General features: G+C 38.6%; 1 protein-coding gene across 1 annotated transcript; it reads left to right on the top strand.

The window, feature by feature from the left end:
* Positions 1 to 62,543: 62,543 nt before the first annotated feature.
* LOC122803130 (glutenin, high molecular weight subunit PW212-like) lies at positions 62,544 to 126,974 on the top strand. Its single transcript, XM_044072752.1, has 6 exons — positions 62,544 to 62,804; positions 67,796 to 67,876; positions 69,896 to 70,603; positions 70,660 to 71,572; positions 87,417 to 87,548; positions 126,859 to 126,974. Exons 1-6 carry the CDS (start codon positions 62,544 to 62,546, stop codon positions 126,972 to 126,974), a joined length of 2,211 nt encoding a protein of 736 aa, XP_043928687.1.
* Positions 126,975 to 144,179: the final 17,205 nt, after the last annotated feature.

The raw sequence follows: 144,179 nt of genomic DNA, 5'->3' as shown, positions 1-144,179 counted from the left end.
GTAGGTTAAGAGGAAGGGCTATGAGGGACCTTCTAGACAATTATATCTAGAATAAGTACATCAATATTATCAAAGTGAGCTTGAAAAATTCTATAGAGCTACTGGTGTTTTAAATAAAGCACCAAATTTCTGCTAATCCATATTTTCAGATGCAAAAGATGACATATATGAACCTTTTTACTCCTGCAGTCTATAAATGGAGTTGGACATTGTATATTTTGCTCTCCTTCCAGTATACTAAGAAACATTTATGAAGATTGATGTCATGCCTGCTTGCATAACTACTCTTCTGGTTTGCTTAAAGAAATTTCTATTGAAAACAAAGAAATTGTTGGTATTGCACCAAGTGCAATGGAGTACTCACAGTTTCCACTGGGGGGAGGCAAGATATTGTGAATTCTTTAGGAGGCGTTAGACTGCTTTAATGCTATAGCCTTGTTGTAACACCATGTATACTCATTCAGCATCAATAATTACCAGTAACAAAGTCTTATATACCACAGCCAACTGATCTTTTTCTTAAAATTAAGAAAGACCAAAACAAAGGACACCTTATTTCTTAACCAGTGGCTTTAGCTTGGAGTCTAAGAAAATGGCAATAGGCTCCATGATGGACTTAACGCAGTCTACTACTAGTCAGTTTGAGCCCTTGTGAGACTTTGAGATACTTAAAATGGGGTGGAACCCCTGTATGTTGTACAATGGCAAAGGGATGAAGCATTTTGTTAATACTGCCATTGTCTAGAAGGTTGTTGGGGAACCCCTTGATCTGAGTATAGGATCTGCTGATTTTCTTCTTTCATATCTAGGGTCACAAACTAACATTCATTTGATGGTTGTAGTCTTTAATCTTTAGGATAACTATGCAGCCATCTTTTTTTTTTCTTTTATGACTTAGATTGTGATATTAGAGCTCAAGATTTTGAGAACATTAAGATCTGACTAGGAGATTCCTTGATCTCCTGCTCACATGCCATTTTGAAAGAAAGAAGACTGGGATGGGTCAGAAGTGTATAGCAACAGAGCTTGCTCCATATTTTGTATCTACTGGATCTGCCAAAGAGCCACTGAGTCAACTTTATAATTTTAATGCATAGCTTGATGCAACAGATAGTTGAAATAGAGCCTACTCTTCTGGTGTGGTCTATTGTAAAAATGCTACCTAAGACATTTAACACATCATCAGTGAACTGACTCAAAGTAAGGCTCAAGATTTTGAAACTGGATTGAGTTAGGGTTGGGTCTTGAAAATGTCCTCTGCTTCTTCCTCCCACTTCTTCTTCTTCTTCTTCTTCTGTAGATTCAGTGTCATAATGGGAGACTGATGAGTTGTTGGAGTTTCCTGAAGCAGCACCATGGCCTTGAACAAGTGACTGCTGCTCTTGCCTTGCCCTACTTAGTAGGTTCCACAGTTGAACTTCTCAGTGGGTCCCTTGGTTGAGCTACTCTGCCTGAGTTCATCCCAGTCTATGCCTAAAGTTGATGAGAACAAGGACTCTTGAGCCTCACCCCTTGTTGGTTATGCTTTGGCATCTTTTGGGGTTCCTGTTCAGTTCTGTGTCATACTTCTATATTGAATAACCTCTTTGTATGGAGTACTACTAAGCCTCTCACTAAAACTGAACCTGCTCCATGTTGTTTGTGCAGTTGGAGCTAAGATGTTCTCTAGGTAGATGTTCTTGTTTATAGTGTAGCTTGCCAAGAAGATTTTTTGTCTTTTTTGGAGGCTTGGTTATGCTCATAAAGTATGATATTCTTGTTCATGTTATCTAGAAAACACCCAGTGAGTATTGGAAATATGAATCACTGGTAATTTCCATGTGTTTCTCCAAAACATCAACTTAAATGGAAGCTTGGGACCATTTATTGAGCTCCAACAGGATACGAACATCTCACAAGCTGGCTATTTCATTGGATCTTATCCAGTCTTTCAGTATGTCCAATCCCATATCTTACCAACAGGCCATGTTTTTTGGATACATAGCCCATTGAGTAGCTTATTCACTTCCATGCTTGCAGCCAGGTAAAAAGCTTCTGCTTCAACTTTTCCACAGAGCCTTTATTCTTTTTGCAGACTATCCCTGATCCTTCCACTTTTGTAGCAGTAAGAGTGTCCACTAGCTTGAAAACAGTTAACTGTTTTAGAAAGAATTACTCCAGAAAATCTTTTTTCTCAAAAAATGTTTTATTAATTATATGAATAGCAAGACAATTAAAAGATTATACATAACAAGAAGGCATAAATGAACATATAACAATTCATCTAGTGATAACAACCTTCATGAGATTTTGATAAGTTATTTAGAAATAAAACATACACCATATGTACACTATATACAAGTTAGGCAACCTGAGAGAAAAAAAAAAAATATTTAACATTAACTATTTAATATGTTTAGAACCTTTTCTAACACAACCTTTCTAATAGCTTTTTTTTGGACTTCCACCTAAGTATCTTTGAGCATCAATAAATTTAAAAGCCATTTTCTGGAAAGTAACCCATTTTAATTTAGAACGATCAATCCAATTTTGTATTATATAAAGTTTTAGTAATGAGCAAATAAAAATGATAACATGAATATCAACTTTTGAAAGATGAATCAATGGAATATGTAGAATAGCAAATTCCCACGTCAACGTGGATTTTGATATCCCATTTTCTGCAGTCTGACTTTCAAAGATGTCCACAATCTGTGAGAAAAATGACAATACCATAGAATATGAAGGAGGTCTGCTTGGGGATGAGAACAGCATGAACACGAAGGGGACTTATTTGGGTTAAATTTGTTTAATTTGATTGGGGTAAAGTAGGCATCATTATTAATCATTAATTGTGTGTATGCTAATTTTTAAAAGGGATAAATTCCTTAGTGTGTCTAATAGCCAGGACTTTCTGAGATTCTGACAATTGGGAATTATAATTCAACCAAACATTAGATAAAAGACAGTTGTGGTCCATCATTAAAGAATTAATTAATTTATATGAGTTTTAGAGCATTTTATCAGATGATGAAAGTATTTTGATAATCGTGTTAAGGTTTTTCAATTGTGAGTCTATGGGGACCAGAGATACAAATTTGTTTTTAATTATTGCTCTTAGTTGTGTAAGAATTGGTGAGTAATTCCAGTTTACTTTCAATAACTTACGCCAGTCAGATAAAGGCAAGTCAAGATATTTCAAAACATCTCCTACTTTTAGATTTTTAATTAAAGGATAGTTTGTTAAGTTCAAAAGTTTATTGTCCAATAATATATTTGGGTTTAGATGAATTGGCTGAACATGGTGCGAGATCTTTTCTAGTTTACACATTTTGAGTAAGGTTTGGAAATCTCTAATCTTTTGTTTAAATACTGTAGATATATTTTTAATAAATAAACTATCCAGAGAGATAAAGGAATAGCTTCAGGATTTAAATTATTAGAAATGACATAATTATACCATAATTTTATCCATAAAGAGTGATTTGGATAAGAAGTGTTATTGAATTTAGAGATAGTAAGAAGTTTATTGGATGAGACAATCAAATAATAGAGATAAAGATTAGGTAAACCCAAACCTCCCTTGTCCTTGAAAATGCCAATCTAGAATAGGAAATTCTAACAGATTTAGGGAACCATATGAATTTTGCCAAAGCTTTATTTACAGACTCAAAAAATTTTTGAAATTATCTGATCAGATGATGAGAATTGGTAAAGAAATTTAGGCAGAATATTCATTTTAATAATGGCCACCCTTGAAAGAAATGAAAGGTTTAGATGCTTCCATCTGTCCATATCAGACAATATAGAGTTCCATAATTTATTAATATTATTTTGAAAGGAAGATTTATTATTGTGTTCTAAATTGATTCCTAAATATTTTATATTATAAGTAAACTGAAAATGATTGTCTGGAAACAAAAAAGATTTGTGTGCTAAATGATTTAAGGGAAAAATATGAGTTTTTGCAGAATTTAAAAGATAGTTGGAAACCAAAGAAAAATAATCAATAGAATTCATTATTTTTCTGTAATCAGATAATGGAGTTTGAAAGTAGATTACTAAATCATCCACAAAAGCAGAGAAATGAATATTAGTATTAAGAATTCTAGGGATGTTATGAAAAGTATTTTGAGTAATAAACAATAGCAAAGGTTCTAAGTAAATGTTGAAAAGAAAAGGGGACAATGGACAACCCTGTCTTGTTCCTTTAGTGATCTTTATCGAGCAGAAAATTGACCATTAATGTATAGTCTAGTAAACATATTCTTGTATAAAACTTTTAAAAATTTATAAAGAATAAGGGAATATTAAAACATAACATAGTTTGAAATAGAAAGTTCCAACATACTCTGTCAAAGGCATTTGATGCATCTATAATCAAAGCATATATAGGGTTTGGATTTTTCTTAATGAGATGAAGTATAGTCTCTAAAGATAGAGTATTATCCCAAGCATGTCTCTGAGACATAAAACCTGATTGATCTGACGAGATAATTGAGGGTAAAATCCGTTTCAATCTGTTAGCCGGAATAGATGACAGAATCTTAATATCCACGTTAATTAAAGAAATGGGTCTATAATTTACTGGGTCAGATTTATCTTTATTATTTTTAGAATTAGAATGGTTTTGGATGTGTTCCAATGAATATCTGAGATATCATTAACTCTTATATGATTGTAAACTTTAAATAGAAAGGGAAGAACTACCAATTTGAAAGTTTTGACAAATTCTGGAGTAAAACCATCAGGTCCCGGAGATTTACCCAATTTAAGATTATCTATTGAATCCGAGATTTCTTGTACCGATATAGGGGTAGAAAGTAGTTTTGCTGATTATCATTAAGTTTAGGGAACTGCAAAGAGTCTAAAAAGAGTTTTGAGTGATTATCTTTAACAGAATTAGAAGAACCTGAATATAACTCAGTGTAAAGAGAGGTGAAAAGTTGAATAATCTCTTCATCAGTATTATATAATCTGTTATTATAAGATAAAGATGTAATATTTGGATTTCTGAAGTTAACTTTAATAATTCTCGCTAACAATTTAGATGGAACCTGGGCCCACTCTGAATATGAAGCAAGTAGCAAGGAGAGGTTATTTTGGTGAAGCAGAATTAAATCTTTCTGACAATCAAAAATTTATTTTTCTAAAGTAGCATCATAGTTCAGACTAAGATGATTTTCCAACGAAGAAATTCTTGATTTTAAGAATTCCTCTTTCTTAAAGTATTGTTTTTGAAAAAGCAGCTTTACTAATAAATAAACCTCTTAATCTTGCTTTACATGCAGCCCATTGTATGTCATAAGGAATGTCTGATGATTCAAGACTATTCACCATTTCATTTAGGATTTCTGAAGCTTGTTTGCAAATATCTTCATTTGACAATAAGTTATTATTTAAGGTCCACTTATTAAACATAGTTTTATTTTTGATATTGGGTTTTATGTTCAATTTTAGTGAAATTCTTGAGTGATCCGAAAAGAATCTGGGTTCTGTAGTAAAGTCCACAATATATTTTGAAATATAATCTGAAATTAGAAAGAAGTCTAATCTGGACCACAAATTATAGCACTTAGAATAATAAGTATATATATCATTCTTGTTTATATTTTTAACAGTGCGGAGGGGATCTATTAAATTATATTCTGTCATCAAATCATTTATAGCCAGAGTAGATTGAAGATTATAGGTGACAGTGGAGCGAGAACGATCAATTACAGGGTTTATAACTGCATTCCAGTCACCACCCACTATAATATGATGATCCTTATAGGATGCAAGAATATTGTAAATGTTTAAAATGAACAAATGTTGTGAATTACATGGGCCATATAGATTTAAAATTAATAAGGGTTTGTCCAAACCAGCAATAGAAGCGGTAAATAAGCACCACCTCCCCTCATCATCAGATTTCTCATCAATAATATTCCCAATGAATTTTTGTTTAATGATTATAGCTACACCTCTGGAGTTAGATGAGTCACCTGAAGCTATAATCTTTTGATCCATTTTTTAACTCTTTATTCCAATCAATACGTGAAATATGGGTCTCTTGAATAAAACAAATGTTAGCCTGTGATTTAAAGATCATATGAAATAATAGTGACTTTTCGCTTTATCTTGAATGCCTCTAACATTCCAAGAATCTAAAATTATGTCAACAGGCATATTCTACAAGTATAATCATTATTGATGCTATAAAAGTGAACTCAAGATGCAAATCCAACACAACATTAAAAAGAAGAAGAAAAAAATAAAAGAAAAACAGTCTTTAAGTATTCAAGCAAGTCATCAAATAACATTTGTTGAAAAAAAAAGAAAAAGGTTTTTAAGAACCATGAAATGTATAATAATAACCTTTATCCTAACCCTAGTGCCTACCCACCAATCCCCTGTGATAAAGGAAGAGCAGAAGAACATGAAAAACATTGTAATTATAGATAATAATAACCTCAAGTTAGAATACAAATTACTCAAAGGAAGCCTAACATAACATAAAGTCCGAGTAATACTACTAAAAATATATACAAAATTAACTAATTTCAAGACGTCCAACATGCTTAATCCCTACTTCTAATACTAATCTAAAGCTCCTATCCTTAAATTGAAATTTATAGTGATTAAATGTATTTCCTCAAGTATTTCAAGAGAAAGAGAAACAAGTAAATAATAAATAAATCACACTCTGCTTAACTAGAACACTCTATCATAAGAAGTAATACAATTAAAACTGAAAGATATGTAAGATAACATATATAAGTATAACACAACCAACTGGTAACATTATAATGTAAGTAAATAAGCATAGCATTACTGAACTAAAGATAATAGTCATGCACTATCTACTGAACCTTCTTTAGTACTTTAGTGATAATTTCATTAATCAACATGACCATTAGTATGATAAAAGCACTAATACCTGTAGAATGAGTATTTAGTTATAGTTCAAATAAAGCAAAAAACAACTACCAAGCAACCATATCTCAAAATGAAAAACAATTCAGTCTGGAGATGCATCTATTAACTAGATAATAATAGTACAGGAACTATTCAAAATGAAATATTATAAGCTGTAAGGTTTTAACACTAGTTAATATACATGAATAAAGTATAAATATATTATTAAATAGTAACTTAAACAGCATCATATATATTGGACTGAATGTACAACAATGTGCATACATATAATTTTAAATCTACTTTTTGAATATTTTACTAATGACTCTGTTAGGTTATGTAGCCATACTATTCTTCTAAGCTATAGATGTAACATAGCAAAACAGCATGAAAAGACAAGGCTTTTAAAGTAAACATTTTGAACATCTAATTAAAACAGAAACAAGCAAGCTAAATGCAGTAAATCTAAGGGCTTAAATATATACAGGTAGATTCAGCTAATCATATTAAAGATAGTTATTTCAAACCTTTCAAATAAGTAAAGGCTTTCTTAAACATAAACTACTAATCATAAATATCACATCCAGCCTCTGAGAAGAGAGAGAATAGAAAGAACATGAAACTTTCATATGAACAGGTATACTTTGTAACATTTGTCAAATTAAACACTTCAGTATAATATAAAATATTGTATGAAAAAATATTCTGAATAGGAAAATATGTTCATTTCTTTACACATCCTTTAGAATTTTAATATATAAAACTAACCTGTTAATTTGTTTCCAGAAAATTTTCACTCTGCTTTATGAAAGTAGCAGCTTGCTTTGAAGTCATGCAGACACACTAAAAGTCACTGAATATATTATGTGACATGAATCTGTTTAAATTTAAAAAGCAACCTTCATTTATGAAGAGAAAACACTTTAAATAATAGCCAGATCTATTAAAAAGTTAGTGCTATTGAATACTTGTTGAAAACAAGCAGACTTGTGTATTTGAAACTGTCCTTCTTTCCTCACAAATGATGACATCACCATCCATCTCAGAGAGACTGTAGTGTGCGCATGTTCATGCAGAGCATCAGCTGGAACTCTGAGGGGAAGATTTTCTTGCTAGAATGTTGAGATGGAATGTTTTTCCCTCCAAAAATCATTTAGCTTACACAGAAGGCTGTAATTCCAAAGCTTGTAGTAAAATTAACATATTATCTATTTACACAGCAAGCATATGTGAGAGAAAGAGAAAAAAGTAAATACAGGAATTTAAATGCTTCTATTAATCCACACAAATCTAACAAGCATATATCCTGTCACTGCACACTGTCACACCAAATCCATCATGTGTAAATTACATGACAAGTACTTAAGGTAATATAATTATGTCACACCAGAATTATAAATCATGTAACACAAATACTGTCAGATTAAAGAAAAGAAAATATCAAACCTTATTGTAGTTCTTTAACAGTAGAATATTAAGATACAGTGTCAGGAAGCTTTTTAAATGTTTTAAGAAAAATGTCTTTTGCATCTTTAGGATCTGAACATACAAATCTTTTGTCATTAGCTGTGAAAGACAAGGTATTAGGATATGCCATTCGAAATCTAATCCCTCTTTTTATCAAGTCAGCACAATAGGGGGCTAGTTTTTGTCTATTTAATTTGATCTGTGCAGGAAGATCTTGGGAAAATGATAGTTTGTGAGACTTCCATATGAATTGTTTCTTTGTTTTAGCAGTTTCTAGGATCTGGAAAGTGTCTTGAAAGTTTAGTAACTTAGTATAAATTAACCTTGGTGTGGAAGAATCTTGCTTTGTACGCAGTGCTCTGTGTGCTCTCTCTACAATTATATATTTTGAAGAAGCTTCACAATTTAACAGTGTTTCAAAGATATTTTTAGTCACAGATAACAAGTTTTTATTGTCATAAGATTCAGGTAAACCACGAATAATGATGTTATTTCTTGACTCCTGGCTTCCAGATCCAATATTTTAGCTTGTAAATCTGAAACAGTTTTATCTCTAGATTTAAAGTCACTTTCCAATAAGTCTGTTTTAACCTCCAAAGCTAAGATTTTATTTTCAATAGTAACAATACTATCGTTTATTTGCTTTAAAGATTTACTAAAGTCTGCAAACTGTTCTGAAAAGTTTTGTATAGCACTTTGGATTGGTTTTAATGCTATTTTTAGTTCTTCTAAAAGGAAATTTGAGCCATTTAAATCTTTATTACTTACATTAAAAGTTTCTGTAGGTTGTCTAGATGATTTCAGTCTTTTTGAACCTGAATCTTTTCAGGAGAGAGCATTGAAGTATATTTGGCCTTTGTAGGCTGAGTCTCCATGGAGTCAGATTTTGTAGCCATGCCCAGAAATGGAATGCAGTTAACAGGATACCAGGAACCAGGAACAGACTGGAGCAGTAGGAGTCCCAGCAGCAGAGAGACCAAGAATGTTCTGAGGTAAAATAAATCCCAGGATAATAATTCCAGAAGAAAAAATAATCCAAAGAAAAAGATTTATAAAATCTTTTAGTATAAAAATTTGAGGAAAAAGGTTGATGTAAAGTTGTAAAAAAAAACAAAAGTTAAATAGCTGTGAGGAGCTCAGAGAGTAAGGACTAGACTAGTCGGCGGCCATCTTGGAATTACTCCAGAAAATCTTGACTATAAGAGCCTGACATGATTCTTGATCTTACGTGAGCCTTTGGCCTTGGAAATGATGAATTGGTACTGGGCTGTGCATAGAAACATACAGGAGGCTGAGAACTGAGTTGGCAGCCTTAACTGTTCAAACATCTGACATTCAAGCTGTAGTGCCCTGATGCTTAAGGCTGAACAGAAGAACTGAACTAATAAAAAGCACAAAAATCCATTATTATATGAGGAAGCATATTTTTTTATTCCAGTAAAAAGTTTAGCACTATCATCTAATTCTTAAGCTTCTACGCCTACAACTATGCTATTTGGCATCTACCAAATTTTTTGTAGGCAAACGTAATGCGTATTTAAGACCTAATTTGTGTACCAGTTAATTACTCATGTTTACAGTTACAAAAATATAAGCTTATACATAGACTCAAACATACTTCTCAACCTTTTTAGCACAACAATTCTGGACAAAGCCAGAAACAATGGAAGGGCAGAGGCCTAAATTCAGGGACAGATTACTAATACTGTTGTCATAAACTTTGAAAGTTGCAACATCAAAAGATTTTGTATTAGCATACATTTTCTAAAGGATATAAATTCTGAAATTCAAATGTCTGTCAATATTTTGAGACTTCAATCCTGAATAATTTGTCATAAAACTACACAGTTTATGAGGAAGAGAGCAACATTATGAAGCAGAAATATGGACATTCTGTAAATTTCTGGACAGTTGAGAGGTATGGACCAAATCCTTTCATTCAGACTTCAAATAAATACTGTGGTAGACAAAATTCTGAAACAATTAAAAGCCTGTTAGATGTTATTCAACATAAATAGCAAGGATATTTTTATGAACAAATGTACTAATTGCAAGACTGGAATATTCTCTGCTACCAATAGCCTTTCTTTCTTTATCCATACAGTACACATTTACACCAAACTTTTCTTAATAAGGTATGCCATTTTATTTCACTACCAAGCACAAGAGAAAAATATTGTTAACTATGCAATAGGCAAAATGGCTATATCTCGTATTTAAAGAAACATTACTGTTACATGCCCTCCCATTTAAATTAACATGCCTTGAAAAGGGTGCATCTTTTGAATAATAGTTGACATCAGCATCCTATTACTACCACACCAGTAGTGTCTTACACTAAAATATTTTGAAAATTATTTTCGATACTTTAGGTTAGAGGACTTTTGGAATAATTGCTGGAGCTACCTCTTGCTGGGTGAGAAAAGCAAACCTATATATACATATATATATATATATATATATATATATATATATATATATATATATATATATATATTCACTATACAATCTTGAAATACTGAAATGTTGAATTTCAGTATTTTGAGACTGAATAGTTGAAAAACCACACACACAAAAACCCACAATCACAAATACTACAATTGTGACAATAAACACACACACACACACAAACCAGGACATAATCACACACACACATACACCTACCTAACTAAACAAACATAACAACACACACACAAACACACTTAACCTACCTATAAGCAGGGGGGCAAGCCCCTCTGCACCCACCACAAGGGGGGCTGCACTTCCCATAACCCCCTACTTATATATTCTAACTCTGAGGTCACACTAAACACACAAACACACAACAAACACCACTGCACACACTAAAATCCCTACTCATTATCCTCAAACACACAACACTTACCTGAAACCCCAGATAAATCCACAAACCGCACCACACATCACAAACGTGACACCACGATAGCAGCGGACTCGACATTTTCAGATTTGGCATAGTGTAGTTTTGGTTAACTGCACTTTCCACTATTCAGTCTCGACGTACTGAATTCCGAAATTTCAGTACATCGACATTGTCTAGTGTATCTATATATATATATATATATATATATATATATATATATATATATATAGGTCTACTTGAAAACGCATACACTCCAAAACACCGACAACGAGAACACTGAGACCGGAAGATCAACAACTGAGATGACCAACAGTTTAAAAGCGCGAAACTTCACATGCCCAACAAACCATAATCCTGACAATCAACAAAACAAAACAAATACCTTTTCCGAAAAGCACACACACAACACAAGCACACCAAAAACCTTACACACCTACACTAAACCTTACATACACAACTATCTATGCACTAACCTTAACCCAAACCCTAACCCTAAGGTCCGTCACTATCGCACACTCACCTAACCCACGCTCTAAACCTAACTCACTTAACCCGCCCCAACCCTAAAGTATGTCACTATTGCACACTTACCTTACCTGCACCCTAACTCTAACTCACTTAACCCGCCCCTAATCCTAAAGTCTGTCACTATCGCACACTTACCTTAACATGTCAGTGTTCTCAGCGTCAGGCTTTTAAACTGTTGGTCATGTCAGTTGTTGATCTTCTGGTCTCAGTGTTCTCATCGTCAGTGTTTTGGAGTGTCGGTGTTTTCAAGTAGACCCATATATGTATATACATACATATATATATATATATGTATATATATATATATATATATATATATATATATATAAATATATATATATATATATATATGCACATATATATATATATATATGTGCATGTGTGGTTACATATTAAAAGATCAAACGTTTGAAACATCGAACTGCATATAGTCGAGACCATATGGTCTATGTTTCAAAACATCAATCTTTTAACATGTCTAAAAGTAAAGGAAAGAAATTAGTTAGAAGACTGTAATGCAGGGGGGCAGGCCCTCCTGCACCCCCCATGTGGGGGATGTGCCTCCCCACACCCCACCACACTTAAATATACCAACTCCGAGATCACGCTATACTGAGAATACAGCGTGGAATGGGAAGTTGTCCTATTCCCTGCTGTAGCGCGATCTCGGAGTTGGTATATTTAAGTAGTGGAAGTGGGGGGTGCAGGGGGGCTTGCTCCACTGCATTACAGTCTTCTAACTAATTTCTTTCCTATACTTTTAGACATGTTAAAAGATCGATGTTTTGAAACATCGACCATATGGTCTCGACCATATGCAGTTCGATGATTCAAATATTTGACCTTTTAACATGCAACTATATCTATATATATATATATATATATATATATATATATATATATATATATATATATATATATTTTGTCTTTGACTTGCTGATAGAGTTGCTTTCTGCTTTACATGTCTATTTTGTTTTCTATTTTAAGAAACCTGTTTGGCCTAGTGTTTTTGTTCTATGTGAGAGTTAGGCACTTAAATTATCTAGGCTGTATATTTCACGTTTTCCATTTAGTTAAATTGACTGTTGAATGATACTTAAATACACAATGAATTTCTGGCCTTTGTCTTTTCAAAAAAGATTTCAAGTCTGCATAAACTAAAGCACTTGCTGGTAATTCCCTGATGGTGAGGAAAGTAAACCTATATATTCTTTTGTCTGTGGCTTGCTGATAGAGTTGCTTTCTGCTTTCTCTGCTCCATTTTGTTTTCAATGTTAAGAAATCTGCTTTCCCTGGTGCTTTTTGTTTTATGTGAGAGGTAGGTAAGCTGCACATTTCACATCTTTTCAAATTGTCTCTTGAGTGATACTTAAATACACAGTGAATTTCTGGGCCTTTATCTTTTCTAGAATGATTTCAGGTCTGCATAAACTAAAGCACCGCTGGTGATTCCCTGCCAGTTTTTCCCACCAACCCTCTCCTTTCTTGATCTGATTTTAAACCTGGTGATTTCAATCTGCACACCACTGCTGTAAACTGAGTTTAATAAGCTCCTCCTTTTCTACATTGCTGTTGATATCTTTAATTATTTATTTTCCTTTACTTGTGTTTATATTGTAAAGTGCATTTTGCCTCTCATTGTCTGTTCTACTGATTTGGTTGCTCTAAATTCTTTATCTAGCTAGTTGTTGAATAATTTAGTGTGTTTTTATACTCTATCAAACACTTGTTTTTACATTAAGAGGTTAGTGGATTTTCCATTTAGTGCACTGGGAGGTAGCCTGGTCTCTTTAGGTTGAGGAAACACCTGAGATTTCTGCATGTAGTTTTATTGGTTGGGTTGGCTTATAATCAGTTTATCCTGCTTTTAGTGCCTTTATAATTCCATAAAATTGAATGGTGCTTGACTCTTTTCTACAAAGCAAAGTACTTTTATTGAATAATCACACTTTTATAAGCTGTTTAGATTACACTGCTGTATATGTATCTTTAAGTTTGTTTGTGGTAGCATTTCACTCCGGAAACTCCTTTACTGAGCTTTTACATTAGGAAGACTGGGATTATTCATTTAGTTTCAGTAGGTTTTTACCTGGTTTATCTGAGCTGGGAAGCACACAAAAGAGCTCTAACTATTTTTTTGAACTTCCATTATATATTGTGACTGTACTTTAGCAGTTTCAAAAAAAACTGTACTGTCTGCTGCTTTATCTTTGGTGGTTCTGCGATAGCATCGTCACCTCACAGTTAGACGTTGCCCATTCGATTCTCAGTTAGAGCGTCTTCTGTGTGGCGACATGCGTGAATGGGTGTTCCTTCATTGAAGGTTGTGCATTAGGCCTGGCAAGCCAGTACGTAAAAATCTACTGCCAATCATTAGCGGACCGGAGTTCCGCTGTGGCGACCCCTAACCGGGAAAAGCCGAAAGACACAAACAAACTGTCTGCTGCTGCTTTAAGATGTTAATTGTACTGTATTACATTCTATCTGTTAGCTGTAGGATTGTTATAAGTAGTTTGTATGGTCTGGTTACACTTGGGCTCCAAACCAGCAATTTTTCATAAAGAAGGTGTTTTTCTGCACTGTTGTGGCACAAATGTACTGATCTAATCTGTCTGAGTTGGGGATTGCTGTTGGAAGGCTTATTGTGTGCTTTCCTAAATAGTAGTTAGCTTAAAACTCGTTTCTCATTGCTCATATTTAAATTCGTATTTATCCAAAAGAAGAGGTGTATCCATCTTCATTTAGGATAAGTACACCTCTGGATTGGTCAAACAGTATAACTCTCTTGAGCTACTCCATATTCAATTAACTATAGGCAAAGCTTCCTACCACACCATAGCTAGCTATACGTCCTCCACCATGAAACAGAAAAAGCATACCGCATACCTGGACTTCCTTGAGTCACTTGCCATACAGCCCAACACCTTACTCATGGGTGATTTTAATTATCCTACCATTGACTGGGAAACATACGCAACCACAAACATGCTATCTTAGAGGTACTTGGACTTTATCAGTGCAAATGCTCTGGAACAGCTAGTCAGCATGCCCACAAGAGGCTCAAATGCCCTGGATATAGTACTCACTAACATGGGAGAGCATTGCACCCCACCCACCCCCGTATGATGTCTTCCTGGTAAGGTTGGACAATAAATCAGCCTCATTCAATGTAATTTTAAGACCAGACACCCCATCAAGCTCAAAAATACTTAAGAATTTTTCAAAGAGAAATTGCTTCCTACTAAGTGATGGTATAAGATGTTTCAAAGCCCCCTGGAATGCAGATAACACAGACTCCAATGCAGAGATGTACACTAATGCCCTGTATAACCATTTAAACAGTTGTATAGAACTGGCGGTACCTGACCAGATTAAAACCAGGTCTTGCCAAAAAAAACAAGCCACCCTTCTGGATCCCCAGTATAAACAAGCTATACAACAAGAGCTTAAATAAACAAACTAGAGATCTTGCCAAGTCCAATCCAACAAAGCTAATTATGAAGTAAAAAATAGCCTCCCTAGCTAAGGATAATCACAAAGCATAATATCCAACCTGCTAGCTGACAGATGTGAAGCAAACTTTACTCCCCTGTCCCCTTCAGTCATCCCCCAAAGTATACCTGCCAGCATTCCTCAGCCTATTATCTCAAGAAAGCAGGTCATCTTGATGGTCTCCAAGACCAAAAACATGGCATCAGTGGGACCAGACAACATCCCAGGTTGCCTTTTAAACAACTGTTTAACCACTACCTACAAACTGACTATGTTCCGGTGGAATGCAGGACAGCACTAAGGAGGACCATCAACTGACCATGGGAATTATAGGCCCATAAGCTTGACTAGCCTTATCTTCAAGGCCATGGAAAGAATCATTTTGGACCTTATTAACAAGAACACAGCTAATCTTCAAACTCTGGACCCAACCCACTTCAGATTCATTAAAGGTAGATCATGCCTGTTAAACATGGTTGACCTCTTTGAGAAAGTCACCAAGGTCCTGGATGAGGAAAAAACAGTGCATACCACCTATCTTGACCTAGCCAAGGCATTTGATACAATCCCCCACTCAGGTATTATAAAAAAACTCTCTCAATTGGGAATTAACCCCTACATTACCAGATGGGTAGCCAACTGGCTCACAGACAGGACACATACTGTCAAAGTGAGTGACTTCACCTCTAGCAAAAGCCCAGTCACCAGAGGCATACCACAGGGTTCTGTGCTGGGCCCCCTTACTGTTCAGAATTTCTCAGAAGTCCAGGCAAACTTGGATGGCCTGTGGCTGACCAAGTTCACTGACAATTGCAAATTGGGAGCAATCATTGAGTCCCCCAACAATGTTACCATACTGTAGGTAAGGTTAACACAGATAAATGCCTGCTGCCAAAGGCACAGATTAAAGCTACATTTAAAAAAATGCATTATTATTCCTTTTAGGAAAGCTGATATCCCTGCTAATTACATTATAACAGCATCCCCATAAGCATAGACCCAGTGGTATGTGATCTAGGTACTCAGGTTGCTAGCAATCTGAACCTTGACCATCGCATATCCACAGTAGTAAAGAAATCCTATGTGGCACATCTTATAAGTAAAGGTATCAAATCTAGATCTAAGGATGTTATAATTACATTATATTTGGCTCACATCAGACTAGTAATTGAGTACAATGCTTCATTTTGCATGTACCTCACCAGACACCTGCATCAATTGGAGTGACTACAGAGGTTTCTCACTAAAAAATTACAGGGTACACAAAACAAGTCTTAAGCGGAAAGACCGAAAGCTCTGTCATTGTATTTTGTCTCCTACAGGTTGCTAAGGGCTGACCTGTGCCTGGCTTACAGGGCAGTCTTTGACCCAGCCCTGATGGAAATGCTACACATTTGTAAATAACAGTGCACATGGGTCAGTCACTCCAGGGATCTTAACCAAGCTTTTGACATGAACAGGTCATGCTGGAGAGATAGATGCATCTCCCAGAGACTGCCACTTCTCTGGAGCAAGCTTCCATTTCATGTGAAGTAGATCCCCTCCTTGACCCTCTTCAAAAGCAACCTAGATCAAGGGACTACCATAGACCCTTACCTCTGCAAACTTCACTCACCTAACCACCAACAATTGGGGCAACTCAAGATAAATATGGCTATGCTTCTAAGGGCTGTTAACCTAGTAACCTTCTATGAACTTATGAACCTATGGAAGAGTCTAATTAAAAAAAGACCTCTTTACTTTCAGAATCAGTTTCAAAGAATAATCCACATAATGTAATTAATATATTTGAATGGTCTTTTTCCTACATACATTTACAAATTATAATTCCACATTATTTTTATCACTGTAATTTTTAATATTGTTTATTTAACACTACTAGTAGATTTCTAATGCCTTTCATTTCTCTGTTCTTAAGAGTTCTGTTATCATTCATTTAATAATCCCTCTATAGCTGCTCATATTTCATTCAATATCATTGCAAATTGTATACATGATGTGCACTCTGGACCAGGTCATGGCTAAACTGGGTCTGCAAACCAGTCCACTTCCCCAGTAAATAAGCAAACATATAAACAAAATGCAGAGGCTTTGACTTTCTTACACCTTAAGATAGGCTGGAACGTTGATGCAGCAGAATGGCAGATAAGAGCATAAATCTCCATTTTTTTATTTAGATTCTTTTCAGTTGAGAAGTGTTGAGGGGTAAACACGGTACAAGGAAATTGAAGGCATATTTAAGCATAAGACTTAAAATAATCCCATAAAATGCTTATACTTTAGGCTTCATGAATTAGGAGCTTGACTGGTCTGTAAGCAATAATTATTTTCATGTCTGCAACAAATTCATGATTTTCCAGAGACTAAAGTGTTTAAATCTAGGAACACAGATTCATGACAAGACTTGAGCAATGAAAATGATCTTAGATGGATGAGGGCTGGAAAATCAATTGCCCCAGTAAGGTCTCAAATTGTAAAGACTGTATTTTACTTTTGTTTGTAAATAGATTTTCTTATACTGAATCACTTTTAAACTAGAAGAAAACTAATATGAAAACATGTTCTAATATATTAGGTAGATTGGCCTGACCCTTACAAAATCCATATCATCATAAAGGATTAAAACAGGGCTTGTAATGTCCATGATAGGGTTATTTATGTAAAGTAATCAAAGCAGATATAAGGACAGGGGATTCTGAGAAGATATATAACAGTGCTATGTTAATTTTTTGTTTTGTATTTCTCTTCAACGTAGACTAATCAGTCATATTAAAGTCAAATTGCATACCAACCATAGTGTCCCCGTGAGCAGAGTTTTAACCATTTTGGTATTAGTACTGTAAACATATTGTGGGACTGTTCATGTGTTAAAATCCATGCTGGAAATGACACAAAGGCAATATTTATTTTTTTACAAATTCTTGCACTTCACAGCAAAAATGTCTTTCAAAATATATATCAGCATTGGGTAGGTTGGATATATGCCTTATGTTATAGAGGGTTTTAAAGCCAGAAACTTAGAAACGAGTGAAACTGGATGTGTCAAACTGAAGACAAAAAATTAATGAGGTGGAATGTGACACATTAAAAATAAATGGAAGAAGTTTGTAAATAAGTTGGTGGATCATTTTAAGGAAGGGATTACAAGTGATCAGTGGCACAGCAGCTTTTCTTGGAGAAGACCACGAATAGATTATTCACCTTCCTAAGTGTAACCCAGGAAAAGAGAAGGTATCAGGTTAAAATGAGAGCTAGAGGATGATGCAATTTGGATGATAGAGAAGGAGGAATTTATGGGAAGATAAAGAACAAGAGGGTAGGGAAGGGTACCTAGAAAATATCTGCAAAGAAAATTAACAATGTCAGTTGGTGAATAGATATGATGATTTAAAGAGAGGGAAAGAAAAGGAACTTTTAGAGTCCCCGGGACATTTTTAGTATTCTTTTAGGAGTCATGTGGTGTTCTGTTGTTGCCATATAAAATAATGGACTATAGACAATATGGTCCTTATCCTTCAGGCTCATCTATGATTTCTGATATCATGATAAAGAAAAAAGATATTCAAATTTCATGAAGATGCATACCACTGTAGTGAGACTTTTACATTGGGCCATTATGGCAATAATTGTTATCTAATCCATTATCCTACATGTCACCATTTGCCAACCCTCTGCCTGACTGAATATCTTTTTTGTCTCCCTCTTTTGTATCAGTCCCCCTTCAGTTTTTTGTGTCATGTTTATATGTCTACCCTAGCTGCAAACCCTATACCCTTCTTTCTACATACACATCATCGTGTTGATTCCTTCCCCCTCTAAGACCACCTGTTCTACAAAAAAATGTTGTCCTCATTCCTCCACCACCACCATATGCCACCTTTCCCTTCCGATTGTCCTTCTGTGTATTCCCCTGCTTGCTTGTCCCCTTTTCTGAATGTCTTATAATGGGATTCCCTTCCCATTTATAAAATAAATACATTTGTCACATTGTTGTGTAGAGTTGTGCTCATGCTGCACATATATGGTATTTTGATGGATATTTAACCTTTTATAGCACAGTCTGCCCATTTGCAAGGTGATTGCTACTTTTGTGAATGCATAGCTTCAGTATGCAGCACTGTTCCTGGCAGGTCCATGCTGTGTCAACCCTTATGCATATCTAATCCTCATCTGACTATGTCAAGCAATTCTGACTGCAATATTTATTTTAGTATAGTCATGTTATTGTTATTAATTACAAATACTCCCCTATATTTCAGCATAACTATCAAAACTGTTTATTTTGCAGTACATCATTTATCACAACTACACTGATTGCTGTAACCATCTTTAGTATATAAAGTGTCTATCGTTGTATAATTAAGACAGGAGATGCCTTCACTTCATTAACAGTTTGTGTGTTGCTGGTTCAGATAAAGGTATACTCTTTCAGCTCTTCATGGTAGCTATGACTTGAAAATAATGCTGGCGGAGATGAGTTACCATTAGGATGGCTGGGTAGAGATGAAACATGTGACAGCAGAATGTTTTCTCAGCAATAAAACAGATGATTTTCTTCATTGTGGGCTCATTTTCCCTAATGCATTCCATGACTGGCCATCTCTATAGGCAAAACTCTCCAATTTCTTTCTAAAATGTGGAGGACAGTCGGGGTGATAAGGATGACCACTGTCACAAAGCAGTAATGCATATTCTCCTTTTCTTCTAACTTCCCAGGCATCAACCTGTGCATGTATTGTGTCCTGGTGTCTCCCTGCAGTGTATAAACTCTTTCATGCAAACATTACCTGAGCAGATTATTAGATCAATGCTTTAGGTGTGCATTGGCAAGATGTTGCTTTCATGGTTTGCTTTAGAACATAGTTTGTAGTAGCTCATCCTCTCCCCCAAAAATGCAATAATTGGCCTCTTATCACTCAGTTCCACAACAACATTTCGGATCTCCACTGACCCAGTCTGTTATTTGTTTTAAGTTTCTGACAGCACAGCTTTATGCCTGTGTCTGTGGCAGATGGTTGGAGAGCTATAGCTGTAAAAGTTTTTTCTGTGAATACTAACTCGGGTGCAAGATATGTACCAGTTCATTTTCAATCTGGACTTCGGTGGAAGAGTTACATGTGATGGGTGGGCAAGTAGGTTTCTGTCTGCTATTTTGATGACTGACTTTGGTACTTGGGTCAAAGTTAATCATGTGTCATGTGGATAGGGTAGATAGATATAAATGTATTTATTTCCATCTCATGATTGGGAATAATCTGACTGTGCTAAAAGCCCAAGGTCCAGATAGAGAGAAGCTTCACAGTTATGTAACAAAGGTAATAAAAATCCAATCCACATAAATATTCTTTAATGCAAATACAATAATGCAAATGTTGATATGTAAAACAGACAACAAAGGGAAATAGGAGTCTGTAACCACCTGCTCATTTCTGACCTGGAGATCAATTTTACTGCTATATCAGTTGCAATTACAAGCTTTAGAGACACAGGTCTTTCACCTCTCCCTTATACAAGTGTGTGTGTGTGTGTGTGTGTGTGTGTGTGTGTGTGTGTGTGTGTGTGTGTGTGTGTGTGTGTGTGTGTGTGTGTGTGTGTGTGTGTGTGTGTGTGTGTGTGTGTGTTTAGGATAAAAAACAGAAAATACAACTGAGGAATTTCATCAATGCTCTTCATCTCAGTCCAGGTGCAGAAGCATATGCTCCACATAATACAGTAACTAACCCACCAGAAATGGAAAGGAGAGAGTACATTTACTTTATGCATTTTGAACCAAAGCTCAAATGAACTTCAGCATCTATTAAAAGCATTATAGGCAAGGCCCTGGTCTAAGTCCAAGATAACAGAACTGGAGCATGGTTTATCGAGGATTTGAAATTGCACACTCTAGGTCATTCTATTATTTTATGACTAAATTATTGAAGCAGCTAAGCTCTGACCATGTTGGCTGGAGTATCTACTCTTGCTCTTACATGTTACTGCCATGGTGTAGAGTGACATTAACATTTGATTACCAGGAAAGTCCACCTGGGTAGGAGCCCATTTTCAGCAGAGGCCCAGAGAGAAAAGGCCCAAAGTATTACAAAACATTTTAAGAATAATAATGTTACAGTCTTTAAAAATAATATAAAAAAGACAATTATACTGTAGTTTAAATAATTATACCGAATTAGGCATAACATGAGAACATTGGTTAAGAATAGCTGCACGTAATATGACACTGATTTAATGGTTAGAAAAATTGTAGCCAGTTTGTAGAGAAATTAAAGTTAAGTTAGTATTATACAAACACAAATTGCAATACAAAGTGAGAGAAAAGCAGGTGCATTGTATATTTAGAGATAACACCAGGGGAGAGAAATTGACAGAAGTAAGGAAGTAAGGAAGTGATTCAAGAAGGGAGAGTAAGGAGGGGTCTATATTATATTAGCGAATGCACTGAATTGTGAACGCTATATAATTGACCCACAATCCCCGAAAACCCAAAATGTTGAACACATAGTTCATTGATTTTTTTTCCAACGGAAAAAAATCACTGATCGGTAAAAAAAAAAAAAAAAAAAATCCAAACACAAAATAAAGTGGGGGGCTTCGCCCCCACACACCACTACTTAATTACTGCACCACAGTGGAGTCTAGAAAATGGCCCAGTGATTTTTTTCCCTAGGATAGCCAACTGGCTCACAGATAGGACCCAGGAAGTTGGAATCGGGGAGCCCACCTCTACAAAGAGGCCAGTCACAAGTTGAGTCCCTCATGGATCAGTCCTTTGACCGCTTCTTTTTGGCATTTACTTCACTGAAGTCAAGGCCAATGTCAGTGGTCTTTCGCTGACTAAATTTGCAGATGATTGCAAATTAGGAGCTGTCATTGAATCTTTCACTGAAACAAATGTTCTCCAGGAGGGACTGACACAGACAAATAACTGGTTTCAGAGCCATGGACTAAAACTAAATGCCAAGAAATGCATAATAGCATCCTTTGGGAATTCATCCATCCCTGGTGACTATCATATTGATAACACACCCCTTAGAGCTGACCCAGTAGTCAGGGACTTAGCATAGATAGTAATCTAGCCTTTGATCATCATGTGTCCACAGTAGTGAGGAAATCATTCCATGTTGCGCAACTTATAAACAAAGGCATGGCATCTAAATCCAAGGAAGTCATTGTTCCACTGTATTCAGCATTCATCAGACCTATCATTGTGTAAAATACACCCTTTGGTATGTACCTAACTAGGCATATCCAACAACTGGAATGTCCACAGAGGTTCGTCACTAAAGTTATACAGGGTGTAAGTAATATGTCCTATTCAGACCACCTCAAAGCCCTATCTCTGTATTCTGTCTCCTACAGGCTTTTGAGGGGAGATCTATGCCTGGCATACAGGGCATTGTCAGACCCCACTCTGATGGACCTCCTACATATCCACAAAACAAACAGCACCAGAATTACCCATTCTAATGACTTAAATCTTGCCTGTTGTATAAATAAGACCTGCTGGAGAGATAGGTATGTATCCCAGAGACTACCCTGTCTATGGAACAGGCTCTCCTTCCATGTGAAGCAGAGTTCCTCCCTAAACCAGTTCAAGTGCAACTTGGACAACTGGATGGGAAACCAGAAATTCATCCCTGGTTTGGCATCTATGTCTCTAATGGAAACAGATAACCTGTAAATGGTTCATCTCCCAGGCCCATGCTTACACATATCAAGGGTATGAGAACTTGTCAGAAATTTGGGATGTATGGCTAGGCTTAAAATGGTCCTTGTGGGCATTAGCCTTGTAAACACCTATGAACCTATAAATCCCCTGAAACATATATACCAACATGAAGATCACACTACAGTGGGCAAAGAACAAATTCCCAATTCCAGGTGTACCAATATCTTTGTAGAAGCAAATACTGGCTATTTTGGCAGTATTTTAAGCATTTCAGCAGACAACAACCTGATGTCTTGATAGAAACCCATATATCTACATCATTACATTGAGAAGACCTTTGTGGCAATGGAATTCATTGATCATTTTTTATTGATGAAATACACACACACACACACACACACACACACATATATATATATATATATATATATATATTTATATATAGAGAGAGAGAGAGAGTGTAGACACTGGAAGATTAGTGAAGAGGTATGACAACGAGTCATGAAAATGATTTCACTAATCTTAGACCACCAGATATGTCATGCATAGCATGAAATAGGCCCTATATATTCTTTTTTTTTACTTTGAATTACCATTTTTCATTCATTTCTTTAGGATTTTGGAAATCACATTATCTGTTCAGTGTGTGTATTAAATAAAGGGTTTGCATAGTTTTCAAAGGCATTTCTGAATTTGTTGTCATGCAAGTGTTTTTCATCTATGGTTGTGAGACATACCTCTCAGCCTCTAGGCACATGAACTCTGGTGAAAGCCAATAAGAGTGGAAGGGACTAAAGGGCAAAATTAGGGAAAGATTTTAAATATTGCTATTACAAACTTTGAAAGTTGCTGGAAAAACAAGCTTTTATTAGCATGCATTTTCTGAAGGCTATGTAGTATGAAACTCAAATGTGTCATTATTTAATGTCTTAAAAACTCAATGATTTGTCAGAAATCCACACATTTTATGAGGAGCAGGTCAAAAATATAAGTAAAATATCTGGACATTCTACGAAAATCTGGATAGTTTAGAAGTATGTTCTGGTATCATTTGAAATACTTTCTGCTGTATTGTCAGGTAAGTTTGTAGCATTGTTTTAATAGTGTAGAAAGGGCTAATATATGCTAATTTTGTGATTTGTTTATTTATTTATTAGCTAGTTTATTATTTAGTTTAGTTTTTAGCTATGCTTTAGGTTATTGTTAGGTTCATTTTTAAAGGTAAATCTGGCTTCTGATTGGCTGGCAGCAGTAGTTTTTCTAATATTACATATGATATTAGATTAACTTTTTGTTAAAATAACATCATATTTGAACTCTGCAGACTTGATTTTTGGGGGCAGTTGTTTTGAGGGGATTATTTTTAGTGCATCCTGTTTGTGTAAGTAATGTTCCATTTTTTCTAAACTAGGACAGAAGATGGGTATCTACATTATATTTCTGATTAGTTGGCTTTGCTGATAATGTTCATGGTATGGTAATATATTATGATTAATGGCTTAATGCCAGTCATAAGGTGTAAATAAAAATATGTGTATGTTGAAAAATTATACTTGAATGTATTATACCCTGTTCAAGTTATGGCATTATGATGGGCAGACATACAGACAGGCAGACAGAGACAGACGTAAGACTGTGGCTGCATTTAAGTGCTTGAATGACATGAAAAACATCAGCTGTTCTCAGTGTATTTGTATTAGGTAATCAGTTTACTGATTTAGACATGTTTACCCAAATCCGACAAAGCATGCTCTTAGAAGTTGTGACATACATGCAAAGAATACTACTCAGAAGCCACAGCTAGTCAGTTTAACCTGGAATTTCATTCAGTTGCAATGAGGGTCTCTGCTACCCATACAAAATTATTTGATGTCTGTGAGGTACAGTTTGTTCCGTTCAGATGCAGCAGATATCCAGCCATAACAAGGTAGTAATAATAATAATAATAATAATAATAATAATAATAATAATGTTCATCAACGCGGGATAAGGCTATAGATATTACATACGTTAAGAACTTCCTATGTACTATAAGACAGTGTTTTTTTTACTTGGTATCATTCAGCTTAGGAAACAAATGGCATGTATGTGTGTGTGTGTATACATGCATGTGTGAGCTTGTGTGTGTGTCTGTGGTGGTTTTGCGGGGAGGCTGCATCAAGAAAATTATGGTTCAAATTCATCTCAATTTAGCATCGCCTTTCCCTCATGGAGATTGGAAAAGTTTAAACGTTACAACATATGGTTGTTCAACCCATCTCTGACATATTTGTATGCAAAATCTAAAAACTAGGCTTTTGAAGATCCTCAATCCTCTCAGATCACTAGTCTAATAAGTACCAGTGAACCTATGCTGTTTTTTCTTTCTTTCTTTCTTTCTTTCTTTCTTTCTTTCTTTTTTTCTTTCTTTCTTTTTTCTTGCCTAGACCATCCAGGTTTATTTGCTGAAGCCTGCCTGGTTCAAACAAGTAAACAAACACCGGATGAAAAAAGTTCAGCTCTTTTGTATTTTAAAGTAATGTTTTTGTAATTGACAAACTAGCTTTTTGCTTGGACAAATTCTAGGGGTTTCTATGGTTCTATGTCAAAGCATGCTTGCAGTTGAACAAAGTACTCTTTATTTTGGCAGCAAGCAATTGGGTTGGCATGCATCTGTCAGTGGTGTTACCGCGATATCAAATCTGAAGGGGGGCTGTACATGCTGTCCAGTTATTATAGAGGGCTGAGTTTTGGCAGGGCTGGCTTAGTGCACTGGGATGATCTGTGATTTAAACAGAACATTTTCTTTCAGGGAGTCACTGATGAAGGCCTACTAGTGGAGATACTGAAATGTGCAAAGTAGGAGGACACCTCACTAATCTCATTAATGGAGCTGGGACTTGGCTATAAATGTAGTGCATATAGGAATATTTAGTTATTTAACTTTCTGCTCATAAAATAAATGACGATGAATGATGAAAGTTGTGGTTCTTTCCAAGAAAAGAGTGAATTGCTCTCTGGAGCTGAGGTGGAAGCATCTTCATCATGTGATAGAATTTAAGAATCTTGGGATTTTGCTCATAAGGAAGGTTAGGGGGGCATCAGGAGATAGATCTGTGGGTGGATCGATGGAGCAGCCACAGTACTACAGGTAAAGTACCAAACTATGTAGGTGAAGGAAGAACTGACCCTAAAATGGAGCTCTCTGTTAACCAGTCAGTCAATATCCCCCTTTTCACCTATAGACATAGGTTTCATTTAGGGAGTAAAATGATGAGATTACAGGAGCTAGTGGTACAAATGGTGTTTCTGCACAGAGTAGCTGTACTCATTGTCTGTGGCACAGGGAGAATATTGGTAATGCAGGAAGTTTTCAGAGTAAAGCCACTGATCTTCCATGTTAAGAATAAACAGTTGTGATTGCTAGGACATTTTCTGAAGTCGCCCTCCACTGGATAGATATCTCTAGCCACACCCAGGTCTTATGGAGGGATAGCATTTTACAGCATCTCTAAAACACCTGAGACCCCAAAAGTGAGCTGGAGACTTGTTTGGTATAGGAAAGTCTAGTCAGTGTTCTATCAGAGCAACTCTCACAAGGACATCAAGTGCAGGAAATTGTGGAAACCAAAACTTGCTGTTCAAAACATGACAATTTTCCCTATTCCACAATTATATCACTGCCTCTGTTTATGCACATCAGTGGGGATGCTGAAATGTTAATAATGGAGGCATAGGTAGCCGTCAGTGTCATAAAATGGCCTAAGCTTATACCTTCTTTAAATAAACCAAGTGGTGAGCACCCTTTGTTAAGGTGAACAATTTTTTTGTTGTTTTTGTAGTTTTGCCACAGCATATATGCAGGGTGGTAGATGATTGAATCTGGGCTGTATGCACAATGAAATTGTATGTATTTTAGTTTTTAATCATCTTAATAATGAATAGGGAAATACATATATAGTCTGAAATTGAGAAATCATACTAAGGGATATCAGAGCCCTGACCTTCCATTGAAAAAGCAGCTCCTCAATCAACCAATGATCGACACCTAAATATTGAAACACTAAACATCAATCCAAGGATTGAAAAAACAAAATGAAAGATTTTTTATAGCAGGGCAGTGGGGCAAGCCCACTTTACCCCCAATTCCCTTCCGGCTAATTATGTATACCAACTCTGAGATCACTCTAAGAAGAGACAGGGCAGATTCCCTGATCCCCAAAAGACTGTAATCTCATACTGACAAAGCTGGTACATTTCAATCAGCTGATTTTTTTAATTCATAGGTTCATAGGTAGGTACTAGGCTATCGGCCCTATGTATCCTGGCTTTCGCCACCCAAGAAAATTATTTTCCTGTGCCCCTGTCGAGCAGAGCCACAGAAGTGATCCCAGGGGTGAATTTCCCATCTCCCATCCAATCATCAAGTTTTTTCTTGAAGAGTGCTAATGAGGAGCTCTGTTTGATATAGATAGGTAGTCTGTTCCAGAGTATGGGAAGTCTCTGGGACAGAAATCTATCCCTCCAGCATGTTCTGTTTATTGTGGTGACAAGGTTTAGGTCCCTAGAGCATGTAGCTTGGAGTGATTGGGATTTCTTTAAGTGGAGCATGTCCAAGAGCTCTGGGTTTGACATAGCTCTGTATGTTAGGCAGAGGTCACCCCTGAGTAGGCGATATGCGATGGAGTAAAGCTGTAGTTTTTTGAGACGGTCTGCATAGGGCATCTGTTTGAGGCCAGTAATCCTCTTTGTGAGGTATTTCTGTGGTCTTTCCAGTTGTTGTAGATGTCTTGTGAAGTACATACCAAAAGGGGCGTTGTACTCTATAATGGGTCTAATGAGTGATGAGTAGAGGGGAACAATGACCTCTTTTTTCTGGATGAGAATCCTTTTGTGATGAGATGAGCCATGTAGAAGGATTTCCTGACCACTGTGGCGATGTGATTATCAAAGGAGAGACTACTGTCCACCTGTGTCCCAAGGTCTCTTATCACATTTTCAGCATTAAGTAGACTACCAGCTATGTGGTAGTTCATGGGTACAGAGTTTTTACCAAAGGGGATGACAATACACTTTTTGGCATTGAGCTTCAGGCCATGGCTTTGACACCAGGTATCTGTCTCAGTGAGGCCCTTTTGTAGTTTGTCCACATCATTAGGACTTTCGATTATGGCTCCTAGTTTGCAGTCATCTGCAAACTTTGTTGGCCAAAGACCTTCTGTGTTGGCCTGCACTTCAAAGAAGTAGAGACCAAACAGGAGAGGACCCAGGACTGACCCCTGTGGTACTCCACTTGTCACTGGTCTGATGTTGGATTTGGAATCCGCTACTTTCACAGTGTGGGTTCTGTCCATGAGCCAGTTGGCAACCCATCATGTGACATAGGGATTTATACCTAGTTTAGTGAGCTTATCTATAATTCCAGAGTGGGGGGATGGTGTTGAAAGCCTTGGCGAGATCTAGATAAGCTGTGTGAACCATTTTACCCTCATCTATGGCTTTGGTGACTGCTTCAAAGAAGTCAATCAGGTTTAGGAGACATGATCTGCCTTTTACAAATCCAAACTGGGTAGGGTCCAGAGTTTGGAGATTACCAATGTCTTTGTTTATGAGTTTGACGATGATACATTCCATGGCCTTGCAGACCAGGCTCGTCAGGCTAATGGGGCGGTAGTTCCTGGGGTCCGTCATGGCTCCCCCTTTGTGGAATGGGATAACCATCGCGGAGCGCCATTCAGTGGGTACAAAGCCTAAGGTGAGGCTATGATTGAACATGGTACTTAGGTAGGGTGCCAGTTCATTCTGTAGTTCATGCAGAACATAGCCTGGGATATTGTCAGGTCCCATGGATGCTGTGTTCTTGGCTTTGGAGAATGTGTTTTTTACCTGTGCAGCCGTGATTATAGGAACTTTGCATTCTTCCGGTATAGAGATGGGCCCTCTAGGGGGTGAGAGGGGGGATAAAGTTAGCACTGAACCTATCAATATATATATAATAATAATAATAATAATAATAATAATAATAATAATAATCCACTATATATAATCACACTCTGCCACTTGTCAATGAATGGCCAAAAGGTTCTGCTAGCCAAACACCTGCATGCTGCCCAACTCATCACATTTCAAAACAAAAATGGAAAATGTTTTGTGCTGCCCAATTTTCATGTACGTCTACGCATCGCATTTCTTGCTTCTGTGGTCAGTGCTAGGCACTTAAATTGCTTTATCTTGAAAACTAAACTTCAGTAACCTTTTTTGTTCTTGTACAAGCTATTATTTTCAGGTAAGTCTATTTCAGTTCCTATGAAGTCAATTCAACTGTATTAACAGAAACGTATTGAGAAGACTTGTGATGTGCATGCAGTATCCATTCATTTCAGTCTTTTAATTCTCCTTTCCCTTTAGTACAAGCATAGACAATTATTAAACTTGCAGTTAAAAAAATGGTATGCACTATACTTAAAAGGATATGCAATATTTCCACTGCAGCCTCAAAATGTGGAATGAATGGGATGAAAGAGACACTTACTAAACAAATAAAAACGCACGTGTGGGTTCAAGATAACCAAATGTTCATGGACAGCCTAATATTAACAAACTTAAATCATAGGATCATAGGATCATAGAAGTTACTAGGCTATTGGCCCTGAGACTCTTAGAAGCCTAGCCAAGAATTCAGCCCATGTTCCAACAAGTCAGCACCCTGTGCCACTGTCAAGCAGGGACACAGGTGGAATCCCAGGGGTGTATTTTCTGTTCCCCATCCAGTTATTCCGGGTTGCACTTAAAAAGTTTAAAAGGTTTAATGAGGTACTCTGCTTTACATGGAGAGGGAGTCTATTCTACAAAAGGGGGAGTCTCTGGGACACAAATCTCTCCCAACAACAAGTCTTATTGATGTCACAGACCAGGTTGAGGTCAAGCATGCTGGTTACTCGAGTAGAGCTTGACTTGTGGATATGCAGCAGTCCCCATCAGCGTGGGGTTTGAGATTGCTTTGCATGCCAGACAGAGGTCACTTCTGAAGACTCTGTAAGAGACTGAGTAGAGGGACAGGGCTTTTAGCCTATCTGTGTAGGGTAGATGTTTGAGGCCCCTGGATTCTCCGGGTGAGGAACCTCTGTGGTCTCCAGCTCCGGCATATGCTTTGTGAAGTACATGCCAAAAGGGGCATTGTACTCAATAATGGGTCTTATAAGGGAAGAATACAGGGATGTTATGACCACCTTGTCCCTGGATGAGATACCCTTACTAATGAGGTGGGCCATGTAGAAAGTTTTCCGTACAATGGAGGCAATATGGTGGTCAAAAGTCAGTTTGCTATCAAAGTGGGCGCCCAAGTCCCTCACGACTGATTGCATGCTTAGTGCCTTAATATCAGTGTAATAATTTGTGGGGACATCATTCTCCCCAAAGGTGATGATGATGCATTTTTTGGCATTGAGTTTGAGGCCATGTTTCTGGCACCACTCATATGTTTTTGTGAGACCCTCTTAGAGGATGTCTACATCACTAGAGGAATGGATGACAGCACCCAGCTTGCAGTCATCTGCAAACTTGGTCAGCCATAGCCCATTAAATTTGGCCTGCACCTCTGAGAAGTATATCCCAAACAGCAGAGGCCCCAAGACCGATCCCTGGGGTACACTGCTTATTATGGGTTTCCAGCTTGAGGTGGGTTCTATCAATCAGCCAGTTTGCTACCCATCTGGTAACATATGGATTGATGCCTAGTTGAGAGGGTTTATCTATTATACCTGAATGTGGAATAGTATCGAAGGCTTTGCCCAGGTCAAGATAGGTGGTGTGCACCATCTTCCCCTCGTCCATGGCTTTGGTGACTGTCTCAAAGAAGTCGATCAAATTTAACAGACATGACCTCCCCTTGACACAACCAAACTGTGTGGGATCAAATGTCTGGAGGATGCCAATGTCCTTGTTAATGAGGTCCATGAAAATTTGCTCAATTGCCTTGCAGATCAGGCTAGTTAAGCTGATGGGTCTGTAATTTCCTGGATCAGTGGAAGCTCCTCCTTTCTGCAAAGGGATGATAGTAGCTGTCCTCCAGTTGGCTGGGACAAAGCCAGTATTCAGGCTTTGTTTGAATAGGGTGCCTAATGGCGCTGCAAGTTCCTGCCTGAGTTCAGCACCATTAAGCACCCTATTCAACCAAAGCCTGAGTACCGGCTTCTACTGAGCAGAATGGAGGACAGCTACTGTCATCCCTTTATACAAAGGTGGAGCATCCACTGATCCAGGAAATTATAGACCAATCAGCCTGCTAGCCTGATCTGCATCCTCCACCCTCTCCTCAATGGACTGGCCACCATTTCTGAATTCAACTGATCCTAACACTGCCACTGAACTACTCAACTTCTTTTTCCATATAGTCTAAAGCCTATATGAACCACAAACTAAAACCTGGTTAATGTATGAGCTTAAATATCTTTTATAACTCAGAGAAAAGGCATGGGATTCTTGCAAAGCCCTTCCCACTAACATAAACAGGTAATGCTACACCCAGCTATGCAAACAATATGTCATCATAAAAGTCACCAGATGAAATTATACTAAACTAATAAAATAACCCAAAAGCTTATGGAAAGAGCTCAGCCATCTTACAGGATGAAATAACCTTCCCTCCATGAATTCCACATCCTCTCAACTTACTGTCTCTGACTTCCTTTCTCATTTCAGCCCTCTTCCCATCCCTTACATATGTCAATTCCAAATTGCCACACCCTCCTCCACTCCATATATCATTCATTCTACTTCAAAACTACCACATCCAAGGACATCCGCTCCTTGCTCAAACAGATTAAATATGATAGCTGCCCCACCCATTGCAGGTAGCCTTCATCCCTAGTTTATTTATCACTGAAGCGACAGCATCATATCCCCACTGAAACACATCTAAACCCATGTATCATACTTAATATTATGCCTAATATTTGGAAAAATGCCACTGTAAAACCTCTCCCTAAGAAACCAAATCCCTCAGACTTTGGGCCCATTTCTATCCACCTTACTCAAGGAAAGATTCTGAAAAAAATGCTTCACTTGCAGTTAACTCAATGCATCAACCAATGCTACATTCATTCTCAAAAGCATCATGGCAACATGACTTTTGGCCTGGTTGCAGTACATCTACAGTTATCTGGACCCTCATCAACAATATTCTTACTGGAATGGATAAAGGCCTAATTACTGAAGCCATTTTTAATTACCTCACTTGGGCCTTTAATCTTGTTGATCTCTCAGTTCTCCTAGACCATCTCACTGAAATAGGTATTAATGATGACAAACTGTCCTGGTCCAGAAACTTCTTCTTTAGCCACAGATTCTCAGTAAATTTCAAATTTTCAATCTCCCCATCAGTCCCTCTGCAGTCAGGCTTCCCCCAGGGATCTATTTTGGCACCCTCCTCTTTTCTATGTATTTTAACAAACTCCCTTTTGACTTACCCCATCTTCCTCTCCGACTTTATCCTAATGACATTGCCCTATTCTGCTCCAACTAGTCAGTCTCTTGAACTTGAATTTCAATCTAATTTTCATTCTTTTATTGAATGGGTCACTGATAAACAATCATTGCATGATTCCTCTCAAAAAGAAAAAAAAAACAAAGAACGTATCTACATATAAATGTGTGTGTGTGTGTGTGTGTGTGTGTGTGTGTGTGTGTGTGTGTGTGTGTGTGTGTGTGTGTGTGTCTCTCTCTCTCTCTATATATATATATATATATATATATATATATATATATATATATATATATATACTAAACGTCATACCAGTTACTTCTAGGGGTGGTGATCTTGTGAATCGCACTGAGGCATCCAAAGTACAATGGATATTGAGGCTAGCTGCGCATCGTGGCAGAGGTCTCAACGATTGTGTTTCTCTTAAACCCTCTCTTAAAGCTAGATCTATTAGGTAGTCGTAGATATTTTACATTTTTATGTTTTCACATATTGAGTGAGTAAATTATTAAGTAAATTTTTAAGATTAGTGTTATAATATATGTTAATGCTTAATATATACATTTTTATTTTAAATGTAATACCAGTCATTTCCAGGGGTGGCGATTTTGTAAATTGCATTGAGACAATGTGAATGTATTGGGTACTGTGGTTATCCGCATATTGTGGTTGAGGTCTCAAAGACTGTGTCTCCCTCAAAGCCAGAATCATTCAGGCAGTCTTGGATTAGTATGTTAAGTTAAATGTAAGTTTGTTTACCTGTCAAATTTTTTAGATTACGTTAGTAAGTGAAGTGGATATGACGTTTTTATTGTTGCTATTTGAATGGTTATGTGTGAACATGCAGGATATGACGTTTTTACTGTTACTATTTAAAATTGTTCTATGAGCAGTGTGTTGTGTATTACGTTTGAAAAAGCGGACCTTCCGCGAAAGCGCTCACGTTTCTTTTTAAATAAATTTTGCTTTACGCTCATTCTGAGTTGGTATAGTGCTTACATCTATGGCATCTGCTTGATTTTGGACTTTGGCATTTATTACAAGCTGTACCTTCTGTCGTTGTTTGGGTTTTGGTTATTTATATATATATATATATATATATATATATATATATATATATATATATATAAAAATATACATATATATATATATATATATATATATACATACACACACACACACACACACACACACATATATAAAAATATATATATAAAAAATATATATATATATATATATATATATATATATATACAGATATAGAGATAAATATGAGTCCCTGATGAAAGATCGAATGATCAAAAGAGCGAACATTAGAAAGTTGAGCCTGGTTGACCTGGAAGCTCAATTGTTATGCCAAACACACAAAATGTGCTTTTTTGCAGGGAGGTGGGGACAAGTCCCACTGTACCCCCAGATGTAGATTTGAATATTCACAATTTCTGATTGATCTGTCCTTCTAAAAACAATTAACCCAACATGGTTGGTGTCAGGGGGCTTGCCTCCTTACAAAAGTAGCAAGGGTAGTTGAGCATAGTTGTGAATTTCATATATACACAGAGTTTTGTGAGACAGAGATATACACAAAGACACACACTCACACACACACACACACACACACACACACACACACACACACACACACACACACACACACACACACACACACACACACACACACACACACAAAACCTATGCTGTAGCAGGTCTAACAGTGAAGACATTTTCTTCAAGTTAACTGCCTATTTATTTACAGTGAAAAACCCAAAGCAAAGTTCATTTTCAACATAATAAAACAATTAGCACACTTCTGAATCCTGCAAGAGAAAGTCAGTATACTATTCATTTGATGCAACAGTTTACTCCTTGAAGGCTTTTTGGGCCGAGATGTCAGAGATAGAGACAGAGATTTCTACAATAAACCTGTGTTGGATTTACTGGCCGGTCATATTTTTGTACAACATTTTGTTTGTAGTGGTTGTTTTTAGTCCCTTAGTAGTTTTCAGATTACCTGCCTGACTCAGAATTAGAAATGATGTAGTGCCCTTCTATTACACACCTTCTAGTAAAGGCTACCTCAGCTCATGTACAGACTTGAGATACAGCACTGCAATAAGTAGTGTGCTTCTAAGGCTCAACCGTCGCTATGCCATATGACCCACAGGTATGGAAGCACCAGTTCTAGAACTGTCATATAAGGTATAAGCCTACATCTATTTTCACTCAGTGGACTGCAGCCTGGACAATATTAGGCTTTAAAATTTTAAGGTTGGAGGGTCAAAACTTATCTGGATAATTCTGTGTTGTAGCCTTATTGACAGTAACTCAAATTCTCTACCTATTGGGTGGTGATTGCCCATTTTATAGCAAGATATTTACCAAGATATTCTTTCCACCCCATCTATAGTGAAAGATAAGTCTGCACCTAGGCTTAATTCAGAGACATCTGTGTGCACTAAAAGCTGTTTGGAAAAGTCTGGGGCTAATACTGTTTGTTCTGAAGACAGCATTTATTTAGTTACCTAAAGGCTTGTTCTGATTCAACAGTCCACTTAACCTGCAAGGAGAGCCTTACCCTTAGTCAAATCAGACAAATGAAAAGCAATGGTGGCAAAACTGGGAATACATTTATGATAATAGATATCCAGGCCTAAAATATTAACCTGTTTCTTAGTGGTTGGCATGGAACAGTTGTATAGCTTAAATTTTCACAGCCATGGTTTCACTATCCGTTCGCCTATGACAGCCCTAGGGGCAGGCATCTAGCATATTTAACATCCACTAAGCTGGGTTAGCAGTCATCTCAGCTCGACACAAAGAATTTAAAATGGTTTGAACTTTAAAGAGATGGCTTTTCAGGCTTCAGAAAATACTAATACATCTTCCATGAATGCTATAACATCTCACATTGGGGGTTTAAGAGTTTTGTCCATCACCTTTAGGAGTGTTGCAGGGGCTCAATGGATTAGAAAAATGTGGGATTTTTTAATAGAAAAGTTCATCTATCATGGAAAATAACATTTTCTTTAACTCAGGTAGCCAAGCTTTGTACAGTTGGTAAATCAATTTCCCTATTCAGGCCATGGAATATGAATCAAATTTAGATACGCTATTTAATATTTGGAAGTCACTGCAAAACCTTATAGATCCGTGAAGCTACAGGACTAGTACAATGGACTTTAATTTAATTTTAGTTTGCAGTTTTAGTATTATCCCATATTTGAGTTTGTTTTGTACCTCTTTTTTAACTCCTTACTATTGGAATTCTGGAATTCAGTATGGCTTCAAAGTTACTTTCTCACCATGTATGGTTTGTATATAGTGCTGAATTGAAGTCATTCTGCCAGGAACTCTGAAAATATGTCTTTATTCCTAAGTACAAATTCCCTTACTTTATGCTTCTGAAGCATTAATAATGTTTCATCTCTTCTGACTGCTAGACATTTGCTGTCTTTACTTCCTCTGCGTGCATGCGTACTACAGAAACTTTGGTTTCTCTCCAAGGTGTTAAGGACTTTCATGTGATATAATTTTTTGTTTTCTGTTTTCCCAGTTGCCTCACTCTATAATTTATTTAACTTATGTTTTCTGCAGCTTCAAAAAGAAATTGTTGTTTTTCAAGGAGCTTACTTTCATTTATGGGTACTGTTCTACATACTTCATAACCTGGTTTGTATTATCAGAGAAAGATGTTTTGGTGCATGCTCTTTCTTACATCTCCTGTGCTATCTACATATTTTATTTTACAAGGGCCATCATAGTTCTTTATTTCTCCTACAGATCTGTAAAATGCTCTATAACAATTTTCAAGGGGCATTTTCTTCTTCCCATGTTTCTCTTGTTAATATCTAGCCAGCCTTGCAGATGTCTGCCTTATTGCAACTGAAGTGATGTGAATCCAGTTGAATTACTGTACTGCCTCCACAACAAAGAAAAGATGTGGAAACAGTTGGTCCCAGTTTATCCCATCTAGTTATATGACCTTTTGTAATATGTATACAAAGGTTTTATCTACTTGTGGAAGGTAAATGTATATCCTCAACTGTTTTGTTTAAACAAATAGTAACAAAGCTCATGCATTATTCCAGATTTCAATGGAGCACTTCACTCAGTAAGAATTTACCAGGTAATTTCAATTGTATGAAAACTGCATTTACTTGTCACAGGGTTATGGCCTCTGGAACTTGTGTTGCATAATCAGTAATTGCCAGGATATACTGATGCCCTTCTAGGTTTTATAATCAGAACTAAAATGTTCTGCTATTCTTTCAAATGGGTTTTATGCAACAGATAAGGGTATCAAAACTTCCATAAATCTTGGGCTGTTTGCTGTCCTTTGAAGTTCTGTGTAAGCTATATAAAACTTTTCTGTATTCTTTATAATACCAGGCCAGCATGGTCAAGATAAATTCCTAGCATTTTCTTTATTCATTCCTAAACGATAACCAAAAAAATGTGTCTATGTGGTAACATCATTGTAAGCATTCTAAAATGCCTTGGAACTAATAACTCATTCAGAATTTGTTCTTTCCATTGGTTACCCTTAGAGCAAATCGTTCCTCGGTTCAAACTATGAGTATGACCTGGGGACATTCTGTTAGTTTGTTTGACTTCTAGTCCTGTCATACTCTCTCTCTACTTAGTGCATCGTCTTCCCATTGTACCATATTAAAATTTACATGGTTTATCTGGTTCTCATCTTGGTTAGCATTATTTTCATAGGCATTCTGATGTGTAGAGGATGGCATGATTCGTTCTTGTATAAATGTAAGTGCAGGCCTTTGCAAATCATCTAGTTTATAATATGTAGATTGTCAGGGTGCTGATAGCTACCCTTTTTCTACTTCAGCAGTGTTACTTTCTTTACACTTGAAATCCTGCTTCTGTTTCTTATTGGCTCTCTGCTTTGCCTCACTAAGAAGAATATTAGGACTCTGTTCAAGTTCCCCTTCCCTTTATCCTTTAGCATAAAATTCACATACTTCCATCTCAGTTTTTACGCCTATTTCCCATAGTGTATTCTTAATTATCAGACCTTCTCACTCAGTCTACACACTGGCTGCTCATTACTTTAACTAAAAGAGTCATTTGGCAAGACTCACTGTCAGATTTATCTGACCCTTCCACAAAAAGCCAAATTGTAGTTATTTGCCTGTTTTCTTTTTGTACAGCTCTTTCTTTATCAAGGTTGTGTATTTCTAGAAATATCTCTATTGTATCTTTACCCCAAATCTTCCATATCTTTTTAACTGAGGAAAATCTTAGATGATTATCTCATGAAGTGATAAGTTAGGCACTAGAGAGAGGGTGTAGAACTTTTTCTCAAAGGATTTGTATTTCTTCTTGTGATATATGGAATTCACCTTTATCTCCGTGTGCACATATTGCTTCAGTTTTCTGCTTATTAGCTATTTTATGCTTACAAATATATCGTGGTCTTACTTATGTAACCAAGCTCCCTGAATCCAACAACACTTGCATCAATTTCCCTTCCAGTTCATCAACAGCTCAATGGCAAAAAGCAGATTTCACAATTCTATTATTTAAAAATCAGCATTATCACATTCTATGGACATATTTTTGGGTATAGTTAGTTGGCTAGCATTAACAGTCTTTTGCAGGTATAATACTGAGGTTTTTTTACCTGTTCAGTATTTTGGAGTTCCACTACCAGCACCCAAGTCTCAGTGACTCAAAGACCACTGGCTCAAAGCTCGAGGGTCAAGCATCTGGAAATGAGCTAGACTGATGAGCCCATAAAAAGGGCAAAACATTTCACATCTCGAGCTAGTGGGATTTGTCTCTATTGACTTGAATGCATTAACACCAATTAGCAGATTTAGGTTTAGTGAACAGGAGGGGAGGTTTTGGGTTAGGGAGTGTTTGAATAATTTAGGTTCAGGGAGGGAGGCTGGAGTTTTACTGTAAGAGATTGAGGACTTAGGTAAGGAACTGGGTGGGATATTTAGGGTAACTCAGTGCTCAGGTAGGGCTACATCGTTTTGATAGCATCAGATGTTGAGAGGGCTAAGCAGTTATAGGAGATCAGGCTAATGGGGTTTAATTACTTTTCTGAACAACTAACACCAAGCAAGTATGTCAGAGGCTACTACTATGCAATATTTATAGCAGATTCATAATACGCACATATGAGTATATATGGATGACAGTGTCACGTAAAATACTGTCCACATTAATCCATGTTTTAAAATACTGTAATGTAAGTAATGTAGCAAGACTTTATATACATTTTGAGAAATTTGTAATAAATAAAATTATAAGTGGCTTGGAGGATACGTGACAATGCAATGTAGTCCAAGGTAATTTAACACAAATGTTTTTTTCAGCCTTTGAAAAATGATCTGAATCATAATTAAATGTCATCAGACATTGTTTCAAGGCAAATTCAAATCATCCAGTATAGCATACTTGATAAAACTAAGAGGCAGACTTACTGAAGTGACTAACACCTTCTCAAAGATATCGATCAAATCTTTTTCAACATGCTATTAAAAATTGCAAAATCCTCAAGAATACTGACTTAGGGTGCCAGATTATTATATCTGTAGTAACTTGAGTTGATTATAAGCTCAGGTAAAGCTCACGTGAGAAAAGCACCACAGAATGTGGCAGCATGTGATCCCATCTTATTTCAAAATAAAACACAGAAGCAAGTAGATTGCATAAACTATTTAGAACTAAACAGTATCTGACCATAAGAAATACCCCCTCTCCAAGGAAATCTTTGAATATGTGAGATATTTTTTTCTACAAAAGTCCAGATACTTACATTTGGGCCATTACAATCCTTACATAACACTGGAGATTATTAACTTTGTTTCTTTCTTTCTGCATTAATGTGACTACAATAAAAATATGTGGTAGCTTCATTTAAAATATATTTCTTTATTTATTTGCATTGCAGCCATGTTTTTGTATTGGGAAAAAAAAAACAATTGTGCTACATATGGCATCCTAGAGTTACTTTTATGGAGCTAAGCAGATGGACATACATTCCGTTCATTGTCAGTTATTTTTAAAGTTGGTTGCTTGCTTTTGAAATCTCAGCTGTAAACTTTAATGGCTTTAAATAACAGTTTTCTTGTTATGCACTGGATTATATGCACAGTATAATTTCAGTGCTCTTTGCCAGTACTTTAATGCTTATATTAATGATATCTTTGCTGGGCAAAACTGTTCCAAGCGGAAGAACTCTCACTTTCCCTCATGTAGTTAATCTTTTTTTGGCATTGTCCTAACAGATTGTATTTAATATGTCCAGACAGCAGACTTCTCAATTACTTATGCAGTGCATCTTAGCAAGTGTAGCTGAGTATACATTAATATGCATATAAAGAATTACTGCTTCCACTCTCATTTATTTACAGGCTGTTGGAGAGTAACTTTTGTATGAGAGGATCATAGTGTGACTTTGACTATGATTAGTGCTGAAGTTTAGATTATTTATCAAATAATACTAGTATGTAGTTTGCCTCAGTCATGGTAATATAAGATACTCTTACCTGAGAACACAATTAATTTGACTTTGCTTTGGTGTTTTAATCAAAGAGTTTTCATCATTCACAAGGTATATGATGTTTATATGTAGATCTATAGAAGCACAAATTATCATGAAATGTAAGGAATTCTTTCCTACATAGACTGCTCATTTCTTTACTTGGTGGGTTTGGTGAAATGTTTTATATTTAAGATCTTTTTTTAATTATTTAACACTTTAAAAGAATTGCATTTTGTTTGCTTTATTCATTCAAGAATTATGTTGTTGTAAGTGACTGTGCATCACTTTTTCAAATAAACTTTTTTTTTTTGCTACTCACATCCTAACTTTTCATTTCATTCAATCTAACTCATATACCCAAATCTTGTCTCCATGGGTACCTAGATAGCTCCACAGGACAATCCTTGATGTATCATTCATGAAGATGGCCTTTTGGTAGAAATTCTTAACCTGGAGAACAGGGGCCTATAAGGAGCCATGAAGTAAATGGCAGCAGGAGCCTATGAGGAGCCATGTTGTGGATGTCAGCAGGGGCCTATAAGGAGCCATGAAGTGGATGTCAAGAGCTATCACTCTTGTGCCACAGATGATCATGATCCATAATAGGAGTAGTGATGTGTGATGATGTCAACCCAGCTGTCACTCCACTTTAAAGAATTAGATGAACTATGAGGATCCTGGTCTCCAGCAAAAGTTACCCAGTCAGTGGTTCTCTCAATACTTTTCCCTGGGATAGAAGAGCTGGAAATTGGCCATTTCATCTTATTGTTCCTGGCAAGCCCTACACAAAGACAAAGTCCATTCCCAGTCGTGTGGTATCAGTGTCAAAGATGGACATTTTACCTCTGTGCCATCAGGTAAGCCTCAACAAACGTACTTTTGCTGAAATCCAGTCTGTCAATGCCGGATGATGTGCCCCCTTCATCTACTTAGCTAATATAACTATCTCTCAGTCTGAAAACATTGTGATATGTTATTAAACACTGAAAACAAATCCCTTATGATCTATCAACCACTACCAAATAAAATTTATTAAGCCACTCCTGAGCAGACTGTATGAATACTATTCTGATCATCCATCATCCGTTCTGTGAGACATTCCTTCTTTGTGACTCCATTGGACTAAATACCTGGCTCATTTAAAGCACACCCTCTGGATCTTATATTATTTTATTTATTTTACATTTGTTAACTGGGATAGTCTGACTGGATACATGTCCATTTTCAGTGGAGGCCTTGGGAGAAAAGCTCCAAGGAAACAATTAAAATTACAAGGTAAACAAATTAAGATTACAGATACAGTATATACTGTGGTTACATATTTAACAATTTGTACAAATTCCCAAATTTTGAGATAATACCAGGGGTAGGTCCAGTTTAAGAAACACAACTAAGCTCTATTACAGGTTTTTAACTCATACTAGAGTAGAGTTAGCCAGGTTTGGTACATTGACATAGCCAGTTTAGTGTCAAGTATTGTTTGAGTCTTACCCTAAATTGACTCAGGGTAGTAAGTAAAGTAATATCAGCTGGGAGTGAGTTCCAGGATCTACCTGCAGAGATGGCAAATAGAGAGTCACCGGCTGAGTTGTTAGTTTTGATAGATTGAACTAGCAGTCTGTTAGAAGATCAAAGGGGCCAGGGATTGTTATAGGGAGTGATAATGTTTTTAAGTGCAAGAGTATTGTCTGGGTTGTAGAGGATTTTATAAGCCATAATCAGTTGGTTATACTGGATCAAGCTGGGCAGTTCTAGCCACCCAAGCTGGTTTAGATTGATGCACTGGTGTGTCCTATAAGGTAGACCAGTGGCAAATCTGGCAATGTGGGTATAGCAGATGAAACTTTTATTAAGAACAGACTTGTTTAGGTTAGAGTGTAAGGTGGATGCATACAGGAGAGTTGAAAGTAGGTGAGAGTGAGCTATGGCAATTTTACCAGGTGAGGTCAAGAAGGCTTTTATCCTATAAAGTGATCCTAATTTTTTATTGATGGTTTTGATGATTTGATTAACATGCAGGTCTAATTTAAGATTTTTATCTATGGTAACACCTAATAGTATTGTAGAGGTGTCTGGGGAGATTATAATACCATTATTGGACTTTATGGTAAAGATAAATGCAGTGGGCTTAAGGGTTGGTGAGAAAAGTAACAGTTTTGTTTTTTTTTGGGATTTAAGATCAGACGATGACCAGAAAGCCAATTTTCTATTATGTTGAAGGTGTTCTGTGTAGCTGACCATAGTTCTGTCTAGGATGCAGTTGAGCAGATCAGGGTGGCGTCGTCAGCGTATTGGATACAGCTGACTTTTGGGATAACAGTACAGAAGTCATTGATGAAAATAGAGAACAGAAGGGGCCCTAGTATAGAACCCTGGGGTACACCAAGGGAGTTGGGTAGGAGGTTAGATAGTTTGTCTTGCCAAAGGACAGCCTGTCTGTCACTTAGCTAGGAATGGAACCATTGAAGGGCTTTAGTATCTAGACATAGTGTTTTCAGGGTGAGAATTAGAAGTTTGTGATCAACCATATCAAATGCCTTGGAGAGGTCCAAGAAGAGGGCAAAGGATATTTTATTTTGGTTGCAATTATGGTTTATGGTGTTGGAAAAGGCTAGTAGGGCTGAAGTGGTGCTGTGGTGAGGTCGGAAGCCATACTGGGTGTCTGCCATAAGGTTATTCTGGATTAGATGGTGCAGCAGTTGTCTATGAATACGTTTACAGTATTTTAGTTTATATCATATGCCTTCTCTGCTTTCCATCTTAAAAATATGAATACAAGTTCTTATAGCCTCTTTTTGTATGACTTTTAGTACTGCTAATCAGGTTGTGGATGATTTTTATAGCTTTGCTCTGGATTTTCTATGTCTTTCTGTCTGTCTGTTGTTCTGTCCGGTATCTGTCCATAGAAAGATGAGGTTTTGAATGAGTTCAGATGTAGGGTAATCACTGTTAACCAATTCTCACCTGAACATTAGGTAAGTAAGCAGATAGCCTTCAACTTTCTAGGTGTGAGATTAAGGATTAATGGATTATAGCAGAGTGAGCGGGCTTACTGATTTGCAACAGACCTTCCTTGACTGTGAGTTAAGTGTCTCAAGTAATGTAATTTAGTAGCAGCCATATGGGTATCAACAGCCCCCTGAGCATATTGATGTACTTAAAGGTTGATATACAGATGTGGGGGAGGCAGTGCCTAGACCCAGTTCAAGAGAGCTGTATATTAGACTGCTAAGCATGTGAAAAACAGTTGTTAGACTAAAGATGTATTAATGTAAACTGTGGTCTTCAGAAAATGTGTTGCAGGTTTGGGTTTCCATAGTTCAGAAGACACCCACTCTTAACCTTAAGTCAGCTAGGGTTATATTAATGGCACAAAGTGTAGCATATGCCCTTCTGTCTATGGTATGTAGGTTTGTATAATGATATGCTCTGGAATTATAAACCAATACATATTTTTTGGGAACGGGTTAAGTGTGTGACGAAACTAGTTAATTGTTAGGTTTCTATAGAGTTTAGAGGCTTGTGTGGTAAATGTTCTGCTTCATACTTAGCTAAAAAGCAGTAGTCCATTTTCAGTTATTTCCATATTTACCTGTTTCTCCTTAAAACAAAGGATAAGAGTTAATCAGACTCACTGGGCTGTGACACAGATGAAAATAAAACACAGATAAATATGCAATTTTTTAGTGGATTCAGTGCATATCATTTAAAAGATTCCATGTTGGATAGTGGGCAACAATGATGGATGTTTAGATGGTGGTCTGATGTGGCAAAAAAAATGTATTGATTATAGCAGGTTATTTTTAATTATAGTAGGATATTTTTAATCTGTTGTGTTTAATTTTGCTGTTTTTGTTTTGTTTTATTGCATTTAAGATATTCAATAGTCTTGGTGTCATTTTTCTTTTTTGTGTATTCAGTTATGGAGGCCATTATCTGTCTACTGATCTTACTTTCAATTTTTTATTGTGGATTATCTTACCGTACTTTAACATAAACTATGTGTAAACCATAGCGAGTTGTAAATAAATAAATATAAAAATAAATATACGGTGAACCATTTCAAAATGCAGATAGCCCTCTTGATTCATTGTTAGCAAACATCGGTTATCTGAAGTCCCTTTCTTTAGTTATCATAGCTACTACTTCTCTTTCTTATGCAGTCGTGTATTGGACTATGTTCTTCTTGCATTGAAATTAAGTTGCTATGTTTTTACTTGACTCTTCTCGCCAATCCAAGTCACCTCTATACCTTTTGGAATCGCAGTCCTGTTGCTTTTAATTTGCATCATTGATAAAATGAAATAATTTAATTATAGGCCTTCTGTGATGTTGCTTTTGAAGGTACAGAAAATAATCTTCCTTAGTAATAATCCATGTGCAACCATCCTTACCTCCATGATTTCATCTAAGTGGCCTTCATTTAGAATGATCAGTTATGGCCTTTTGCTCAGCAAATGCTCAACCCATGATGCCAATTCTAATTACTTCATAATCTTTCATGTAGTGCTGTTACAAACTGAATGCATAAAGATTGTTAAAAACTGATTTGGCTTTTTTTGAAATCAAGCATGCAGCTCTGACTTCCATTCCTACATTGCAGATAAGAGGTATATAAAAATGCTCTTAAAACTATAAGGCAAGTTGTTCTCTGACCACTGATGTAAGTAATTTGGCTGCCATTTGCTTATTCTTGGCTGCTACAGAGTCATACAAGCATTGTTGATACGTGTCCTACTTTATTTGTAATCAGTAAGCAATCAGGTTTGTAACTTAGCATTAGTTTGAAGAAAATATAGACTTCAACAATTCTGCAACAGAATTTCACCAGGAGTACCATAGTCTTCTAGTATTCAGCTGCAAATATATATACAGCTTTACTGCTTTCATTGCAAGCATACTATTTTATCTTGTCATAGTTTAATGTGTCATACTTAAAACTTGCATTTAAGTGCAGAATAGTTGCCACAGTATATATTCAAAAGAGTTAATCAAAAGAGTTAATCCAATACTTTGCTATGATAGTAGATTTTGTATTTTTTCCTTTTTTCATCAAGTTGCAACATACTTTGGTTGTCACCGAAGAGAATGAAAATCTTAGATCTCATGTTGTTAATCTTCATTCCATCTTAGATCTCATGTTGTTAATCTTCATTCCATCTTAGATCTCATGTTGTTAATCTTCATTCCATCTTAGATATGATGTTGTTAATCTTCATTCCATTCCTCACTGATGGGTTATCAGTTCCATTCTCAGAACCGAGTTGGCCTTATACCAAGCTCATGCCAGCCAAAAACTCTTGAGCTTTTACCCATAATAACCTTCTCCCTGTAACCCCAGATCTTGTTTGCTGTGTAGCCGTAAAGCCGCGTTCAAGCCAGCTCTTAGCTAAGTGTCATATATTTTTTATATATAGTGCTTACTGGAAAGTCTTGATAGTTTATCCTGCTGTTATTTTACTTGTTTCTAGCTATGGCTAAGTTTCTACCTTCTCTTTCAAATCTTTCCTGTCAAACTACCTGTTGGTAATCTTTATACCATTGCTGGTACACTCCCTTCTCCCTACCCATTGTGGTAATCTTCTAGTACCATTGTTGGTAGTTTCCTTCTGTTTTTTTCTGCCTTACTGTTTATATAATATTAATATTTATATTTAATTTTGTTTACTTGTTTCTTTGCTCTGCCTTTGATAGTATTGGTATTTAAAATGTCTGAAAAAGGGCACTTCATGCTTCAAACAATGTCTGAAGTGTGGGAGAAAAATGCAGAGTAGCGACACTCATGATGACTATGTGTATTGTTTGGGAGTGCCTCATCTCTCTGTTCAACTGCCTTCCTCTATTTGTCAGGGATTTAGTTCCTGGACATTGAATGAAAGAAAGAATAAGTTGATTCTAAAGGGCCTTCTAAAATCGCCCTTTTCAGAGGTTCTCTCTCCATCGGAGGGTTCACCCCCTCCTAGGAGAGAGAAAAAGAAGCCACATTCTGTTCCCTCCTCACCTTCTGGTGAGGATAGACAACCTAAACCCAAACTAGTAAAATGTTCTATTCCAGATCAGAATCCATCTTCTACGGTACCGATTTCAGTACCATCTACTACAATTTCATCGGCGTCTCCTTCGGCACTAACACTGTCTGTGGCACCAACTATGCCTAAATCACAGATTTTGACCTCCACATCAATCTCAGCACCGAGCCTTGCTATGGTTCCACTCACTCAGGTGAACATTCCTCCCTCAATCATCCCAAAACTGGAGATGGTGGTGCCATTAGACACTCAAGCACAGACCCGATATTCCCTGTCTGTGGACCCTTTCTTGGGGCAGGTATATAGCCCCTTCCTAGAGTGTCCAAAGTCCTCATTGGGAATATCCAGGAGATCTACCAGGAGCTTCTCTGAACTAGATGTGGTGCGCCTTGTGGACCAGCTGCTAACAGCCAGAGGGATTCCTACAGATTCAAAAACCCAATCCCTTCTTGGACTTGGAAATATTGCTTTCACAGACTCCATCTTACTCTTCTCCTTCAACCTCCTTGCAGGTTTCAAGGCCCATGACACCGATGCCTCTCTTGGCACCCATAGCTTCTGTGCCAATAATGGATCTCACATTGGCCCCAGAGCTGACCCTTTGCCCTTCAGCTCCTTCAGAACCGGTCTTCCTTAGACCCAGGATTAGACTACAGGCTCCTCAGTACTGAGTTCAGTGCTGACCCTGTCTACAGTGCCACTCATGGTGCCAGGAGCCCCGTCAGTACCAATCCCACTTGAAGCACCATTCTTGGGAGTGGGTTCAATGGAACGGGAGTGTGACCCCAGTTCTGAGGTTGTCCTTCTCAGTTCTGGGCTCCCATCCCTCTTTGCGCAGCCCTGCTTTCCAGGCAATGGAGAGGGCCCTTGCCTCTGTAGGCAAGACTATGGTGTCAGAACTCCAACTGTGTTCTCCCTCTGAGCTGCAGCTGTCATAGGCTACTGTCCCAAGACATTGAGCATGACAGCCCCAGGACACCTTATTGCAGGGTGCCTTTCCTCCAAGTCCTCCTCAGAAGTTCCTGCTGAGGAAGTTCCAAGGAAGAAATCATGCAAGAGGTAGCACATGGACTCCCATGAGGAGTCCCTTATAGCAGATATGTATTACGATGGTGGTGGTGGCAGCCACAAAGAAAGAGCTTGCTGAGGAGATCCACAATGTTCATCCACCAAACAGAGAGTCCTGAGTGGTGGACAGACTGGGGAAGTGTGTATTTGCTTCACTGACCTTTGCAATTCGGTCCTTGGACTACCTAGCACATTTCAGCAGACTCCAGACAGACCTAATTTCTGAACTCTCTGGTACTCTATCAGGACAGGTGTCTAACAAGATAAATGACAAGATAGCCTCACAGCTAGCAGCCCTGGAATCAATATTGAATTCATCTATCAGGTTAATTTCACATGCAACCGAAGGGGCGGCAAGAGCTGCGGGTTCAGTTGTAGTTATGAGACGTCATGCCTGGATGATCCTTTGTGACTTCACGGATCCTTTTAAGTCTTCCTTCCTTAACGCTCCACTGGAAGCATCTTCCCTGTTTGGCCTAAAGTGAAGGACACGCAAGCCAGGTGTGAGCAGGATGACAAGACTCTGTCTGCTCTTGTTATACCATTTTTCACTCCTTAGTGTTCCTTTTCCAGGAACCAGAGAAGTGGAAAATTGTGGCACAAAAAGTCTCAGGGTCCTTTAGGTGACACACTTGGCGAGTTCACCCCCCAAGGCACATGGGGCAACTCTTCTAGAAGAAGCCCTTACAGTGGCAGAGGGGATCTGTGTAATCAGGGTTCCAGAGATTCATTCTCTGGACAACCCTACCAGCAGTCGGGGGACATCTTTCGGTGCACCTCAATGCCTGGCTGTTAATTACCACTGATTCTTGGATGCAGAAAATAATAACCAGAGGTTACCAAATTCCATTTGATTCCTACCCAAAACCACAAAAACAAATTCCTAACATTCCACCCAGTCCAAGTGAAGAAACAGCTCTACAGATAAAAAATCTGTATCAAAAAAGAGTCATCCAAAAAGTCCCACAAGACCAGATCGGATCCGGATTCTACTCAAGATTCTTTTTGGTGCCAAAAAAGACAGGGGACTGGAGACCAATTTTGGACCTCAGTAGTTTGAACAAGTTTGTCACCCAGACAAAATTCTAGATGGTCACAGTTCAGTCCATCCTCTTCTTTCTGGAGGAAGGTGATTGGATGTGCTTGATAGACCTTCAGGATGCATATTACCACATCAAAATGGACAAATGCTCTAGAAGGTTCTTTTGCTGCCAGCTGGGAAACAATCATTACCAATTCCCCACTCTGCCCTTTGGACTCTCTACAGCACCCAGAGTGTTCATCAAATGCATGGCAGTAGTCACAGCTCATTTGAGAGTACAAGGATTCTAGGTGTTTCCATACTTAGACAATTGGCTCCTTACCATCCCCACCAAGCACTATTGGTAACAGCCTTGTACTACACCCTCTCTTTGGTAAATCTTCTGGGAATCTCTATAAACTGGGAGAAATCCAATATGACTCCAACCCAATCTTTGGAATTTATAGGGGTGATTTTCAATACCTGTTTTTGCTTAATCTCTCTTCCAGATCACAGGCTACAAAGACTAAGGATCCAGCTCCAAGTGATATTCTGCCACAACATGGCTTTAGCTTGAGAAGTCCTGCAGATGTTAGGGTCAATAGCAGCATTAATATTAATAGTACCCCTTGCAAGGCTTCACATGAGACTCCTACAATGGCTTTTGTTATCCCAATGGTGTCCAAACTGTCAAACTTTGTCTTTCCAGATTTGAATAACAAATCGATGCATGCAAGACCTAACTTGGTGGATGAAGTCAGGGACAGAGTTTTGGAGCCAACCAGGAACCAGAGAAGCCTGGAGCGACTGTGACCATGGATACTTTCCTGATAGGGTGGTGGGACATTTTCTGGGAATGACAGTCTAAGGCACATGGTCAATATAGAGGCCAATCTGCATATAAATGTTCTAGAACTGAAGGCAGTGCTTTTGGCATTGCAAGAATTCCAGTATGACCTTCCTTTGGGAACAGTTGCTATCCAATCAGACAACATGTCAGTAGTTTGGTATATCAACAAACAAGGAGGAACCATGTCCTTCCACCTATTTCGAGAGGCCATGAGAGTTTGGCAATGGGTGATAGCTTCCATCCGCTTTCTCATAGCAATGCATATCCTGGGGAATTCCAACGTGATTGTAGACAAGTTGAGCAGATGCATTCTCCTGCCTCATGACTGGTCCCACAACTCCAACATAGTGGCAAAGGTTTTCAGCCATTGGGGACAGCCTTGCTGTGACCTATTCGCCTCCTTGTCCAACCACAAATGTAGCAACTACTTCACCCTAATTCCCCCACAGAGGGAGTCCCCGAGGAATTCTCTAATCCACGACTGGCCCACGAGACTGGTATATGCTTATCCCCCATCCCTCTGATTCCTCAATTCATGAAGAAAGCTCTTCAGTTGAAAAGCAAAGTGACCCTCATAGCACCTTATTGGCCTCAGCAGCTATGGTTCCCCTTTCTCTGGCCTCATCTACTTCACCAACTGTGGATCTTGGATCCAACTCCAGATTTGATTTCTCACCCCCAAGGGTTGAACCACCCGAACTTGACCAGTCTCAAGCTCACAGCTTGGCTTCTCCATTTTGAATGATCACCAGGGATTGTAATCTTTACTCTTCAGTGTGTGACATTATCCTGGCTTCACATAAACCATACACCAGGAAACTTTATGCTAACAAATGGAAAAGATTTTCAATTTGGTCTAGACAGAGAAAACTAGATCCATACTCTGCACCAGTCTCTGCTGTACTACAGTACTTATCAAACTTCTTTGAGGAGGGTGCTGCAGCATCAACAATACGAGTTAATTTAGCTGCCATTTCAAAGTTTCATAATGGTTTTGGTGACCCCTCCTTAATTTCACATCACCTAAGCAAAACCTTCTGGAAAGGAGTATATCCAGACCTCCAATTAAGCAATGCATAGAAACATGGAGTCTCACACTAGTCTTGCAATCTTTAATATGACCTCCCTTTGAGCCTGCACCCACATGTGACATCAAATTTCTGTCTTGGAAATCTCTTTTTCTAGTGGCCATTACATCAGCCAGATGCATTTCTGAGCTCCATGCTCTATGCATGAATCATCCTTATTTAATTTTCCATAAGGAAAGAGTATCACTACGGACCAATCCTTCCTTCCTACCCAAAAGTAATTTCTGAGTTCTCTATTAATCAGACTATTGACCTACCAGTCTTCTTTCCTAAATTTTCAAACAAAGTGGAGTATTGCTTACATTTACATGATGTCCACAGACAACTGAGATTTTACTTAGACAAGACAAAAACAATCTGCAAATCAGGCCAGTTATTTATATCCTTCTCTGGTCCTAAAATGGGAAAGTCAATTTCTAAAGTGACCTTATCTAAATGGCTTAGAGACTGTATAATTTTCATTTATCATCACGAGAGAAAGTCTACACCACAAAAAATCAAAGCTCACTCCACCAGATCAATAGCAACTTCTGTAGCGTTCCACTACAGAGCTTCCATGGATGACATCTGTGCAGCAGCTACATGGCCTACTCCTCAGATTTTTATCACTCATCACAAATTGGACCTGGTCTCCAGGGTAAGAGCTTCATTTAGCTCAATGATGCTTAGGAATATTGTTCCAGAAGGGACACCCAAGTGACACAAGGTAGCTATTTATTTATTTTACATCTGTTGACCGGGATAGTCTAACTGGATTTATGTCCATTTTCAGTAGAGTCCCGGGGAGATAAGCTTCAAGAGATTACTAGATTACTAACATACAGGTACTAGTTGTTATACAGTTAAATACTACAAATTTTAAACAGTTCAGGAATCTTCACAGTTTATGCAAAAAACATGTTACAAGCATTAGATGAGACATTTTAGATTTTATGTACAAGACTTCATTAGTGACTAGAAAGTAATTGTTAAACAAATACATACTTCAAGTTTCAACAGTTCAGCAATGCTCACAGTTTAAACAATACTTGCTGCCTGCCTTAGGTAGGATGCTTTAGAATTATATGCAGAAGAATTTAACTAGTTATTTTAAATAATCTCTATTAGGATAAGATATGTTTTTGCCAAGGATAGGCCTTGATCTAGAAAGACACAGATAGAGCAGTAATTAGGTGTTAAGAGAGGTATATGAGATATAGTATAAGATTAGTCTGGATTTGTACAGGGACATAACCAATGTGTTTTAAGATAGAGTTTTAGATTGTTTTTAAAAAGTGTAAATGAAGACAGTGATGTAAGTTAATGGGGGAGTTGGTTCCAATACTTTCCAACTGCATTTGAGAAGAGAGCATTTCCTGCCATGTTATTAGATTTACATGTTGATACAAGTAGTTTATTAGATGAGCATATGAGCATAAGGTTGAAAGGTTCTTATATTGGGTAATGAGACTAGCACGTATTGGAGTATTGGTAGGTTGGAAAAGGGTTTTGTGTGCAATGGTGAGTTGTTTAAAGTGAATCTGATTCAGAAGCTCTAACCAGCCTAATTGTTTCAGGTTATGGCAGTGATGGGTCCTAAAGGAGGAAGCAGTAGCAAATCTGGCAATGCTATTATAAGCGTTGATTAGCTTGTTAAGGTTATTTTTTGACAAGTTAGTATATATGGAAGAAGCATAGAGAAGTGTGGAGATAAGGTGGGAATAAGCAATAGTGGTTCTGGCTAGTGGTGAGAGAAAGGGTTTTATCCTATAGAGGGAGCCTAGTTTCCTGTTGACCGTTTTTATGGTATTGTTGATATAGGTTTCAAAGTTCAGGTTGTTATCAATGGTTACCCCTAGAAGTTTAGTTGTTGGATCGGGAGATATGAGTGTAACCATTATTGGATAAGACTGAAAAGTTCATTGGGAGTGATTTACGGGTAGGAGTGAAGAGGAGGAGTTTGTTTTTTGGGGTTCAAGAGGAGGCAGTGTTGTAGAAACCAGTTTTCTGTTTTATTGAACATTGTCTGAGTTAGAGTCTGTAGTTGGGGTTGAGATTTAGCTGAGCAGATTATTGTTGAATCATCTGCGTATTGTACATAGTTAGTTAAAGGAATAGCTAGGTTGTGGTCATTGATAAATATTGAGAAAAGGAGGGGGGCCCAATATAGAGCCCTGAGGAACACCTAGGGTAACTGGGAGATGGGGTGAGAGGTTGTTGACCCATAGCACTGCCTGCTGTCTATTATCAAGGTAGGACTGGAACCATTTTATAGTCTTTGTATCCAGAGGGGAGGATTTTAGAATATTGAGAAGTAAGTGGTGGTTGACCATGTCAAATGCTTTTGAAAGGTCAATGAAAAGTGCTGAAGAGAGAAGATTGTTATTACTTTTTTTATTGATGCTGTCAGTGAAGGATATGAGTGCAGTTGTTGTACTGTAGAAAGGCCTGAAACCATGTTGAGATTTGGCCAGTAAATTGTTCTGGAGTAGGTGGTCTAGTAACTGTCTGTGGATGCACTTTTCCATTATTTTAGCTAATGGGGAAAGTAGTGCTATGGGATGATAGAATATTCTATTGAGTTTCCACCCTTGTGTAGGGTGATAATGTAGGAGATTTTCCAGATGGTGGGAATAGTGCTTTCTTGTATGGTTCTATTTATCAGCAATGATACAGGATAAGCTATGACTTTGGATGCCTTTTGCGGGTATTCAGCAGGTAGCTGGTCAGCTGAGGGGGTAGTAGGTTTTAGTTTACTTAAGAGGTTGCAGATGAAGGAAGTTGGGACAGGTTGCAGGTTTAGAGTTGGGAGAGAGTTAGTAGTATTGGATGGAAGGGCAGAGCTATCGGTTGTTAGTTGATTAGCAAGTGTTTGGATGGTCTCAGTGAAGAAGGTATTAAAAGCATTAGCAGTTTGCTTTGGACTGTTGGAATATGATCCTATAGGGGGTGGTGTTGTGGATTGGTCTAGTTGAAGTAGTCTGTTTATGCTATCCCAGAACTGTTGTGGATTATTTTGGTTTGTCTGCTGGAAGTGGAAGTGAAAGTTTTTTTTTATCTTCGAGTATAGATTTCTTAGTCTCATTTCTTTTTTGCCTGGATTGTTGTTGGTCTATGGGGATTTTAGTTGTTCTCCATAGTGCCCAAACTTTATTTCTCTGTTGAATTTTCTGCCTGCTTTTCTTTGTAAGCAATGGGGTGTGTTTGGATTTAATTTTGATGGAATGCTTTCATGCATGGTGGTTAAGGATTGTTAAGAATTTTGAGTTAAAGTAGTTTGTTACTTCGTCAAGTGGGAGGTATTTTATAGGTGACCAATCACATTCTTTTAGTTCAGTTTGGAAGTTATTGGGGTTAAAGTTTCTGTTGCTTCTTATTGTTTTATATATGGTTGGGTTGTGTGAGCTCGACATTTGCCTGATTATGTAAGTGAGAGAATGGTCACTTACATCGTCAGGGAGGGTCCCTACATTATAAAGTTGTTGGTGATTATTTATTAGAATCCAGTCTAGGATGGATTCTTTGTTATTGGGTTTATTAATTCTGGTTGGGGAGTTAATTGTTTGTGGGAAGCCATTAAGGTTAATATGAAAGGTTGGTGATTCAGTAGAGCAGTCTTTCCAGTCTATATTAAAGTCTCCAAGAATTATTGTCTCTTGGGGAATTTTTGTGGAGAGTTCAGCAAGGATACCTTCTAGAGTGGTGATGTTGTTACCAGGGGGCAAGTAGATACATATTATATTTAGGGATTTGCTGGGATTAAGTTGAAGTTTGGTGCTAATGATTTCTGCATTGTTTTCAGAAGGGGAACCAAGATCTAGTATAGATATTTGTAGCCCTTCTTTATAAAGGATAGCAACACCACCTCCTTTTTTTACTTTGCAGTCTTGTCTCAAGATGTTGTACCCAGATGGAATAATTTCATCATCCCGTGTAGTGGGTTTTAGCCATGTTTCTGTTAAACAAAGTATATCAAAGGAATGAACATCCAGGAGAGCATGGAGGTAGGCAATTTTATTATTTATGCTGCAAATATTGAGGTGAGCTATATAGAGTGAGTTGGGAGATTTAGATGGGATATTTGGGGTAGACAGAACATGAATTTGTGGTTCTGTGCTGGTTTTATGCCCTGGCTCTGGGTTATGATGAATGTCCCCATCTAGTAAGGAGAGGTGTAATCATTTGTTTAAGGGATTGTGGAGGTTAAAGTAATGGTGAAGAGGATTTTTAGGTTTCAGATAGTTGCATTTGATATGGGTCAGTCTGTGATATTTAGCAGGTAAATAGCTAGGTAAAGATGTTATATTTATGTGTTCTGGGGAGTTAATTAGAGGTATAGTACTTGTTTGTGCATTAGGGAAGTTCAGCTGTAAATATTTTAACTGTTCATATTAGGTTAGCAGGTAGGCTGCTATTAGAGAAAGTAGGAGAAAGACAATGATTAGGAGCTTTAGTTGGATTTGGAAAGGTCGTGTTTGCATAGTGAGTAATAAGCTTACTGGTGTTCTTCAAAGGGGAGGAGTTATACTAGGGGTGATTACAGAGAGATGTATGTAGAATGTTAACAAGGTGACTACTGTGATTGGATTGGAGAGGAAGAGGGTGTGGTGAAGATGTATAAGCTTAGGAGCAGTAGGGGTGTGCAGGAATTGGGGGTAGGGTAGGGGAGTGGAGTGAGCCCACAGGGCGAACAGAGCAGGTAGAGACAAGAGAGGTAAAGAGCTGAAAAGAACAATCGGTTGAAGCAGGGATTACAGTAGGTAGGTAACCCTAAATACTGGAATGAAGTTAAAAGATTAGATAATAGAGCTACTAACTGTCCTGCACTTTCGAATATTCTTCAACCATATACTCCCCTCAGATCCCTTAGATCTTCTCACCAAAACCAGATCACAGTACAAAAACCAAAGCACCCCACAGGCCAACTTCTCTTATCCTTCACCCTTGCTAAAAAATGGAATGCCTTACCCACCTCCCTAAGAACCTGCAACAACCTAACCAACTTCAAAACCCAACTTCATTCTCACCTTTATCTAAATAAGATATGCAACTGTACCCTTCAATCAACACCTGTCCAATTATCCTCCCCTTTCTCTCCAGGCTAACCTCTATACCTTCCTAATCCTCCTCTAAGCCCACTTACAATTCTAAATGTAGTAGCTACTAAAGCATTTTTTTTCCTCTTTTGCTTAAGCTACCCAGGCAAACCTCCTTACCTTCCTCTCCTCAACTAAAATACTAATTGCATTGAGCTTCTAAACATTTAAAGTTTTTAATGTTTTAATTTTTCTTCTTTACCTTTTCTTTGCTTTCTATACATATGGCAATCTTTTTCCCACTGAACTTAACTGAAATTGTTAATACTTTTTGCTTTGAGCCAGCTGATACTGGTATTGTAGTCTATTTTTGTACAAAACTGTTAATTGTAATGTTATCTGTGTCTGAATTCTTTTTTGTAATTAAAATTGTTGTTAATGTGGAGCTTTTCTCCCCGGGCCTCCACTGAAAACGGGCCTCCAAGCCCAGTGGACTTCCCTGGTAATCAAACTGAAATAATAATAATAATAATTTGGAGGGTGTGTGAGAGCTAACCATAAAAATAAATAGATGGTATGGCCTACAGTTCAATAGCAAGTCTGTGGATAAGTAGTATAGAGCAAAGGTGTAGTACAGGTCAGGAGAAGGCTTCAAGGCCAGGAAGGGACAAGTCTGTCACCTGGTGGCCCAAATTAATTTATTGTAAGCAGGGTAAAAAAGGACGGAGTTTAGGTTCCTAATGCAAGAAAAGGAGCAGTGGTTCTGTGAGTTGTAATGGTGGAAAAAGTAGATTAGACTGGTTACAGAGTGGGGTGGGAGTAAAGCTGCTGGTTTTCCTGGCTAGCGCTTTATAGACACCTAGATCTAATATGTTATAGGCTATACTGGCCGTGATAGTTTAGACACATACTTTCATGCTCCCTTTACTGAGAAAATACAGGGATAGGTTGCTCAACTGTGGAGACTGAAGGGAGTTTGGACAGGGCCTTGTTCTACAGGTTGTTAGTTTCTGTGTCCTAGAGCAGTGTACTCAGATTGGAGAGCTGGGATTGTTTTAGGAGAAAAAGAGAGAGAGAAAAATAGTTGAAACAAGATATTTAGTTTAGTATCAAAGGCATTGTAATTAAACAGAATATTACAAGCATATAATCATGTAGAACTGTACAAAAATGTAGTTCAGGCTATCAGGTTATCAAGTTGTCTAGAAAGATGCATCACTCCTTACAAGTCTTCTAATCAGTATTATAGCAAGTCCTTATCAAAAGTAAGTCAGCAAAATTCTGGTCAAATCTTATTATTATAACTAGGCTAGGAACAAGACTATAGGAAGCTACAAATTTATATATCCAGTTAGGTAACAATGATAGCTGTAAAGTTATCATTAGCGCTAACACTATAGAGCAATAACTATAACTGTAGCTTAACTATAGCTTACATTAATAATGTAGTTCACACTTTTTATTAACAGCTCATATATATAAATAAATAATGCAGATAGTAACTATATATGTAAGCCTATATGTGCTTAATGAACATAAATATTGTAAAAGCATAGCATGGTTAAATAAGCATATACAATTATTCCTGTATGAATGCTATCTGCCAAAACATGTACAATTGTTACAGCACTCCCAATGTTTTTAATCATAGACCTGAAACAATAACCTTAGGTGAACATTGGAAGGAAGTAGATTCCTCTAACTTAATGCAGGGACCTTGGATGTAGTAAATATGTGGGAGCATTAAGAAAAGTAAAGACTCAAGCATTAAAAATACTACATTAAATGACCACTCATATGCGGCATCTGATTTAAGGTGGTGCAGCTTTTACATCAATGCTTAAGACTTAAGAACATCCTTCAGGTAGTGTACTGTAAAAACAAATTCACTTAGTAATACTAATAATAATAGTATGTCTAATGGTACACTAATTCACTGAGGACGAACTTGAATTCTAATGTAGAAGCTGTAGGTGTGGATATTTAGCTAAGGCAAAGCTCAAGTTTAGCGTTAGCCTCTCCATTCATTTTTTCTTTTATCTTTATCTATATTGGCTGGTTGCAGTGCAGTCCTAGCATTCTCACATATACCTCTTATCCTTGTTGAAATTTATAAATGTTACTTGTGTAAAAATCAGCCACGTTCGTACTTTTCACATTAAATTAGCTAGTAAAGGTGCGGTTAGTGATTACCATAAGCACCTATTACTCTAGATGCAATCTTAAATGTAGGCAATTTGCATCTCCTCATTTATTTCTTAGTCTGCTTTTAAACTATATTGGCTAAAGTATTCCGTTATGGCTTTCCGGACACTCTGCTAATCTGTGGTGAAGATGTAAGTAAGAGCCAAATTATGACTTCGCACAGGTATCCCATCCCTTATACCGCTCTGCTATTGCGTTCTCTAAACGTACGTGGAAGATACAGCAAATTGGTCTTATTGTGAAGAGAACAATACAGAGACCAGATTTAATAAGATGCTGTTTAAATAAGGTTCTTATGTTTAGAGCAGCGTGAGATAGGGAAAAAATAATAGTGTGGAAAACAGCTGTGACTGAGCACAACTGTACAAACTCTACGCGTACCTTAAGGTAGTACCATATCAGATATACTAATATAGTAGGGTTTCTTATAAAAGGTGGAGATTATGACAGGTTCCTTTAAACGATAAAGTCAAAATTGAAGAGAAAGTGTAATAAAGTACTTCCTAATGGGGTTCTTAGAGGTAGAGCACCGTAGGTTTAGAAGCTATTTAGTTTTTCCAAGTTCCTTAAGTGGGGTTGGTCGCTAAGGACTCTCCATGTGGGTGGTGCAGTTTGAGAAGCCTAGGTTTAGATTGTTCTTAAAATGAGATGTGAGATATCCTTTACACGGCTTCTCAGTGCCACATTAGCAGGATTGTGTATTGGTCAGATTTATGTAAACTACAGCAACCAGATAATATTGCTTTGCTTAAGAAACATAGAAGTCTCTTAGCGTACGCACCAAAAGTTCTACAGAAGCTCACTCTGAAGCACAGTAATGCTGCACTGCTAAGGCTAGCACTCTAACACATTGGAGATTAAACATGCACCATTAATGGGAGACACCTATAAACTACCTCTCAAGGGAGTGTAGTAATAAGTTAAGTATTCATATATGAATCTAAACCAAAAGAAAAATTAAACATATGTTACCATGAAAGCCTCACTTCCTTCTTAAACAGTACATACTACTCAACAATAAGGCAATAGTTCAGTACTTACATTAGCCAGGACACTGGGCCAGGAACACACAGCAGCTGGGTGCAGTTCTATAAAGGAAATGGCAGCCCAGGACAGCATGTATTTATGGGAAAAGTGGAGGATGTGAGGTAGGAGGGTGGGGGAAGGAGAGCTGGGAAAAGTGGAGGATGTAAGGTAGGAGGGTGGGGGATGTGAGGTAAGAGGGTGGGGGAAGGAGAGATGAGGGCTGAGAATTAGGAGGTGCTAGTGCTACTAAAAATTGGATAGGCTGATAGATGTATAGGTAAAATACCAGTGTGTAGAAGTATGATGTGAAGACGGGGGCAGAGAGAGGGGAAAGTGAAGTAATGATGAGTCTAAGTCTTAGGTAGGTGGGGGAAGAGGAGGAGATGGTATAGGTTAAATAAGGAGAGAGACAAGAGAGGTAAGGAGCTGAAAAGAACAATCAGTTGAAGCAGGGATTACAGTAGGTAGGTAACCCTAAATACTGGAATGAAGTTAAAAGATTAGATAATAGAGCTATTTGGAGGGTGTGTGAGAGCTAACCATAAAAATAAATAGATGTTATGGCCTACAGTTCAATAGTAAGTCTGTGGATAAACAGTATATAGCAAAGGTGTAGTACAGGCCAGGAGAAGGCTTCAAGGCCTGGAAGGGACCAGTCTGTCACCTGGTGGCCCAAATTAATTTATTATAAGCAGGGTAAAAAAGGAAGTAGTTTAGGTTATGTCCACAAATGAGCCCAACAGAGAAAAACCACCAAGAATTGCAGAAAAAAACACTGTAGAAGGCTGAAAACACCAACAATTCTTTTATTACATCCACATATTTATCACAGTATAGTTGATTGAGCGCTTTGTGGGAAAAACAGAGAGAAGGCTGAGGGACAGGGTTTATGAACATGGTTATGACATCAAATGCCTAAATACAAATAATGCATTATTTAAACATATTAGTGTTTCACAGTCTTGTAAAGAATTTAAATTCTGTATTTTGGAAAAAGTACGGAAAGATCCTAGAGGTGGAAATTACAGGAATTATATTGAAGAAAGAGAAACCAGGTGGCAGATAAAATTGCAGGCGTGTATACCACCTGGGTTGAATGAAATTATTTCCATCAAACCTCTATTATACAAAAAATCAGAATACTCTAAGTGATTTAATTTTTTATGAAGTCAGTTTTTGATTTTTAAGTATTTGTTGTGTTTATAAAGTGTTTTCATACATAATTCTCATAGGGAATTTTAATCTTGTAAAATGTAAATTATAATAGATTTAGAAATGTATACTTTTAACATACAGAAAATATATATGGTTTAGTTTTTAACAACAGTATTGGCTGTTAAAGCTTTTTTAAATTAACAATAATTTCATAGGGTAATTATTTAATTGAACTGATTAACTGGACTATTTAAGGGGGATATTAGTAGTAGAGACAGATTCTGATGAAATCCCTTTAGGGGATGAAAGCGCTCAATCAAATGTACTGTGGTAAATCTGTGGATGTAATAAAAGAAATGTTGGTGTTTTCAGCCTTCTACAGTGTTTTTTTCTGCAATTTTTGGTGATTTTTCGCTGTTGGGCTCATTTGTGGACATATTTTGTGGTATTTGGAGCTCCTTGGCTATGGATTCACTTGACGAGTTCACGCCGAATTTTTCTCCTATTCAGCGTCAAGAATTATTCCAAGTTCAGTCGGAACTAGCTATGGTGAAGGGTGAGCTAACAAGGTTGGTGGAATTACTCACCCAAAAAGAAAACATGGACAAAATATCTACTAATGTTCAGGCTAAGAGAAAGCGTCATTCGTTGTGGTTGAGTGACGCGGATTTGGGTGAGACAGCCATTAGCAAACGGAATGAGGGGTCCTGGAGAGACGAGGTGAATACCGGCTCTACACTTTGTTCCGGTCCTGAGATTGTGATGCAGGGTGAAAGGCGCTCCTTGTTAGTGGACACTAATGGAGTGGATTTGTCAGAAAAAGGTGCGTGACCGAAGGTTAATAGTAAAGGTACTAAAAAGACAAAGACAGTTGCTCAACACTAATTTAATACGCGTGGTGAAGTGCATAAAGACTTGTTGTGTGGGCGACAAGAAACAAGGGACTCAGCCAAGAGGTTTGTAAATAATTCATTAACTGAGCAAAATGCTAGTTCTGGTAAAAATGATTTTGACTACCTCTTGGCTAAAAAATACAACTTTGATATGGCAGTTAAATCTAATGGAACATTTAAAGTTGATGCGAACCATAAAGACGCAAATGGAAGTACAATGAAAGATATGTTACAGACTTTTGAAACTAAAATGTTTCGTATTAAAAATCTGCAAGTAGAAAATGGTTACTTGTATGAATGTATTCTTAATAAAATTGTGCCTAAGGGTCTTAGAATATTCAAGTTTCCCTTTGGTTTAGATTATGATGAAAATGTAATATCTGAATTTAAAGAAATGTTTGACAGATTTGGTTCAGAGATAATACAGAAAATTATTAAATTTAATGACATGAAATTGACTGTTTTGATAGAGCAGGCAGAAAAGTTAGATAAGAAAATCAAAACTGACTTATTGTTTACAGAGTATGAATCTATTTATTATAGGAAGATAGAGGGTATTGATTTTAAGTGTAATAAGTTGTTTGAAACAAAATGCAGAAAAATGCAAAGGGATTTAAATGAATATAAGGCAGATAAAGCATACATATTAAAGCCTGAAAGAAAGCAAAACTACCCTGAAGATAGAGCAAATTTTGTTAAGAAAATGGTTGAGAGTAATGATAGGAATTATCATCACATAGACTATCCAAATTTTCCATACCGTCAGGAATGGGATGTGGGATGGTCAGAGGAAGGGAAGTGAAAGACAGACCGGTGGAACAAAAGGGACAGATACAAGAGATAGACAACACAGAAATTATTGAAGTTAATAGAATAATCCATACTTATAAGGGATATCATATCTATAACTTTGCAGGGTTAGAGTTAACCAAAGAATATTTTCAGTTATGTATGAAAGGTTTAAAGTTTGTTCCTACTAGAAGTATAGACTACATAGAGACCATTACTGAGGTTAAAATGTTTCTAAGAAAGATTAATTTAGCTTATACATGTGCAAATCAGGGGAAGGAAGGAACCTTATATAACCACAAGGAGTTAAGAAATAAAAGTATATATAATCCACAATTAGAGCCTACCCTTTTGTGTTTGGAAAAAGCAATTATTCAAGATATTTATGAGCTTAAAGCTAAAGAGAAAAAATTATATTTTAATAATCTTACAAAAAAGGAAAATGAAGTCTTGAATATTCTAAAGAATGACAGAAATACAAGAATTATGAAGCCAGACAAGGGAGGGGGCATGGTGTTTTTTGATATGGTGGAATACTCTCAAAAAATGTATGACATGCTTAATGATGTTGAAACGTATCAATTGTCTTCATTAAATGAGGTGAATATCAGTTATAAAAAGATAGATTATTTTTTAGAAGACTGTCTTATAGAGGAAAGAATTACGGGAGAAGTATACACATATTTGAAAGTTCAAAATCCAAAGGTAGCTTCTATCTTTGGTATACCAAAGACGCACAAGGGATTAGAGAACCTGACATTCAGGCCCATAGTAGATGGGCGTGGTTCGAAGACTTATCCTTTTGGCGTGGTAGTTGACCATTGGTTAAAAAATAATGTTTCCAATTTTGAACATATTTTGAAGGATTCCTGGGATTTACTTGGACGTTTGGGGAAAGGAATGTGTAATAAAGACACAGTTTTTCTTACTATAGATGTGGTTCATTTATACACGTGTATCCCTAAAAAAGAAGGGTTAGAATTTTTTGAGGAATGCCTAAACAATAACACAACATTTAGTCAGGACAAAATAAATCTTATTGTTCAATTTATGGAAACAGTGTTAGATTATAATTATATATTATTTGATGGTGAATACTACAAACAACATACGGGTGTAGCGATGGGAGCATTGTGTGCACCAATATTCGCCAATTTGGTCCTGCTTAATTGGGAACAAAAGATGGTACTTAATAGTAATTTTTCTGGATTTATAAGACAGTATATGAGATTCTTGGATGACATTTTTATTTTGTAGGAAGGCCCAAAAGAAAAAATAGGAGAGTTTGTGCAATATTTGAATGAGAGTACTAGCTTTCTAAGATTTACACATGTATATAATACTAAGAAAATTAATTATTTAGACATAACTTTAGAAATAGAGAATATGGAATTGAAATCTAAAATTTACCGGAAGTCTTCTTTTAGTAATTCATATCTTTAGTATAATAGCAATCACCCAGTGAAGCAAAAAAACAGTATAGTTAAGGGTCAGCTTATAAGAGTAGCAAGAATGACCTCAGAAAAGGATGATGTAGAACATGAATTAAAAGTGGTGGCAGATATGTTTTTTGAGAGATGTTACCCAAAAAAATTGGTTATGGATTATGTGGAATATGTTAAAGCAGAATGGGGAAAGAAGTATGCACCATTGTTGGGTAACAAGGGAGGTCTAAAAGAAAAGAGCACTGACATTGCGAGTCAAGTTAACCAGAACAACAATAATAACAATAATAATAATAATAAAAATTTTGAAAGAGCTATTTACCATTTGGTAAACAGGTGAATGAGGTGAAGAAAATTATGACAAAAAATTGGTCGATCCTTAAGAATAACCCAAAGTTGTGTAAAATTGGGGGAACAGACCAAATTTTGTGTATAAGTTAGGGTTAAATTTGAAAAAGAACTTTGAAATGGGGTATGTGAACAAAGTAGGTGGTGGTACTGGAAGATGTGGGACTTGCTCTCAATGTAAATTTGTTTGTCAGGATAAGAAGGTGGTTTTGAATAATAATTTAAAGACAGTAGTGAGACCAGAAAAGGGCAATTGCCAAACTATGGGCATTGTTTATTTGGCATTATGTAAATCCTGTCCCAGCTTTTATGTGGGAAAAACAGAGAGAAGGCTGAGGGACAGGGTTTACGAACATGGTTATGACATCAAATGCCTAAATACAAATAATGCATTATTTAAACATATTAGTGTTTCACAGTCTTGTAAAGAATTTAAATTCTGTATTTTGGAAAAATTACGGAAAGATCCTAGAGGTGGAAATTACAGGAATTATATTGAAGAAAGAGAAACCAGGTGGCAGATAAAATTGCAGGCGTGTATACCACCTGGGTTGAATGAAATTATTTCCATCAAACCTCTATTATACAAAAAATCAGAATACTCTAAGTGATTTAATTTTTTATGAAGTCAGTTTTTGATTTTTAAGTATTTGTTGTGTTTATAAAGTGTTTTCATACATAATTCTCATAGGGAATTTTAATCTTGTAAAATGTAAATTATAATAGATTTAGAAATGTGTACTTTTAACATACAGAAAATATATATGGTTTAGTTTTTAACAACAGTATTGGCTGTTAAAGCTTTTTTAAATTAACAATAATTTAATAGGGTAATTATTTAATTGAACTGATTAACTGGACTATTTAAGGGGGATATTAGTAGTAGAGACAGATTCTGATGAAATCCCTTCAGGGGATGAAAGTGCTCAATCAACTGTACTGTGGTAAATCTGTGGATGTAATAAAAGAACCATTGGTGTTTTCAGCCTTCTAAAGTAGTTTAGGTTCCTAATGCAAGAAAAGGAGTAGTGGTTCTGAGGGTCTTTTAATGGTGGAAAAAGTAGATTAGATTGGTTACAGAGTGGGGAGGGAGTAAAGCTGCTGGTTTTCCTGGCTAACGCTTTATAGCCACCTAGATCTAATAATAAGTTATAGGCTATACTGGCCATGATAGTTTAGACACATACTTTCATGCTCCCTTTACTGAGAAAGTACAGGGATAGGTTGCTCAACTGTGGAGACTGAAGGGAGTTTGGACAAGGCCTTGTTCTTCAGGTTGTTAGTTTCTGTGTCCTAGAGCAGTTTACACAGATTGGAGAGTGACAGATTGGCGTGATGAATGGAATGAAGATTAACAACATCAGGTAAAGAAGTTATGTCTTACCATAATGTTCCATCTGTGTTGTTGATCTTCATCCATTCATCAAGTCCCACCCTCCTTCCCCCTCCTAGAGGCTCCTGGGGGATACTTTGGGTCCAACTCCTGGATTAGGGTTCTTGCTCAGAGACAGCCTCTGCTTTACTAAGTTCAGGCAAACTCGATCTGAGTTAACAGGGAGAAGGGTATTATGGGAAAAAGCTTAGCTCAAGAGCTTTTGGCTGGCGTGAGCTTGGTATAATTGTGACTTTGTTATGAGGACGGAACTGATAACCCATCAGTGATGAATGGATGAAAATAAGCAACACAGATGGAACATTATAGTAAGACATAACTTCTTTTTTTGTTTGCAGCTTTAAACAATAAATTGTAAACACTTAGCTCATTTCAATATTCTGACTGAAATTAATGTTGTACTGGAAAAATGAAACTTTTCTTTTCAACTAACTATAAGTAAGGGATATGGTGATGTCTGTGAATGGAAGAAAAGTCAGTATTCCTACTTTTTATTTATTTATTTATTCAGTGTGTGTATTATGTGTTCTTAATATGCCTTTTATGTTAGAACATGATATAAATCCCTGCTGCTGTATTTGTAAGATGTTGTGAACTATTGTAACTCAGTGACTTCCCTTTACTACTCCACAGACTAATTCTGCCACTTAATTGTTTGCAAATTGTGGACCAGACTGTGGATCCCATTTGCAAACCAAGTGTATACCTGGACTCCTCCTGCTACACAGTTGTGAATGTCCCTATAGCAAAACATAAAGAGGGCTGTGAAGGAATATTATGAATGAAATAGGGACTGGTACATGGGTTCTACTGTGTAACATTCCTATGCACATCTTCCAATGTTTATGAATAGCGCCCTATTTCTACATTAGACCAAAGGAAAATAAAAAAGAAATTGAGGGAAATGGACCATAAAGGCATAATGTCAGCACCGTAATGTAATGGAAAGATATCTGTCTCAAATCACCAGGATTTGGGGGGGGGTTCAATCCAACTGCCAGTTGCTTTCTTAGTGGAAAATGTACAGTCTCTTCTTGTCTCTAAGTGTTTTATCTAGGTACTTCAGTTTCCTCTCACTTCTCAAGACCATATGAGAGGCTCAGCTAAATTGACCACATACTTATATATTGTGTTTGCCATTGCCTTTCTGGTCTGGTCATGTCTGAAAAGGGTCTATGAACCATCACACTTTCCCAGTTAGCAAATGATAAAATCAGATAAGTCAGTCTTTGCTTTAAAAACAGGAACTGTATTGTTAATGACTGTGAAACTTAACATTAGCCCATTTTAGTTGAAAAGCATTATTGTAAGGTTTTGAAAGGTATGAAAATGCAAAACTGAATTTGATAGTGTTGTGTTATGAATGTATATGTAGGTGGTGTGGGTGTTTGACCAAGTGACCATAAAATAAGTTAAATAAGGCACATCCAGAGATGTATCTGCTTGATATACAAGTTGTTAATATTAACAGAATTACAGTATTGAGATTAATATCTCATTAATGGTAGGTTATTTATTAGAGAGCCAGGCACCATCTGCAAGCTGATATAATTTGATATGGGTGCACAGTAAAACTACCACAATGAATGAATAGGGTTTGAGGTATTGAAGAGTGAGAAATGCATAATATTTTCCATGTTTACAGTTGTTGTTGGTCTTTTTGGCTTTTCCTGGTTAGGGGTAGCCACAGCAGAACTCCAGTCTGCTAATGATTGGCAGTCGATTTTTATGGTGCCGAGTTGCCAGCCCGATGCCCAACCTTCAGCGAAGGCATGCCCATTCATGCATGTCTTTCGTGGGCCACTTGACCGCAGAGAGGACATGCAGACTCCACACAGAAGGCACTCCAGCCGAGAATCGAAGAGGAGACCCTCTTGCTGTGAGGTAACAATGCTACCGCTGTACCACTGCGGATTGTAATAACACAAAAACTGAGCATGAAACTTTCAGATTGAAGGAGCCTCTGCACACAAGAGTAGGTAAAAAATGACAATAAAATTTGGGGAGTAACCAGAAGATATTCAGAGATGCAAACATATGGTAGAACAGTCATAACTATTAGCAATAATTTCATAAGTGCATGAATATCCTAAAATTAAAACTATGATCTGATAGGTAACATTAAGGCATGCAAATTTGTCTCTGATAATTACCGGATGATGTGGACAGTTTCAAGGATAATTCCACAGCACAGTGGGTAATCATGCTGGATTAGTTGTAAACCACAAAAGCCTTTTAAAAATACATAAATGTGGAAAATAAAGGCTGCTGGAAATGTTTTAAAATAAATCAACCAATTCAGCACTATGTAAGGACTTTCATCTCTCATTAAATATATGAAACATCATCAGACTAAATATGGATAATTAAAATCTACTCTTTAAATACACCATAATCTTATGATGAAATTACATGATGTATTCTTATTATAACTTCCATAAAATTACTGTCTAAACACTTATAATTAAACAAATTATTTAGAAAACCTTGCTTTGCAACTCCCTGTACCACATTACCAATGTGTGGTAACTGTAACACCCCCTACCTCTAACCCCAACCTTACACCTAGAACCATAACTGGCTCGACCAACACCTTGTGCCAGTACCTTGAACTAGTACCCCACCCCCTCAGCTCTTCAAGTGAATAGCAAAAAAAGAAAAGGGACTTCTGCAAACCTGTAGGATGACAACGGCTGGCTTCCTGCAAACAGTACCCAATCTGCACCCCCACAAATCTTCAAATAAGATAAAAAAGCAAACTCCTTCTATTGGCAAACCAACCAGTTTGCCAGATAGGCAATATGCCTACCACCTCCCTCATGAGCCAACCAATTATGTCCCATTTTTACATCCTGCCCTGACCTTCCTGCTTCTCACTTCAGTAAGAAAAAGAAAAATATATATATTTATGTATTTTAAACTGTAGTAAAGCAGTCACTACAGTGTATGCACTGCACAGAGCACTACAGTGCTCAGGCTTTAGTTATTTTTTTTCTTTTAAACTGTAGGAAACTCCTTGCTACAGTTATTACAGTTTATACCATGTACAGAGTGCTCAGGTTTCAGTTGCAATACAAAAAAATACAATGCAGTACAGTTTAGACCAAACACAGAGTACTAAAATGCTCACGTTTGACTGCAAATGCAATACTGGCTTTTAAAATAATATGCATTAAAAAGTAATCAGGGTCAGTCGACCAATCCCCCTAAACTTTAATGCATGGGGCAGCTGCCACCTTTGCCCTTCCCTAGATCTTAGAAAAGGCTTTTCTATAGTACTACCACTACACATGATACTCATACACAATACTAAATCTATCACCTTCTTCAGCCCTTGCTCTAATTCTAACCTGCAAACAATCAGAAACACACACACACACACACACACACACACACACACACACACACACACACACACACACACACACACACACACACATGCCTCTAATTCCAGAACTTTTTGTTTATCCAAAATATTTGACATTAAAGTTCCAATTACACACTTAGCTGGGACTTACATGTAATCAACTTCCCTTCCATCCACATCTCCAACTCTTTATGATTATTGTTCTCAACAGATTGTCCAAGCACTTCACTATGTTGGCAAACTGACATTTCAACAGAATGAAAGTAGTCGTGTAGTAACATATGGATATTGGGTAAGCAATATGCTGGTTTATTTTTGTTTTTTTTTACTGTAAATGTATTGATTTGACACGTAATTATTTGTATGTAATATACTAACGAATATGTGTTTATATGGATTTATGTTGAGATTATATGTTTGACTTTCCGAAAACATGAACGAAAGAAAACAACCAAAATCTGTTTTTTCAGGGGGGACAATCATCCTGCACTTCCCTGCAAATTAGATATATCAACTGCAAGATTACACTACAGTGGGGAAAATGGTAACTTCCTTGATCCCCACTGTACTGCAATCGTCATACAAATGCTTCAAGTTTTTGGAAAATTGAACATGTGGCTTTAACCAATGAAGTTCGACTGTTTATACACAGTGAATTATGACATAAGCTTGTGATATTGTTTGAACTATGACAATATATCAATCATTCAACCATTAATGTAGAGTAAATAACAGCAGACATTGACTGGGAGCACATGCTCTAATGATGTTAAGAGAGTGGTTCATAGCCTTTGCAGAACAGAGATGCTTGTCTATCAGTGGAGAGGGAGTATTAATTGGAAGTGGCATTTGCCTCTTGCTGGAGTGGGAATATTATTGTGGAAGAGATAATTGCCTCTCATTAAAGAGGGACAATTTTACCAGGAGTAAAGACACATGGAGGTTGCCATCTGCAAAAATGCTGAATGAAACACGACTGATAAGTATCCCTAAGGATACATGAAACCCCAGTAAAGAATTATTTAGACTTTACTAGAAACTGCTTGAGAATTTTTGTTGTGAGTTGAAACCTGATGGAAATATAAAACTTTGTGTTTACTTGCCAACACGTGAAGTTTGATTTTGTTATTCTGTCAATAAAAATGGGCCATAATCTGTAAAATCCCAGAAAATATCAGCAAGTGTAATAATATGTTTTAAATGTAGGAAGAGACACATTACTAAAAAAATGTTTAACGTTTGTAGCTAACAAAAATATGATTTTTACCCAAACTCCTAGCAATGAAAATGTCAGAGTTGTGTCTTTTGGAAATGTGATTTCTATGTAACAGGATAATAATGACACTGTATAGATGCAAAGGTAAAATAACTGCTAGGCCAGTAGACCCAACCTATTGTTTCTCTATCACATCTCATATAGCTAAATGGACAGTGTTGGTCAATGGGAAGGAAATTAACGGATTACAAGATGCTGGGAGTATAGTAACACTTGCTAAACAGCCTCTTATCTCCAAGCATAAAACTTAAGACAACAGAAAGTTGGGTGTGTTATGTGTTCATGTAGGTAACAGAAGGATATCTTATAACACATGTAGAATTGCAAGCACTGTTCAGTAAATCCTGCATCCTGTAGCTTTTGCTGCTAATCTAACAAACAGCAGTGTAGTAGGTCAAGTTTTCCTTTAATTGTGAAAACTGTAGAATTTATAGGGGGAGCACAGTTAGATACTCTGTGATCTTGATATACTTCGTATAAAACTGAGGGAGCAGCAACCCCACAATCTAACTATATTTCAATTTAGAATTGGAAAAAAAGGAGTATCCTGACAGTTCTGAGTATACTCCTAGTAAGGATGGGAAAGGGCAACAGCAGCCTGACAGTTCTGACTATACTCCTAGTAAGGATGGGAAAGGGCAACAGCAGCCTGACAGTTCTGTCTATACTCCTAGTAAGGATGGGAAAGGGCAACACCATGCTAACAGTTCTGAGTTCACTCCTAGTAAGGATGGGAAAGGGTAACAGCAGCCTAACAGTTCTCAGCATACCCCTAGTAAGAATGGGGAAGGGCAATACCAGCATGACCGTTCTGAGTATACTCCTAGTAAGGATGGGAAAGGGCAACAGCAGCCTGACAGTTCTGACTATACTCCTAGTAAGGATGGGAAAGGGCAACACCATGCTAACAGTTCTGAGTATACTCCTAATAAGGATAGGGAAGGGTAACAGCAGCCTAACAGTTCTCAGCATACTCCTAGTAAGAATGGGGAAGGGCAATAGCAGCATGACCATTCTGAGTATACTCCTAGTAAGGATGGGAAAGGACAACAGCAGCCTGACAGTTCTGACTATACTCCTAGTAAGAATGGGGAAGGGCAACAGCAGCCTGATAGTTCTGAGTATATTCCTAGTAAGGATGGGGAAGAGCAACAGCAGCCTGACAGTTCTGAGTATATTCCTAGTAAGGATGGGGAAGAGCAACAGCAGCCTGACAGTTCTGAGTATACTCCTAGTAAGGATGGGGAAGGGCAACAGCAGTCTAACAGTTCTAAGTATACTCCTAGTAAGGATGGGGAAGAGCAACAGCAGCCTGACAGTTCTGAGTATATTCCTAGTAAGGATGGGGAAGAGCAACAGCAGCCTGACAGTTCTGAGTATACTCCTAGTAAGGATGGGGAAGGGCAACAGCAGTCTAACAGTTCTAAGTATACTCCTAGTAAGGATGGGGAAGGGCAACAGCAGCCTGACAGTTCTGAGTATATTCCTAGTAAGGATGGGGAAGAGCAACAGCAGCCTGACAGTTCTGAGTATACTCCTAGTAAGGATGGGGAAGGGCAACAGCAGTCTAACAGTTCTAAGTATACTCCTAATAAGGATGGGGAAGAGCAACAGCAGCCTGACAGTTCTGAGTATATTCCTAGTAAGGATGGGGAAGAGCAACAGCAGCCTGAGAGTTCTGAATATACTCCTAGTAAGGATGGGAAAGGGCAACAGCAGCCTAAAAGTTCAGGTATACTCCTAGTAAGGATGGGAAAGGGCAACAGCAGCTTAACAGTTCTGAGTTCATTCCTAGTAAGGATGGGAAAAGGCAACAACAGCCTGACAGTTTTGATTACATTCCTAGTAAGGATGGAAAAGAGCAACAGCAGCCTAACAGTTCTGATTATACTCCTAGTAAGGATGGGAAAGGACAACAGCTGCCTGACAGTTCTGAGTATACTCCTAGTAAGGATGGGAAATGGCAACAGCAGCCTAACAGTTCTGAGTATACTCCTAGTAAGGATGGGAAAGGACAACAGCAGCCTGACAGTCCTGACTATACTCTTAATAAGGATGGGGAAGGGCAACAGCAGCCTGACAGTTCAGAGTATCCTCCTAGTAAGGAGGGGGAAGGGCAACAGCAGCCTGGCAGTTCTGAGTATACTCCTAGTAAGGAGGGGGAAGGGCAACAGCAGCCTGGCAGTTCTGAGTATACTCCTAGTAAGGAGGGGGAAGGGCAACAGCAGCCTGGCAGTTCTGAGTATACTCCTAGTAAGGAGGGGGAAGGGCAACAGCAGCCTGGCAGTTCTGAGTATACTCCTAGTAATGATGGGGAAGTACAACAGCAGCCTGACAGTTCTGAGTTCACTCCTAGTAAGGATGGGAAAGGGCAACAGCAGCCTAACAGTTCTGAGTATACTCCTATTAAGGATGGGGAAGGGCAACAGCAGCCTGACAGTTCTCAGTATACTCCTACTAAGGATGGGGAAGGGCAACAGCAGCCTGACAGTTCTGAGTACTCTCCTAGTAAGGATGGGGAAGGGCAACAGCAGCCTGACAGCTCTAAGTTCACTCCTAGTAAGGATGAGAAAGGGCAACAGCAGTCTGACAGTTCTGAGTATACTCCTAGTAAGGATGGGAAAGGGCAACAGCAGCCTGACAGTTCTGAGTATACTCCTAGTAAGGATGGGGAAGGGCAACAGCAGCCTGACAGTTCTGATTTTACTCCTAGTAAGGATGGGAAAGGGCAATAGCAGCCTGACATAATACCAAGGGCACACAATTGTTGTTGTAGTCTTAGAAAAAATGGGTGTAGGCCAACAGTAGTGCAGAAACTTCAGAAGGAACTAAAATCTTTCTTTGAATAAAAGGAGAAGAAGATCCTGTGTGTGTTACTAGAAAGACAGTATATAAATTAGTGAAATAAATCACTACATAAACTGATGGAGAAGAATATGTGTGTGTGTGTTTGTGTGTTTGTATGTATGTGTGTGTGTGTGTGTGTGTGTGTGTGTGTGTGTGTGTGTGTGTGTGTGTGTGTGTGTATGTGTGTGCGCACGTGCACAAACATGTGTATTACCAGAAAAATAAAGTAATGAAGGTTGCCATAACCAATAAAAGAAAGGGAACCTGAATAGAGCCCTAGGATTCCATCTCTAAGGTAAAATAGAGGGCTAGTCAGAAGCAGGACGTTCAGCAGTAGGTATTTATAGAAACATACATTACTAATGTAAATGCTAAGCAATTGTCAAAATCATGAGTGGAAGAAAATCATTGGCATGAGTTCATAGATTCAAAGCTTTATGACATAATACTAGGTTACTGATCCTAAGGAACATTTGCAGGTTTGCCCCAAGAACCAAACTGTGAATTCCCACAGACATGAATAATTAATACCCACTTACAACCCACTTTAAGAGAGATTTAGAAGCAGAGCATGGTGTATTTAATGCCCAACTTTAACAACTTTCAGTTAATGCTTGAGGAGCCAAATCCTAAATGTATTTACAGTCATCCAGATTATGCTTAACAATGCCCAGGGAGTTACTTTATTTTACATCCAAGGGAAGTCTATTCCATAAAAGAAGGATTCCCTAGGAAAGATATCTATCTCACCAGCAGGTCCTTTTGATAATTTGGTGGAAATTTAGATCTCCAGTGTGAGTGTTTATTGTATTTGTTTTGTGAATGTACAGAAAGTCACATAAGACTGAATCCTTTCTGACTCTGCAGGCCAGACTGAGGTATCCTCTCACTCTATAGGAAACAGAGTTGCTTTTGCAGATGATGAAATAGGAGGATGAGAAAGACCTACACTTGTATTCATAGACGAAAAGGCTTTATTTCACATCACTGTACTATTGAAAATATTCCTGACTTGGCAGATGTGCAAATAATCAATGAAAATTTTAATAAAGCACAAAGAGAGAATGACTCCTTAGGTAAGGCTAAAGAAAATGCATTCAGAGTAGAAGGAGAGACAGATGAGCAGAGTAGACCCATGCCCTCCCAATATTTTGATCTTAAGAATGACTTATTGTACAGGGTGAATAAAGAGAATGAATGAATAATACGCCAGCTATTAGTTCTAGAACCTCAAAAACTTGTGATGAAAATGGCACACTGTTACATTTTGGGAAGATACTTAGGGCTGGACAAAATTAAAGCTAGAATCTTAGCAAGGTTTTATTGGTCTGGTGTAATGGATTTTCCATGCAGCATGCCGAAAATGTCAAAAGCCTGAACCACATCCTCAGCTGCAAAGTTCGCTGTTCCTTCTGCCTATTACTCAAGTCCTGTCAAGTGAATAGTCATGGAACCTGTAGGTCTAATAATGAAGTCTAGTAACGACTATTAAATTTCATGAAACAGTACCATTGCAAAAGTTCAGTGATTTGTCAAAAGCAAAAAATCTAGAGTTACTTTTGTCCAGGCTAGAGCTACACAAAGAAATGTTTAGAGACCAGGGAACACAATCTATGTCCAGGGTAATACAGCAGCTTTGGGTTTTAAAGTAGTTAAAAACTTCAGTGTATCACCCATAAATGTATAGGTCAATGGAGTGCTTTAATACAACTCTGATATCTACGCTAAAAAAGGCCACAAAACCAAATGTTAATAGCTGGGATCAGTTATTTACTTACATCCTTTTTGCTATAAGAGAGGTACTGCAAGCTTTAACAGGATTTACTCTGTTTGTGCTACTATATAGGATACATCCATGTGGCTTGCAGGACATGAACAAGGAGACTTGGGAGTGTAATAATGCCCTTCATAGACAAGTCTGTTTAAAAAAATGTTTTGCCAGAAATGAAAGAACACATGCAAAAGGCACATAATTACAGCAGAGAGTGTATAATAACAATGCCAATGGAGATATAAAACAGGGGGGCAAAGTGTTAGTGTTAGTCCATGCTTCAGAGTAGATTCCTATCAAGATGGCAAGAATCATCTTTTAAAGTAAAAGAGAACATGAATTAAGTTAATTACAAAATAAGATAAACTGGAAAAAAGATGACCGGAATAGATTTATCAAATGAATTTGTTCAAACAGCAGAAGCTTCTTTAATTGGCCTGGGAGCTGAGATAGGTACCAATAGTTTGGTACCAGGGAGTACTATCACTGCTGTTCAGATAGATTAGAATTTGACTAAAGTCTACCAACAAGAAGTGAAATAATTCTTAGTCAAAAACAAAGAGTTTTTTTTTTAATTCTTCACTGTTACCTGGTAGAGAAAATTTAATTTTAACACTATATTAAAGCTATGCCAAGGGAGCCACAGAGTCCCAGAGAAAGGCAGCAACTATGGAAGAGAGAAGCATGATTTCATTGGGAAGTTATTGAAGTGTCCCAAAGTGAATAGACAGGTCCATTTGCCTTGGTCCCTAAATTATACATCTGTCCATAATTTTGCAATGACTTCTGGAAATTGAATGACATATCCAAGTTTGTTACTTATCCAAAGCCTCAAGTGCATGAGATCATAGAGAGGTCAGGCAAAGCAAAGTTTTGACCACCACCACTTAGACTAAAAGGTACTGGCAGATCTCCCTTACCCATAAAGCAGCTCTCCTGAATTATTTGTTTCTTCATTGATACTTAGTAGTTGTACTTGTATTAAATGTAAGGTGGTGGATGTGAAAAAGACTAACAAAGGCCAGAACAATAATGAGACAAATATTGCCACAAATGTAGCCTTTTTAGAAATTTAGCCATTCACATTGAATGCTAATTTAGCTTTTGAAAATTTACATGATGATGTGGGAGGTTTCAATTTTATTGAAACCAACAGTAAAGTAGAGTTTAATTAAATTTCTTTCATCCCATTTTTTGATCATGAAAATATTCATTTAACATATAAAAGGAATTTTGTTAGCATATCAGAAATTTGTGATGTCAGGTCTGAAGATCTTTTTTATATATAAGGTAAGTTAAAATTATTTTAATAATGTTCAGTTAAATATTTTAAGGACGTGGTTTACCTTTATTCGAGCGAGAACAGATAATTTATTCACTGTTGCATCTTTCAGCTTTTCCCGGTTAGGGGTCACCACAGCAGAACTCCGGTCCGCTAATGATTGGCAGTAGATTTTTATGTACCGAGTTGCCAGCCCTGATGCAAAACCTTCAATGAAGGTACGCCCATTCATGAACGTCTCCACACAGAAGATGCATTAGCCGAGAATCGAACAGGACAACGTCTTACTGTGAGGCGACAACGCTACCGCAGTACCACCACCGCAGTTAAAGTTAATTATTTCAAATTATATGTGAGATGCATGAATTTATGCCAGATTTTGTGAATAACACTAGTTATTAAAAGAAAAATACTTTCAACCCAACATTGAATCTTACTTTGAATATTTTTGAGAGATGCTGTTTAGACAATATTTGACAATTGTTAAATAAAGATAAAATAAGAGAAATCATTTTATAATTTAACATATAAAGAACATAAACTTGTAGGAAAATTAGAAAAAATGGTACTTTAAGGTTTATGAAGGGTGAAAAAAGGGCAGGTATTGTCATAATGAATACTGAGCAAAACGTTAGAAAGATGATTTTTCATTTACAAAATAGAAAGAACTATGAAAAGTTGTTTAAAGTGAAAAGAATGCTACATTTCAGCATTTATCTTTAGAGTTGATGGAATTATTGCACATACTTTGTTTATATATTTATATAAATTTTTTTGACAGAGGAATTTCCAAAAATTGATTATCTCTCTCTGCAATACTGACGATTCATAAGGATAAACATGATCCTCCATTTAAACCTATTATTGCAGCAGCAGGTTCAAAAACATAATTTTTCATCTAAATTTAGACAAAGAATGTAAAGAGTTATATTTTGAATTAAAATCTGTATTGAAGGCTAGTTGGCACTTTTTTAATTTTATTAGACAGGCAAAATGGAACAAAATGTATTCTTTTGGTACAATAGATGTTGAATCATTATATAGTAGCATTCCTCTAGAGCAAGGCTTAAATATGTTATGACAATGGGCCAGATTTCAAAGGAGTTGCTCTTAGTGTAAGTGTGCCATGATTCCAAAAGCCCTGCTCTTAGTGTGACTTACTTTGGGATAAAAAGGATTACTACAAGGATCAGATTCCAAAATACCTGCTGTAAACCTGCTCTCAATACAAGTGGCCACTTACACTGAGAGCAAATCTTTTGGAATCAAGGACATTACGTAACCAGAAATTCTAAGTTCAATAATACAATTTGAGCTTCTGGTGTCTTTAACTAGGATCGTATTGTAAATCATTATTTTTTGTTTTAATCAAGAGCTATATAGACAACTTAAAGAAATAGCCATGGTTGCCAGTATGGCTCCGTCCTACGCAAATTCAATTATGTCTCAATGGGAAACTGGTTTTGTATATTAATCTATTTAAAAAGATAATGTTTCTTTTGTAAACATTTGTACCTTTTATGTGTATTAAATGGAAAGAAAAAAAAATAATTTAATAGTTTTTGCAGTTTTTAACAGACAATGTTAGGCTGCTAAATCAGCTTAATAACTGTATAAAACTGTGTAAAAAATCACAAGCATTCTGCAGACCACATAGTTTATTGAAGTAACATAGACTAAGCGCTTTCATCCCATCAGGTAATGGGACTTCATCAGATTAACACAGTAACAACACAGTGCAGTTTAAAAATGTAAAAACACACGAAAATACAGTGTATCACATGGGCTGTAACAAATTTAAAGTTATAGTGCAATATTAGAAAATATCTCACGCAAAGCACCCTGCAAATAAAAAGACTTTTGTTCCACATACTAAAAATATTAAAAACACTGAATAAATAGACAATTGTTAAAAAATGGTATAGATTAAACACACTGGTTATTGTAAAAAAATACTCAACCATGCAATACTGTTATGAATACTAGTATGTTAATAGGGTCTATATCAGCATATCAAATGCTGAAAATGCCAAATGCAATTTTATCAAACTGAAATGTTCGAAATCTCAAAAGAGTGAACTGATGGAACATCGATTTCTTTCCCTGGGAAAGAAATCGGCGTTCCATGCAAAAAAACTAAATACATTTTTCAATACTTTAAACACTGACGGAAGTGGGGGGCTTCACCCCCCACACTCCCCAACGTGGGGGCTGTGCCCTCCACACCCCCCTACTTAAATATACCAACTCCAAGACCACACCACAGTGGAGGAAATAGCAAACTCTGATGATGGCCCACCGATTTCTTTCCCTGGGAAAGAAATTGATGTTTCGTCAGTTCGCTCTTCTGAGGCTTCGAACATTTCAGTTCAATTACATTAAATTTGGCATTTTCAACATTCAAAATTCTGATAGGAACCCTGTTAATACCCTTAATTTTAGAAAATAATGGAAATGGAGGGAGACAGAATAACTGAGGCCATTGGAGCCAGTGGCATTGGTCTAAATCTGCCATTCAGCCTCTTTACATTAAAGTTTAACCTTCCATGCCCCCCATATTCTAATTCCATGGTATGATTAATAAAAAAACAGAAAGCATGACCTTCATTCATTTACATGTGTCTCCACAGGGCATTTCTGGTATCCTTTCTCTTTATTTCTCTCAAGTGCTCATATATCTATCTTTAAGTGCCTTTTTGGTCTTGCCAATGTAGAAAAAGGGGCATTTTGTGCAGCAAGTTATATGGACTACCTTATTTTATCTGCAATTGCATCTTGAGGGACACTTAATCATACAAACCAGCAACAGTTATGGATTCACTCTCAGGTATAAAAGGACAACTCAAACATCTTCCACATTTTGATATCTTAAAGTTTTTAGATAAATTAAAATAAATACATTTTTGTTTTTCCAAGTAATTTTTGATATTCCTGTCTGTCCTAAATGTGAGAACAGATAATTGTCCTAACTTGGCCATATTCAGGCCACCCATTTCAAGGATTTTCCAATTGGTTACCAATATATATTGTGCCAATCTACCCTCCTGGTTGTGAGTAAAAATGCAACCCTTTTTAAATTTAGTGTCTTTAACTACAGATGGCATTGTAACTTCTTTATTAGCCCCCAGGAGTGGTTTATAGAACAAATTTTTTTTTTTTTTTGGCTAACATTTGGAAAATCTTATCAAGAAATTCATGGTAGTAGCCTCTGTAGAAAGGCATACCCTTCAAAATTAGACACTCCTCCAAAACAATTTCTGTCTCTGACACGATCAGTGCTAACTGCACCAACTGCCCTTTAAAATGGACTGTGTTGTTATTGTATTACTCTGACGAAGTCCCATTACCTTATGGGATTAAAGCGCTTAGTCTACATTACTTTAATAATCGTCATTGTCTGTTTAGTTACGTGGATTTTTTCTTGGTTCTCGGTTTTGTTTTTCATCTGTTGGTGTATTCTTGCTGTGGAACTTATTGCTAATGTCAGCTCCTGTATTTTCACAAGATCAGGAGTAGGAGCAACAGTTTTACAATGGAGTGTCCAAGCGGTTGGATTCCAGAATCAAATCACTTATACAGCTTATCCAGGTAATGAATCAGAAAGTGAATTTATTTACACTGGGGACAAATAACATGCAACATACTGGCTGTGTGATGACCAATGTATGATTAGATCAACAGGCTTTTCCTGTGGCCTGTACACAATCAGATATCCATCTTCACAATGGACTTAACAATCATCTTAATATTAATGGCTTTGGTTTCAGTGACCCTGGTGGGTTTCAAAACCATAGTCAGTTGGCTGGTTCATTTAGCAATTCCATTGTCTTTGGGGAATCAGCCCAAGTAGATGAGTATGACAGTGTTACAGTGGCACAGCAGCTTAAGACCTTTTAAAATTAACTCTCCAGGTATTGCAAACTGCAAGCTGAGAATTCCTACTTCCGTTAATGTGTTAAGTTGGGCATAGTGCCCAAAGGACTTAGATCATGCAAGTTTCCCTCTGGGTTAGTGGAGGGATCCAGTTTACATCATGATTTATTGAAGTAATGAGTTGCTTACTATCAATGCAATTCAAATAGTTAATAACCTTTTCTTTTTTACAATTATTTTGTATTGTGATTATTTAATATTTGTATATTGTCACTTTATTTTTACTTATGTTTGCTGGGGCCTTTCCCTTCGGGTCCCCACTGAAAATGGGTTTGTTTGCAAGCTCTGTTGGACTAACCCAGTTAACAAATGTGAAATAAATAAATAAATAAATAAATAAATAAATATAAACAGGGCTTCAAGTTAATGTAGCTACTTATGTGACATAATCAGTTGAACATGGAACAACTGGAATCCGAAATTACTACGTGGGATGACAATATAATCTAGGGACTTGGCCTTTGAACTACACAAGATTGACTATGACTCTATTTTTCATATAGTGGAGAGAATATTAAATGTGATAAGACTTAGAAAAGAGAAAACGCTTACCCATGACAAACTTGATTATAAAATAATAAAGTTTACCCTGTACTTGCAAAATTGTTTAAAACTTCTTTTAATAATAGTGAGCACATACATGAAACTGAACGGATACAGAATGTTGTGGACACATTAAAACCCCTTTGGATTTTCAGCTTCTTCAGAGGTCTAAAAGGCAATGGAATCAGTGAAGGGGCTATCAAGGTGTCCTCAACGGTATCAATAGCAGGAATCTTACTTCATGAAGTTTCAACCTCCTCAAGCGAGGAGAGGGAAAGCAAGGAATTATTAAAGACCAGTGCACCTGATATTATTACTGGAAAAATTATTTTAAAATTTCTAACTTTAGTTCAGTGCTTTAACACACAACCATGCCTCACATTTTGAAAGAGGTCACACTTTTGTTCCTTTTATACCTGGTAATATGGCTGGAGCTATAGTGGACCTTAAAATGTTTACCAGAAAATTTTAGCATTATGTTTAATGATAAGAATGTAAATCAAGTCAATGTTGATGCTTGTAAGAAACCCATTATTTTTAATCCCCCTTAAACCAACTATTTCCTTGTATGAAAAATATGTGAACATGATGTGAGGAAACTTTTATGAGCATCACATAGAAGGAGTGTAACGAACTGTCTAATTCTGAATGGGATTTAGATAATGATTTTAGCAACAACCAAACAATCAAATGTATGAAACCTGACAAGGGAGGGAGAATTTTGCAGTGGACCAAATAGATTACATCATTAGAACGGTGGCCATATTATTCACTGATCAATATGAAGAAAGTAGTAGGAATCTATTGAATATTGAATATGTAAAAATTGACAGGGCCTTATATGATTTACCGCTTGATGATCTTCTCACTATTAATGAATACAACTACATCAAGAATGATTTTCCACAGATCCCATCCATTTTTGGGATCCCTAAAATCCACAAGGATTTGTGTAACCCCCCTCCCCAAGGCCAACTGTTGATGCAAATGGCTCTAAAATGCATAGTATATCTAAACTCATTGACGAAATGTTAAAACATGTTTTAGACAGTGGGGCATCCAAATATATATAAAGATTCATGGGTCTTCTTAAAAAATTTCCCTAAGAATATAGTAGACAACAGATTAATTTTGGTCACAACTGGTATAAAATATTTCTTCTCTGTTATACCACATAATATTTGTTTAGACTGGTTTAGTTATATTTAACCAAGTATACCAACTTGGGTGACAATGTGGTTAAATGCTTACCCAGTTTAATGGTATTTGTGTTATGATCTAATTTCATGTGTTTCAAAGGTTCCATTCACAAACAAGCACAAGGTGTGGCAATGGGGGCTGCTTATGCCCCCACTTTTGCAATCATCATCTAGGAATATTGGGAACACAATTATATGTTCAATAGTTCTTTTTCAAAGTGTTGGATTTTTTATGGGTAATATCTAGATGGTATCATAGTTTTTAGGTGTGACTCAGATATCCTGCAGTTATCTCCCTAGTCCCATAAATTGACAGTATTTTGATACTTGCATCTGCTTACACATCTATTTCAGGTAGGGCTGCCAATTTCTTCTCTCCAACATGCACTGCTAATGTCATCCACTATAAGTTGACCTGCATTCATGTAAAAGTCGATATTGTGCTGTGGCGCTTGTGTAGAGTACTATGTTCTATAGTCTGTGCACCTTGATAGGTAGAAGTTATGTTTTCACTGCCGTCAGCTTTGTGTGTGTGTGTGTGTGTGTGTGTGTGTGTGTGTGTGTGTGTGTGTGTGTGTGTGTGTGTGTGTGTGTGTGTGTGTGTGTGTGTGTGTGTGTGTCTTAGCTGTTACTAGACATTACGGAGAGCACTTTACACCACCATGTGGGACACTTATTACCATATGTACAACAGACTATGCTGATATCATCAGCTATATCAGATTATTGCATAGGCAGTCAGGCCACCAGGGCATGAGCAGACACTGGCCTGGAGCCCAGGAAGACTTCACCTCATCAAATACCAGACAAATTACAGTGACATGTCTTTTAATAAATCCACATAAATCATGGCATGGTTAGTAGGGCCTGTTTTATATTGATGAGAAAGCCCTGTGGTCTGTCCAGCTGCTACATGTGTCTTGTGAGGTTCATGCAAAAGAGACCATTATACTGTATTACTGTTCTGATGAGATTTGAGTACAGAGCTGCCATACAATCGTGAGATCTGAATGTGATGGTGTGACTTATGATGTGCACCATATATATGTACTGTAAAATCATTAAAGAGAAAAGTTAGAAAGTAATGAGACACATTGCAATTCCCTGACTTCACAACCCTTACAAGAGAATACACTAGAAAGTACTGACATGATGATGCTATCCACTGTATAACTTGGCAAGGCAAATATAAGTGACAGGTAAAATTATCAGTTCAACAACACAAATGCATATATACTAAGCATTAATGTAGCTATGTACCCTGTGCATCAGACACAAAGCTTTTTTATCCCTGAATCCAAAAGAGAAAACAGGGATATGGCACAGTTATCATCACTTGCGCAGGGTGTTGTGTGGGGAAGGAGGCCTAGGCTGACACAAAAGGTGAGTGAATGTGTGTGATTAAGAAAGGGAAGCAGGCAGGCTGAACCATGTAACTGTTGTGTGTATGTCTGCAGAGGTGCTCCATGTGAAGTTGGTGTGTGAGAGCCTGCATTAATACAGCCAAGCTCAGTGTTAGCTCTACATCTTGGTATGTCGGACAGGTGTGAATCGTGCATGGTTGAGTGGGCAGTTCATCATTGCCTCCCCCTGACCACGAGAATTGACTCTGCCAGGAGTTGCACTGGTACCTCCATGCCCAAGGTTAAATGCTGTGTTGCTACCTGAACATGACTGATGTCTGTTGGATGTGATCCCTTCACATGAATGCCCAGGACCACAACCCCATGACCTGCCACATCTGGGTGAGGACAGCACACTCACTTGACAGATCAGTGGAAGTACTGCCACTACAGAAGTGTGATTGGGCACGGCCAGGTTGGCTATCAGTAGATATCATTGCTGACCTTTGACCATGAAGATGCTGTTCCCCTCCCAGCAGACATTCAATCACAGGCACTGTTGGTTCCATGACAGACACCCCTCAACCCATCACAGATGCCCGTTATTCCAAAGTGTCATTCATCTGATCCAGTGAATCGGAAATATGGTGGAGGCAGTCATGCATGTCAGCCTGTGCCACATGTACAACCCTGAGCATTTGTCTGGAGCACCTTTCTCAATCTGCCTGTGCCTCCATGATGGCCCTAAACATACATTGAGTGACATGGGAAGAGGCACCTGCAGGTGGAGCAGGGACACAGGCCCTCTCTGAGCACCCCTATCAAACTTCCTTTGTGGCACCTCACCCACACTTTGGCTACAGCCAGAGTCAACAGATACTGAAGCCACATTAGCCCTACTTCCCTAATCTTCCATAATCAATGTCCTTGCCCACCACTTGTCCAATATCTGTGGGCTCAGTGGACTAGGTAAGCAGGCCTACTGGCTGTGTCCAGGAAAAATGAAGGGGGTGGCTGGTAGTCAACCTCTGTGTCATATTCAACTTCCACAACCCCCAACTGTACCTCAGTTTTGCCACCATCATCATCAGTGTCTCTTGAGATACTGACATCAGGTGGCATAGGGCCACACTCCCACTGTCATGATCATCTGTGATAAAAAGGAAGAAACAAAGACATACATTAATACCTGCACTACTATGGTGCAATATATGTTAAACAACTTACAGACAGTACAGCAATACACACAAAGGCCTAAAATGGCACATTATTTTATTTCTTGAAATTAATCTGCTGTACTGACATAAATTTATTTGACTTACCATCTGCAGGAGTCATATGTTGCTGGATTACTGACAGTCCTGAAATACGTTAAGTAAGAGGTACAAGCAACATCATCACATTTAACAGTAAGACGGGGGTAATACATGTACTCCTCTATACCTGTATTAACCATACATTCAACAATAATGTGGCTGACAACTCCAAACTAAGCTTATAGCTGTGGCCATCTTCAGTTCCCCCCAAAAAAGACATGTGATACAGAAGTAACTTTTATTTCAATTCTTTTACTATACAACAGTATTCAACTGATCATAAAACAAAGCCTACCTGGAAGCTTCTCTTGAGACTGAGAAGGAGTGCTGCCCACATCAAGGACATGCTGTTGTCCACTCTGCTGTGAGCTCTCATGTTGGAAGTTATTCACCAGGAACTCTTCACTGGGGTAAGAGATGGTTCTGTAGTAGGCCCTCCCCTGGTTACACTTTGGTCTTGGGCAACAGCAGCTGCTCACTTCCGTACCATGTTAATCATTTCAGTGGCCCTATTGCATAACTGTCCATATGTCCAGCTGTGGCCACCCAAAATCCTGCCATACTTGTAGGCTTTGGTGCATATTGGACTGACCCCTTCCCAGCAAAAATGTCCCATGTTGATGGAGAGCATCAACAATGATATTGTTTTCTGCTTCACTCAGTGTGGGTGTCTGCCTCACAGACATTCTTTGTGTCCTAAAAGACAACAGAATGACAATACACATAAGTATCACATAACTACAAAATAACTATTTCCAGATAAAACAGTAAAGGTAGGCAGACAGTAGTACCCACTGGAAAAACATAAAAGAGTTTACAGACGTGAAATACTAACAGGCAGGATGCAAAACAAGGAGAGTAGCAAGACAAACATATCCTTGTATGTGCCATAGCAGTAACGCAACTGTGGTCCCCCCCAAATAAACAGTCCATTCTAGTTTGTGACATAACAGGAACTCTTCGTTGCTCCCTCCACCCAGAAAGGAACAGGCAAATGAACTGTTTTGTTAATAAAACATCTTTGAAATGCTAAATGTGCTTTCAAAGGACCTGTCCCTGAAATATTTCTACATATTTATCACAAAGCATTCTGTTTTCATGTATTGTCAATCACGTGTACCTCTGAAATGGTTTGACAGGCATGGCCATGACATCAATACACTTCTAAATAATGCATACAGATAAAAGTATAAAGGCCTTTCCTTCACATTATTCATTAATATATTCCAGCATATGCATTATGTAGTTAACAAAATGGGAGCATACTTCCTGGAGTTCAATACTCCTCTGTAAAGATATCTTTGGAAGAAATGTGCTTTTGTGAAGTCCTGCAAACGTAACAAGTGTCCTCACTATCAGTTTGGCTAGCTACATATTTGCCTTTTTATAATGGAGTAGTTTATTAATGGATTGTATTTGTCTTAGCCTGTGTTTCAGAGATGCTAATTACAGAATAAGCAGCTGGAATACATGCTAATCAATGAATCTAGTGCAGCTATTCAACAAGTTATAAAGCAACCATGTAGACTCTATGCTATTTTTTCCTGTGGATTTCAAATGTAGCGGAGTACAGACACAGAAAGCCTACACAGACAGAATGTTAGGAGCTGCTGCTACTTAACTCTATTTGTATGTGCTAGAGGTTGCAGCAATGTTGCTGCTGCTGCTGCTGCAAACAGGCCTAGGTCAAGATGGAGAAAAGTTTTCAGGCCACATTTAACTTATTACAACATACATAACATGGACACTCTAGAGTGCTACAGGGTGGACAGGGACACAATACAGCACCTCTGTGACCTCTGTCAGCCTCAACTCAGAGCCAGAGCCTTTGCCTCCCCATGTATTGGCTGTGCACTGCTTACATCACAGTCAGCCCTGAACTAACACCGTGGCAACTGCTGCATTGACAAGATAAGTCCTGAACATGTACTGTACTGTGTAATAATAATATTATGGCAAATCCTTGTATTTCATCACTTAGTGCAGTAAGCAAGTAAAAGGTGGGAGATTTGTACAGAAATTAATGTAACATGTGACAGCAGAGAGGTATTTGACTTGTATGTGTCCATTAACAAGTAGTAGTCCTCAGGCATCAAATATTCACACATTCATATCTCTCCAAAGTACTGAAGGTCACTGCATGCCCTCAGTTTAGCACATACATTTGTAATGAGAAATCATAACAGAGAGAAGTTAGAAAGTAATGAGACACATTGCAGTTTCCGACTTCACAACCCTCATGAGATCAAACAGGCAGGATGCAAAGCAAGAATAGCAACAAGAGCAACATATCCTTGTGCATGCCATAACAGTAGCTCAGCCTGGGTCCACCCTCCTTGAAAGAACTGTGTACCCTTGCATCTGCCATAACAGGAACTCACGTTTGTTACCCCCCCAAAAAAAGCAATCTATGCTTGTTTGTGTCATCTAACCTGCCCTTCATTTGATGGCAACTGCACTCCCAGTTAATATCCTCACACATTTTAAGGTAAATGATATACACTGGTGTACACACTGCATGTCTCTGAGTACTGGTCAGATAACTGATGAATGTTCATGAAACACAGAAAGGTAAGACAGATCTGTATATTTGCAAGGGATAATCATAATAAGTTGTGTGATCACTAAGTGCACTACATCCAAATATATTAAATTTAATAAATTTACAAATAACAGTTTATGTCTTGATATCAGTGTACATTCAGTTGCACTTGGTTGTGTGAAGAATTACTTAATTTATTTGCTGCAGAGCTGTTTGTGTGGCAAAGACGGCTAATGCACCTATATTGTTTTCTGAAGGTGCATTGGAGTAGAGTTGAGATCTAGACTTATGGAGACATATCTCATGTGTACTAACATTTTCTACTGTGTATGCCATAGACTGATTTTAATCATTTCAACTCTCATTTTTTAATTTTTGGGGGGTGGCCACTCTTTACATAATGCACCACTTAGCACAAACATGTTTGGCTATTCTCATCTGGTTTATGCACAGAGCAGTAGTGCACAAACTGGTGGAATGGCCCGTCCTGGTAGCAAACAAGACTCAGACATCCACAAAGATAAACCGGATGCATTCAACTAAGACTGTTGACCATCACGCAAAAATTTTGCCCGACAGTGCACACACTTGAGCACCATGTCTGGATGATGGTAAGTGATGAACAGCACTTTCAAATGTTGCAAAACCAAAAGTGGGCACTCTCAGTAAGCATGATACTACAATTAGTGGGAAAACATCATTCTACATTGGTCTTGATCTGTGGTAGGCATGGCAGATGCTTCTGGAGAGGTTTTGAGATTCCTTGCTCAAAGATGGGTTGTCCAGAAGTCCAAAGTGTTTGTTGGACTCCTAGTGAATGAACATGGGCCCAGGCTTTTGCAGAGGGACTATTGTGGCTCAGATTACAAGTCAGAGGCATGGAAGAGTCTTGCCCAGGCTTTAACCAGAGCTACCGGTATGACCCACACTGGTGAACAATGTAGGAATCACTACAGAGACCTCCAGATGAGGAAGAGGGATACCCTCGACAATTGGATAAAGGAATGTAGGACTGGGGGCACCCTGACCCTACAGATGTGTAAGTATAACTTACAGACAATACTTGTAAGAGTTAAAAGATGGATATTGTTGGGATTAGTATTCATAATGGTATTCTGTTCTGTTCTGTTTTTACCGTAGCTGTCATAGACCAAGAATTGAATGCACCCATGAACAAACCCATGCCATAGATTGGCATGAATGTGTGAAGCATGTGGTATGTATGCATCTAAACAGTACTGTTATTTTAGCATTAAAAGTAAAGATACCTTTATTTGTTTATTATACAGTTATATCAAATTGAACATTCATCTCTCAACTGTAACAGGAAAGTATGCATGCATTAGTCTGGAGGCCAAAACAACAGTTCAATATTAGAGAGTAGTCAGAGGCTGTGGGTTCAAAAAACACACTTCCCAAAGATACAATATTGTTAAATTTTCATCGATATTGCAATGTAACGTAAGAGCTCTAAAGCAGTGGCACCAATGGCCTGCTGTAAACAGGAATGAGTTTAACTGGAACATGCATATGTGCAATATATGCACACATCAAGGATTTCTTGTTGCAGTCTATAGTATAGTGTGCATCTTTTATGAGCTGGGTAGGCAACAGTAAAAAAGTTATTTGTTAGGAGTTGGTGGTCTTAAAAATAAAGATAACAGAATAGAGTCAAATAATTGTATCAATGCATTTTATGTCACATATGAAGTTACTAATGTTTTCCCTTGTTCACCCAACCTTTATCTTCTTTTTTTTTTTTTTTTTTTTTTTCCCACAGCACAGCAGGATTGGTCTGCCCCAAAGGATCCATCTGTCCCCACTCCACTGGCTATGGCACCAAGACCCAGCATATCTGGGATGCAACCTAGTAGCACCTCTTCTGCTGCCACTGTACTACCTGGCCCCTCAGGTAGGTCTCTCCCACAAGATAGGTCAGTATTTCCTTCTTGGAGCAATGGCAGAGGTGCTGATTTTGTCACCTGAGATGCACTGCCCAGATTGGTGCATAGGATTGTGTGACACACATTTGGTGCACACCTACCCTGGATGGAGACACTGCTCTCCATCATTGTAGTGAACAGGAGGAGACGCAGATGTCAGACACTCTAGCCAGTGGCATAGTGAGATGACAGTGATGACAGTCCATTCTCACTGTCACCCAGCTTGAAGTCCATGGGTTCTGTGTGTACCCACCATCACCCCAACCATGGTGTTCACCCACCTCTTGTGTCCTTCACTGTCCCTGTTTCTTGTTTTGTATGTCCTGTCTGTCTAAAATTGCTTCCTCACCTACCCACCCTACCTGACCTAGACATACCTACGTCCCTTCCCCAACATTCCCCTCTCTCTTATAAAAAGGGCACCTGTCCCAAAAATATGCTGTCCCATACATAGCTCTCCATTTTGCACATGTCTTCTTGACACACTTGATTTGGTCCAATTGGCTATACAACATGATTGTGTTGTGGTCAACCCTATCTCTGGGGTTGACATTGCACTGCAAATTCAGCTAATATTCTACACATCTGAACATTTTTTACTGTTGAAGAAATAGATAGCTACTGTTCTTTTCTACATCCTTCCTGCACATTTCAGACCTTCTTTCACTTTCCTCTTCCCCCTGCTTTGTCTCCATTTCACCACTTTCCTATCTTTCTCATTTCTTTTCTTTAAAGTATAATTGTGCAATGGTGCACATTGCCACTAACATGAGACTACAGCAAAAAGCAGTTATAAGTGCTATATACAACTGTATTAGAAACCAGTGCCATGTAGCCATATTTTAGACACCCCGTACCAACCATCACACTTTAGAATTTGGATGTACATGTAAAAGTATTTGAAACTATTGAACACACCTAGATTCAAATCCAGTACCATGTGACCCCAAAAATGAATGGATCAATGCATTAACAGATGATGCTACAGACTCAGTTGTGTAGCAAGTGTATTTTAGAGACTGAATAGCAAATGGCAGACTTAACTGTTGTTGCATAAACCTACTATTTAACTGAATCTCTGGCTGCAGTTATTAATTCACTTAATGCAGTAATGCATTCCTTTTTGGAGCCAGATGTTATTGGTTCTGAATAAAGCTGTAGCTAATAAATTGAACTACTTTTGTATTACTGTTGCTTAATGATGGTGCGAGACAGGCACCATCACACTCCATAGTGCACTAATGCTTTATAAAATTAAAAGGGTATCACACAATAATGCTTTATAATACAGTATAGGGGATCATGCACTAATGCTTCATATAAAATTAATGAGGAAAATATGACATTGGTGATATGGGAAGCAAGCACATGGGAGTACAAAGGGAAATCCTTGCTAAACTGTGACAGTTACTATTGATTGTATAAAATATATCTGCTACTTAACTGACTGTGGCAGGACACGTTAATGCATTTTTGTTGGAGGCAGATGTTACTGGGTTCAAATATGGGTGTAAGTAGTAATTTTACAAGTGTAAAATACATTTACTTGTATTGCTGCCATTCACCATTGCTTCGCACCTTTGTGCAATAATTCTTTAAAGAAATGGGGAAGACAGGAACAGGATGAAATGGGGAGCAAACAGGGGAAAAACAACGTGAAAGAAGGGCAGGAATATGCAGGAGGGATGTAGGAAATTACCATAGCTATCCATTTCTTCAACAATACAACATGATCGTATTTGCAAAATATTAGCTTAATTTGGACTGTCACCTCCAGAGAGAGGGTGATCAGAACACAAGCATGTTGTATAAATGATTGGACCAAATCAAGTGAGACATGACGATACATGTGTGAAATGGAGAGCTGTGTATGAAACGATTTTTTGTTTGTAGGATAGGTGCCCCATTTTTTTTTTTTTTTTTGAGAGAGAGAGAAAAGTTGGGGAAGGGATGTAGGTGAGGAAGCAATTGCAGACAGACAAGACAAACAAGACAAGAGATAGGGATGGTGAAGGACATGAGGTGGGTGAACAAAATGGTTGGGGAGAGGAAGGGGAAATTGAGGTCCCATGCATGTCAAGCTGGGTGACAGTGAGAATCAAGTCCTCACCCAGTGATCTGTCATCATTCTCACCTCATTGCACCGCTGGCTGCAGTGCCCAATGTTTGCATCTCCTACAGGAATTCTGAAACTAAAGGGATAGTAGGGACACCATCCGGCATAGGTATTCACCCACAGTGCAGTGCATAATTCTATACACCATCCCTGGCAGTTCTTCTCAGGTGATAACATCATTCTCTCTGCCACTGCTCCTGGGGCCACAGGCCTATCCTCTGGGGCAAAACTATCTGAGGGGCCAGGTAGTGCAGGGACAGCAGAAGGGTTGCTGCCAGGTCATGCACCAGACGTGCTGTAGCCAGTGGAGTGGGGACAGGAGAATTCCATGGGATAGGCCTACCCTGCTATGCTGTGGGGAAAAAAACAAAAACAGCAAATAAAAAAAAGAGAGAGGATAATGGTTGGAGTAAGAGAAAAAAGGAAGAATATTAGTAACTTCATATGTGACATACAAAGCATTGATATAATTATTTGAATCTATTCTGTTACCTTTACTTTTAACACTACAAACTCCTAATAAATCTCTTTACTACTTTTAAAACTACTCAGTTCATAACAGATGACACTATAGTACAGAGTTTAGCCAGCAATCCCTGATGTGTGCATATATTGCACATATGCATGCTCCAGTTATACTGATTACAGTTTACAACAGGCCATTTGTGCCACTGGTATAGAGGTATGAAGTTACATTGCAATAACGATGAAACCTAACAGTATTGTATATTTCTGAACCCACAACCTCTGACTACTCTCTAATACTGTACTGTTATTTTGTCATACAGACTACTGCATGCATACTTTCCATTTACAGTTTAGAGATGCATGCTCACTATTATTTGAGAATAATGAACTGTTGCTTTGTGCTACAGACTAAGGCATGCATACTTTCTTTTACAGTTGAGATATACATGCTCAATTTGATACAACTGTATTAAATACCAACTAAGCCATCCTTAAATTTCAATGCTACTAAATTACTATTAAAATTATTATTATTATTATTATTATTATTATTATTATTATTATTATTATTATTATCATTACTAAATTACTATTTAGAACAGTACTGTTCTGATGTATACGTACCACATGTTACTCGCATCCTTAACAAATGTGCAGTGTGGGACCTCAAATTCGAGGCTCACTCTATGGCAGTTGTGGAAAAAACAGAACAGACCAAAAATACCATTATGAATACCAATCTTTACTAAATGCATTGTTCAACAGTGCGGAGAATAGCTGTAGCACTGGTAAAAGCCCTGACAATACTATTCTAGGCTTCAGACTTGTTTTCTGAACCTGAATAATCTCACTGCATCAACCAGGGCCCATGCTCCTTAACTAGGAATCCTATAAAGACTTTGGATTCCTGAACACCCCACCTCTACAGTCGGAAGTGCATTCCCTCACCAGCAACACCAGACATGTTTACCATAGTTCAAGCTCAATGTAGAATGAGCATTTCCCACCTATTACATTTTGTATTCTGATGTTTTCCTGCAAATTGCACATCTTGCACTTACTGAGAGTGTGCACATTTTGGTTTTGCAACATTTGAAAATGTTGTGCATCACTTATCATCATACAAACATGGTAGGCGAGGGTGCGCACTGATGTGCATCATGTTTGCATGATGTTAAGCAACGCGCATCAGAGGCAAGCACTGAAATTTCAAGATTATTTGGTATACAGGCACTTCTGTAAATGTGCTAGTCAAATGGATCATGTCTATGGTTCTCCTACCCTTACAGCTATAGACACAAGAAGGTTAAGAAAACAGCTGTGTATATTGCACTTCACTGCTATAATCTGCAGTCTCACAACAGTTAAACAAACTTTGCACACCCTGTACTAGAACCCAGGACTATTTGCACTCCACATCTACACTTAATACCTGCTGCCACAGGATTAGTGACATTATATTCCCTGTCTTAGTATTAATTGTAAAGTTCTCGCTGTTAATCTCAATGCAACATCACTTACTGTATTTGCACAATGACCAATAGTATTAACTGAATGCATCCAGTTTATGTTTGTGGCTGACTGAGACCTGCCTGCAACCTAGATGGTCCATTCCTCCAGTTTGTGCACTGTTATACTTCACACAAACCAGATGAGCACAGCCAAACAAGTTTGTGCTAAGCAGTGCATTGCGCAAGCACTGGCAAAAAATAAATAAATAAATAAACAATAGAGACATAGTTGAAATGAAGAAAAACAATCCATGACAGTGCCGCAAACAAATTTTAATGAAGAAAACTCATGTAAAGGAAAAGCAATGGAAGTGCTGTCCTACAATCAGCTTTCACAACCAGCAACCTTACACAGAAATGCTATCCGCATCATACCTCCCAACTGTCCAGAATTTTGCACAATGTTTAGATGTTTGCATCATATTTTTGGGCTGTTCCTTATACAACTTGTGGTTTTCTGGAAAATCAGTGCAGATTGAAGTCACTTCATGATGACATACATTTCAGATTCATACTTCATATCCTTCAGAAACTGCATGCTAACACCAGTCCTATTATTCTAGCGACTTTCTATGTTTATAAGAACAATATAGTAAATCCGTCCTTATTTTTGGTCCTTTACCCTCTCATTCTTTTAGTCTTTGTGTAGATTTCTTGCACTAAAAGGTTGGGGGGTATGATCCGCATTCATATTACAGGTTTTGCATCCAGCACACTGGTGTAAGCCACAAAACCTTGCTTACTTATGCTGTGCATCATTAATATGCATGGCGTGATGCCATATGATGAACAATATTGTGAGCAATAACACTCTAAGTACGCTCTGAGTGAAACCTATATGGAGTTTATTGAATCTGGGGGATTATGTAAGAGGTGAAGGGCAACAGGGAAGATAAATGTTTCTCTTTACTTAAAAAAGGCATTTGAAGTTACAAAACTGAATATAAACAATAAGGTTAATAGGCAAAACTTAACTTGTGCACTTGTCAGATTAGTACAGCCTGGACAGTAAAACTGAAAGAATTCTTCATTGTTAAAGTTAACCTTGATTTAAGTAAATCAGTAGGCAAAGAACCACTGTTTATACATAAAAAATGTGAAATGTTAAAGGGCATTTTAAAGAGACAGTATAATGAGAAAAATAATATAACATTAAAGAAATAAACACTGGGATGTACACATATTTTGTGAAGCTTGCAGGTTTATTAAAGCAGGAAATAGTATAACTCTAGAATCGTATGAGAGATGTATTGTATGTGCAGGAAAACATTAATCTGAGAAGGTGGTATACTTAGGCACCTGTTTAACCTGCAATGTGTTTTACATTGGTAAAACAACTAGAAGGTTGGCTACAAGATTTAAAGAGAATGTAAATTATATTATAAATAAAGACTGAACCAGCACCCTTTAAAAACACAGTCTACAGTGCAATGGTGTTTTACAAAAATACATTTTTCATTTTCGATCAAATTTGTGATTTTTAAAGTGGATGATATTAATGGTCTGCTTGAAAAGAAAGAGTTAATGTGGCAGGTTAAGTTGAATGCAATAAGCCCCTTCCCCAGGATTAGCTGGTGCCATTAACATTAAATATTTGTTACAATTAAATGTGGGTTAGGCAATGTTTGTTTTGTTTTGAGTAGTGGGTGGAATTATGTGGTGCATTAAGGCTGTTGTTGGTATGTTTTGTTCTGAAGAAATCTATGAATGATTAAAGATTAAAATGGTTAACAAGTTTTGGTCTAAGTGTGGAGTTTTTTTTTTTTTTTGAAATGCTATGTTTGTGCCATCTGGTTCCACAGTTTATTTTTTGAATATTGAGATGGGTTATTAAACCTCAAAGTGACAAGAGAAAAGTTGTGAAGAATTAGCCAATGCCAGTACACAGTGCCAAGTAAAGATTCTTGCTACTAGAGTTAGTACATTGGTGTATGAAGCTTCTACCCAGTTTACTTCTGTATGTTGTCATCTAACACATCTATTCAGGTGGTGTGAACTCTAGTAGAAAAAGAACCCTTGAACTGGCTGGAAAATATTTTGTACTCAGAGTCAGTATTATCTATATGTATCATAATTATAGATGCATCTGAAGTAGGCATAAGGGGTGCTATAATCCAGTGGTGGCTCGTAACTTCAAACTAAAGGGGGGCTGTAGGAAACAGCTGAATGGGTGGGGCCAATGGAGGGGGTTTGGACAACTAGAAAAGGGCACAGCTATACGCAAAACCACAAAAAATGGGACTATAATTAAATATGCTGCCCTAGGTGCCAAATCATCATTATGAGAGTCCAATCAAGACAAAATGGAGTGTAGAAGTAAAAAATATTTCAATGCACTGGCTACAGGACAGCTTACTTAATATCCAGATGGAAGCAAATAGGTTGTGTAGCATAAAAAATAAATTACTTTTTAAATACATTACTGGAATGCCAGTCAAAATCAAGTATAATAAAACAAGCAGCACTCAACTCAAACCACTTCTCCTTGCACTGCAGTTCTAATTATAATTTATATTCGACTTTATAAAAGTACCAAGCAACATGCTGAAAGTAGCAATCTCTGAAACCCTCAATTGTAAAAATGTTTCTTATCCAAAAAAGACCTGCTGCCTGAACCTGACATCTACTTGTTTCATGGGGAAAACATGATCAAGAAACAAGCTCAAGATAAATTGCTTAAAGGATTACTGCACAGGTTATGGACCACACATGATAGACTGGCATTCTGTTCAATTTATAGGTAAAGCCTGTAAAGATGACTGCAAGTCTCCAGCAAATGTAATGAACTTCTGAAAATACTGTAATCCTGTCCTTTATTACAAATGCTGTTATATGCATGTCAATACCTAAGGCTTATATGCTATATAGTTATGTAAATATTCTCTGCATGGCAACAACAAAAAGGCTTTCAATAATAACAGTATGCTTATTAAAGCTTACTTGCATCTTACAGTCTCAGGCAATCTTACCTGATGGTCACTAAACATTGCTAATTAAACACAGAGCAACAGGCACTGCAACAACATGCATTTTCTGAATAACAAGAAGCATAAATCAACAGTATAAAAATATGACAAAAAAACAGACCATTCTGCAAAATCATGGACAGATGAAAAGCCACTGTAGTAGTTGTGTCTACCTTGGATGGGGGATACTCTGCACACTTACACTACATAACTGCTCCTTGCCTTTCCTTGGACACATCCAGGGTCACTACATGGGGGAGTGGAGTGCAACAAGTATGTCAAAATCTGAAATGTCTCTGGCTGAGGGTGATGGCCCTGACGTATTTGTCATACCTCTCAGCCTCATAGCAAGAAATCTGGACAAAGCCTTAAAAGAAGTGGGACAAAGGCCCAAAACAGGACAATTTTTAAAATACTGATCTTATAAACTTAGAAAGATAATAGAATAGTAGGTCTTGCATTAGTATGAATTTTCTGAAGGGTATGAAATCTGAAATTATTTTCTAACTTCAATCTTTAATGATTTGCCACTAATTTGCCAGAAAAAAACACAATTTTATGAAAAATGGACCAAAAATGTGATGCAAATAAATAAAATAGCCACACAATACAGCTGGGAACCTGACAAAGAAGGGACATTTTTTTAATATTAGTACTGTTAACTTAAGCAGCTGACAAAATAAGAGAATCTACATGCATTTCTGAAATTAAAAGAAATCTATAACTCTGATCATTGCAATTATTTATTAGTTGTAAACTCTCCACATTTTATTCCAAATTTGCCATTTTGTAGAGGGATTATTAGGGGGAGAGCAACATTTTGAGCCAAAATTGGGGTCAGCTGAGAGGTTTGGATATACCTAATTCTATAAACCAATTTATTTGTACGTACCTCTCAACCTCTTAATGCAGGAAATCTGGACAAGGCCAAATATATTGGGGCAACATACAAAGAGTATTAAAAATTGCTCTTGTAAAAACTTAAGACAGTTGACAGAATAACATGCCTTACTTTAGCATGTATTTTTCTGAAGAGTATGAAGTCTAAATCTCAATGTCTGTCATTATTTAGTGACTTCATTTCTAAATGATTTGCCAGAAAACCATAAATTATATGAGGGAAAAAAACAAAAATAAGAAACAAAAATCTATTAATTCTGCAAAAATCTGGACAGTTATGAGGTATAGTTCAGCTGGGGCTGTCTGAGGTTGCTGCCACCCCCCCCTTACAAAATCATGGTAGAATGGGGCCTCCCCCTGCAGCTATTCCAATATCTCATTACTTGGCTATTTCACTCCATTTACCATAAAAACTGTAATGTGCATACTGCTTTACTTCTACGATGATTTGGGATTTCATTTAAAAGTTTTATTTTACATTTTACAGCACAAACACTAATAGACATCTGCTAAAAAAAGCAATGCAGTCTCACAATGAAAATACACTTAGCATTAAAACTTCTCTGCCCTTGAAACTCACATTCATTGAATCACCATTGAAACCCACATTCAAAAAAATACATCTGGCCAGTGGCAGATAAAGATTAACTTTGGGCTATTTTCAAATCATAGACCCCTTGCACAGGAAACATACATGCTCTCCTTTGATACACTTTCCTGATTGTTTTAAATTATATTCCTTGTATAATTCAGTACAGTTGTTAGAGGATGTTTTAAATTTATTGTTTTGAACATTTTTCCAATAAACAATGAAACAGAATGCATGCACCAATAATGATAAAAGTGCCCAATTCAGAACATTTCCATCATAAAAAGTCTATTCAAACTTCTACAATCCACCAGTATCAGTAAATATGCACAATCTCTACAGAAGTTAAAGTCATCTAAATAATTCCACATTAAAGAGATCTGTAACTAATAAAGATGTTGCTGCTAGCAACAACTTTATATTTCATTGTTTCATCTACAAATAAAGTGGCTGTTGCCCTTGAGGAATAAATTGCCTATGTTACATTACAAAATGATAAACTAGTAATATTGCAATAGGGAATGGATGGCAAACTGGTAACAGCTTCATCGTTACTAGGTATCTCCACCAAAGAGGACATTCTCAGGACTGCAGCATCCACCCCCTTTAAAAGTACAACACAGTACTGCATCAACAATGCATCTATATACTGTGGGAGTAGAACACACAGCCTTCTGCATCAAAAGCAAATACAGAGAAAAATTGCACAGGACACTAAGGATAATCACAAGGCTTTCTTTAGTTAGGTTAGGAACCTAGGTGGGAATTCCCAGATATGCTCAGAATTAGTCCAAAATGACAAAAAATACACCGAACCCACAGACATTGCCAACATCCTAGCTGACAGGTTCAGCGGAACCCCCCCCTCCCCACCAAAAGGGCAAATATTTATCCCAGCAGAGTGCTGCCCCCCTGACATCTCAGATGCTCAGGTAAGAGCTCCCCTCTCCAAAGCAAAAAACACAACATCAATGGGACCAGATGGTGTCCCAGGCTGCGTCCTACATGAACTCCAAGAAGAGCTAAACACAAACATAAAACTACTGTTCAATCTCAGCCTTACTACAGGATATGTACCCAAAGAGTGGCGTACAGCAACAGTGGTCACTCTCCACAAAGGTGGTGCCTCAACGGATCCTGGAAACTATCGCCCCATAAGCCTGACTAGCTTGGTCTGCAAAGCTATGGAAAGGATCATCATGGACCTCATAAATAAAGATATTGGGGACCTACAGACACTGGATCCTACCCAGTTCAGCTTTGTTAAGGGCAGATCCTGCCTCTTAAACCTGGTTGATTTCTTTGAAACAGTCACCAAGGCCATTGACGAGGGGAAGGTGGTCCACACAGCCTTCCTGGACCTCGCAAAAGCCTTCGATGCAATACCCCACTCGGGAATTATAGATAAGGTCACCAGCTTAAATATAAACCCCTATGTCACTAGATGGGTTGCAAACTGGCTCAAGGACAGAACCCACATGGTTAGAATTGCTGGAGCCATGTCAGACTCCAAACCAGTTACAAGTGGCGTCCCACAAGGCTCAGTCCTGGGACCTCTCTTGTTCGGTATATATTTCTTGGAGGTACAGGCCAACACAGAAGGACTGTGGCTGACTAAGTTCGCAGATGACTGCAAACTGGGAGCCATAATCGACTCTCCAGCCAACACAAGCATCCTCCAAAAGGGCCTCATAGAAACAGACAACTGGTGCCAGAGCCATGACCTCAAGCTAAATGCCAAAAAGTGTATAGTCATCCCCTTTGGCAAAAGAAAAGTGCCCACAAATTACCACATAGGTGGTAATCCATTAAGTACAGAAGACATAATTAGGGACCTGGGGACCCAAGTTGATAGCAATCTCTCATTTGACAACCACGTGGCCAAAGTGGTTAGAAAAACATTTTATATAGCCCACCTAATCATGAAGGGATTCGCATCTAGATCAGGGGAGGTCATCATGCCTCTTTACTCATCCCTCATCAGGCCCATAATTGAGTACAATGCCCCTTTTGGGATGTACCTTACCAGACACCTGCAGCAACTGGAAAGACCCCAAAAGTACCTCACCAAGAGGATCATAGGGCTCAAACAGATGCCATATGCTGCCTGGTTAAAGAAACTCCAGCTCTACTCAGTGGCATACCACCTGCTCAGAGGCGATCTGTGCCTGACGTATAAACCATGTCCAACCTGGAATTAATGGACATGCTGCACCTCAGAAAATCCAAATCCCATCGAGCTACGCCGAGATACTTGAACCTCAGCACTGAAATAAATAGGACATGCTGGAGGGACAGATTCATAAACCAGAGGCTCCCTTCACTCTGGAATAAAATCCCAGTCCAGGTTAGGCAGAGTCCCTCATTGACTCTCTTCAAGAGGAATCTTGATGAGTGGATGGGAGATCGTAGGTTTACCCCGGGTATCACTTCTGTGTCACTGTTAGACAGAGGCACAGTATACTAACCTCGAAAAAGGGCATAGCAAAATTAATTTAAAATGGGTGGTGAAAGCCAAACACACTCTGGCTAGGCTTATAAATGCCCTAGGGCAGATAGCCTTGTATGAACCTATGAACCTATGAACCTATGAACCTATGAACTACCTGTGGTGCTATTAAAAAATGCAAGCAGACTGAGCAGGAGCAGCACTAAACTTCTCTTCAAGCTCTCAGCTCCTTGTAAAATCCACTCGACACTCAACTGTATCTCTCAACTTTGAAGCACAATAAATCTGGAAAAAGCCAACATTTATTGGTGGGGGGACAAAAGCCCAAAAACTAGGGACAGATTTTAAAATTGCTTGAATAATCTTGGAAAGTTGCTAGAATAAAATACTGTGTTATCACCATGCATTTCGCTGCCAAGTCTTGAACTCAGGACCCTGTACATTACAATCAGAGCAACATACCACTATGCCAAATCAGCTGTTGCTTGAAAAATAGGTAGATTAAAACTTAAATGGCTATCATTTGGTGAATTCAGTTTTCACCATAGCTCTCAACCTCTTAGCACAAAACACCTAGACAAAGCCAATAACAGAGGAATACAGCCCCCAAACATATTCAGTGAATTCAGTTCTTACTGTAGCTCTCAATCTCTTAGCATAAAAAACCTGGACAAAGCCAATAATGGGGGAATACAGCCCCAAAAATAGGGACACATTTCAAATATTGATCTTTTAAACAGAAAATTGATAGAATAAAATGTGTTGAGTTACCATGTATTTTCTGAAGAATATGAAGTCTGAAATTCAAATGCCTGTCATTATTTAGTGAATTCAAAATCCAGAAAACCACAGATTTTATGAGGAACAGAGCACAACAAAAGTTTTGCAAGTAGTGGTGGGTAGGGAATTCATGCTCTTGCTACCTGCTCCAAAGATACAGGGTTTGAGTCTAGCCACCAGGGATATTTCTTGTGTTCTCTCTAGCCACCAGGTATATTTAACTGGGGCATTTTATACACACACACACACACACACACACACACACACACACACACACACACACACACACACACACATACACCTGGCTGTTTCAAGTCCGATCACAATTCCTGCTTCAAAACACACACACACCTTCCCTTTAGCATGTGTGTTAGCATGCTCTGGACTAGTTCAGTAGCAGTCTGGACTCTGGAAATGTCGTGCTTGTTGTTTTATTTATTTTTTTCTTTTGTTTTTATTTTTTTCTTTCTTTTGTACAGCTTAGGGGGCTGCGGTTCTGCAGCCCAATAGCACGAGCAGCCCATGCTATAATCTTACATGAAATAAGAGGTGAAGAGCACCCAGGCTGATGTCTTATCAGTAAACTGAGAAGGGTATTGATATGTACTCTGTCAATGAGCATGCAGGCTTCACCATTACATGTACACTCGTTTAAGAAATATTTACTAGGTTGAAAGTTTACACAAGTCACTGACGTCATACCCATGAAATGTCTACATATGCAGAAATATGTCATTATTCGATGGGTGGGTCTAAAAGCACACACACACACACACACACACACACACACACACACACACACCTCCCACCCCCATGTCTTCGCTGAACGTAGGTACACTGTGACTGAGGAGTGAATAGGTAACAGTCAAAATTTTAACTGCATTTACATTTTCTTCCAAAAATGAAAGTTTCTGTAGCTAAGTCTCTGAATCACTTAGCAGTGCAAATTGGGAACTGCTGGCATTTCCAGGAGAGAGCACACGTCTAATTAGCATTAGCTGCTACCCTGGATTGCCACATTTGCATGCAACTCTGCATGCACGACTGTCTTCTGTGATGAGGCTCCAGCTAGTTGGAAATATCAGGGGTAGGGAGGTCTATGATTGAAAAGGCTTACCATGAGGGGAAATAACTGTGCTATAGCTTTCCATTCACAGTAAGTCTTTCTAAATCCCTGTGCCTGTGTTTATACTTGCACTAGTCTTTCTATATTTATCTGCTTGAAGTATTTATAGGAAAAATGGAGCAAAGTCAATGTGCTGTAATATGTAGATAAAATACTCTTTGTCTTCTGTGCTACAATCTCAATTAAGCAACTACTGCCATCTAGTCTTACTAATCTTCAAATGTTAAAGAAAAAATTATCATCCTCGATGCAGAAAATGCAAAAGCTGTATTGTTTAATAGCAAAAAGATGAGGCTCTGATAAGATATCCTTTGTCAGTCTTAAACAGTGAATAGATGAGTAATGAAAACAACAAACATGTGGGCATTGTCTAAGATCAGCCTCTTATCAATGTCAGTCTCATCACCTATTGCTGAATGAAAAAAAAATGTAAAGAAAATATTATCATCTCTTACCGGGTCAAACACTGCCCCATACAAATAATATGGCTGAATGTTGTAAACATTCATTTGCACCACAGTCTATTTTAAAGGCTCCTGCTCATGTTCCTTTCTTCATTCTTGTCATTCACAGCCTGTCTTCATAATATCACTGGCTTAATAGCAACAATAAAATGAATATGCAGCAAACAGCATCTATTCAAAAGTAATAATAAAAGCTAATAAAACAGAATGCTGTAAAAAGGCAGAAGTGTAATAAAACAAACAGTAAGCGCTTTTCACAGATGTACTCTGCTTCATCAAACCATACAATAAAAGCACATACATTTAATATACATTCCATTGAATTTAAAATACCAATAAACACAGGCTAAAAAAATGTTACATTTCTAATTAAGCAGAATAAAATTCATTTGCGCATACTCCTTTGTTTCAGAACAAGAGACCTTATCATTCAGACCATAGATCTTGTCAGCCTGTAGATGTAAAATCCAATGTAATTCCCTGCTTTCTGTCCTAGTATACAAGTCGCCTAATTTATCATCATCTCTAATCAATTCACCAACCTTAAATTTAAAGGTATGACCTTCTCCCATCCCCATAGAATGTTTCGCTAAAAAGTTGCTGTCATTATCTTGTCTTATACCCCTAATATGTTTCCTGAACATTCTAAAAGGGAACAAATGGTTTTAACTATATAAAATTCAGGATTCTAATGAAAATCAACCATCTCCAAACTTATATGCTGTCCAAGGGAATCAGTTTCATACTAAAAATAGACTGGTGTAGAATTTCATCTAGGATGAAATTTATTTCACAATCTATAGGTTCATATGTAAGTACTAGATGATCAGACTGGAGACCATTTAAATTCTATTGATAAAACATATTCAAAATTTCCCTTTAACCTCAAGGAATGTAAAACAAGATAAACTGGGGGAGAATTTTAGGCTGCCCATCCAATTATCTAGGAGTACATTGAAGGTGACAGTGGGGCTACTTGGCTTGACATGTAATGGAAGTTCATTCCAGAGGCGTGGGATAACTGAGTATTTAGAGTACCAGTTGGGTGGGAGGCTGGCATAATGGTTAAGGTGTTTACCTTACAGACAGAAGGTGCAGGGCTTTATTCTCACAGGGGGTAATTGGCTAGGCTTAAAATGGCCCACAAAAGCAGTTAGTCTAGTACTAATCTATGAACCTATGAACCTATTAGTTCCATGAGGGATAGGGGGTCAAATAGGGTTCAGTCTTTCATGGTACAAAAGGCTAGACACATATATCCATGGAGGACTCTATGAGACTGTCTACAGAGAAAGGGCTGCCAATCTCTCCTAATAACTAAGATTTTTGAGGCAACAGATCTCTTTAGTTATGAATCTCAGAGGATTTTCAAGCTGTATGACATTTTTACATAGTTATATGCCAAAAGGTACATTACATTCAATAATGGGTCTGATAAGATATGAATAAAGGGTGGTTAAGACTTTTTGGGATCAGTGGAGATGCCAGCTAAAAATTTTTCTGAACCACTGTGGAGTAAGAAATTATCAATAAGAGTTCCTAGATCCCTTACTGATTGGAGGGATGCATCTCTTATATGGTAAGTCAAACTGTTTTGTTTACCAAAATCAATTGAGAAATATATTCCAAATATGAGAAGGCCTACAACTGAGCCATGTTTGCTTTCACATGGTTTCGGTTGCATTCATGGGCCCTGATAATATCCCAGGATGCCCCGTAATTAACTTAAAACACAACCTACTGGGACCACTGGAGTCACTGTTTAACCATAGCTTCCAGACAGGCTTTGTAACACTTGAATTGAGAACTGCAATGGTCATTCCTCTGCACAAGGGCAAGCCATCAACAGACTCTTCGAACTACAGCTCAATAAGTCTGATTAGTCTCATATGCAAAGCCATGGAAAGAATTATCATGGAAATGATTAATAAGGATATAGAAGCTCTTCAGACTCTGGATCCAGCCCAGTTTGGTTTCATCAAGGGCAGGTCATGCCTACTCACCTTGATAGACTTCTTTAAAAAGGTCACAAAGGCAATGATGAGGGCATAATGGTGTGTACTGCCTACCTTGGCCTAGCTAAGACATTTGACACAATAACCCACTTGGGCATTATAAACAAACTCAAGGATACAGGTATAAACCCCTGTGTTATATGATGGATAATCAGCTGCCTCATAGATAGGAGCCAGAAAGTTAGGATAGAGGATTCTACTTCCAAAAAGAGGTTGGTGACTAGTGGAGGACCTCAGGGTCTGCTCAGTTTTGGCATTTACTTCTTAGAAGTCAAGACCAATGTCAAGGTCCTCTGGTTAACCAAGTTTGCAGATGATTGCAAACTAGGAGCAGTCATAGAATCCCCTCAAGACCCTAACATCTTACAGTAAGGACTATTGCCAACAAATGACTGGTGCCAAAATCACGGCTTAAAACTCACTGCCAAGAAATGGATAATAGTGCCCTATGAGTAAGCAGTCACCCTAGCAAATTACCTTAATAACACACCCCAACCAATAGTTAAGGACTTAAATATGTATGTGGAGTGTAACCTGGCTTTCAACCAACATGTGTTTAAGGTAGTAAGTAAATCATTTTATGATGCTCAACTTATAAGCAATGGCATTGCATCTATGTATAAGGAAGTCATTGTTCCACTGTATTTTACTCTCATCAGGCCCATCACGTAGTACAACTCCCTCTTTGGTGTGTACCTGATCAGGCATATGTAACTGAAACATTCACAGAGGTTCCTCACAAAAAGAATACAGGGCATAAAGAACATGTCCTCTGCAGATCATCTTAAAACCCTCTCTCTATACTCTTGTATCCTACAGACTGCTGAGAGGGTATCTATGTCTAGCATTCAAAATATCCTTGGATCCCATTCTGAAGGACTTTTTGCTTATCAACAAATTGAAATCATCAGGATTACTTGATCCAGTGATTTATACTTTGTTTGTAACATAAATATGACACATTGGAGAGACATGTATGTGCTTCTGAGAATTCCCCTTTTCTAGAGTAGGCTTCCCATCTATGTGAAGCAGGGTTCTTCTCTAAATGTATTCAAGAGAAACCATAACCAGTGGATTTTAAATTGGAAATATACTCTGGGTCTAGCACCAGTGTCCATTATTGACAGAAGTAGCCTATAAATCTTGCCCTAGCTTACATATACCCCTTAAAAAAACTTCTAAAGCACATAAGGTCTCAGGATACAATTGAAATTCTTCACTAGGCTTATAAAAGCCCCAGTGGTCATTAGCACTGCGCACATCTTTGAACCTATGAATTTATGTGATACAATGAAGCAGCACTTTCTGTTGTAATGCTCTGGGTTTCATTTTAATTAGTAAACTCCTTGGACATGTTGTTGTGTCTTTTGGCTTTTCCCAGTTAGGGGTCACCACAGTGGAACTCCGGTCTGCTTATGACTGGCAATAGATTTTTACGTGCAAAGTTGCCAGCCCTGATGCACAACCTTCAATGAAGGCATGCCCATTCACGTATGTCTCCAGACAGAAGACGCTCTAGCTTAGAGTTGAACAGGACAACGTCTTACTGTTAGGCGACAGAGCTACCGCAGCACCACCACCGCAGTTACAGTAAACTCCTTGGACATACTTTTAAGAAATACATAGTTAAGATACCTACTTGGAAGGGAGATTCTTAAGACTGTGCATGCATTTTCCTAGTCTGGTTTGTAAAGATCTTCCAAACTAGGGTATGACAGATAACTTCCCCCTTGGAATACAGGTGGGCAGCTATAACTTGAACTGCATGTGGCTGCATTTACAGAGAGAGAATTGTGCTGCCAGTACAGTATATAATGGTTTATATTAGGTATACCTCTGTTTTTTGATGGATTATAATGATATAAAATCAGTAAAGACAATACTAAAAAATAATTATTTAAGAAGAAGCATTTGTCTGTATGGCCAAGTTGAATTTTGCCACTCATTCTAAACATGACAACACTGCTGCAAGTGGTATAGATTAAGCTTACCCTTCCAATTAATCTTTTTTATCTTCCTCACTGTGGCAAACAAGTGAAACCCAAGCTAATAAACTTCAGTTTTTCTCTCCTATAAGCTAAGAATACACCATACATGTCAGTTAAAGTATGATTTTTCAATACAATTTTTTCCTTTAGTTCAGTGAGGTATAGCACCATTAAGTAATCATAAATAATAAGAACACTGAAAAAGTATGGATATTGTGTTCTTACACGCGCGCGCGCACACACACACACACACACACACACACACACACACACACACACGTACACTGTCATGTGTGCTTAGTTTCTACACATCACTAAAATAGCAGGTTTTGCAATAAGCCAGCTAAATACATCACAGTAAGTAAAGAAAGAAGGTGAGAAAGACGTAGAGTCACAAAATGACTTCTGCGCAATGCAACAGTATGTATCTGTAGCTGCCTTTGTATTTCTCAAAGAAAGAAAGGACTGCTGTATATGCTTTTCAGAGTTTTACAGAAAGAACTGTGTGCAGTTCACTTTTTAGATGTTCAGGCTGCAGTGAAGCTGTTAACCCCCATGATCCTGCTGAATGAAACACTTAAGTGTATATGGATTCGTAATATATTTCCCCTTCTTGCTGCCATTTTTTTTCCAAATATCAAGCGCTGTAAAGTTCCTAAGCTGGTTTGCGTCATATTATTCATTTCAAAATGAATCCAGCCTTCTGAATTATAGCTATGACATCCAGTATGTCCTTTGTTACCTGATGACAAATGAAGATTAATGACAAAGATGGTGGCTAGGCCTAGTCCCTATTTTATGAATAAATGGAAAGAAAAGAAAGAACAGAGGCGTATTGATTTAACCATTCCACAGTATCTTTACATCTCATACATAAGTGTGTCTGCTAAACTTTAATAATACCTGGACATTTTATTCACTCAATAAAGATATTTTAAATCATTTGTTGTAGCTGGTACAGACAGATGGAAAGTCTGCATGGGAGTGAAACAGACAATATGGGTCAATGATCTATGTGCACAGAGCTGTGAAATAAAGGACTGCAAGAACAACTTCCCAGAGAGCTGTTGATTTATGCTGTGACCTCTTAGATGCAAAATGTTATAGAAACAATGTTCCACTACAAAAGAGGAGTTCCAGCTCATTTGAGCTATCTTTATTGTATGAGCCCTTCAACTGACTAGTCCATCACCTTTACTAGTAAAATACTGCTAGAAATGCTCTGATTTTTTTGAATATTTATGCATTGGTATATAAAAATCAATAATCACAAAAGAGTTGCCTGCCTAAGTTAATGTTATAGGCAAATGTCAGATTTAATAATATTAACCATGTTTTTCATTCCTACGCTTGACGTTGTTATGGTGATAGAGTCCAGCTGTGAATTGTATCCTTTATAACCATAAATTAAGTTGCTACTTACACTGGTCTACTGCTGATAATATAGTCCACCACCCTCTTTGTTTCTTCTATAAATTCTTGCTTCAGTTTATGTAGTCTGCTAATATGCTGTAAACAAGTACAGTTCAAAGACTTAACCATTTGTATAACAGCTGAGCTGTTTCTCTTTGCCCTTAGCTGTTGTTTTCTTGTATGTTTTTCGATTACATTCATAGCTGGTTCCCCTGTGGATCTGCTCAGAGGACTTTTCTTTTTTACATTCACATTCAGGTCATATATAGATCCTTCCTTCCTCTTTTTCAGTATGAACATTGGTAACTAATTTCAAATGCTCAGTGAATGTGTTCATTGGTCATAAATGATTATTTGTAGATAGAGCCTGAGTTGGCTAATGGCATGTTAAATCCATCCATCCACAACCCCTTTGATAAACAAGTATAATAATTTTCAACATATGTGCAATCATTATTAATGCACAGACTTACAGTTATGAGGTACTAAGAAATTCCTTCCTGACGTTCTGTGTTTGATTCTCTAAATTTCCACTTACCTGACTAATATGGACAATCACTTAATCAGGTGGTGTTCCTGGGTCATCTGTTGCAAAGAGATTAGATTTACCTGATTAACAAGTGAATACAATAAAACAAGATTTATTGGAATATACTAGAAAGAGACCCAGTAAAGCATAGTATGGTTCTTGGTTTAGTAAACTCTGTCTTCTAATACAATAGTTGCATTTTCTAAAACAGTTTCATTTTTTTTTTGCTAAATCAGAGGATGTATATACATCAGTTAAACCCTGTTGATACAAAATAAACTGTGAATTCTAATGCATTAGCCCATACATTTGCCCAGTCTCTGTAATGTACAAGACATTGACCAGGGTTCATGCAGATGCACTATTATGTAAAACAGACATGAGTAACAAAGTAGGGAAAGGTTGTGCAGGTAGGTAGCTTTAAAGTGAGCATTTGGAGCAGGATAGAAATGATACAGCCTCAGCTGAGTAACATTAAGAGATGTGTAATGGATTAAGGCAAGCCAAACATTCCACAATGGAATGTTCAAGGCACCAAGAATGTTTGCCTAGCCCACAACAGATAGCACACGTTAGCACCACTAGTAATGCAATGCATGTATACACACAGTCTACATGACTGAATAGACTTTCACAGCATATCTGTGGTGTGGACTAGAATGAGCATATGCCTTATGTCACTAATACACTTCAGTGAACCACAGCAATGTGTACACATCAGCAGAATGCAGCCTCATTAGCATATAATTGATACAAATTAGTACTTATTGGCGACTTTTGTAGCCAAGACGTCATTTCAAATGCCAAAATGTGCAGCAAGACAACAGACAGCAACAGCAGTAGTAGCAGCAGAAATCAGTAATTTGATAATTCAACTGGAAGCACAGAAGCAGCATTTCAACAAGACCGAGCCCATAGAAGGTACACAGTATCCCACTGTGGTATAGACAACAGAACCCCTGATTAAGAATATGTTATGGAAACTCCATTGTACCTGTAACAACAGAACTGATCAGTAAATAGGCTAAATATAGCTTCTACCAACAATATATAGAAGGCTTAAGTGATGTATTTACACACACACACACACACACACACATATATATATATATATATATATATATATATATGTGTGTGTGTGTGTGTGTGTGTGTGTGTGTGTGTGTGTGTGTGTGTGTGTGTGTGTGTGTGTGTGTGTGTGTGTGTGTGTGTGTGTGTGTGTGTGTGTTTATATATATATATATATATATATATATATATATATATATATATATATATATATATATATACACATAGGTTCATAGGTAGGTACTAGGCTATTGGCCCTAGGGCCTATACAAGCCTAGCCAAAAAGGTACCCTGGCTTTCCCCACCCAAGAAAATTATTTTCCTGTGCCCTTGTCGAGCAGAACCACAGAGGTGATCTCTGGGGTGAATTTCCTATTTCCCATGCAATCATCAAGATTTTTCTTGAAGATTGCTAATGAGGAGCTTTGTTTAATATAGATAGGTAGTTTGTTACAGAGTATGGGAAGTCTCTGGGACAGGAATCTATCCTTCCAGCATGTTCTGTTTATTGTGGTGACAAGGTTTAGGTCCCTAGAGCATATAGCTCGGATGGATTGGGATTTTTTTAAGTGGAGCATGTCCAACAGCTCCGTGTTTGACTTAGCTTTGTATGTTAGGCAGAGATCACCTCTGAGCAGGCGATATGCAACTGAGTAAAGCTGGAGTTTTTTGAGACAGTCTGCGTAGGGCATCTGTTTGAGGCCAATAATCCTCTTTGTGAGGTATTTCTGTGGCCTTTCTAGTTGTTGTAGATGTCTTGTGAGGTACATATCAAAAGGGGCATTTAACTCTATAATAGGTCTAATGATTGATGAGTAGAGGGGAACAATGACCTCTTTTTACCTGGATGAGAAACCTTTTGTGATGAGGTGTGTCACGTGGAAGGATTTCCTGACTACTGTGGTGATGTGATTATCAAAGGAAACACTACTGTCCACCGGTATCCCAAGGCCTCTTATCACACTTCCGGTGTTAAGTAGACTGCCACCTATGTGGGACATCATGGGTACAGAGTTTTTACCAAAGGGGATGACAATGCACTTTTTGGCATTGAGCTTGAGACCATGGCTTTGACACCAGGCATCTGTCTCAGTGAGGCCTTTTTGTAGGATGTCTACATCATTAGGAGTTTCAATTATGGCTCCTAGTTTGCAGTCATCTGTGAATTTCATTAGCCAAAGACCTTCTGTGTTACCCTGTACTTCTGAAAAGTAGATACCAAACAGGAGAGGACCCAGGACTGAACACTGTGGTACTCCACTTGTCAAGTCAGATTTGGAGTCTGCTACTTCCACAGTGTGGGTTCTGTCATTGACCCAGTTGGCAACCCATCTTGTGACATATGGATTTATACCTAGTTTAGTGAGTTTATCTATAATTCCAGAGTAGGGGATGGTGTCAAAAGCCTTGTCGAGATCTAGGTAGGCTGTGTGAACCACCTTACCTTCGTCTACGGCTTTGGTGACTGCTTCAGAAAAATCAATCAGGTTTAGGAGACATGATCTGCCTTTTACAAACCCAAACTGGGTGGGGTCCAGAGTTTGGAGATTACCAATGCCTTTGTTTATAAGTTCCATGATGATATATTCCATGGCCTTGCAGACCAGGCTTGTTAGTCTAATGGGGTGGTAGTTCCTGGGGCCTGTTTTGGCTCCCCCTTTGTGGAGTGGGATAACCATTGCTGTACGTCATTTAGTGGGCACAAAGCCTGAGGTAAGGCTATGACTGAACATGGTGCTTAGATGGGGTGCCAGTTCATTCTGTAGTTCATGTAGAACGCAACGTGGGATGTAGTCAGGTCTCATGGATGCTGTGTTCTTGGCTTTGGAGAGTGTGGTTTTTACCTGTGCAGCCGTGATTACAGGAACTTTGCATTCTTCCAGTATAGAGATGGGCCCTTTAGGGGTGAGGGGGATATGAGTGTTGCCATTGAGATTCTTGACATAGCTATAGAATGCTTTGTGGTTGTCTTTATAATCAGTGGCGACTTTGTTTTCATAACTAGCTTTGGACAATTTTATGAGGGATCTCAGCTTCTTACTGTGGCTGACCAGGGAGTCCTTCCAGTCGTGGGATTTTACTCTTTTTTGCAACAGTTTCTTTCTTCTATTGTAGAGTTTGTTTATGGCAGGGGACCACCAGATTGGCTTCTTTTTTTGGAGGATAGCATCTTGGTTTTGTTAGGGATAGCACAATCCATGCACTTGTGCAAGTGCTTATAAAGTGCATTTGTGTAGGATTCAGCAGTCGTACCTCTATTGTCCGTATGCATGGGTGTCATGAAGTTTACCACTTCTGTCTTAAGAAGTGTGAAGTTGGTTTGGAGAAATCTTTTATGGTGGTTTCCCTAATGGGGGTGGGGGCGAGATGTGGATGTCTAGGCTGATTAGCTTGTGGTCAGATCTGACCAACGAGGAATTGACCTCTGGTGTTGAACAACAGTCGCCCATGTTGGTAATGACCAGTATATGTATATATGTATGTACACATATAGATGTGTGTGTGTGTGTGTGTGTGTGTGTGTGTGTGTGTGTGTGTGTGTGTGTGTGTGTGTGTGTGTGTGTGTGTGTGTGTGTGTAGAGGAAACTGATTTAATATAGTATTAATGATATGTTTAGAACCTATGAGTAACACAACACTAGTTATTGTCGGCGTTTAACTTGCATAAAGCTATTTTACTGACTTCATTGGTATTGGCCTAAATGTAAGACAAGTTTTTGTTTCCTGTGCTGCTAATGTAAGTGCATCATTGTCTCTGTAACTGCATTAACTACTGCATATAGCTCTGCCCTTGTAATGTATGTTAATGCTTTATTTTTCCTTGGGCTAATTAGAGATCTACCACAAAAAGTGAAATGTAATAAGTGAATGTTTTAAAGTGTTTATTCTGAATGCATTGTTTGTTTTTTATCTTATATTTCTCATTCTCTTTGACTACACACTTTGTCTGCCGTCCCTTCTCTCGCTATCCTCCCCTACTCTAGTGCAGTCTAGCACGAGACCTCTCCGCACTATAATTTTCCAATCTTACTTTTTCTGCACTTTTCCCTTCTTACTTCTCTACCCTATCCTACAACTTGCTCCTAACCTGATTGTTTCTGGCTTTGAATACTGAACACTTCTCGCCCTCTCTCTCTTACAGCTTGCAACTACGAGGATACCCTCCACTAAGTAATAAGGACTTATTACCACTCTCAGTGAAGACATCCTTGAACTACTCCTAAGTTCCTTCATCTCTATTCCTCAAATCACCACTAAAAGAAGAAGCCTCAGTGTATGTACCTTCAACTAACATTTGTGTAATCCAGCTAAACAGTTTGAGTTAATATTCTCCACCTTTGGCAAGTGTGATAAGCAGCCTACCATAGTCTGCTCCCTGAAATCCCCCCATTACAGTTTTTCACTGCTTACTCACATTGCCCGCAGCTGAAAAACAGTCCGATATATCGATACAATTCAAGTTCTTCCCTGGCAGTACTATCTGTTGCCATTTTTTGCCACTAGAGGGCAGCATACACCCACTTCTAGAGGGTTAAGGTATATTCTTACTGTGTCCCTCCACTACTGTTTTATTATAACTATCCTTCTCCTTCACCTGTGTATATCTGTGGAATACCCACTACATTCTTGCATGTTTTTTCCCACTTTCTACTAAACTCCTACAGTAAAACAAACAGAATCTCCTGCAGGAAAGTAGTTAAATATCTTACCTGCATTCCAGTCACTGATACTTTTTTTTCACAACAATCTCCTTCTTGGGTCTGCCTGTTCCATTCACCCAGCGGGCTCACTCTGCTCATCTCCCACCCCCTTATCCCACCCAACCCACATATCATTTCCTTTATACTTCTTCTTGCAAACCACACCTCTCTAACTCATCTAATACCTCTCCCACCTACTTCCAATATCCCCTCCCACTTATTTCCCTCCTCTTCTACCACCAACCCACACACCTCCTTGTATCTCACACTTCCACTACTCCTCCACCTCCACATACTCAACCTTACATCATGTCCTTCAGACCTCTAATCTTGCTCCTGATACCAATACTACACTGGCTCTACTCTCTCATCTCCTACCACTCACAAATACCTCCACACTACTTCTGCCCCACTAATCTCAACATAAATATAAGCACAAATACCCATCCTACTTTGCATATCTGTCCCTCCATCCTAACTTATAATACTCCATTACCAAAAATAAAATTATCCTCATCTCTCCCTACCTCCTTCAAACAAAAAAGAAAAGTTCCCCCCTCTCAAACTAGTACACTGCCTCAAACCCCTACTTCAATCCAGGGATATTCAACCCAATTCTGGCCCAACTCACCCTACCCAAAATGATAATACTCCTGTAACAAACACACGTAATCTCTCTGCCCCTAAAAAGCAAGTATCATTCTATGCTATCAGCCTAAGAAGTATAGTAAATAAAGTCCAGGAATTCCATGCCTGGTTGGTTACCCATACTCCAGACATAGTCATTCTAACTGAAACTTGGCTGAAACCTCACTACCAAGACAGTGAAATCACCCCTCCTGGCTATAACATCCTAAGACTGGATAAACTAAAAAAAAGGAGGAGTAGCAATACTTTATCCTGATCACTTCTCCCTATCCAGTCCAAACCTTCAACTACCTCCTTTTCCAAATGCTAAACTCCTACTTGCCAGTTTTAAACTTAACAAGTTTACTATCATAACTGTTGTAGCTCTTTATATCCCCATGGAGACAATACAAACTCTCTTGAAAATATCCTATCCCACCTCTCTCAGACCATGCATAATGAAACAATCATACTAGGTGATGTAAACATTGACTGGCTCTCAATACAAAACCCCACCACAACCCCATGTATCAACCTACATGGATTTGAGCAGCTTATTGATACCCCCACCTTTATTAATAAGTCACACCTCCCTAGCTCACTTCTAGACTGGATTCTGGTCTTCCACCCACATAACTACCATAATCCTCAGACTCTCCCAAATGCCCTTAATGACCACTGTCCCATCACAGTGACCAGAAAAAACATCCCATTTTTCCAGACCTTCCAAGCTCATCTCCTCCCAAAATACCTCATCCTTTAGCCCAGAATCTTTCATTGACCAGCTCTCTAGAATTGACTGGTCTCATCTTACCACTCTCCCCTTAGATACAGCAGTCCAGTCCTTTAACACCACCTTTCTCAACATTCTAAACTCTTTGGCTCTGCTTCGCACAATTAGAATCAGATCCAAGACTGCTCCCTGGCTTACCAAATCTACCCATACCCTTGTGAAAAACCAAGATAGGATATGGGAATTGTGGACTAAAACAAAGACCTCTTCCATCTTACAGTCATACAAAGGAATAAAATAAAGAAAGCTATCCACAAAGACGAGACAAACTTCTATGCTAATCCTCCCACTTCCCTAAAATCTGACCCCAAAAGGTTTTGGAACTCTATCAACCACATATTGCACCCAGGAAACCCTAGCCCTCCAAACCCATGCCCAAACTTAACTCCAGAAGAAACAGCCATTACATTTAATAATTACTTTATTGACTCTATAACAAACATAGTCAATTCTCTTCCCGCCAGGAAAAAAGACAAGGACTCCCCACTCCCATCTTCTCCTACCAATCCCTCCAACTCCTTTTGCCTTACATCAGTTTCTACTAACTACATAAAATCCTTACTATCCAAACTTAAACCCTGCTCCCCGTCAGCTGACAACCTACCCTCCTATTTCCTACAGATTGCTGCTGAACCCCTAGCCTATCCAGTTTCTATACTCATCAACTGCTCTATCACTGAATCTCATGTCCCAGCATTATGGAATAAATTCTTCACACTACTCATACATAAAGGTGGCAATTCCTCTGATATAGCCGACTTCAGACCAATTGCCATACTCTCTCCTCCCTCAAAAATTCTAGAGAAATGCATCTACAAGCAAGTAATGCATTACCTTTTACAAGAAAACCTTCTCACAAATACTCAACATGGCTTCCGTCCCAAACACAGCACCTCTACTGCACTAATATCTTTCATCAATACTGTAACCCTTGCCCATGACAACAATAAACTTGTCTCCTGTCTGTTCCTAGACCTCTCCAAAGCTTTTGACACTGTCTCCCATCCTCTCCTACTGGATAAACTCTCCTGCCTGAATTTCTCTCTCTCCACTATCTCCTGGTTCTCTAGCTACCTCTCCAATTGACAGCAAGCTGTCAAATGGCAATCCGTTCTCTCTCCTCCACTCAATGTGTCTATGTGAGTCCCTCAAGGATCCATACTTGGGCCACTCCTCTTTAATATCTTCACAAATCTATTACACACCTCCGCCTTGCACTCTACACTAGTACAATATGCAGATGACTCTACTGTCATCACTATTGCAGATAATACATCAGACCTTCACTCTGCCACACAGGCATCATTCAACACCATTGAGGCATAGCTTAGTGACAATAAACTAATTCTCAATCCAAAGAAAACAAAGCTCCTTCTCTTCCTCCCCAAGAACCTCTCCAATCTCAAAACCACATTTACCATCTTATCTATGAATAACACCATCATCACACCCGAACCCAGTACTAAACTGCTAGGAGTTACAACTGATGATCAGCTTAAATTTGATCTACACATTAGCAATACTGTAAAAAAATACACCAGAAACTTGGTCTCCACTACCGGAATCAAAGATATCTAACCAACACAGCCAGAATAACACTCTTCCATGCATTTCTTCTTCCCACCCTTTTTATATAACTGTCACTTAATCACTAACCTTAACACCTCACTCATTACAAAAGTTCCAACTACCTATAATAAGGTGGTCAGATTCGCAGCCAATCACACATACAAGGCTCACCACTGCTTATCTCTCAAGCAACTGACCTGGCTAGAATTCCCTTATCTGCTTCGACTACATCAATTACAGATTATTCACTCAATCCTCTATCTACCCTCTTTCTGCCCCAGCCTATCTTCATAATAACTAAATATCTTCTAAACAGGACACTACGCAGCTCTGACCAATACTTGCTACAGATCTACAAACCTAATACCAAAACAAGCCATTTACTCTATAATTATAACCCTACTGTGGCTCACCATCATCATCATCATCATCATCATGAACCATACAAAACACTTCAAGCTAGCCACAAAAAACACCTGATGAAGAAATTGTCCTGCCACTGTAGCCATCCCCCCTGAAACTATTTTACCCTAGCATTCCCTACTCCAGTTCTCACATCCTATTCATTGATCTTCAACTATCTCCATTCCATGCTATTTCCTAAGCTATAACCTCTATCTTTCCCCTCTACTCCCCAGTCTATCTCATTCTCTGCTCTTAACTCGCAGTTCTCTCTGGCTATAACCACTCTGTCCCTTGGCAACACTCTTCTTCCTTTTCTTATAATACAAATTCTGTAATGTCCTAGTCTAGCATTAACTAAGCTAATACCAGCTCCTTGTTAACAGCATCCAAATGTAATGTTCAAGAATGCAAATTATATGTTGCAATTTTTTTTTGTAAATATTATTATTTTTTTAAATCTCTCTGAGAAGCTTTTCTCCCCGGGTCTCCACTGAAAACGAGCCAATAGCTCAGCTGGACTAACTCAGTTAACAAATGTAAAATAAATAAATTTTGTATATATATATATATATATATATATATATATATATATATATATATATATATATATATATATATATTTGTATCTGTTGGAAGACAGCCCACAGCAATGGAACTGCTTATCCCTGCACCATCCCATCTCACCTACACATACATGTTGTGCGTGTATGCTAAGGTACACCTGATGAATGTCTGAACAGGTAAACCCTATAATCATTGTCCAAGCTTCTTGTCAATTATGGCCCTCCAGTAGGTACCTTGCTCACTCTTTACCCATACAAGCATGTGGATTTCTATTTGTTACCTGCCAGAGCTGTATATGTGCACTGTTCTCGGTTACCATAGTTATATTTCAATGTTTATACCATAAATGTGATAACTGAATTCCTATCCCTGTATAGCCATGTACTGAGGTGCCTACTTAGTGTAGCCTAATAATTCCCATTGACAGCCTGCTGTTCACATACAGATGTGGTTTGCAGCAGTTGCCTCTTCTTATCAAAGGTGTACTCATATTGTACACAGGGGACAGAAGGCAAAGGTTCTCACCTTCAGCTGAGCCAAGAATGATGTCCTGATACAGGAACTCAGGACCTACGAAAGGAAGGATGTTTACCAGAGTTACAGAACCTCAAGTGGGGCACCGTGCAATAATTGCATAACACAGCAGTATTGGCAGCATATCAGTTACATGACAAGGTAGGCATCATATAGGTAAGCAGCATCTTAACAGACAGGTCAACAAGTGGAAGGAAGTTAACTCCCAGTAGTACAAGTCTCACAGAGTATAAGGCTTCTTAAAAACCCTGCTTGTAGATAATGTGGGCATAAGAGCATTACCTATAGGACACAAGTTCTTGGAGTATCTAAGCCCCATGTAAATTACAGGGAGAACGACCAAGTCATGATCCATTCCAGACTTGAACCTGAGAGTGTAACTGAGAGATTATAAGTATCACCCCCTGCTATCACTCATTGTGGGAGACAACAGCACAGATGTTATAGACCATGGGGAGAACACCATTGCACATATTTTCCATAGCTACACTGAATGATCAGCTACAAAGGAATACTAGTATAGTTAGGCATATGTTGTAGAACTGCATGTTTTAACACCATTTACATGAATAGTCTCATATGTTGTAAAAGAAGTAATAGGCATGTTTTTATGCCATTTATTGTGTATTTACAGACCAAACCACTGATACATTGACATCTTTAGATGCTGTGGCAGGACATAAAGCTAAGTGTGTCATTTGTGAAGGGGCTGCCAATGATGCTGAGATACATATTGAATCATAATGCCAGGATGCATTGCCACTGGAGTGAGAATATTAAATAAGGGGGGGTGGGGGGCATAGCCCCCCAGATTATGCCAATAGTTATTAACTAAAGATATATATATTAATGCATTTCTAATGGATATACCTTCTTATAACAGTGAATACATTAAGATTATGTGGGAGGCTATGCCCCCCACACCCCCCACACCCACCCTTATTTAATATTCTCACTCCAGGGTTGCACTGCAGTGGGGCAGGGGTTATATTCCATTTTCGATTAAATGAATTTCGACCAAGTGAGCTTTCAGTCAAGTGAGCTTTCAGTGAAGTGCAATGCCTGGTATCATTTCCAACTAAGTGTAATTTGACCAAATGTATGGAATCCATATATAGATATGTATATATATATATATATATATATATATATATATATATATATATATATATATATATATATATATATATATCTATAGGAAATCTCATTTGTTCATAATTGCAAAGCAGGCTATTTTGTTGTACCAAGTTTCCAGTTTGGTTAAGTCTGATTTTTTTTAAGTTGGTAAAGGGGGGGAAAGTATATAGGAGCATAAAGAGGAGGAATGTTCTGGATATGTCTAGTCTGGTATTATCAGAGACTCGAGGAATGGCTTGCTTCTGTACAGTGAACCAATTTTGATGTCAACTTTCTTAATTGTGATGACTATGTGTTAGTCAAATCTGAGTTTGTTATCGATTGTCACACCAAGGGGATTTGTATGCTCAACTGATTGGATGACTGTGTTGTTTGCTGAGAGAGTCATGAAAGGAGGTGTGGTTGGTGATTGTTTGCTACTGGTAAATAGCATTAACTGTGTCTTTTGGGGGTTGAGGTTTAGTTGTGATTTACTTAGATATGTTTCTATATCATTAAAGCTTGTTGTGCTACTATTCAGAGGTCTGATAAGGTATCTGCTGAGCAGATTAAAGTTGAATCGTCCACATACTGAACTACTTTAGTATGCATTGCAGATGAGGCTAGATCATTGGAGAAGATGGTGAAAAGAGGGGGTCCTAGTATGGACCCTTGGGGGACTCTGACAGAGACAGGCAGAAGTGGTGAGAGTTCATATTTCCATTGTACTGCTTGCTGTCTGTCAGAAAGACAGCTTAGGAACCAAGAGAGGGAAGTCTTTGATAGGTTTATTGAGCCAAGAGTACTAAGGAGTTTCTGATGGGAGATAGTGTTGAACACTTTTGACATGTCTAAGATGATTGATGCTGCTTGCTGGTTTGAATTTCTCAGTTGGTTGATGGTGTGAGAGAAATTAATTAGGGTTGTGGTGGTGCTGTGTTTCAGTCTGAAATCATGTTGGGAGGAAGAGATAAGGTTGTGGGATAACAGATATTGTAGTAATTGAATGTGGATACATTTTTCCAGAATATTGACATGGGGGGAAAGGATGGCTATGGGTCTGTAACTGTTTAATTCTGTTCATGTTCCTCCTTTATATAGAGGGGTGATATAGGAAATTTTCCATAATTTTGGGACATATTGTTCTGCTTTAGACCTAGTTACCAGAATGGAGATAGGCAGAGCTATGGCATCAGCTGAAAGTTTCAGGTACTCAGTGGGGAGTTGGTCAGCTGCTAAGGAAGAAGGTTTTAGTTTTTTTCAGCTTTGTTCTTATGGTGTTAGTTGGGACAAGTTTGAGGTCAAAAGAGTTGTTGTTAGATTCCACATTAGGTGGACATGATGGTGGGGTGGAACTGTACCCTGCAACTAAAGAGAGGATGGTGTTTATAAAGTAGGTGTTGATTTGTGAGGCAATACTCACGCTTTGGTTATTGGTTGTTGGTTCTGGGGTTATAGCTTTACCTGGGTGGAGGAGTGAGTTCATTGTTTTCATATTTGTTTTTCATAGATATATAATGTGCTTTTTTTTTTGGCTAGGACTCAAAAGATCCATAATGGCTCATGATGGCACCATGTCCACTTTCATGTACAGGATAGTGAGTGTCACCCTCACTGCCTGTCTGGCAACATGTTCCATGGCCAGATGTGTGTATATACAGTGGGGTGATACCTGTGGAGGCCATCACAGGAGCACAGTCTGCACCTGACAGGTTATGAATATCACCCTCTGCTGTCACAGATTGTGGGGACCACAGCACAGATGTTTCATGGGAAGGACATCTCATCATTAGACCCCATAGAGATCCCATTCCATCAGAAACATCACCTCACTGTCATAGGGCCACTAGCCACAGTATGGTCCCATACTGACTCATGTAGCCCGTCTATAAATTAAAACATCAATGACATGGATGTCTCTCCTCTACAGGACCTTTGTCTTCATCTTCATCGATCCATAAACCCCGCTTGTCCCTGGTGTGGTTGCAGCTGCATGTTTGTTTGTTTGTTCTTAGACACCTGTGCAAATGATAATAGCTGTGACAAACAGTGTCTATAACACACAGCACATTCCCCCTGTGGGGATGTAAGTGGAGATATGTAATACACACTGTGACTCAACCATGAATTACCCAACATAGCTTTTGAACAAATACCAACTGCATATTTCATTTTGTTTTGTGACATACCAAACTACCACTAAGTGGTTGTTAGAGTCCATAGAGGTGGGCTAAACTTTGTTCTTTCACTTGTGCTGCCCTATATGGTTCATAATGCTGTCTATGGATGTGTGGTGTGACCACAGATTGCTATCTGTTATCATCACTGTCATCTCTGCTGAGTTAAAGCAAAAATCTAAAGGTAGCATGAGCACTGCGTTGTACATCCAACCTGTGGCCTGAAGACTGCAAGACTAAACAAAAGCCACACAAGATGATGCTCTGGATTCCTAAAGCTATAGCCCAGGTATAAGCTGTGTGGTACATACAGGTAGCACTAGCATCATGTGACACAAAACCACGACAGTACCAGCTATGATGACAGGATAAAATTTGATATGCAAAACAGGCGAAAAGGACACCAAATCTTACTGGTTATACAAAACAGGTGAAAAAGACTTCCCCCAACCATTAGCCCAGCTGAAACCCATGAAATCCAGTAGACCTTACACCTCCCCCTCTGTAACCATTTAAATACTGTAACAATTACTGGATGTTTAGTAAACAAGATCACTCGTCAGTCAGGGTTGAATAAAGACATCAATGTATCTGGTACTGGTGTGGCTCTTTATTGCATCATCCTAGTACTAGCTATATGTTACACAAGGCTTATACCTAAGCTATAGATCCTGGGGAAATCATCCATAGTATCATCCTTTTTTGCTTTTCTCATTGCTGCTGGAGGATTTACTTTTAGTGGTTGTGACAGATCATGGTATTGCAAGTCCAAATGTATCTAAATAGAGGGCTTGGGTACCTGCATTCTCATAATCATATGTGTAGCATACAGCATACTACAAATATCTTGCAGGGAATGGCAGAGACATTCCACAGTGTACCCCAGATGTGTCTAGACAGCAGAATTAAACTTTCCGCAGGATGAACACTTGCCCTACAGTTGTCCATGTTTGGGAATAAACACTGCATTACAGCCATAGTTTCCTAGTGAGTACCATCAACCAGTGCTCCAATGGGTATTTTGTTATTCCTAAAACATTGTCTAGACATATAGGAAGTGAGACTTGGGTACAATCAATCAATAGCTGCTGTGATTTGGTGTGTACTTCTACTTACCTACTAGGTAGCCATGTGGAATATCAGTCTGCAAGAAGTGGCAAAAGAGATGATTGGTACACCAAATGTGGGAATCATGAGCATTGCTGGGGTGCTGAGGAGACACATTTGTTATCAGACCCTTTGCTTTGGACACTACCTGGCAGTTTAATGAAATGGTAACCATTCCCACTAATATAATCATCTCTGTGGATACCTGGCGGGGCCTTATCATGCCACATTTGCACAACCTATCAGCACTTCAGGGTGGCAGTTAAAATCATAGAAGCCACTAATAGTGGTAGATTTTTTCATCAACAGTACAAGGAAAGCTGATGGGCTCATCCACATAAAGCAGAAATATATCAAGAAGCATCTTGAATATTCTGAAGGCTGTCACCTGTGATATACGCAAGTTATCTCTGAAAGGTCCTGGTAGTTGGAATAGTGAGAGCTACACATGTCTTGTTTACTGGTATAGAATGGCCACACATTCCTCAAGAGTTGAGAAGTGGAAGATATATTTATGCCAGTGTCCATATAATACTTCTATCAGCTGAGACCTGGTCCAAGATCTACTGGCCCATGAGATGGTGGTATGTTATCCCCTGCCTTATACCACTTCCAATTGTACCACCAGTGGCTTCATTGTACTGCAGGTGGAGACAGGTGGCACTTACGGAAATTATTTGTTGTTTGCTAGAGCCACTGCTGCCCTGACCACGTCTACGAGTCACAACTCCACAATTTTTGTCATATTTCTCTTTATACTTAGATGCATGTAACCAAGGGACTTCACTCTTGACAACTGTGAAAGATTATCTGCTTGCACAGGTCCTCATTTACATCCTGTTATACACACAAATGACTAGATATATTTATTTACATGCCATTATAAGATCACTTGTGTACACCGATTCATGCTCCACCTTCCTACCTACTGCCTTTTAGCCCCATCTGATTTCATGAATCTCTAGCAAGTTAGACATACTTTATTTCAGTGCAATACCTTGCTGTATAATACACAACTTCACTATAAATCCTGGCCATGATCTATAATGAGTAAAACTCACCAATGAGCTTACAAAGACAAAGTTTCCAAACCTAGTTTTATGTGCATTAGAGTATGGTAAAGTGCAAAATGCTCAGCATATCTAGAGACACCCATTCCACACAGTAACTAGACAGCTTTGAATGAGGTCATTTGAGTTTGTGAACATATTTGATTTTAGACTCATAAGCATATTTCCAATACTTCACCATTTGCTGTAAAAGTCTGTGTTAGGTTCAGGTGCCTAGCCAGCATGACATTTCCCTGTGCTACACTTGGTTGGTGACACAGGGCTGAAGTGACATTTAGCTGCAGAGAAATATGGCCATTGCAAATTTCCTGTGGGCAAAGAGAAGCACACACTGCCATGCCCACCACTTTAATAACTGCTTGGGGACAGAAGAAGTAATGAGTATTGTCAGTGTAAAGTACATACTTATGCAACTACAGCATATAGAAGTGTGCTACAGCATGGAGGAAATCCTGCATGCTACTGTAATTAAATTTATGCTCCAGTATGCATTTTAGGTAATGTTCCCTAGAAGCTGTGAAGGGGGTAGTGGTCCACACACACACCAATTATAAAGACACTGCCCATTGTTCACTACAGTTTTACTGCCACTGACATGTTCCCTGGCCAGCCTGTTGCTGATGTCTGCCATACTGCCTGCTGTCCCATGTTGCCTTGGGGGCCATGGACATTATTTTCCCCCTGTGCATTTTGTTATTGAAGTTGTAGGTATGGCACTTCCTTTTCCTCTTTGCTCACAGGGAATTCACAACAGCCATATTTCTCTGCAGCTGAATGTGACTTCAGCCATGTGCTACAAATGCACCACATGGAAGTGTCTTGCTGCCCTGATATCTGAACCCACCTGTGTCCTATGCATATTCCCAGTAACTAAAAAAATAAACACTCAGAGCCAGTGGGTTATGAGCACAGAGGAGTGGTTTACAGATAATAAATGAAATATGCAGAACAAAGCTTTGCTGGCCTGAATATTTAATAAAGCTTAAGCCAGCCATACTGCAGCGCTATTGTTGCTTTTAATGTCTGAAGTTTACATAGATTATTAGACAGTGCCCTGACGCTGATATCTTCAGTAATGGCAGTAAGGCAGTATGGTAGAATATCTTTTAATGATCTTTTACAGGATGGAACTATTTTTCATATAGCTATAACTTGATTGCTTTGTGCAAGGTCACCTTGTTGATATGCTGCTATAGAAGAATTAATGCACTGGTTTTCATCTGTGTACCATAAAATACTATACAAGAAATTTGAGACTGGTAATGAGCTGTCTATAAATGCCATCAACAGCCATTTAGCTGAATAATCATGTTTCATAGCTGTAGCTTTTTCTAGCAACGTTAGCAGTGTATGTCATTAGGACAAAATACCATTTCTGTCTTTACAGAAGTAGCGATTCTCATAAAGAGACACACGTGCACATATGTACACTCTTTGCTACTGTGATGAATGTCAAAAAAGGTATAATAATGGAGTGTAATATTTGTATTACATGCAGATTAATTCGCAGCTGAGTATGATTTGATAACTTCCTCTATGTCATGTAATAAAGTTAACAAGCTGATATTTTCTGTTATTTCCCTATTGGACCCAGGTCGCTACCATGATACCCCACTTTATCACAAGACAGTTCATAAGTACCCATAGTGATTAAATGTTTTGAGTGACCCAATATAATATCTGGACCCTGCCAGATCCTGATTATCCCAGAAGATGCATGCTATAGAATCCCTGCTTTTAGCTAGCCTTCCAGTTTGAGGAAGTAGGATATTAGAAGGCTATTGCTCCAGTGTTCAGTTACAACATGTTAGCAGTAGGACTGCTAGATCCCTTACTCACCCTTATAAACCACTTCTGCAACTTTCCTGCCAGCCGCCTGGAGCACAGACTGCTGCTTTTCAATTTTCCTTTTGTGATCAAACTGATTTTTTTTTTTTTTTTTTACAGAACAACTGACGTTTTGTACATCACATTCAGTAATAAAAGAATGTTTTGTTATTCTTCTGCAAAGGTTACCTGTGTGATATTACAATTTATTTACTTGTTTATTTTATTTTACATTTATTGACTGGGATAGTCCGACTGGATACATGTCCATTTTCAGCAGAGGCCAGGGGAGAAAAGCTCCAAGGTCAGCAATTTAGATTAAAAAAAATGCAGTTTTTACAGCAGTTAACATATCTAAGCAAGCAGGTAAGTTTAAGATACAATATTTACAGAGGTTACTTATCTAGGCAAATTATAGAAGTTACAGGCTTAAAGAAAAATCAGTGAGTAGGTCATCATTAAGTAACACAAGTCAGCTAAAAATACTGTTATTAACTCATACAGTTAGTTACAGATGCAATATTTACAGTGGTTACATACCTGAACATGTTAGAGTGAAGCAAAGTAACGGTCAGGATAGTGCCACACGTAAGCTAAAATTACTGTTTTTGTCTCATTGTCAAGGAGAGTTAGTCAGGTTTGCTATATTGACATAGCCAGTTTAGTGTCAGTTATTGTTTGGGTCTAGTCTTGAATTGACTCAGGGAGTTGAGCAAAGTATTTTTGATTGGGAGAGAGTTCCAGGATCTGCCTAAAGAGTTTGCAAAGAGAGGGTCACCAGCGGGATTATTAGTTTTGATAGTCTGGACTAGTAATTTATTAGAGGATCGAGGAGGTCAGGGATTGTGAGAGGGTGTGATAATATTTTTAAGAGCAGGAGTATTATCTGGATTGTAAAGGATCTTACGGGCAGTAATCATAAGGTTATACTGGATCAAGCTGGGTAATTCTAGCCACCCAAGCTGGTTTAGGTTAATACAATGATGAGTCCTATAAGGCAGGCCAGTGGCAAATCTGGGAATATGGTTATAGCAGATAGAGAGTTTGTTAAGGACAGATTTGTTTAGATTGAAGAGTACTGGGGATGCATACAGAAGAGTTGAAAGTAGGTGAGAGAGAACTATGGCAAATCTAGCAGGAGGGGTTAAGAAGGCTTTTATCCTGTAAAGTGAACCTAGTTTTTTATTGATGGTCTTAAAGGTTTGATTAACATGTAGGTCGAATTTAAAATTATTATCGATTTTAACACCTAACAGTTTTGTAGAGGAGTCTGGAGGGATAGCTGTGCCATTATTGGATTTAATGGTAAAAGTGAATGCAATAGACCTGTGAGTTGGTGAGAAAAGCAACAGTTTGGTTTTCTTGGGATTTAGGATCAGACAATGACCAGAAAGTCAGTTTTCAATTGTGTTAAAGATGGTTTGTCTAGCTGACCACAGTTCATTTGGAGATGTGGCTGAGCATATCAGGGTGGAGACATCAGTGTATTGGACACAGCTGGCTTTAGGGATAGCAGAATAGAGGTCATTAATGAAGATGGAGAATAGAATGGGCCCTAGTATGGATCCCTGGGGTACACCTAGTGTGTTGGGTAGGAGTTTAGAAAGTTTTTTTTGCCAAAGGACAGCGTGCTGTCTATCATTCAAATAAGATTGGAACCATTGGATGGCTGTAGTATATAGGCAGAAAGTTTTCAGGGTGTGGATTAGTAATTGGTGATCCACCATATCAAATGCCTTAGAGAGATCCAAGAAGAGGGCAGAGGATATGTTATTGTCATTGTGATTATGGTTTATGGTATTGGAGAAGGCTAGAAGGGCTGAAGTAGTGCTGTGGTGAGGTCAGAAGCCATGCTGGGAATCTGCCATGAGGTTATTCTGAGTTAGGTGATGCATCAGTAGTCTATGGATACATTTTTCCATCATTTTTGCAAGTGGGGATAGTATTGCTGTTGGCCTATAACTCAGCAGAGCTTCCTTCTTTGTGAAGTGGGATTACATAGGATATTTTCCAAATAGAAGGGATTTTGGCCTCTGCTATTGTTCGATTGATTAGTATCGAGATGGGGTAAGCAATGGCATTGGCTGCTACAAGTTCTGCATGAGGATCGAGTCATTGAGTTAATCTTCATTTGTTGACATATAAGGTGCATCACAGTAGGAATGACACAGCCTAGAAATATATATGACTTTAGAAGCCATAGAATAATTAGACAGAACATAAAAGTCAGAGAAATGCGAATAAATAGCTTTTAAGTATGGTAGCAAAAACTGCTAAGAATGTTGCTATTCTTTGACGCTTAATATACCATAATGTGTTTATTCCCAAGACATCTGTCTGAAGGATTCTAGCTTACTTGAATGACATGTATTCCATACAGATAATTATTTATCCATTCATAATCAGCTTTCCCTGGTAATACAGCTTGCTGAATGTGTTAAGATCCTGTATCCTCAATTTGAATTCTGAAAATTAATCAAGTCAATTAAAAACTGAAGTGAGAATAGCCATGCAAGACATTAAACTACCCACAAGGTGCAGAAAACTAAAAAATGCAAGGGTCCAGGCTATGGCACAGAGCCAGGACTGAACAGAGGTCTGGGTACTAGTGATCCAGCTAGGAAAAATGGTAGTGACCATTTGGCACCAGCTTGACCATCATAGGGGAGGAAATTCATTTATTCATACTCTAGAAGTTCTAACTGGATGCCACAGCCAGTATGACAAACTCACTGTGCTGGGACTTGTTAAGCCAAGGAGCAAATTCACTTCTAAGCAATATGAGTGTGTGGAAGCCTGGGCTGCATTTGTCTCAGCATAATAAGGAGATTGTTCAGTTCTGTGCAGCCAAAAAGAGAAGAGCTGTAGGTGCAAAAAAAGAAAAAAAAATCATGTCCTCCAAGAATGATGACAAGCCAAAGCTTTACTGCTACTTCTAGGCCTGGACAGCTATAGAATATGTTGATGGCAGGCTAATCCACATCAAAAGGGACAATACCTCCCCAACACCACAGGGTGATGTGTTGTGATAGCTTATCTATGCAGTAAGGCAGAATGACTGGATTTATAAGACATCTGTTAGACTTTGATATACAAGGAGGGCGAGGGAAAAAGAACACTCCAAAGTCCAGAAACATGAGCAACTGAAAGATCACTTTAACAGCACTTGAAAGTCAAAATAAATCAACAAGATATTAATGAATCCACAAATCAGTGACTATTCAGAGAAAATAAATTAATTCTAAATATTTGTATGAAGAGGCTCTGCTTCATTACCATCCAAGTAGTTTTATTTGCACCTTTGTTCTGTCTAAATACTGCTGATTTACCAGTTACACTAATGGATCTAAACGATGCATTAATACAAATTAATTCTGCGTTTTGCTGGTAACGCATTACTTCTACAGAAATCAAGACAAAATTAAAAGTGCATCATAAGAAACATAGCTCAGAAAAGGAAAACAGCATCAGTGAAAATGACGATAAGCAGACAAGTGTGAACGGTGCTCTTTTCAAGATTTAAAATTCAACTGTGGATTCATGCGAAGATAATCAGCCTTGAATGCAGATCTTGGAAATAGAATAATCAGTAGCAATAAACAGCAGGATCTTTTAAAACCTTAAAGGGTTGGTGTTCATGTACTAGGTTAATTACCTACTTTGCCACCACCTTCCCTGACATGCAGCACTAAGAGAGCACAGAAGGCGTGATGAGCTCCTCCAAGGAATAGTGAACAACCCAAAGTCACTCACATAAAGTTCTCCAGCTGTCATGTTTGTAATGCATAAGAGTGCCAGAACCATAGGGCGAGGAGGGGCGAGACCACCCCCCACTTTCACAAGCTGCCGCATGTGCCCTCAAACTGGAGTAGTGATTACACAGATTCCCTCACACTGGCAAGCTCAGGCAGCTGGAAAAAGATGGTTTGAATAACAAATTGTCTTCTTCCGGCTGTCACAAGCCACAATGGAAATGTCTACATGAATGCTTCTTGGGCTCAACTTCTTCTGCAAACAGCTTTGGATAAAGCCAAAAATAACAGGGGAATGAAGGCTCAAAACCAGGGATCATTTTTAGCTATTATATACTTTGTTTAGAATTTTAACAGATCAGGTTTTGTATCCACATGAATTTTGTGAACAATTGAAACATGACACTTTAATCTCTTTCATTAGTGATGGAATTCTCTGCATACTTCTCAACTTTTGCTTAAGAATTCTAATAAAAGCCAACAATAATGGGGAGATAAAGGGCCAAAATTGGGATAGATTTTAAATATTGCTCTTATAAACTTAGAAAACTGCTAGAATAAGTTTTGCATTTGCATGGATCTTCCAAAGGATATGAAGTATCAGATTTAAATGTCTTATTATTTAATGAGTGCCGTCTTCAATGGTTTGCTAAAAAGCCACAGATTTTACAAAGAACAGACCAAAAATATGAGGCAATAATCTGTGAAATTCTGGAGAATTGATAGGTATAATTCTGAGAGATTTACCAGAAAATCAAATATTTTACAAGGCACAGGGCAAAAATAAGGCAAACTTAGGGATGTTCTGCAAAGTTCTGGACAGTTTATTGGTTGCTTGATTGACTGATTGATTGCTGTTTGTTTATCAGGTAAGTGGGCTGGTCTACTGACCCTATTCAGACACAGCCCATGATCAACAGCAGTAAAGACAACACTTTACAAAAGTGCAATCAGACATTACATTCGTGTATAAACTTGTACAGTTGAGAGGTATGGTATGTTCTGCAAGTAAAGTTTAATTTCCGTAAGTTAATGCAGGTTTGCATGTTTACTGCCTTTTACCCACTGAGTACTAGGCAGGCTTTCACTCTCCAGTCTAACAGCTTGTTTTAGGTGGAATTTTCCAAAGATGTACATTTCACTGGAGCTTGAATGACTTACAATGTAGTAATCATTTTGCAGTATTTAATTATTCAGTCATTTATACAATGTAGTAATCATTTAGTAGTATTTAATTATTAAGTCATTCATTTTCTTTCACGCACTTTATGCTGTTTAGGATCATTATGGGTATAGGCAGAGATTTCATGAAAAGCTATGGGAGTAAGCCATAAAAGAAGTTTAGATTCATAGATATTCCAAGGTTAATGAATCTTATGACCATTCACGTCTTGCCAGCACCCTCCCTCAGGCAGCACCACCTTTCTTCAGGAGGGCTATACCAGTAAAACCCAGAGTAAATTTGTAGATACCTATTCAGTCACTAGTTTATGTTTAAAGTGAGAAAGTGAATCACACTGCTTAACATGTATGGGAAGTTTCTTCCACAAGTTTAGGAGGTGATGCCTTATAAGCATGCCTCTCCACTGTGCTGCATTTATCTGTTAGTGAATATTTAGTTCTCTGATTCTAATATTAGTGGAGATATTAGACTTGCAGAGAAACAGAAGGTCTAGGACAACCAGGTCTCTAATGGTGCAGTAAGCAAGACAGCTCTCCCCTCAAAAGTCTGTAAGACACTGAATAAAATGTCTCTCTTGGTAGTTCAGAGACATTTGGCCTGAGATCTTATTGGTTAGGAGCCTTTGGGGTCATTCTAATTGTTTGATATGTTTAGCGAGATCCATACAAAAGGGGCTGTTGTACTTGATATTGGCCTGATCAATGTTGACTATAAGGGAGTAAATACTTCTTTAGACCATGTTGATATTCGCTTGGCAATTAGGTGGGCTAAATAGAAGAATTTCCTGACAATTGTTATCACATGACTGTCAAAAGACAGGGAGTTATTGTCTCAAGTTTCTAGGTCCCTGAGAAGAAAATTTCATTTTGTAGTGGTGTGTTGGCTATACAGTATAATGAGGGGAGAGGTTGTCTATTGAAAGTGATAGTGCACTGCTCAACATTTAGTTTGAGCTCAGTTTTAGCACACCAAGGCTTTATTAGGGAGAGTTTAATTATTTTCATTTGTTTTCCAGGGTAGAGCACTAATCTCCATGAACTTTTTTCAGATTCAGCCCTGGAACGGTGTCTGGTTAAGTTACTTGCTCAGAATCCTACAGTTAGGCAATGGACACTGAAGGAATCAATCCTTGTATGACTGGACCACACAAAACAGCTTATTAACAGTTCCTTAATCATCTAAGCCAACTGCCAGGATTCATTCAGGAGAGGTTAGGTATTTTAGGAGTTTAGGAGAGTTTAGGTGACTTAATAACAACCTCCAATTTGTAGTCATCTGCAAACTTTGTTAAACCAGAGGTCTTGGCTCTCCATTTGGAGAACTGAGAATTAAATATCAGAAAAGAGAGGTACTAGCACTGAGCCATGTGGGACATTATTGGTCACTTTCATACTTACTGATAAGGCACCTCTAACCTGCATTGCATGGGTTTTGTCTTTCAGCCAGTTTGTTATCCATCTCTTACCATATATGAGTTAACTTTTAAAGTGATTAGATTTGGCATGATGCCAGCATGAGGAATGGTGTTGAAGATTCACTAGGTTAAAGATACACTATGTTCACTGCATGGCCACCATCTTTACAGGCTCTGTAAACCTTTTGAAGAAGTTTACCAGGTTAACTCAAAAGGATCTACTCGTCACAAAACCAAACTTTTGGGATGAAGTCAAACAATAGTATTGATATCACAGTTTATGGGGTTAGTTGTAATACACCCCATAGTTTTACATATCAGTCCTGTAAGGCTGTCAAGACTTCAAATGCCTAATTTAATTGTTAGGCCACTCTCATGTAGGGCCTTCAACACTACCATGCTTGACTGACCAGGGACAAAGCCAGCAGTTAAATTAAAGTTAAACATCTTGCAGAGTGTCTACAAGGGCATGTTTAACATTATTATGCAACTAGGTATATGATATGTAGTAGTAAATAAAGATACAATAAAAAGGATAGCTGTATACCATAAATCTGACAAAAATAATCATATTGCACGTTTTTTGTTTCTTATCCAGGTGCTATAGTGTTACAAAATGTTGCATGGAAAGTAACAAACCTTGTTGATAAGCTGTGTGATGTACTTAAATGGGGAAGCCTCTGGCAGTACTGAATATTTTGATTCTGGCCTTTGGTGAAATGATACCCATGGAAAACTATTTCATGGGCCTCCAGCTGTCCACCTGTCCCACCCCCCACCGCAGTGTGTCCCCTACTCTCCCTTTTCCTGGTATTGTCACACCATTTGGATTACATTTTTTTCGTGTTTTCTCATACTTTGTTGCACACCTCGGATTTTCCTGCATTTTCACTATGTCTTAACTGTCCATGATTATACCATAATAAATGAGGAAGAAATAATCAAATTAAGCCAGAGGCCTAACTCCTCCCCCAATCCCCAGAAGCCATTGGGTTCTAGATACTCTGAGGTGCAGTTTAGAGTTTTTTTTAACCTTTTGATACAAATACTGCCTGTGCAAAAATTGTGCTAAAGAATGAAATTCATTTTTATTCTTCATTTTCTTCCTGCATCCTTTCACCTCCCTAATTGGCCATGGCCGCAGTGTAATAACTGTGGAGGAAATAACAGAATTAAACTGATAATCTGGAGGCTGAATGGGCCTCAGAAATCTTGGGATTCCTGATGCTGTTTGGTACACTTTAAAGATTTTTACCCCAGCCTTTTATTACAATTATGGACTGGAAAAAATCTTGACTAAAGAAATTCAGTCTTATTTTTTCTTTCAAGGAAGAAATGAATTGTGCCCAAGGTTTAATAATCAAAGTTAACAAAAAAATAGTTCCCAGTAAACTGAGAAGATAAATGCCTTTGCCCCCCCCCCCCATTATTTATGGCTTTGTCCACATTTCTAGCTCTAAGAGGTTGAGGTATGCTTAGACTTTGTCTAAAGTCAGACTGAAGTGTTTAATAGTCTGAATGACAAGTTTAACAGCTTCCTACCACTTTTCTGGGAAGCAGGACTATTCGACCCTGGATAGTTCAACCTCAATGCATTTCTATACAATTTCATGTATAAATTTATATATATTGTATATGTGATTTTTTTAGTGGACAGGTCGACCACGGACTATTTGACCCCAAATATATTCTAGTAAGTACTTTATCATTTTGTTTTTATTTAATCAATTGTTCAATAACAACACTGTTAATTTTTCATTGTAAATATATACATTTTTTTACTTTAATATTTTTATTTAATTTAATTATTACATTGGATAGTATAAATATAACACATAAACTTTTAACATATAATAACTAGTGTTATGTTTTATCCCACATTGGTCAAGCCTAAATCATATAACCACTGACTAATTAACTAAACAAAACATTGCTGCATGTGCATATCTCATAAAACATATTGAAAAATATAACGGATATATATACATGAATGACTGAAAACTAATTCACATAGTAATAACTACTACTTACTAAAAAAAAAACCTTAAAAGGATCCCACGTTCAATGATGTATTCTTAATGACTGCTGCTTCATAATAGTGAAACTAACCTCCTATACCCTCTTGTGCATATACATAAAACACGGTGTCAGGTTGTCATAGTAACCTAAGCAGATATTAATGTCTCACTAAAAAATAACACATAAGCGATCAGATGTAACACTCAAGCATATGTTTGAGTGCATCACCAAAAACTAACATATCTAATATCAAAATATAATTTAATAAAAACCTTTAAAACATGTAAGCTCACTCAAACACTACTTTCTAATGATTGGACTGAACGTTTGAACTGGCAAATTATAAACATGTGCATCCGTATCGTGTCCATATATTATCTGTGGAACAATGGGTATAGTGCATAAGTAAAAATTATCTAAATGCAGACCAAACACATGATGATGCAAAAGATATGAGGCCGGATTTATGAAGGCTTGCACAGAGTGTAAGAACAATGTAAGACTGCAGACAGACAATATGTCTGCCGAGCGATTCAGCAATAGCCAGTAGGGGCGTGCATGACAGCTTCTAAAGCTACTCTTGCACGGACAGTGTTAGGTTATGCAAATTACCTCATTTGCTGCTGAAAGCTATGCAAATGAGGTAAATTTGCAATCCAGGAAGCACTAACCTGTCCGTGTAAGAGTAGTGTTATCTGCAGAAATGTACTCCATTGGTAATGGAGTACCATTCTGCAAATAGCAAAACGGAGCAATGACAGCTCCAAATAAAGGATGTATCCAGTTGAGGAAGCATGCCAATGGCCAAATATAAGGCCATTGGCATTAATATGTGTTGCAAAATAATGAAAAATAATAATTATTTTTACACCCCTGATCTCCGATGTTTAAGTGTAGCTCAGCGGCACACAAACGTGTGGCGTTCTAAAAACCAGAAAAAAAAATAATTAAAAGTGAAAAATAGCCATTTTAATACAAATATTCATCTGCCAAGCAAGTGAATGGCATTCTGAAGACAACATGGCCACTGAGTAGTGGTTGCTAAGGGGGGAAGCACAGTGTGAGAGATGTAACCAAGCATTAGTAGGCAATCCTATGCAAATGAGTATAAGGATAGTGAATCCCAATTTTCCCTGCCATGTGAACCATGTCCCTAGAGTGTAAGAGTAGGATTAGGGGAGTAACAGAGTAGAAGATAAGTGACATCATGAGGGGGTGTATAGGTTCATAGGTTCATAGGTTCATAGGTTTATACTAGGCTATCTGCCCTAAGGCATTTATAAGCCTAGCCCAAATTTTAAGCTTCGCCCACCCTGCTTACGCCACCCCTTATATGAAAAAATACTGTGCCCATTAGTTTGTTGTGCCTCTGCCCAGCAGTGACAAAGAGATGATTTCTGGGGTAAACCTACGATCTCCCATCCACAGGTCTAGATTTCTCTTGAACAGAGTCAGCGAGGTGCTCTGCCTCACATGGACCGGGATTTTATTCCACAGCATAGGGAGTCTCTGAGTGATAAATCTATCCCTCCAGCACGTCCTATTTATATCCGTGCTAAGGTTTAAGTCGCTTGCTCTAGTGGTTTTGGTGGATTTGGATTTTTTGAGGTGGAGCATGTCCATTAATCCCGGGTTGGACATGGCCTTGTATGTCAGGCACATGTCACCTCTGAGCAGACGGTATGCAACTGAATAGAGCTGGAGTTTCTTCAATCTGGCAGCATATGACAGATTTTGGAGTCCCTTTATCCTTTTGGTGAGGAACTTTTGGGGTCTCTCCAATTGCTGCAGATGTTGGGTGAGATACATCCCGAATGGGGCATTGTACTCGATCATTGGTCTGATAAGTGAAGAGTACAGGGAACAATGACCTCACTAGATCTGGATGTGAATCCCTTCATGATCAGGTGGGCAATGTAGAAGGTCTTTCTAACCACTTTAGCAATGTGAGTGTCAAAAGAAAGGCCACTGTCAACCTGGGTCCCCAGGTCCCTGATAACCTCTTCTGTGCTTAGTGGATTGCCACCTATATCCTAGCTTGGGCTTACCTTGTTTTCCGAAGGGTATGACTATACATTTTGGCGTTTAACATCAGGCCATGGCTCTGGCACCAGCTATCTGTTTCCGTGAGTCCCTTCTGAAGGATATCCGTGTCCGATGCACTTTCCACTATGGCGCCCAGTTTGCAGTCATCTGCAAACTTTGTCAGCCAAAGTCCTCCCATGTTGGCCTGTACTTCTGAGAAGTAGATGCCAAACAATAGGGGGCCAAGGACCGAGCCCTGTCTGACACAGCGCCAGCAACTCTAACCCTGTGGGTTCTGTCCTTAAGCCAGTTTGCAACCCATCTTGTGACATATGAGTTTACATTTAAGCTGGTAAGTTTTTCTACAATACCCGAGTGGGGTATTGTGTCGAAAGCCTTTGCAAGGTCAAGGTAGGCTGTATGGACTGCCTTTCCCTCATCAATGGCCTTGGTGACTGTTTCGAAGAAGTCGACCAAGTTCAAAAGGCATGATCTTCCCTTGACAAAGCCAAACTGGGTCGGGTCCAATGTCTGCAAGTCCCTATATCTTTGTTTATGAGCTCCATTATGATCCTCTCCATAGCTTTGCAGACTAGACTTGTTAAGCTTATGGGTAATTACCAGGGTCCGTAGAGGTGCTGCTGTGGGAGTGGGACCACAGTTGCCGCCACTCCTTGGGCATGTATCCTGTGGTAAGGCTGAGATTAAACAGCTGCCTTATGTGCGGGTTTAATTCCTCATTTAGCTCGTAGCACACAGCCGGGGACACCATCCGTCCCATTGATGCTGTGTTTTTAGCTTTAGAGAGCAGCTTTCACCTGCATTTGAGATGTCCGGGAGGCTACACTGGCTGGGATAGTTATCAATCCTTTAGGGGGGGAGAGAGGGATGAAGTTTGCACTGAACCTGTCTGCCAGTATGTTGGCAATGTCTGTGGGTTCAGTGATTTTTGTATCATTTTGGACTAATTCTGAGCATATCTTGGAGTTTCCACCCAGGTTCCTAACATAGCTGAAAAAGGCCTTATGATTGTCCTTTGAATCCATGGCAATTTTTCTCTCAAAATTGGCCTTAGTTGATTTTATGAGTGCTCGTATTTTTTACTAATAATGATCAGGGGTGACTTCCCTTTTATGGATTTTGTTCTATCATGTAATAGCTTTCTCCTCTTATTGTAAAGTTTGTTAATGGCTGGGGTCCACCAGACTGGACGTTTGCCCTTTGTGGAAAGAATCTTGGTTTTATTTGGGATTGCCTGATCCATGCAGTCCTGGAGGTGTTCATAGAAGGCATTTGTAAGGGCTTCCAGCTTGGGTTGTGGTTTCCACTGGCTCAGGGGCCTTGAAGGATACCACACCAGTCTTGAGTAGTGTGAAGTTTGCTTTAGAGAAGTTCTTCACTATGGTCTTTTGTTTGGGGTGCGGGATGTGGATTTCCAGTGAGATTAGTTTATGATCAGATCTCACCAATGAGGGATATACTTCGTGTGGAGCATTTTGTCCCCATGTTTGTGACAATGAGATCTAGTATATTTTCTCCTCTCGTGGGAACAGTGACTAGCTGTTCCATGGCATTTGAATTTATGAACTCCAGGAACCGTTGGGCTAGAAAGTTAGGGCTTGAGTAATGTTCCCAGTCTATATTCGGGTAGTTGAAGTCACCCAATATGATGGTGTTTGGAGATACATTTATACCCTCCAGTGTCTTCAGGAAGGCTGTGTGGGGTTCCTGAGTTTGAGAGGGTGGCCTGTAGCATGCTACAATTTGTAGAGCAGTTTGCCTATGGTTAGTTGCACCTGGATGGTTTCAAGCTTCGTGAGTTGCCACCAACCTGGAGGTGTGGGTATCCTTTATGAATATGGATACACCTCCTTTTGTGGTGTGGTCGGAGCGGGGGGGCCGGAACGCATGATATGAGGTAAAACCTAATAGTGCCGGGTGCTCTCAGGAGCCTTGAACCAGGTTTCAGTTACAGCACAGACATCGATGTTCTCCATACTGAGAAGGGCCTGCATTTTGAGATTTAGACTTCTGGCATTGAGCAGCATTACCTTCAGTTTCTTCCCATTTTTGTTTTCTAGGGTGGTAGGTTTAGAATTTGAGCCTTGCCTAAAAAACTATGGGGTGGCAAGAGCCTTAGCCAATATCCGAATCCCAGGGTGACAGGTGCAAGCAGCGTGGCTTGTCAAGCATGTCATCCCAGGCAGACAGACACTGGATCCCCTTTGAATGACACCAGACATTAAGCCAATTGTTAAAGCTGATCATCTTGTCTCTATATTGTATGTATCAAAGACTGTAAGCCCATTGGAGCAGAGTGGCATGTGCCTGCTGTGAGTTAATGAAGACTGGAAGAGGCGTGTCCCTAGTTGTCTGAACTGAAAGCCAGAAACCGAAGGCGTACGCTGTGGCTACCACCAAAGTTTCTTGCAAAGATGCTTACACTATGTGCACGCATGTGCATGCCTATAAACCCGTGTAAGCCTGTGTGCACCCATGTAAGCCTGTGTAAGACCATCTAAGCCTGTGTGCGCGTGTGTGGACCCGTGTAATCCTGTGTAAGGCTGTGTGCACATGTGTGCGCTTGTGTGAGCATGTTTGCGCTTGTTTGCGTGGCACTGCCCCCCGTGGAAACAGAAAGGGAAAAGGAAGGAAAAGTAGTAGTAGGAAGTTAACCAAGGAGAACTAGCAGAGCTGCCAGGTGAAATCAATCAGAATCAGCCAATTACACAGGCAGTACACTAGCCCAGTCCAGCCCAGCCCAGCCCAGCACTTAAAACTCTGCAAACAACATTCCCCCATGTTCTACGCAGAAACACTGCAACACTGCAGTATACAAAGAGAAGTGAAAACTTAAAAAGCTTAACTGGGACAAAAAATGTTAGGGGCTGCCATTGCTATTATAAGGCAACATGTGCAAGATGCTGAGGGTGGTGCCATTGCGAATGTTGCTGAACAACCCACAGTGAGGAGACGGAGAAGAGTGTACAGACCCAGGGTAACCTACCAGGGGCCACATGAGCTGGAAATAGTGGAGCGTTATAGAGTGGACAGAGAGCTCCTGCAGCAAATTGTTGAGCTGTGCAGGCCATGCCTCACACACACAACCAACAGAGGGGAACCCATCCCAGTGGAAACCAAGGTATGTGTTGGCCTAACAATAATAGCAACAGGTACCTTCCAGAGACCAACTGGTGATATGATGGGGATTTTACAGGCATCAGCATCTAGGGTACTGCACCAGTTCCTGAATATGCCATTTCAGCACATGTCGGTGATCATGTATATTTCCCCAATTCCCGTGAGGTATTGGCCAGCAATATGCATCTCTTCCAGCAAATAGCAGAATATCCTGAGGTAGTGGGTGCAATTGACTGCACGCACATACACATCAAAGCACCAGCCGGTGAGTTGGGTAGGGCCTACATCAACCGCAAGGGCTTCCACTCCATCAACTGCCAGGTCATGTGCGATGCCCATGGCATAATACTGAATGTGTCTGCCCTGGAGGCTACCATGACTCCCATATCTAGCATCTGACACAGCTGTACCAGACATTTGCCAATGGGGATATCCCTCATGGTCACCTAGTGGGGGATGCGATGCTGGATACGCACTGGAGCCGTGGCTGATGACACAGATCAGAAATGCACACACACCTGAACAAGAACTCCATAATGAGGCACACGCACAAACACAAAATGTAATTGAGCATGTGTTTGGGATGCTCAAGTCACAGTTCCGGTGCCTGGACACATCTGGTGGAGCCTTGCAGTACTCACCAACTACATGTACCCAAATTGTCATGGTATGTGCCATGCTACACAATATGATCCTGCAAAAACAGCTGCAGCAGGAACAGCATGGGGCAGGGCCTAACAGCCCCCCACCATTGGCAAGGCCTGCACAGGCACAGCGTGACTCGGAGGAGGAACAACCTGAGCCTGCCCCAGTAGGCAGAAGGAGGTGTGCCCAGTATGCCTTGGCCTTGGCAAAGAGGCAACACATAGCACATACACTGGCTCAGTAGGAACCCTGGAAACTATACCTCTCTCTGACTCGCACATAAAATAAAAGGGATGCCTAACTTGACACTACCTGTTTTCAAACATGTATAGGGAGTGTAGTATGTGCATCCAACATAGGCAGCCCTGCAGCACCACCGGAGGCATGATTGGCATGTTTTAAGCAATATAAAGCAGTGCTAAGCAGCATTTACCAATATTTAAAATATGTAAACAAAATTGCCTGTGCCAAATAGCACAATGTTGGGCAACGTTGAGCAATGTTGGGCAAGGTCGGACAAAGTCGTGCAAAGTTGAGCAAAGACAGGTAAATGTGCTCATATTAGCTTTACTGTCCCTTAAGCAGTCTGGTCTGCCTAGCATGAAAATAAAAAGTAGTGACAGGGCTCGAACCCATGATACAGTGCACTATAGTCACAGCACCGAACCACTAAGCCATGATAGCATTTCAGTAGCACAGACACAGCAGGACAATTGTACAGTAATGCAAACACAAAGAAATGCTGTAACATGCCCCTAAAGACGCATATGGGTAACCTCCCCCACAGGCCTATGCAGACAGAGAACATCAGGCCAGGTGGTGTGATGTGGGCTGTGTAGGCTATGAAGTTGCAATCTAATATATGTTGCATTGGACGCTAAGAAGTGTAGTACAGTAGTATGCCTCAAGCCAGTACGATAGACAACAGTACAGACTGAAATGGTGTACCGTACATAGCAGTGCAGGCATAGCAAATGTGTGTAAGTGTCAGGTGAACCCCTCATCATACGTACACCCACAGTAACAATCAAGTGTGCCCCTGGGTAGAAATGTACAAAGAATAGCTTCCCCCCTGTATGTAGAAATGTTGATAAGTCTATGCAAAGTGTCTCATGGAAGCCCTGCAGGCACAGCATGATCCCTGTTGATCTATGACACAAAGGTGAGGCCTGCTGTAAAAATACAACTAGATTTTCCATACACATATAGTATAAATGTCTATACTGGGCGTGCTCACACACTCCAACAAATGGAGTGTATTTCATTCAGCATCACACAAAAAGTTCATACTGGGCATGCTCACACACTTAAAAAATGAAGCAAATGTCAGGCAACAACATACTGAAAGGTCATACTGGGCAGGCTCACACACTTATGCCAAATACAAAGGTGATAATAAGGGATCTATGGACAAATGTGGATAGACATCTCTACTACCAGAAACACATTCACAAAGTTGTCAGAAAATCATGCTATGTGTTCACACAAACCGCCAAGGTCTGTGCATGTAGGTCAAAGGAGGTTTCCAGTACTCATCAGTCATCAGACCTGTCAGAGAGTACCACAACACACTTGCAATGAATCTGACTAGGCACGTTCAGCAGCCAGAAAGACCACTGAAGTACCCTAACAAGAGGATTTCTGGCCTCAAACAGTAGCCCCATGCAACAAGACTGAGTGTAACCCTATCTGTACCCTGTTGCATACTGTCTACTCAGGAGATCTCGGCCCAACAGACAGGTTCATTTCATGGCTACAGTCAGATCTGTTCTGAGTTACAGCTCAATGGCCCATGAAAGAGCACATCTCTATAATGGAAGACTGCAAAGTTGCTGTCATCATGGCTGCACAGGTGAAAAACACTCTCCAAAGCCAGTATCACAGCAGCCATGGGACCAGATAACTTCACAGGCTGTATTCCACACAAACCACAGAACGAACAGGCACTTCACTGACGTACCATGTGCAGTCATAGCCTCACCTCATGCTTTGTGCCTGTTGAATGGTGGTGCATAGAGATGGTCATCCCACTACACAAGGGTGGAGACACCATGGACCCCAGGAACAATCACCCCATTAGCCTGACAAGCACACTCTTCAAGGCCATGGAATTTATCATCATACAACATATAAAAATTAGATTTGTAATCCCCAAACCCTGGACCACAACCATGTAGGGATTGTAAAATGCAGATCATGTCACCTAAACCTGATAGATGAGATTGAAGCAGTCAACAGAACTGTCGACAAGAGTAAGGTGATTCACACAGCCTATGTTCATCCTGCCATGGCTTACAACACCACCGCACACTCTGGAAATATAGATAAACCCACTAAACTAGGTATAAATTGCTATGTCACAAGATGTGCTGCCAACAGGCCTACTGACAGAACACAGACTGTGAAAGTAGCAGACTCCAAGTGTGACTTTGGACCAGTGATGAGTGCAGTGCCACAAGGTCCAGTCCTGTGTCTTGTCCTGTTTAGTATCTACTTCCCTGAAGTAAACTTCAACATGGAAGGTCTGTGGCTACTGAAGTTTCCAGAGGACTGCAAACTAGGAGCCATAATTGTAAACTCTAAAGATGTGGACATCCTACAAAAGGGCCTCACTGAGACAGATGGCTGTTGTCAAAGCCATGGGCTCTAGCTCAATGTCAAAAGGTGCATTGTCATCCCCTTTGTAAAAGGCTCTGTAGCCAAGAACGACAACATAGGCGGTGGTATACTTAACACTGAAAGTGTGACAAGAGACCTTGGTTCACAGATGGACACTGGACACAACTGTGATAATCACATCCCCACAGTAGTCAGGAAACCCTGCTATGTGGCACACCCCATCACAAAATGTGTCTCATGCAGAATAGAAGAGGACATTGTTCCCCACTACTCATCACTCACTAGAACTATAAAAGAGTACAATGCCGCTTTTGCTATGTACCTCACAAGCCAACTACAACAACTGGAAAGCCTGCAGCAATACCTCACAAAGAGCATTAGTGGCCTGAAATACATGCCATACACAGACTATCACAAAATGCTCCATCAGTACTCCCTTGCATATCGCCTACTCAGATATGTTCACTGCCTAACATACAAAGCTATGTCAAATGCAGAGCTGTTGGACATTCTCCATGTAAAACACTCAAAATCCCCTTGACTGTTGGATCCAAAACCACGAGTGAAATACAAAAGAAAGGTGTGTACACATGTACCCTATGGATACCCCCACCTCTAGGTTAGTGGCACAGCATGAGGCCTTGGAGACCATGCAAGTGCAACTAAGATTGTGCAAAGCTGCTCATCAGATTGTAGCCTTCTACAGATCACCTACCTTGTCACAGGAATCTCACACAGTATTCCTGAGAACAATGAAATATATCAAGGTCCTATCAAACAACATTATATGTGGTGATTACAACTACCCAAACATTGAGTGGGAGAATCACTTGTGTACAACGTCCATTGCCCAATGTTTCCTAGAGTTTAAAAGCTCTAACACCCTGGAACAGCTGCTCACCATGGCCACTAGAGGTGACACCATACTGGACATGATCATCACCAACATGGGGTACCAGTGTTCCACAACAGAGATAAAACCCTTGCTGGTAATATAAGATCATAAAGTAATCAAACTGGACATCCACATCACGCACCCCCACCCAGCCAATGAAACCACCGTGAAGACATTTTCAAAAGCAAACTGCACACATCCCAAGACAAAAGTGGAAGGTTCCAAAGACCTCTTGCTATAGGAGAATGGTATACAATCTGCCAAATCAGTTACAAGTGCATCCTATGAGCATCTACAGGGATGCATGGGTCAAGACATCACAAATAAAACCAAGATGCACTCCTCCAAAAATAAGAAAACAATCTGGTGGTCATTGGCCATAAATAAGCTAGACAACAGAAGGAGGAAACTAACACCCGATAAAGCCAACTTCACTAAAGGAAAGGCATCACTGATCATTATTAGGAAGTAGCAATGATCGCTCATGGAATAATTCAAGGACACTGTCAAAAGACAATTGCCAAGAACTGTAAGAATAACAACCATGAAGCCTGCTGTAGCTTTACCAGACATGTAGGTGTCAACTTCCAAATATGCTGTCAGCTACTGACAAATGGCAAGGAATACACTGAACCAACTTTCATTGGCCACATCCTGGGGGACAAGTTCAGTGTAAACCTTCCCCCATCACCCCCAAAAGGGCCTGTATCCATCACAGAAGGATGCAGAGCCCCAGACATCATGGACATTCAGGTAAGGACAGCCCTCTCCAAAGCCAAGAACACAGCATCAATGGGAATGGATGATGTCCCAGGCTGCGTCTTACACTAGGCCCAAAAGGAACTACACCCTCACTTACATTCACTGCCCAGACTCAATTGTACCACAGGGTTTGTACACAAAGAATGGCATACACTAACAGTCATCCAGCTTCACAAAGGGGGTGCCACAACAGAACCTGGAAACCATTGCCCTATACGCCTACTCAGCCTGGTCTACAAAGCTATTGATCAAATTGTCATGGAACCCATAAACAGAGAAAATGGGGACCTCCAGACACTGGACTCTACACAAGCTCACATTGTTAAAGGCAGATCCTGCCTCCTAAATATAGTTGACTTACTTCAAACAGTCACCAAGGACATAAATGGAGGTGAAAGTAGTCCACACAGCCCACCTTGACCTCACTAAGGACTGTACCCACCATTCCCCACTCTGTCATCATGGACACGCTTACCAGCCTGAACATCAACAGGTATGTCACAGGATGTGTGGCCTAGTGTCTCTCAGATCAAACACACATGTTCAGAGTTGTGGGTGCCATGTACGACTGTAAGACAGTCACAAATGGCATCCCACAGTCTTGCTCCTGGGACCCCCACCTGTTCTGTGGGCACTGCTCAGAGATACAGGCAAGCACAGGAGGAGTATGGCTGAACAGGATTGCAGATGACTGCTAACTGTGGTCCATAATCAACTCTATGGCTGACACACACATCCTCCAGAAGGGGCTTACAGACACAGATACCTGGTGTCAAAACAATGCCCCAACAAGAATGACAAAGAATGCATAGTCATCCCGTTTTGCTAAAACAAAGTGCAAACAAATTACCACATAGGTGGTACACCAGTATGTATAGAGAAAGTCATGAAGGCCCTGAGGACACAGTTAGATAGTGGACTCCCCTTTGATGATCACATGACCAAAGTGTTCAGACACTACTTCTATGTAGCCCACCCATTGTCACCTAATGTAACCCACTTTGTCTAGTCTGATGATGTCACCATTCTACAAATATACCTGTGGAAAAAAGAACTCACAGTAATGTGTATAGCATGCCGTGTAAATGCATACTCCTGTTATAACATAAAGCAGTTAGGTGGGGGTTTGAATCCTACACTTGACAAGTGTGTGTCTGTTTGTGTGTGATCTCCATGAAGAGGAGCAACCTTTTTGGAGAGTAGTCAAACACCTTAAAAGTGGAATACTAATCTTTGTCAGGTCTGATGATGTCACCACCCTACAAATATACCTGTGGAAAGAGAGCCCACAGTAGTGTGTACAGTGCGTTGTGTAAATGCGTACTCCTATAGTGACATAAAGCAGTCAGGTAGGGGTTTGAATCCTGCACTTGACAAGTGTGTGTGTGTTTGTGTGTGAACTCTTTGGAAAGGAGCAACCTTTTGGGAGAGTAGTCAAACACCTTAAAAGTGGTATACTAATCTTTGTCAGGTCTGATGATGTCACCACCCTACAAATATACCTGTGGAAAGAGAAACCACAGTAATGTGTAGAGCGTATTGTGTTAATGTGTACTCTTGTAGTGACATAAAGCAGTTAAGTAGGGGTTTAAATCCTACACTTGACAAGTGTGTGTGTGTGTGTGTGTGGGACTGTTGGTCAATGGGTTGTGGATTTTGCTTTTACTACTGTATGACATATCTGTATGACACCAGTATGTGCATTGCACATGTGAGGTAGCTGTGTGGCAAATACATATACGTACATGTGACTTCAATTATTGCATGTGTAGGAACCCTGCTTTCTCCAAGAACACATCTGTAATCTATTCAAGAGTGTGCTGCTGCTTTCTGGACCTTAGGTCACATCTGTATGCCTGTGACAAGGCCAGCCACTGCAGTGACCCCAGGCCTAGGTCAACTGTGTCACACATACTCATTATGATTTCTTTAGAATTGTGTGAATGAGTGTTCATGGCCGAGGTAGATGTCAGACCTGTTCAAACGCAGCAGGGTCTATCACTGATGGCTATTCATTATAGGTGTACAACAACCTTTGTGGATATGCATGCAGACCCCTTATTGCTTATGTGATCCACCGAGGGATTTAAACATACCTTTGGAAATGTGATTATCAAAGGAGAGATGACGTACCACTTGGTTGCATGTACACATCGGTACATGTTCTTCATGTTGGTAACTACTACTTATGTGGTACTGTGAGGGATACTATGTTCCATAAAGGTGGATGACTATGCTTTGGTTGGCTTATAGCTTTACAGCATGGGTTTGAC

This window comes from Protopterus annectens, chromosome 5.part1 (genome assembly GCF_019279795.1).
Source record: "Protopterus annectens isolate FY-2018-M chromosome 5.part1, PAN1.0, whole genome shotgun sequence".
NCBI lineage: Eukaryota > Metazoa > Chordata > Ceratodontiformes > Protopteridae > Protopterus > Protopterus annectens.
Note: the sequence above shows the minus strand (reverse complement) of the source record. Positions and strands in the feature narration are given on the sequence as shown.

Coding starts and splice junctions, on each gene's coding strand:
- LOC122803130 (XM_044072752.1), top strand. CDS start 62,544: ATGACCTCAGAAAAGGATGATGTAGAACATGAATTAAAAGTGGTGGCA. Junction 70,604..70,659: donor AAAGTTCAGGTATACTCCTA/GTAAGGATGGGA, acceptor ATTCCTAGTAAG/GATGGGAAAAGGCAACAACA. Junction 87,549..126,858: donor TGTACTACCTGGCCCCTCAG/GTAGGTCTCTCC, acceptor TTACTTCTACAG/AAATCAAGACAAAATTAAAA.